Source organism: Juglans regia, chromosome 4 (assembly GCF_001411555.2).
Source record: "Juglans regia cultivar Chandler chromosome 4, Walnut 2.0, whole genome shotgun sequence".
In the NCBI taxonomy this organism is placed as follows: domain Eukaryota; kingdom Viridiplantae; phylum Streptophyta; class Magnoliopsida; order Fagales; family Juglandaceae; genus Juglans; species Juglans regia.
Window position 1 is genome coordinate 24,073,721 of NC_049904.1, and position 123,179 is coordinate 24,196,899.

The following is a 123,179-nucleotide window of genomic DNA, read 5'->3' on the forward strand; positions in this document are numbered from 1 at the left end:
GATTTGATGTGAATAGTCAAAATTAAATTCATCTTATATTATTTTATTGTCATATAATGAAAAAATGACTATTCTAATGTGGAGATTTATATAAATAGAATAGTTAAAAGTTAAAATTATCTTATATTCATCAAAAATATACTTTAATTTAATTATTCCAATAAGAGTGCTCTTATTAATATAATTGTACAAGACAAATCTGTTCTTAATTAACATTCATGCATGTTTGAAAATATAATTATTTTTAGATATTTTTAAATTATTTTATTATTATTTATAAATTATTTAAATATTATTTACCACATACTCTTAATCATCCCAACAAAATCATTATTGTATGCAGATCGATGGGACTACTTAAGAAACTGATCATACGGTACATTTATTTGTCCCCATAAGCCACTTGGGTAGTTTGAATGTCATCATCAATCCAAACGGATGGTTGTGGACATGCCTAGCTAGCTAGCTAGCAGCTTTATGGTCATCAATGAAGTAGTGTCACCTCGTTATTTCCAACTGGATTGCAGTGTTTTCCTTCCATCATTCAGGTTGCTTCAACTAGTCCAATCCCACAGATAATAACCTGCATGCATGAGTTTTATATCGTATTTGAGAAATGATACTTGCAGTCGTGAGCGTGCAGTCGTCGTGCAGTCGTTTTGAAAAAAATAAATAAATAAGAGATCTACCTGAAAAGAAATTAATTTTTTAATAATAGACCATACTCTTTTTCAAAGCGACTGTACGGCATTTGCGCATTTCACAACTGTATGTAATATTACTCATAATATTTACATGTTGTAGAGTTCATCATATGTCCATATATAAAAAAAAAGTATTAATTAATTAAATATCAATACATTTTTTTATGTAAATTGATGTGACAGATTTTCATATCAACAGTACATTTAGCATATCAATTAACAGTTGTGCAAATAAATTTATTTTTGTTAGCAAAACGTCGGACAAGATTATATATATATATATATATATATATATGAACGTTAATGTCGGTCAAAATTCAATCACATAATTCTCGTAGCACGATCAAAAAGTTGTTGTCGGGTGCTATAGCTAAGGATAATGTCACACTATCCATTGCATTATTCATTCTGAGGTCCCATGCTGCATATTCGCTAGTCCTATATAATCGAGTGTGTCGTGACTGTTGGTATGTTTATTATTATAAAATTTATATTTTATTTTATTTTTCTTATTTTATATTTTTTAAACATCTTTAAATATTTTTTAAAAATAAAAAATAAATCGATATATTAAAAGTTATTTTTTATTCATTAAATAAAAAAAATTTAAATACATTAACGATCTAAATTAGTTGACAAACTCACGAGACGTATCATTTTCCTATATAATCCGGAAGTGGTGTTCAGGTGGCTGTTTATAAATGTACTTTTGTCTTGGAAGGACGTAATGCATCGTGTACGGGGTCGACAACTTTGGAAACAACTTGCAGGAAAATAACATCATACAACTGTGCTTTGAGTAGACGTAAAGTCAATTTAGAGATGAAAAATGTTAATATGCCGCTGAATTTATCCTTTTATTTTAGAAAAAATCTATTCATCATTTTAACTTCCATCATCCTCCTATCATCTTATGATATAATATTAAATGATAAGTTTATAAGTAAAATATAATAAATAATATCCAATCATCTAATAATACATCATAAGATAATGAAAGAATGATAAAAATTAAGATGATGAATAACATTGCTCTTTATTTTAATCTAAACGTTTATGTATTATTTTTAAATTTTTTATTTAATAATTAAAAAATAATTTTTAACATATTAATATTAATTTTTATTTTTTAAAAATATTTAAATACATTAAAAAATATGAAAATAATAAAAATAATAAATTTGTATCGCTAGTAATTTTTACTAGACGGCAGCCTAATACTATTCATGAGGGATTACACAGGGTCATGCTAGGCCTACCGACAATATCGCAATATCCCAATGAGTTGTATTCCAATTTTGTTTTTGTTTTCTCTTTTTAAGCATTTTTTTAATTTGTTAAATATTTTAAAAAATATTTATCATATTATTAAAAAATATTTCTTTAATTATTAAGTAAAAAAAATACAATGGGATTAATGTGTCGAAATCAATATTTTAAATACCATACCGAAAATCATACTGGTCAAGATACTGAAACAAAATATTTCGATATCGATACCGTTTCATGTACCGTTTTGAAATAGTCGATATATGAATAAATTATATATAAATACATATAGATATAAATTATAAATAGTCTAATCTGAATTGAAGGTCAAAAAATAAATTTATAGTTTGAAAAAATGAAAAAAAAAATTGAAGGCTGAAATATCAACTGATACATGCCGAAATTGAGATTGATACGACCGGTATTTTAACTGATACGAAACGTATATAGTACCTGTATCGGTCCAGTGGCCGGTACGGTAAATATTAACTATACCGGCTAATACGGTATAAAATAAATCAACTAAAAAGCTTGTCCTGTTTGGATATAAGAATTATTTTTTTTATTATTATAATTTTTTTAAATCTAAAATAATAATAATATTAAAAAAATAATATTTTATTCAACTTTAATTTTTATCTTAATTCACTATCTAAATCGAACTTAAATGAACATATATAGTGTACGGCTTTAACTTAAGAAGGAGAAATAGGATTTTTTATTTATTTAAATACACATGAATATGACTGAACGGCTAGTATCGATAAATTAATCAATATTAGAAACAAAAGGCTCCGTTTCAATAATATCAAGGCTTTGTTCGAAAGTTGAGCTCATTTCAATTTATTATTATAATTTTTTTAAATTTTAATATAAAATATAATAAATAATTTAATTTTTTTAAATTTTAAAATAATAATAATAAAAAATAATAATATTTTATTATCTCAACTCAACTTAACATTCAAACCCATCTTAAGAGTATTTCTGATGATTTATAAATAATAATAAATAATAATTTATAAATAATAATAAAAATTAATTTATAAATAATAATAAAATAATATGACAATATCTTAAATCAATTATGTTTTCAAGAAGACCCAATTGGCCATGGTACTGGCTTATGCTTGCATTATTGCAAGCCGGAATGGTCAAAAGCATATATATATTTCTGTCTCTGAGTATCGATGACGCATTGATGCACTTCAGAGTACATCAAAGCTAGAGATAATGGGCTCGAATCACGGAGGGAGGTGTGATGGACTTGATCAGTCTGTATAGCTACTAAATTATAAGAACCCCTCCAATTATGTACCGAAAGTCTCTCTCTCTCTTTCTTTTTAAGAAAGAGGATCTCTCTCATATGGTGGGGGTTCCAAACTTTCAAGCCCTGTTTGAGTGCCTCCACGCCAATACGTTCTGCATATCTCTAATGTCAATCTCCAAGTACCCTTCCCACCAGACCATCACGTGGTCTTCTCGTACATGTCTGAGGTGGACCTCTTTACCTAAACGAAAACCGTCTCTTTCAAGCAACTCCAGAGTCCAGACTCCAAATGCCCTATTTATAACCTCTTTTCTCACCCTTTTCTCTTCAAAACTCGCTTCTTACTCTCTTCTCTTCTCTTCTCTCTCGCAAACCAAACCAATTATTTAGAACCTCACTTGCCTTCAGTCGTCTGAGAGACTGTGCACCCAAAGCCATGACTGCTACTTCAACTCCACTCAACCCTAGTAGTTGGGCAAAAGCCCAGATGCCTCGCCCCACTTATTTGGGCTTTCCATCGTGGTCTATCTACCTGAAGAAGCCCAACAATAGTAGAGCAAGCAATGTTAATAGCGTAAACAGTGCTTTGAATTCTTCTTCGGTGCTTCATTTCCCAAAACAGAGCTCCGGGCAACCATTAATTTCGAAACCTGACAGCTCTGTTCAACTCAACGCCAATCAATTTCCTCCACAGTGGAATTTGCTACAAAGAGCTGCTGCCATGGCCTTGAACATGGCCGAAGGCGTGTTGCTTTCCCTCGAGCGCCAACACCCACTTCCCAAAACCTCGGACCCGAGAGTTCAGATTTCAGGAAATTTCGCTCCCGTACCCGAACAACCTGCTATGCACTCACTTCCGATCACCGGCACAATCCCCGACTGCATCAACGGCGTTTACCTCCGAAACGGAGCCAACCCTCTATTTGAACCTGTCGCTGGCCACCACTTCTTCGACGGCGACGGCATGGTTCACGCCGTCACCATTCATGGCCACTCCGCCAGCTACGCGTGCCGGTTCACCGAGACACAAAGATTCGTCCAAGAGCAAGAACTCGGCCGTCCGGTCTTCCCAAAGGCCATAGGTGAGCTCCACGGACACTCTGGTATCGCACGCCTTCTTTTATTCTATGCTCGAGGGCTTTTCGGACTTTTGGACAATAACCATGGCACCGGAGTTGCCAACGCCGGGTTAGTGTACTTCAACGACAGACTACTCGCCATGTCGGAGGACGACTTGCCATATCAGGTAAGAGTCACTACCTCCGGGGACCTTGAAACCGTAGGCCGATACAATTTCGATAACCAGCTCAAGTCCACCATGATTGCTCACCCAAAGGTCGATCCAGTTTCCAAAGAGCTCTTTGCTCTCAGCTATGATGTTGTCCAGAAACCGTACCTCAAGTACTTCAAATTTTCTCCGGATGGAAAGAAGTCCCCGGACATTAAAATTCAAGTGCCGGTACCTACCCTGATGCATGACTTTGCAATCACCGAGAACTTTGTGGTGATTCCAGATCAACAGGTGGTGTTCAGGCTCGACGAGATGATTAGAGGTGGCTCTCCCGTGATTTACGACAAGAACAAGAAGTCCCGGTTCGGAATTCTCTCAAAAAATGCCCGTAATGCTTCAGATATTGTCTGGGTCGAGTCCCCAGACACGTTTTGCTTTCACTTGTGGAATGCCTGGGAGGAACAGGAGTCTGAAGAGGTCGTGGTGATCGGCTCATGCATGACACCGCCGGACTCTATTTTTAACGAATGCGATGAGAGCTTGAAAAGTGTGCTCTCTGAAATCAGGTTCAATTTGAAGACTGGAGAGTCGGCGCGGAGATCGATAATTTCGGCCTCCGAGCAAGTGAACCTAGAGGCCGGGATGGTGAACCGGAACAAGCTTGGGAGGAAAACAAGGTACGGTTACCTCTCCATTGCTGAACCGTGGCCAAAAGTGTCCGGGTTTGCCAAGGTAGATCTTTCAACCGGGGAGGTAAAGAAGTATATATACGGCGATAAAAGGTACGGCGGAGAGCCATTTTTCTTGCCAAGAGACCCCCATTCAGAAAAGGAAGATGAAGGGTATATTCTTACTTTCGTCCACGACGAGACGACATGGAAATCCGAGCTTCAGATTGTGAACGCCACGAATTTACAGATAGAAGCTTCAGTAAAGCTACCTTCGAGGGTGCCGTATGGTTTTCATGGCACGTTTATAGACTCAAAGGACTTGACAAACCAGGCGTAGAGTACCGCAATGAGAATGATCACCGTAGGATCCCCAATCTTGGAGAATATTCCCCGAATACTCTACTGCATGCAAAAAAATTTTAAAACCCTACAACCTTTTACTTTCGGTAGTGTTTTTACTCTGATCGTAATTTTGATGAGGACGCTGCAGCTTGAAGCTTTTGGAATGAAGGTAGCTAGGTTTCGAGCTCAGCTGGTTTCTGTTTGCTTTTTGTATGTATGGAAGATTAGATCTTCCTCTTGTTACGTACGTACGTCCGACCCACAGCTTGCAAATAGTAATAGTAATCTTGTACGTACGTCGTACTGTACTTGTGTTTACTTATAATGTGGATCGATGTTCTACATTAATGGAGCTTTGTTTTTTGCTTGAAAGCATATACTGCATGCATTAATCTCCATGTTTACGTACGACTAGCTGTGGAGCTCGTTATATATTAGCTAGCTAGGTTAATTGAAGAACCTGAACGTACGTTGAAGAATTAACCAAAGTTCGATCTACATGGAGTGCATATATAATACACATTAACTAGCTTATATATATAGTTTTAGTGCGCGGAGAAAACAATAATGGGTGTCGTTTTCGTGGAAAGTATTGCGTCATTTTCATCCCTTTTTTATAAGTTTGTCATTTTTATTGCATGTTTGTGGCCAAAAACTAGTACTACTGTCGTTGAAAGAAAGAAATAAAGGCAAAACGCTCATGTACGTACGTGCACTAGCTAGCGTTCCCCAACGTCATGCAGGAATATCATGCGCAGTGAAATGATGCATTTTCAAATTACTAATTTCATGCAAGGAATTATTATTTAAAATGTGTTACTAATTCAATCCATGAAAATATCATTTGCTGCATGCTTTTGGTGATTTTGTTGTTGTTCTAATGTACGGTATAGTGTTTAGTTAGTTTGGATACCTGGAGGCTTGGTTTGGTTTTCTAGTTAGTTTTGAATATGTGTAATCTCCAGTTGTCAACATGTAATCACAGTTTTCTTCTGTCATAAGTGAGGGTTATCGATAAAATTAGAGTACCGTCATCTTCTTAAAAAAAAAAGAAAATCAATCTATGAATTGAGAAAAAAATTAAGAAAAAAAAACTAATAAGTACTCACCTAATAAACATGCATTAATAATAATAAATCTTCACATAAAAATTAAAATGCATGAGTCATTTGTAGCTACTGTCTTTCTCCTTTTTTTTCATGCAAAGTGCAAAAGCGTGCCTGCCAATGGCATGCATGCTGCATTAATCTCTGAATCGTGACTTAGCTTATTAATTAATTCCCTCGATCATATGTAATTAATTATTGATCATTTAGAAGTGAATCGTGATCACTGCTATATTTAATTAAAGTGCATGTCCTCTGCCCTCTATTCATCCGCGCGACGTCTGATCCACCCACTCGGCGCTGCATGCATGCATGCATGCGCGCATGAGAGTTCAAGCTAGCTAGCTAGCTGCATGCACCGTACCTGATGATCTGGTGCGCACAGCGCAGATGATCAACTGCAAAGGAAATTAAAAAAATTTCGTTGTTGTGCTCATTTATCTCTTTAGCACTATCAAATCGAGTCATCTTAATTAGAGTTAGAATAATGATGCTCGTGTATATACACCTGCATACACATGATAAATATATATATATCTCTCATGCATATGCTTATTGTCCGTGCACGTCGTAGCAATTGGTCAATGTCTAGTCTTGGCTAGCTATCTAGTGATTATATAAAATAAATCAACATTTCTTAAACTTCTTATTTAAACTTGAAAATTTTAAACGAGAGACGTAAAATTTTAAAGTGGACTTTATAACATATATTGCTCATTTAATTTTGTCAAAATATTATTTATATAGACAACAATTGTTAGGGAAATTGTACGCAATAATATAATAAAAATTATAATGAAATTAATATTTAAATGAAATCAGTTCAGACTGAGGCACGAAAATCTCGATCTTCTTAAAAAGATTCAAGCTCTTTTTAATATACAAAATCTCAAAATTAACCGGAACAATAGAACTCCCGTTAAAAAAACCGCTTGAAATCCAAAAACGGTTTGAATACTAAACTCTCTCCAGCGGTAAATTTATTAATAATAAATGCTGCCATTTATGTGAAGGAAAGCAACGGTAAAAAGAAATATTGTTAAAAATATCAACATTTGTCCACTATTTTTTAATAATAATAAAAATAATAATATAAAAAAGATACATTCAGATAAAGAATGATTATTATGCATCATGAACGTGTGCTTTGTATTGAACTCTAACTTAGTGAAATAACAATTTTTACTCTAGAGTCAGTAGTGATCTCAGACTTAAACTATGACTATTTAATATAAATAAAGAATTATTACTCACACATAAAAATTCAGGTGTTGACATGAGCTTTATTAGTCAGCACATTACGGCCTTGTGCTCATCTTGGTTTCATGAGTGTATTTGAGAATAAACCCAAATCTCATAGAGAGCGGCCCCACTCTCACACTCATATAGGTGAAATCTGTCAAGGGTGTTCCTGTAATTCTGATACCCTACTCATAAGAGCTACAAAATTCCATTAAGAGTTTCTTTCAAAAACTCATCCTCCACAACATTAGAGGATAAATGCACTCACATCATAGGAATGAGAAATAAAATAAATAGTGCATTTCTTACGACCATCATATGTTTCGTTTTTCTCATTAAACCCAATTCTCAGGATCTCTGGTCTCCAGGTTGGGTATCCTCATACATGGCTTATGAATTTATAGATTTTAAACTTATTCCCCTCGATGTGTTCCATATAATTTCTCTTGTCAAAATTTTATTTAGTGGATTCACATCTAAATGCACTGAACGTATACTTAATACCAAAAAATTAATGACATTCGGCTTTATTCCAAAAGGTTTAAGGAAAAGAAAACTGAAGAGAGATGTTCGAGTCAAAATCTTCTGAAAACTAATTTCTAAAATCTTGACCCCAACTAAATTTTATATTTAAACAGAAATTTTCTTTTCATAAAAAAATAACACCTTACTCAAAAATCACTTTATTCCTAAATGAAAAAAAATGAACTGCTATTTTTTATTCCAAATCTAAGAAATACATAAGCAAGTGTGCCAAAATATTTAAATAATAATGCACATAAAAAAAATACTATGCTTTATTCTCAATATTCAATTTAAACATCCCATCACAAGCATAGCCATTGTCCACAAAAACTCCATTTTTTGTAATTACATATTGATCAGATTCTATAGTTTGTTTGAAACCCGCTTTGTTGAGTAAAAAACTCAACATCAACTTCTTCCTCATAGACGGTGTATAGAGAACATATTTGAGCATTAATATACGTCCAGATGTGAATTTCAACTCATGAACCTCACCATTCCCAAGAACTTCGGTTTTACTTAAATCACCAAGCATAATAGTCTTCTTTTCTTCAAATGGAGTAAATTTTTTGAAGCAATCTTTATCATAGCAAACCTCTCTATTGGCACCAGAATCTACCCACCACTCTTCAACAAATTGAACCATGTTAATGTCTGTAACTATTGCTACAAACGGCTCCTCAGTTATAGTAACTTGATGATCATTATTTTCTAGTTTTCAGAACTTACAAATTCGAGCAAAGTGCCCAATTTTGTCACAGACAAAACACGCTTAATTTTGTAAAGGGGGTTCTTGGTTCTTATTATTTTGGTTTTGAAAACCCTTTTTGTGAGGTCTACTAAATTTTTTGAAATCTTTTCTTTTGCAGCTTAAAAAAACTATTTCTTGTATTTTGACTTTTGGGCAAGCTACCATTTTCAAAAATTAAGTTTACCTTTGTCATGGAATTCTCATTACCATTTTGAAATACCAAATTATCTTGGCCTCTAGCTTCCTCCTCTACACGAATACGTGTGATTAATGTCTCCAAGGATGTATTCTTTTGTTTATGGCGCATCGACTTTTGAAACTCTCTCCACAAAGGTGGTAGCTTGTCGATGATGCCACAAACAATTAGATTGTCTCCAATCTTGATGCCTTCGGATCTAACTTCAGCTACAACCATTTGAAAATCTTGCGCTTGCTCCGTTACGGATTTTCCATATACCATTTGATATCGAAAGAAGCAACTTGTTGCATATTTCTTCGCTCCGGCTTCTTCCATATCGTATTTACTCTCTTTGGTATATTTCTCAATCTTTTTTTCGTGAACTTTCACTTGTGCTTCAGTCATATTTTCGGTAGTGATTTTGTTAGGATTCTTTGCAGTGAGAATATAGGAAACGTTGAGAAGGCTTAGATAGAAAAGCACCTTGCATTTCCATCTCTTGAAATGAGCTCATTTGAATTGGAAGGACTTGTTGAGATCTCCAATGCTTTTTGTGGATTTTTCAGTCGTAGGCTCCATGATGAATCTCCTTAAAATTGTTGGGTAAATACACAATAATATAATAAAAATTATAATGAAATTAATATTCAAACGAAACCAGTTCGGACTGAGGTACAGAAATCTCGCTCTCTTTAAGGAGATTTAAGCCCTCTGCGATGTACAAAATCTTAAAATTAATCAGTACAGCAGAACTTCTCTTAACTTGACTCCTCCAGAATACAACAGCCCAATTGATCGTCGTATAGCCCGAACCAACTTTGCACAAGTGGTTGAACTCAAAACTCCACCAAAAGAATACATTTCTTTTATCTAGAAATACTTTAAAAAAAATATATACTCACTAAATTTTTTTTTTTTTTTTTTTTTATCTCACTTTCTCTAAAGTATATGCCTCAATAGTCCCGTCCAAAGAACTAAACAATATAAAAATATATAAGACAAAGAAAGGACCCAGGATTTACAAAGACGTAAACGGAAAAGAATAACTACATATGAAATAAATGGCCAACGTTGACAAGTTAAATAAGCCAACGTCTACAACTTAAAAAAACCCTCTTTAATAACCCTTCAAAGCCCAACTTTCTTCCGAAAGAAACAAACGGCAACTGAACAATAAAGAAATTAAAACCTTCAAACGTCAAAGAAATTAACTTTACAACGCCTAAGGCATAAAACCAATTGAAATCCAAAAACGGTTTGAACACTAAACTCTCTCTGGCGGTAAAGTTATTAATAATAAATGCTGCCATTTATGTGAAGGAAAGCAGTAAAAAGGAATATTATTAAAAATATCAACATTCTCCCACTATTTTTTAATAATAATAAAAATAATAATATAAGATTGATATTTTCGAATGATTATTATGCATCATGAAAATATATTTTGTATTGAACCCTCACTTAGTAAAATAACAACTTTTACTCTAAAGTTAATAGTGATCTTAGACTTAAACTATGACTGTTTAAGAGAAATAAAGAATTATTTCTCACATATAAAAATCTAAGTGTTGACATGAGCTTTATTAGCCAGTACATTACGACCTTGTGCTCATCTCGATTTCATAAATATATTTGAAAATAAACCTAAATTTCATATAGGGTGGCCTACTCTTACACTCACATAGGTGAAATTTGTCAAGCTGGGTGTTCCTATAATTCTTACACCCTACTTATAAGAGTTACAAAATTTTATTAAGAATTTGTTTTAAAAACTTATCCTCTATAATATTACAAGATAAATATATTCACATTATAGGAATGAGAAATAAAATATCAACAACAATAAATATTATATTATATTTAGGCAACTAATAATTCGTACATCCATCATTCTCTCAAGCTGGAACAAGAATTAATTTGGAATCATTTTACGGCCGTAAACCTATTTCGGAAGCCGTTAAATATAACAAAAATTCTTCAAATCTTCTTAATACTTCATACTTCACACTTCACATTATTTTTAATTTTTATTATTTTTTTCTTTTATCAAATATTTATTATATGAATAATAAATAGAAAATTTGAAATAATTTAAAAAGAATAAACTCAAAAAAAAAATTTTAAATATTAAAAATTTAAAAAATTTAAAAAAATATGGAATATGGAGTGTGATGGAGGTTGTGTAGCAAAGCTCCAAATATAATCACGTTGGTATGGTTTCCCCGTCATTTGAGAGCCTACTTTGAGAGGATCTCTTTGTGAATTGAGGCCTACGAAAATAATTTAAAATCATGAGGATGTTATATTTTAACATGAATTAAATTATCTAATATTATTTACTTTTTAAAAGAATTATAAGTTTTCTCACTTATCATACATATATATTTATATATATTCTTTATACTTAAAAGCACCTATAACATAAACAGTAATAAATAGTAACCGTGAACAGTACTAAATGGGTTCGTAAATAGGTTCGTGCGTAATGCCACTGTGTTTCTCTATGAGCCGAGAATGAGTTCATGCGTGAGTGCCAGTGTGCAACGGAGAGGAAAGGGAGGTTCGTGGTCATTGGGTCTGCCCGAGGTAGTCGTCGGTGTGAGGTGGTGGAGGTGCGGTGGTCTGGGTGGCCGCGTACGGCGGTGAAACTGGACGGTTGGGGTACTGCATGGGAGAGAAAGGGCTGCGCGATGGGGAGATCGGTGGTAGCTGGGTTGGTCGCCAGCGTGAGGGGAACTCGCCAGTGGTGGCAATGAGGCTGGGTGGCCGCGTACGGCGGCGCAACTAAAGAGAAATGGAAAAAATCCATTTCGGTTGGGTTACCGCAGGGGAGAGAAAGGGCTGCACGTGGGAGAGATCGGTGGTGGCTGGGTTGGTCGCTGGCGTGAGGGGGACTCGCTGGTGGTAGCGGTGAGGCTTGCCGGCGCACGACGGCGCCGGGCTGGGCTGAAGAAGGATGGGGAGTGGGGGAAGAATCGGGCTAGAGGAGAGAGAAAGAAAGTGAGGGAAAAAATCACTATAATATTTATCACTATTATATATAAATAAAAAATAAAACCACTATAATATTTATTACTATTATATATAAAAATAAAATAAAATCATTAAAATATTTATCACTATTATATAAAAAGTAGATTCTTTAAAGCGGATCTCAAATATATCAAATTGTTTTAAAGATATTGTGCAGATTCTACACATTTTAAAATTATATAAATAATTTCTCTAGTTAAAATTTATATATAAATAATTTTTCTTATTAAAACAGTGATTTATACTAATTTAAAATTTAAATAATTTAAATATAAATAACATATCATACATAAACTAGGCAAACGTGCCGGGGGGGAGGAGAGAGAGGGAAAGGAAAAGTGGGGGAAAATGTTAGTTTTTTGGTTTTAAATTCTAACCCTTCATCTTAAATTTTTAGATTTAATCTAATGGTAGAAGTTTAAATATTAATTTAAACTAACATAAAATAGATAATTAAAATATAAATATTCTATCATACACTTAAAATTAACTTTAATTTATAAAATACTAATTTTTCATCATTAAATAAAAGATAAAGTTTTACTGAATATTTTTAAGATAATAATATTATATCATACACTTAAAATTAATTTTAATTTATAAAATACTAATTTTTTATCAATAAATAAATGATGAAATTTTACTGAACATTTTTAAGAGAAAAAAACTATCTAATTAATTTTAATTTTTAATATAATTTTAATTTCATAATAAATAATAAACATAAATAAATAATAATTTTACTCTTATATATTAGATTATTTTAATATTTAAAGTTACATTTTATTTTTTTTTTCAATTTAACAGATATAGCAAACTTGCTTTGCACGTTTACTACTGCTAATATATATATATATATATATATATATATATATATATATATATATTTATGCATGCACTTTCTATCTCGACCATCATCATTATAATAAATTTATAACAATATTTTATCCTATTTTAGACCCTATTTTAATTTTGTTTCTAAATATATATACCAGCGCTGAGATAGCTCTCCGAATTGTTAGCTGCATATATCCCAACCTCAAAATTTAACATATGAAAAATTTTACTCATTATCTTCACACTACACACCAACACATAAATTTTTTATTTTTTTATTTTTTCTCTTATTAAATATATAATCTATAGATGATGAGTAAATGAAATTAATTAGTTTATGAAGAGAAAAATATTATTATGTCCACTTCTTTTGACACCTCCATTTGACCGCTGGTCAAATTTTTTTTTTTTTAACTTAGTAATTAAAGAAGTGGTTTTAAATGTATTGGTTTTTTTTTTTTTAATTTTTTACATGTATTTGAATATGTTAAAAAAATGTAAAAAAAAAAGAAAAAAAAACTATTTTACGTTGGGCGGTATGCTTAACGGTCAAGATGGGACGGCATGGTAGCTGTACCTTTACGAAGAATACAACTAAGAATTTAAAAGAAAAATAAAACTAAATAAATAAAATAAAAATAAAAATAATATATGGAGTGAAAGAACGATAAATAGTAAAACCAACTGTGGAAATTTCTACTTTGAGAAGAAGATCAAAAGAAGAAGAAGAAAAAAAAAAAGGGCGAGAACTTCTATCACACCAATGTTGAAAACAGACATGGTACTTCACGTGAAAACCCAGACAAAAAGCTGAGAACCAGTAACCAAAAGAGTCCTACAGCGATCGAAAAAATTGCCTGAATAAATTTATTGAATAGTATATTTTATTTATTTTATTTTATTTTTTTCCTATATTTTTTTAATCATTATAAATATTTTAAAAAAAATAAAAACTTATAATATCATTAAAAAATATTTTTTTAATCATTAAATAATAATAATAATAATAACAAAAAATTCATTCAAAATACTATTTAAATCTCGAATTCAGAAACCAAAATATTTTTGTAACCAAAACTCCAAGAAAAATGTCACACCAAAAAAAAAAGAAATAACATCAGTCAAAGCTGTCAGATGGGAAATAGAGAAAATATATACAATTAAGGAGATGTATGGTAAGTGAGTAGGAATCATTAAAAAAGTCGGAGTGGTATTCCGAGGTACCGATTTAAAGACTCCGCTCTTTCATATATTTTATAAAAATATATATATTTTTTATATATTAATCATATATATTATATAACTATAATTTATATAATTAGTTAAATTTAATAATATATTAAAATGAATAAATTATTATACTATAATATAAACATGCTAAATTAACTAATAATAATTTAGTATATGTAAACAACATACTATTAATTAACTATAAGAAATTTTAATTTTAGAAATGAAATTATTAGAGACAAAATATAAATTTCATCTAAAAAAAAGGCTGACTTTGTAAAATCGTTCAACAATTTAAAAGACATTCGAACCATATCTTCTGTGATGAATTAGGTCATCTCAAAATATTAAAATCATTCAAATGGTCAAAACTACGTTCAAACCTCGAATTAATGTTCGTTCGAATGCTATGTAATTGGTTCGAATGGTAATATTAGTTGGGAAGTAATTTATTTTGGTGGAGAAAATTTAAATATGTTCGAACATAAAATTGGTTCGTTCGAACGGTAAAGATTTGGTGGGAAATGTTGGTAGGAAGGTTGCAAGTTCGTTTGAACACAACTTTTTTGCATTCGAACATACCATTTAGTGGGAAATTAAGTTAAAATTGGAGGGGATTTTTTTAAACCTTGTTCGAATGGAACATCAAATATTTACAAATTTATAAATTAATTTTATGTAATTAATGAAAAAATATTTTAGTGATTTTTTAGGTTAATTAAATATTACTTATAGTGTTATTTTTTACATTAATTTCATCTAAAAAATATAATATATGGCGGGAATATAATGTATGACTATTTGAATATTTAAATTAATTATACAAAATACAAATAGTTATGATTGTCAATACACAAAAGCATATTTAATGCTAATAAAATATATACACTACTGGGACATATCGTGTAGCATCACCTCAACTCTAGCAATGCGTGGCTGCGTGCCTCAATATTAGTCACTCGAGACATGAGCTTCGACTCAGTCTCTGCGAGGGCGACCCGGACTGCATCAATAATCTCTGATGTCTGTGCATGCATCTCTGCACGCACGATATCTGCAATCTTCTCATGAGTAGCACTGTGTGATGCACCATGTGTAGATGCCTTACCTCTTTGAGTGTTGATCGCCTCTGTAGTGGGTGCAAGAATACGAAATCTGGAGTGTCTGGTGCTATGAGACAAGGTCGTCGAGTTGATCGGTCCAATCGGCCCTTGAAGACGCTCAAACTCATTTGGCCTGACTCCTTTTGCTAAAAGCAATCGTGTGAGCATGACTTCAAATGGTAATATATCTGTCATAGATTTTTTTTTATAAGTACAAGCATTATATATATCAAAAGGAGTAATTAAGTACACTGGATAAAATGAAACTCTAATTGTCGTAATATAGGTGGCCTTTGATCGAATCCTAATGAATATATATCTCACTAGGTCGATAGGCACCCTGCGAGCAACCCGTAACATAAATCATGTCCGGTCCATGCTCACCTCAATCTTGTGTAGTCAATGATCGATGTTGTTAGCTATTATAATGTTCATGATCTTGAAAAAACTAGATAAGTCTACATGTTTGATGCTCTTGTTCCCATCATAGGAAGGAGCATCTGGACCCACAACCAATTGACGAACCTCATGATCAGCGAAACCATCGATCTCATCAGGCATCACAGTATCCTCTTTCTCTGCAATCTCCCCATCGCCTGCAGGTGTAGACTCTCTAGGTACCACATTAGGATATGCAGTGGGCATTTGAGGGATACCTAGAAAATCAGCAACTGCATCAACTAAAAAGCGTACTGTGACGCCTCGGATGGAGAAAGTGTATGCGTCATCCTCCTAGTTGGCACAACAAAGTTCTCTATAGAACTCAAATACAATATTGATGTAAGAAACTATCTTGTCCGTCCCTTCGTCCTTCTGATCGATAATCAGTGTCCAACCACGATCCAAAAAGATAGAAGCGAGAGAATATCTCTCCCACATAAGATCCTTAAAATCATCTATCTTCACCTGCCTCTCCAACAAAACAGTCATCTCTCGGACTTCTTCACTAGATGATTACCCTGATGCAACCCGCTTCTTTTCCTGAGAACCCATTGAAATGACCATAAATTTATGATATAAAATTAAGGACAATGATTAAAAAATATCATAATTATAATTAGATAAAGGTAATTATATCCATCAAGAAAAAAATGTACCGTTCAAATGCTTAACAACACGTTCCAAGGGTATATAATGCATTCGACCGGTCATAAATATAAGTTCGAACGCTCATAGATTGTCATTCGAACCGTCTAAATGTGGTTCGAATTAAACCCATTCGTATTCTGTTCGAACGACAATTTCTAGTTCAAAATCGTCAACGGCTGAGTCGACTCAGCCATTGCCAAAACTATAAATATAAGGTTTAAAAACCTTGTTTTTCCTCCCACAACAACAATGAGAGGCCAAGATGACTATAGAGTCATCTTATCCTCCATTTCCAGCCAACTACGATTTTGAAATGGGATTTTTTTCAAAACCCAATTTTCAATCAATTTAAAATATATTTTAGGAGAAATTAATAAGTAAAAACGGTTGGGAGAGGACATACCTGTTGCGGGGTGGAGAGTGGTGGTGGACAGTGGCTTCGAAGGTGGCGTTTGGCGACTGGAAGCACTAGAGCGGCTGAGGGGCTGAAATGAGTTTGGTGCATTCTAATGGCGCTGGGTCTGGACACAATTCCTAATATTTTTTTTCCTGTTCGAATGGTTAGTAATGTCGTTCGAACGCATTCCAAAAATATATAATTCGTTCGAATGCTTACAAATACCGTTCCAAAGGAAAAAAAAATATTGTGTTGGTTATTATTATACTTGCTATATAATATAGTATATATACTTATACTACTTACATAATACTCACACTTAATTATTATATACTTATATTTATACTAATACTTATATACTACTTATATATACTTATATACTACAATATATTATACTTATATATACAACTATAAAATTATATACTACTATAATATATAGTTATACTTACATATATAGTTATATATATTTTTTCACTTATATTATAGTTAGATATACAACTATATCTACTTATATAGTATATACTTATGCTAATATCATATAATATACTTACACATAATATACTTATATATTTAATATACTTATATAACATACTCTTATATAATATACTTATAATACTTATATGGGTGTACTATATAAGTATATAGTCTTGTACATTATTATATCCTTATCTTCTACTATATATTTAGACTTATATATATTCTTAACTTATATTATAGTTATTAACTTATACTTGTATATATTGAACACAAAAATATTAAGTGTTCTATATACCTATACTTTTATATATATAGCAATAAAGTTAGATATATAATAAAATTAGATATATATATCTCATATTTGAAATGCCTATTATTACCGTTCGAACAGGTTAATTACATGTTCGAATGGAAATTAATAACGTTTGAACGTATATAATATGTTGGCGCCATTCCTAAGCTGTGACGGAATCAATTTGCACCATATTACACTTTCAATTATCCATTCGAACAACTATAATGGACGTTCAAACGGATGTGCCCTGAATTGATTAGGTGAGAAATTTTTCCTGCTTCCCTGTTTTCGAGTTTGAACGATTAGTAAATTTCGTTCGAACGGGAAAATAAGAAATAAGACATCCAGAATTACAAATGTGCTGGCCATTTATGTCGATTCCTCTTGACATCGAGAGAGCGAAAGTGAGAGATCAGACCTTGAAGTGTTCGGCCAAAATCAACCACTAATTACTCTTTAAATTGGTAAGTTCTTTTACTTTAATATTCTATTTCATGTGATTGTTTTATTAAAAAAACTCAAATTTATGTTCTCTTAAACTCAAATTAGTTATTTTCTCTTCTGTTCTTGAATAAAATATTAAGGTTAGAAGAATATATGAGAATATGAAAATATGTAAATATATTTGTATTTGAATGTGATAAATATTTAAATATATTTGTGTTTGGATGTGGGAATGTATTTGTGTTTTTGAACAAATATGAAAATGTATTTGTGTTTGGATGTGAGAATATGAAAATATATTTGTGTTTGGTCAATGTTTGTGAAATATGCATATTGGTAGTAGGTGCTTATCCCATGAATGTGTTCTCTGAAATTGTGTTTGGCTCTATTTTGCGTCTGGATTCTGGGTTGCAACTATTCAAACACAATGATTTCCCGTTCAAACGCGTTATCATGTTCAAACAGATCTTGAAGTGTTCGAATGGGTGTGCTCCTATGTTGTAATACTGATTTGGAAATAATTTATTAAAAACTATAAGGTATAATTAAAAGATAAGTAAATTTAAATTATAATTAATATTTTAAAAAATAAGAAACATAAGATTTATGTATTACTTAGATTAGAATTAATACTCAATAGATAATTTTATTAAAAACTATAAGGAATAATTAAAAAATAAGTAAATTTAAATTATAATTAATATGTGGGGGATATATGGAAGATATCATAGCGTTAAAATATGTGGGGAAATATATGGTCTGGTTATTTAAATGTAATTGGTGGGATGTCTCAAATCCTAGGTTGGAAGTACGTAATGATGAATATTTTGTGAGTGTCAATACATCTCGCACATGGTATGGGGATGATCATTTTGTTCTCGCTTGCCAAACGAATCAAGTTTTTTATTTAGATAATCAGGAGTATGGGAACCCATGGCGGGTAGTGGAGAAGTTTTCACCAAGAAATATATATGATTACATTCCAAAGGCAGATGAACCACATGAAGAAGATGATAGTCCAGCAAATGAAGAATCATATCAAGAAAATGAATCAGGCATCAATCTATTTGTTGATCTAAGCCAATATGACATGGTCCCATTGCGTAGAGAAAATGTTCAACCCGAAATAATTGAGGATGAAATGTCGGAAGAAGATGAATTACCTGAAGTGTCTAGTGAGGATGAAGGCTACTGGTCTCATAAAACCGATAGTGAATGAATTTCAAACAGATATTTTTGTAAGTATCATTCTTATAAATATCCGTAACGTTTGTTCAATAATTTATTATAATTTCCAATATATATGCCTCCCAAATGCAAAGCAACAAGTGCGCCATCCCAACCATTATTGACTCCCCGTGTGGTTCATTTGCCATCGATAATGGGCCAATATTACTAGACCCATAACAAGGTATAATATATCAAATTAAATACCACATTTTATGTTCGATTTAAGTAATATATATCTATAAAATAAAAATATTTAATTCAAATATATGTTTTAATTACTGTATATATAGCTATTGTAAGCCAACATCGAGGTCGAGGCACTACGAGGGGTGTCTGTATAGAGAAAGTAAGGAAAATTGATAAAATTAAAGTTGATATTCCTGATGGTCATATCGATGGCTCTGGAGATTTGGTAGCGTAGCTTGCTTCTTATGTTGATTCGCTTACTCGCACGTATGCACCGATTGCTACATCCTCCTGGTCTAAAGTTTTCCAAGATGTGAAAGACTACATAAAAAATCGTTACTCGGTAATAAGTTACATTCCAAGCAACTAAGTATATAACATGTTAATTTAAAGTTACTTATACTAATTATTTATAATTTTTGAAAGGATGAGTTTGAGTTTAATTTTGGCCGACAAGAGGATCGATTAACGGTTGATGAACTAATGTCGAATGCATTCCGGAGGTATAAAGATCGATGTCATGTACACTATTAAGAAGTTCAGTACTACAACAAAGGTGCGCCAAGCAATGCCACCAAACAAATGGTAGAAGTTTTGTGATATGTTTGAAGATCCTGCCTATAAGATAATTTCGCTGCTATCTTTTTTTAATAGTCTATGATAGATGTATTAAACATATAGACAAAATATTTTTTTTTAACAACAAATATTTTTTTTTAACAACGGAGTACTATGAACTAAGTAAATAAATTAAATTTAACGATACACCATCATGCGAGTTCTTGATTTTTCATCGTTTGTCTAACAAAATAGTAAGTTATTCTAGTTCCTGTTAAATATTAACATATAATACACTTTTATGTTTTAAGTTCTAATATAGATTTTCCTTTTGCAGAAAGAAGAAAGTCATGCTGACAATGATCTGACCCAATTGTACGTTAAAGCACATAAAAATTATGATGGTATTTGCAGCAGTCTCGAAGCACAGGCAAATTACGTAAGTTTAAATTTTTTAAATTTCAATGTCTAATAATATTTTTATTACTTATACTAATTTTAATATTTTTATTTTTGTAGGACAAGATGATATGTCTTAAGAAAACTGCTGCGGATGCATCTAATGCATCATCTATCAACGATGATCAGATTGTTTTTCAAATTCTTGGATCACATTCTAGATATTTGAAAGGCTTAGGAAGTTGTGTGAATCCATCATCATCTTCTTCTTGAGCCAGATCGAATGTCAACAAAACTAAGGAATTAGAGGAAGCAACAATTGAGATAGATTGATTGAGGTCCAAGGAAAAAAAGTTGTTGATCCGATTAGATCAAATAGTGGATCTTGAGGCGAGATTAGAAGAGAACATGCAGAAGACACTGAGACGGAGGTATAAAAAGCTATGCTTAAACAGTTGTAGTCAATTATGTTCCAAAACTCTATGTCACCACCACAATTTTAAAATTTATTTTTTCTTTAATTTTCTTTCTATTAATATGTTCCAAAACATTTGAACAATTGTGATGTTTGAATTACAATTTCTATAATATTAGTATTCTATTTTTAATTAAATTATGTATTATATGATTAATACCATTCGAATATAAATTACTTTTATTAAATCTATTCAAACAAAAACAGACCTATTCGAACACAAAATAATGCGTTCGAACGACTACTATGATATACAGTCCATACATTTGTTCGAACAATAAAATATTTGTTTGAACAACATTAATTTCCAAAAGCCCGTTCGAACGGAACGAGTTTAAAAAATAAATAGTCGGTTTGAATGGACATGATGTATGTTCGAATGCAAGTCATTTTATAAATTTATTGGTTCGAATGCATAAAATCCATTCGAACACTTCATCCGTTCAAACAAAATCAAATTTGGTCATTTGTTCAAATGAATATTTTTTATATTCGAATGGACTATGTTGGTTCAAAACTAAATTTATCTGTTCGAACTTATTTTTGAGACGAAAAATTATCGTCTTAAAAAATATACCTGTTCGAACGGTTCCACCCAATGTTGTCTCTAAAAATAATTTTTGGAGACGATTTTTTTTTTTTTTTTATCTCCAAAAACCTTTTGAGACGGTCTTTTAGAGACAAAATAGAGACGAAAGTTTTTTGTCTCCAAAGCCATTTTGGGACAAAATTGGAGTTTTTTAAGACAAAATCTTATCTAAAAAAACCAAATCTCTTGTAGTGACTATTACTACCATGTAAAACTAATGTATAATAACAACTTATTAGGGGTGTAACCGGTTTGGTTCAGTTCGGTTTTAGACATATTTTAAAACCGAACCAGAATATATCGGTTTTGAGATTTGAAAAATCAATACCACACCGGTTACACTCTAAACCAGTACTTTCAGTTTTACCAGTTCTGGTCCTGTTCAGTCCGGTTTCTTTGGTATATTATATAGTATATAATAATATAATGATAATATATTATAATCTATAGTAATATATTATAATATATAATGATATAGTATTAGTATAACTACTAATACAATAGGTTATAGTGATAATATATAGTTATTTATATAGGATTTTAAAATTTAATATTATATTAATTAGTAATTTATCGTATAATATAAAATTATTTTATATATAAAAATTATATATAATATAAAAAATCATAGAAAAAATTAAAATATATATGAACCGGTCCGGTATTAGAAAAAGGAAAATCGGAATCGAACTGATTTCGACCGATTTTGAGAAAAATAGAACCGGTATCGGACTGAATTGAACTCGGTACCAAACCAAACCCACTGGTTCAGTCTGGTCCAGTCCCATTCACCTGTTTTTTTTTCACCCCTACATTTAATGTATAAACACTAATGTATAATAACATATAATACTAATTATATAATAACCAATGAATAATAATATTTAATACTAATGTATAATGTTAAACACAAATATATAAATTTATAATAACATGTAATACTAATAATAATAGTTAAAGTATAATAACATGCACTAGTAATGTATAATAATCAATGTGTAATAACATATACTACTTCTGTATAAACATTAATATATAATAACATATAATACTAATGTATAATAAAATTAATTTGTACAATGGTTTATTTTTTTAATTTTGGTTATGTTTTAATAAAATTAAAATTTGAAAAAATATTTTTCTGAAAAAACTGAAATCTGGAAGCCCAATTCGATTAGTAAGAGCTTAAAATTGTCAAATTAAAATTTCAAATGGGTTAAGCAAAAAAGCTCAATAAAAAAGTCCAAATCCAATTCCGACTCGGAAGCTTTAAGAATTGGAGTCGGAGTCAGAGGTTGAATTCAACCTCCAACATTGTTGGTGCTCGCCTTGGAAGTGACTGTGTGTTAAAAATTTTCGTAATCTTTTTAAGCATCATTTAAATATAAAATATTTTAAATTTTAAATTTTAAATTTTTCATCTAATTATTACAAAATTTTCAAATCCAAATTTTAAAACAAAAATAATTTTAAAAAATTTTATTAAAATAATTTTTTAACTTTATAATATTTTTATTCAAAATTTTCTCATTTTCTACGATCCAATAAAACATTTTAACTTAAGTCTCAAGCCACTTCACTACAATTTGCAGAATTCTCGTATCATTTTATTACCCAAACAAGCCCATTACAAGTGACCGTCAATGGCTGGCCGTCTCATCTCCTGCACTGGGGAGTTTCTGACCCATGAAATCTAAGGACCATGATGTTTTATTACTTTTTCTTAGGGAAAAAAATCAATTGCAAGAGTAATTTCCTAAACAGAATTCTTGTATAGAACCTCTTTGTGAACATAAGGAAAAAAATTTGAGAAAAGAATTTGAGGTATCCTGATTAATGTCGCCTCTTTTGCGATCTAAGGTCTTGAATCCAATATGGAATTAGTTCACGATGAAGAGAGCTTGCACACCAGAAGTAAAACAGACCAAGAATGAAGAAAACCTTAAAAGAATAGTTGTGAGTTTCAGAAAACAAAAAATGCCAACAAATTTAAAACTAAAGAACAATTTCTAAAACGAAGATTGGTTGATCAAAGGTTCTTTTCAGAAATGGTGGAGTAATTTACTGGCAGAGCTTCTCAACTGCTGTTACAATCTGAAGTGGCTGAACCACGGTCCATTCCTCCAAGGTCCCAGCATATGGGGTTGGCACATCCTGCGAAGACAGACATACAATCGGGGCATCCAAATAATCATGGAAATTCTCAGTAATAGCAGCCGTCAAGCTAGCACCAATCCCTCCAGTCCGCATGCACTCTTCTACTATCAGCACTCGATGCGTCTTTTTCACTGAATTCCCAATCGTGTAGAGATCAAAAGGTTTCAGTGATCTGATATCAATTACTTCAGGATCATAACCCTTATTAACCAAAGTTTTAGCTGCCTGCATTACATGATACCTCATCCGGGAGTAGGTTAAAATAGTGACATGCTCCCCAGGCCTAACCATCTCAGCTTCTTCTAGAGAACATATATATTCTTCATCTGGAATTCTTTCCTTGAGGTTGTAAAGCAAAACATGCTCGAAAAGTATCACCGGGTTGTCACTTCGAATTGCAGCTTTCATCAAGCCCTTTGCATTATATGGGGTCGAGCATGCCACCATTTGGATTCCAGGGATTGATTGAAAATATGACTCAAGACGTTGGGAATGCTCAGCCCCGAGTTGCCGACCAACTCCACCGGGTCCACGAATAACTACTGGAATTTTAAACTGGCCACCAGATGTATAGTGGAGCATGCCACAGTTGTTGGAAATCTGGTTAAAGGCTAAAAGGAGAAATCCCATGTTCATACCCTCAATAATTGGCCTCAGACCAGTCATGGCAGCTCCAATACCCATACCTGTGAAGGAGTTCTCAGCAATAGGGGTGTCAAGAACCCTGAGATCCCCATACTTTTCAGCCAGGTCTTTGGTCACCTTGTATGACCCTCCATAATGACCCACATCCTCACCCATAACACACACTTGGGGATCCCTGTCCATTTCTTCTTCCAAGCCTTCTCTTAGGGCTTCAAAAAGTAAAAGTTCATGCCTGAGGATAGAACATTGACTCATTGACACCCAAAACTAAAAAATATGCAAAGAAGAAAGGCAATATTATTAAGATGCTTCTCATGTACTTCTGTTTGGCAATGTAAAGGAAAATAAATTCATTTAGTTACTACCCAATCGCAAATCTCAGCAGAAAGATAACAATAGCACCCACATAAAAGATATTCAAATAAACACTTCCAATATATGTTGGATGAATATGAAAATAAGTCTGCACACGAATGCATTAATGATTTAATAGCAAGCAATTGGACCAGAGTCTCGAGTTAAGAACCATCTATAAGTCAAATAAGATGCATGGCAATTTGAAATATTGGTACAGAAAACCGAGTAAAAGCACCCATCCAGTGGCTGTTAAATGCATGCACAATACCCCCGACATTAAGGCTGAGATTATAATTTTCAAAATTAGCATACAAAAACTTCAAGCAGAGTCAACTTCTTCCATTAAACTTTTTTTTTATTAATTAATTTAACAATCAGCGATTTATAGTTTCTATGAAGTACACCAGGAATACTAAATATATGAAATATCCAAAAATAAGAGTCTTTATTGATAGCATAAATGCAGCATGTGTTAATCTGACACAAGAAAAGAAAATGTCAATTGAACAGAAAAAAAACAAAAATAAAAACAAAAAAACAAAATTTACAAGCAGCAAACACGACTGCCAGAAGCAATTTGCTCAAAAAAGCAGTGCACCACATCTGTAACTTAAACTATTAAAAAAATAAACAAAAAGAAAAACAGATGGTGCCACCAGCCTGGTACCATGCAAACTTATAATAGCTAAACCCATCAGAAACTACCAGAGAAAAGAAAATCTAAGAACTCCAATAACCGACATACAAAGCAAGATGTGATTTTCAGATCACATCTGAGTTATCTCTGACCGATACACCTCGTTAGGGCATCTGTGATTTCTTTTTTCCTAAGGGCATCTGTGATATACTATAAGAAGCAGAGATACCTATAAGGGACCCATGCTTCATCCAAATGCCAAACCTGGTGTCGAGTGGTCTCTATTTTTTCTCCAGAATTTCAATCTAATGCATCATTGTGCTTAAGCTGGGAGAAAACTTTTTCTAGCAAGTACTAATGCACTGAGGAGATGTAAGAAAATGTTTTCTTGACAAATCTTTTTCAATTCATCTGAAAATGCCAAACACTGATGGCATCTTTTCAATAATACATCTGGTGCATGATGCATCAAAAGCCCCTCCTACTGCCGCTCCTCTCTCACACACGCAACAGATATGAACATTAATTTTTATGTTGAACTGAGTAGATTAAAACCCATATGTTGCCTTTGGCACTGTTTAGGACTGCTCAGTAGATAGAAGCACTGCAGGGCTTCCGGCTCAAATGCTAGCCAACTTTTCAGTTCAGTTAACATTGTTGATATTGACATGCTAAGCAACTTTGCAGACTCCAGGAATTATGTAACGTTTGATAGTTATTTAGGCAGTAAAACAACAAATTTGACATGATGAAACTGACTAGCGCTTCATAATCAAGGACTAGATGTTTAAGTAGAACCTCAGAAGTTTGAGGAATATCATATTCAATGTAGAAGACCCATTTAAAACCAAATCTAAACTTCTACAAGCATCTCGTCTAGTGGCTACAGATCTAAATGCTATGAAATGGGAAATATGAAAGAATCATCTTATTCACCCTGCATAGATTGATGAAACTGGGGGCCAGCGTTTTCAAAACTAATTTATCAAAAAAAAAAATTCACAGACAAAGAAATCATAAGAGCCAACAAACAAAGCACCGGGGGTGTTAACAAGACCATATTATAGTGACGGAAAAGAAGGGACTTCAATCAAATACAGAGACCATGTAATTATACAGAAAGTAGTTAGTAAACTATAAAATAATGATTTTATTCGTATCATTTAGGAGATTAATCCTTGGTCCCCAGTTAATTACTTGAAACTTATTAGAAACCACAGCATAATAATTATAAGGAAGCTACCGCAGTCATTGAGAGGAAGATCTATATGAGATAAATCATATTATTTGGTTGCGTTTATCTTTGCAGACCTTGTTAGCAAATTAAATTCGCTATCAATGAAAATTCTGCTTCCGTTGCTAGTGTAAATTGTGGTTGCATTATCTTCAAAGTGCGCCAAATAGTACCATCAAGCATTCTACATAGTTTTCATAAGTACCAAGTATTCCACAATGATCACAGAAAAGAAGTATATACCCGGGTTTTGAAGCCGTAGAAGCCGCAGAACTGTCGGGTTTAGTCTACAAAAATCCACAAGCAGGATCAAAATTCAATGTCCACACAAAAAAGAAAATATAATGAGTGGGGGCAGAGAGAGGGTTAACTGCAACTGCATTGGTAATCAACTGCTCTGCCCTGCGCGCTCTCGCGTTCGAACGCGGGACAACCCTTCCATCAGATCTCACAACCAGAAAGCTTGCGTTCCTCTCTGAATCAAATCAAACAAACACCAAATGAATATGTGTGTGTGTCACCATTGAGAAAATGTCAAAGACTACCACATTTTGTATCGCAGTTTTTCAATGAATCCCAGACTGTGCCAGCCCAGTAATATAACCAGAACCAAAACCAAACCAAACATGGGGATAAAATCCAAGAATTACATATTGATATCTTGGTCAAACTTTCAAAGAAATGGCGAGCAGCCAGAGGAATGGAGTTGAAGGAAAACCTGAGAGGAATCTTCGAGAAGGTAGCTGGAATTTGCTGGAGTCGAGGGACTTGGAGGCCGAGAAAGCCGTTGCAGCACCCACTCCCTGAAACAAGGTGGCCATCTGATCCCCTCCGATAAGACCAAAAAAGAAAAAAAACGACGACACACGAAAAGAGCAAGAGATGGGATGCAGAGAGAAAGTGAGTAGGAGCTGGATTTATATAAAAGAAAAAGAGAGAGATTGAGAATGGACGGAGAAATTGAGGAGCTTAAGCAGCTAACAAGGACGAGTGATTCGTGCGTGGGTTGGACGATTTATTTCAGGTTATTTGTAAACATCAAAACCCGCCAGCCTCCGCATCAATTGTTCCCATCGCCGATTCTCTGGGACCGTCTCTGATTCTCTCTACCTCTCTTTGTTTCCACGACAACGTTCCATCAGTGAATTGTGACGACCGTTGGATAAAAAACATTGAGAAATGAATTTTTTTTTTTCAATTTTATTATTTTTATTTTAAGTAATTATTATTTAAGCGATTAAAATATAAATATTATTTAAAAAATGATAAACAAACCACAACATTTTAATTAATTATATTTTATAATTATTTTATAAAATATTTTATAAAAATAACATTAATTTATAAAAATATCACATTTCAAAACATAATTATAAAAAAACAATACTATTTTTTCCGTTGGGCCTTCCTTTAGGATTTTTATTTATTTTTTATTTTATGATTAAAAAAATATTTTTTAATGATATTATGATTTGTTTTTTTAAATATTAAAAAAATATATAAAATACACTGGCTAGAACTTCCAACAGTGTAGCTATAGTGTAACTCATTATAAAATATCATTATTCTGTATCTAAGCTCTGTTGACAGTTGTAGAAATGAAAAAAAATAGCCCTTGGGCCGAATGGCATGGCTCCTGGTCGTTAAGGTCCATGGGTCCTATTCGTCTTGTCATAAAAATGCTATAGCAATTAAATATTTAATTATTTAGAAAAGTTAACAAGACAAGAGAGATTAAAATAATAATAATAATAACTTATATTAAACACAACTTTTTATTAAAAAATAAAGTCCATATAGGTGTGTGGTCACAGTGGGCGGACCCAAGTGGCTTTTCTTTTTGTGTGTGTGTGTGTGTGTGTTTTTTTTTTTTTTTAAGGGTTCTTGATTTTTAATTTTTTTAGATTTAATTTTTTTCCTTTTTTCATTTTTTATATTCAAATTTAAATTTGGCTTTTATGTGGTTTTTTTTTTTTTTTTTGTCAGAACACATAATTAGGTATTTAGTATCTATTCAAAAGAAAAAGAGAATGCGTTGCAATTGCTTGATAGTTTGAAGAAATTTGCCTATTTTACCCCTAATTTTATCAAATAGATTATTGAGAAAATTATGTAGTCTCATATTATAATAAGATTAAGAGACGACTGAACTGTTTTTAATTACCAATTAACCTGTCAAATATGTATTGAGGAAGAAGTATAAGTGGTTCATGCTGATTTTGTCTCAAAAAATAATATGCTCAAATATAATAGTCCTTATCATTATACCCCTTTATGTTTGAAGTAATGCAAAAACAGGTTCGGCTTACTTCCAATTTATCATTATAAAAATTTTATGTGCAATTACTTTTACATATTTTTTGTGCACTTCACTATTATGATTGGCTGCATCACTTTTTTTTTTTAATATAAAATAATTTTTTTGGTCAATCACATTAATAAAGTGCACAAAATATAATTGATTAGAGTTGTATACGATCAGCCAAATAGTCATATGGTCATGTTGACATTTAATTTTATTTTGTAAAATATTGTGAGTGAAATAATAACTTGTTATCCAACTGTACGAATAATGTGAGTAAAATATTTTAATATGTTATTTTATTTTTATTTATTTCTTATTTATTAAACTTATTTTTCTTTTTTAAAAAAAAGTGATAAACTAGCCAAGTCTAGAGCTCCGCTTAATTTCTAATCAATCTCTAGTTAAGTTTGAACATTAAAAAAAAACTTTATTCGAGTTCGAGTTGAGCTCGAATTTTATTTTTTAATAATCGAGCCAAGTTTGGTGAGACACTACTCAACTCGAACTCGATTCGATTCGATTACAATACTACCTCCTTTTTATCATGACAAATTCTTAAAATAACAATATTTTTTATAATTATGCTCATTGAGTTATATTTATATATACATATTCCTTCTTTGAGGTAATCTTGCTGGAGGGATTTTTGCGATTTTATTTGTAATCTGCCATAGATATTTTGTTCAAGTTGTTGGTCTATACAAAAGTTATGGCAATTTTTATTCCTTCTCAGGAAAATGAAACCTTGGATAATCTTATCGAAAAGCTAATTCACGAGGTTAATTACGAGTAATGCTACTCATCATTTTAATTTTTATTATCTTTTAATATTATATTAGATAATTGAAAATTATTTATTATATTTTATTTATAAATTTATTATCTAATATTATATTATAAAATAATGAGAAAATGACGACAAAATTTATCAATAAATTTTGAGTAATTCTACATACAATCGTGAAGTGCGTAACCGCCGTGTAATCACTTTGAAAAAGAGTGGAGTCCACTATTAAAAAATTAATTTTTTTCATGTGGGTTCCATGTTTTATTTATTTTTTTTCAAAGCGATTACGCGACGGTTACGCAATTCACGGTTGTAAGTAAATTTTCTCATAAATTTTTTGTTTCGTGAATCGTAACTCTGTAGAAACACGTATGGATTATGTGCTGTTTGGGGGAGTTTTTGAAGGGTTCGGCTTACCACCAGTGCGTCGTTAGAACTGGTGGGTAGAAAATCTCCAAAAAGGCCAATGGTAAAGCCCAACTCATTATGCATGCAAAGCCCACTGCAGAACAAAGAAATCTGCCTTAGAAGACATAAATCAGATCCGACGGTAACACAAAGCCCAATGCATCACAGCAGGACAAAAGGGTCACGTGATATAGGCAACAGAAGAGAGAGAGAGGAAATTAACTTTTACAAAAGGGAATGGAACGTTTGAATAGGGTAAGAATTCTTAAGGACGCTAGTATGAATGAGTTTTTTTATTTTATTTTATTTTTTAAGTATTTTTTAAATATTCTTAATCATTAAAAAAAATTAAAATATATATATAAATTCACTAATATTCACTTCCTTAATCATTAAAAAAAATTTAAAAAATAAAAAATAAAAATATATGAGTGGACATATTTAGTAGGCATATTTGCTATCATTTTCCTTTTTAAAATTTTTAAGATTTTTTATAATTTTATTCATAAATATTACGTAAAACACTTTTCAATTTTAAAAGATGATTTTTTAATTTAATTATTAACTAATAATTACTCGAACACAAAAATTAATACAAATTTTACAAATTTTAAAACAAAACATAAAAATCAATACAATTTTTATAAACTTTAAAAAAAATATATCAAAAAATTATATTCAAACAATTTTATAAGTACTTTATAGTATTTTTATTAAACTCTCTCTCTCTCTTCTTTCTAAAATTTAATAAAACGTCTTCACTCAGATCATTTAACTATTATTTACAAAGTTCTATACTCCGTCTAAACATAAATTCATGTGTTTCTATTATCAAAACACCACCGTAGATCATGAGACCACCCTATCGACATCCGATATTAAAAAAAATGCATCTACAAGTACATATGAAAATGTAATTTTTTAATTATTTATTTCTCATGAAAATATTAGGCTTTCCTTCTATACATGGACCCGTTGAGAAAATAGTATAATACGTTATGGACCATATTATCTAACATTACTCTATAATAAATTATGGAAATTGGTTCCGAACCTTCCGCACTACAACATCTTTTTTTTCTTATGAAATTTCTCTACTTTTAGGGACAAAAATGACATTTTCTTATAAAAATAAAAAGCCCTCAATGAAAACGTTTATGTTTGTATTGCGACCAGTGACCTCTTCAAAGCAATGCTGAACTTCGCCCAACTCCAAGGCCCAAACTGGTCAAAATGATTACTTTTCCAGCCATTAATTCGGAGACTTTGAATTTATAAAGTATAATAACCCATGCAACAGTTCGGTTAGTAGTTTATGATGAATTTTCTATCAAATGGTCTTGGTGATTATATAATTCAGCAAATACCGCATTTAAAAGTAGGGGTGATACCCGTACCTGGATGGGGGTATGTGCCGTCTTGCCCTCCATCTCAATTGGGGGGGTGGGGGGGTTGGGCCCTCGGATTCTAAGGATGAATTGACTTTTATGACCGTTCACTCCACCCCGCCCACCCACGGCGAATAGACAATTTAAAAGCACCAAAAAATTTAAAATAATTGAAAATCCATAACAAAATACAAATCCACACAAAAAAAAAAAGAAAAAAAAAATCCAAAACTTAATAGACCTGACTTCAAACTCTACAAAAAAAGGGGAAGAGAAGAAGAAGACGCAACGGCAAGAGGGAGAAAGAGACAACGATGGAAGAGAAAGAGAGACTGAGAGAACCAGAGAGGAAAGAGAGAGAAAGAAAGAGATGGTCTGGTGGCAAGGGGTGGGAAGGGGCATCTCGGGGTGGCGGCGGAGCACCGGCTCAAAAGTGCATTCATGTTTGTTATCAAACGTTATCTCATTGGATCAAGATTTACGGAGTTTCTGTCCAAACTCTTCAAATATTTATTAATTAAGCACCTCATATTATTAAAAAGTTCAGAAATTATAAAATCGTTTCTTTGTATCTTTCTTCCATCTTGATCTTAGAATTGAATTACAAGTCTCAAAGAGTCATAATTCTAGTTCTCCGTTTATAGAGTTGACCCTTATGCAAGATTGAGTTTGGATAATTAATGAACCCTAACTTTTATTAATTATTAAATGTTGTGACAAATGGAGATTTTAGGATGGTAAAAAAGTAGAAAAATATAAGATCAATAGATCTGTTGAAGTCCATGCCCTGAGCAGTCATTGTTGACTGCTCAGCGCTTAACCCTCAACCCCCAGCGCCCAACCACCTAATGAATGCAACAATAAATGCGTTCATACGTGAAGTAATGCGCCTATAAATTAAAGCTTCAGACGAGAGCATCATACACCCAAAGAAGAAAAGAAAAGAGAGAGAGCCGAGAGAGCTCTGAGAGAAAAGAAGAGAGTTGAGTTGAGTGGAGTGTGATCCTCCTCCTCTGTAATATTTTCTTGTGTTCCACTATTTATTAGTGAAGCTCTTTTCTGTGGATGTAGGCAGTTGCCGAACCACGTTAAATTTTTGGTGTCACTGAGTGCATGAGTGTACTCTTTTATTACCGCTTTTATCCCTTCCGCTGTGTTGATTTCCCCAACAAGTGGTATCAGAGAGTTTGTTGGAAGAAGTTTTTTACAGAAAACTCGGTTTTAGTGTGTAGCTCAGTTTTCAAATTTGAGCATACCACTGTGTTCGTCTCATCCAGACAAGAAAAGCGGTGGAAACCAGAGGCCAAACGGAGGCCGCACGCGCTTCCACGCGCCGTCTGAAGATCGGAGAGTGAGACCCACTCTCGACACGCGTCCCACGCGCCAAGTAGAGTCTCTAGCGCGTGATTCCCACGCTCATACACGCGCCACACGCGCTCCAGAGAAGACTTGCGCGTGAATTTCACGCGCCCTGACGTGTTCTTGACTTCCTAAAGCGCGTGAGGGACACGCGCCTACGCGTTCCACGCGCACCAGAGGTGTTCAGGCGCGTGAGGTACACGCGCCTACGCGCTGTTTGTCGCGCCACGCACTGCACGCGCGACAGAGTTCCTGTTTTGGTTCTTTTGCTCATTCCTTGTGCTATCTGAGTCCGATTTTGACGAAACAAGACTCGTTTCCAACAAAATCAGACGTTCCGGACACAACGGTGCTGTCCGTTTTGTGATATTCCACCTCAAAGATCCTGTACTTGTATTTTGTATTTAGAACAGTCTAAATCCATGGAGGATTCAGCATCAGGCGCCATGATAAAGCTGACTGCCTCAAACTACAGTCTTTGGAGACCTCGAATGGAGGATCTCTTGAACTGTAAAGATCTGTTTGACCCTTTGGAAGATGAAGGGAAGAAGCCAGATGAAGTTACGGATCAAGTGTGGAAAAAGATGCACAAGAAGACTATTGGTCAGATCAGGCAATGGATTGACCATAGTGTTTTTCACCACGTGGCCCAGGAGACGGATGCATATAACCTCTGGAAAAAGTTAGAGGATATGTATCAGGCTAAAACTGCTCGAAACAAGGCCCTCTTGATGAGACGGCTTGTTAACTTGAAGTTGAAAAGCGATACCTCTGTTGCCGAGCATACTAGCGAGTTTCAAAACCTAGTTAACCAGCTCGGGTCCGTCAACCTGAATCTTGGCGATGAAGAACAAGCCCTGCTACTTCTCAGTTCATTACCAGACAGTTGGGAGACGCTGGTGGTCTCCCTAAGTAACTCTACTCCAGATGGCAAACTTACCATGACGATGGTTAAGGATGCCCTGTTTAATGAGGAGGCCAGACGAAAAGAGACAAGCATGAATCAAACTCATGCCCTTGTCACCGAGAGTAGAGAAAGGCCTCAAGGTAATGATAGAGGGAGAAGTGGAGGCAGAAACAGAGGGAAGCCTCAACCACGTGGAAGGTCCAGCAGTAGCAGGAACCAGCAGACGGGTAACATGAAATGTTACCACTGTGGCAAAGAAGGCCACATGAGGAAACACTGCCGCAAGTTTTTAAGGGAGCAAGGTCAAAGCAGTAAGCTGAAGAAAGAAGATGGTGAAACCCTTGTCACTCTTTCTGGAGATGTGGCAATACTCTCCACCAGTGACGAGACGTGTCTGCACGTTGCAAGCCATGATGTTGAGTGGGTGGTAGACACAGCAGCATCATACCACGCCACTTCCCACAGTGAATTTTTCACTACGTACAAAGCAGGAGACTTTGGTACGGTAAGGATGGGGAACGCTAGTTCCTCGAAGATCGTGGGAGTTGGCGAAGTGCAGATAAAAACCAACGTTGGTTGCACCATGGTGTTGAAAGATGTTCGACACATTCCTGACCTTCGGCTCAACCTGATTTCCGGGACAGCCCTTGATCGACAGGGCTATGACAGCTACTTCAGCAAAGGCACTTGGAAGCTGTCACAAGGTGCCATGGTTGTCGCCCGAGGACATATTTGCGGTACGTTGTACAAGACCCATGTGAAGATCGGTTCTGATAGCCTCAATGCAGTGGAAGACGAGGCATCACCGAATCTGTGGCACAAGAGACTCGGACACATGGGTGAGAAAGGGTTGGATACGCTTGCGAAGAAGGCACTCATCAAAGTTGCCAAAGGAACAGCGTTAAACCCTTGTGAGTACTGTTTGTTTGGCAAACAATGTAGAGTCTCGTTTAAATCCTCTACGAAGAGAAGATCAGAGTTGTTGAGTCTGGTACACTCTGATGTATGTGGTCCCATGGAAGAAGAGTCATTGGGAGGTAACAGATATTTCGTGACATTCATTGATGATGCTTCACGAAAGGTCTGGGTATATGTTTTGAAGTCAAAGGATCAGGTCTTCGAGCACTTCAAGAATTTCCACACCCTAGTGGAAAGAGAGACGGGAAAGAAGTTGAAGTGCCTGCGAACGGACAACGGAGGAGAATATGTCTCCAAAAGGTTCGCTGCATACTGCGCTGATCGCGGTATTCGACATGAGAAGACGGTCCCATATACCCCTCAGCACAATGGTGTAGCCGAAAGAATGAACCGGACCATCATTGAAAGAACAAGATGCATGCTCAGTATGGCTAAGTTACCAAAGCCATTCTGGGGTGAAGCTGTTCTAGCTGCCTGTTACCTGATCAACAGATCACCTTCTGCACCACTGGAATTTGAAATTCCTGAGAAGGTTTGGTCTGGAAAAGATGTCTCTTACTCTCACCTGAGAGTGTTTGGGTGCAAAGCCTTTGCACACGTATCCAAGGAGCTGAGACAGAAGCTCGATGTCAAGTCAACTCCATGTATCTTTGTTGGATATGGAGATGAAGAATTCGGATACAAATTATGGGATCCAGTGACAAAGAAAATTGTCAGAAGTAGGGACATTGTGTTCTATGAAAACCAGAACATAGGAACTGAAGCTTCATCAAGAGAGCTTAGTTCCGATACTCCAAATCCTGCACCATTACAGTCCGCCACAGATAATGAGGAAATGCAGGATCGAGATCCAGAAGCAGAAGAAGAAGCTCAGGGTGTCGAGCAGGGGGAGCAAGAATCCTCTCCACCAGCAGCTGGTGTACCACCACAAGGGTTAGATGGTGACGAACCTCCTTTGGTTGATGAACCAAGAAGATCGGCAAGAGGCCGCCTACTGATTCCGTCGAGGAGATATCCGGAATCAGACTATATTCTGCTTACTGATGAGGGGGAGCCAGAGAGCTTCCAGGAAGTTCAAACTCATGCTGATAGAAGCCTATGGGTGCAGGCAATGCAAGAAGAGATGAGTTCTTTGCAGAAAAATCAGACCTATGAGTTGGTGAAACTTCCTGAAGGAAAGAAAGCCCTAAAGAACAAATGGGTGTTCAAGCTGAAGAAAGATGGCCAAGGAAAGCTGATGAAGCACAAGGCCAGATTGGTTGTCAAAGGAGGATTCCAGCAGAAGAAGGGAATCGACTTTGACGAGATATTTTCTCCGGTGGTGAAAATGATGTCGATCCGAGTCATACTCGGATTGGTAGCCAGCTTGAATTTGGAACTCGAACAGATGGATGTGAAGACAGCCTTTCTCCATGGAGATTTGGAGGAGGAGATCTATATGGAGCAACCAGAAGGGTTTGCAGCTCCAGGGAAAGATCACTTAGTCTGCAGGCTGAAGAAGAGTCTCTATGGCCTCAAGCAAGCGCCGAGGCAATGGTACAAGAAGTTCGACTCATTCATGATGAGTCATGGTTACAAGAGACTTGTTGCAGATCAGTGTGTCTATGTTCGAAGGTTCCAGAATGACAAGTTTGTCATACTCCTTCTTTACGTTGATGATATGTTAATCGTTGGTGAGGATAGGTCCATGATTAACAAACTAAAGAAGGAACTATCCAAGTCCTTTGACATGAAGGACTTAGGCCCAGCACAGCAAATTCTGGGCATGAAGATTGTTCGTGATAGGAAAGCCAAAAGGGTGTGGCTATCACAACAAAAATATGTTGAACAGGTCATCAGACGTTTCAACATGGGAGATGCTAAGCCAGTCAATACTCCACTTGCTAACCACTTCAAATTGAGCAAGAGCTCGTGTCCTTCTTCAAAGAAAGAGATTGAAGAAATGGAAGCAATCCCCTACTCTTCAGCAGTAGGAAGCCTAATGTATGCAATGGTTTGTACCAGACCAGATATTGCTCATGCTGTAGGCATGGTGAGCAGATTCCTTTCAAATCCAGGAAAGGATCATTGGGAAGCAGTCAAGTGGATTCTCAGGTACCTGAAAGGTACATCGAATATGTGCTTGTGTTTTGGGGGAGCTAAACCAGTTTTGGAAGGCTATACAGATTCAGATATGGCAGGAGATCTGGATAGCAGGAAATCTACTTCGGGATTTCTCTTCACCTTTGCAGGAGGAGCTGTCTCTTGGCAGTCCAAGTTGCAAAAGTGTGTTGCTTTATCCACAACAGAGGCAGAGTACATTGCCGCAGCGGAAGCTGGGAAAGAGATGCTGTGGATGAAGCGTTTTCTCCAAGAACTAGGAGTTAGTCAAGAGGACTACAAGGTACATTGTGATAGTCAAAGTGCTCTAGATTTGAGCAAGAATTCAATGTACCACTCCCGCACCAAGCATATTGACATCCGCTATCATTGGATACGCGAAGCGATGGAACAACAGCTGTTGAAGCTTGTGAAGATCCATACGAAAGAGAATCCAGCAGACATGCTGACGAAGGTGGTTACAAGTGAGAAGCTTGAGTTATGCAGAGACATAGCTGGGATGGAGAACATATAGGTAAATGGGCATGGAGGGGGAGAATTGTTGAAGTCCATGCCCTGAGCAGTCATTGTTGACTGCTCAGCGCTTAACCCTCAACCAATGACTGCTCAGGGCTTAACCCTCAACCCCCAGCGCCCAACCACCTAATGAATGCAACAATAAATGCGTTCATACGTGAAGTAATGCGCCTATAAATTAAAGCTTCAGACGAAAGCATCATACACCCAAAGAAGAAAAGAAAAGAGAGAGAGCCGAGAGAGCTCTGAGAGAAAAGAAGAGAGTTGAGTTGAGTGGAGTGTGATCCTCCTCCTCTGTAATATTTTCTTGTGTTCCACTATTTATTAGTGAAGCTCTTTTCTGTGGATGTAGGCAGTTGCCGAACCACGTTAAAATTTTTGGTGTCACTGAGTGCATGAGTGTACTCTTTTATTACCGCTTTTATCCCTTCCGCTGTGTTGATTTCCCCAACAAGATCAACAACCATACAATCTACCAATATTTAAGTGATTCGACTTTAAGAAAATTAAGTGCAAAAGAGTGGTAATGAATCACTCAAACCCAAAGCTCAATACACACAAGCCTCACAATCTCATTATAGAGAAATACTCAGTTGACTATCTCTCTCTTGTCCTCTCTACTAACTTTTTCTCTCAACTTTCAACTACAACATTTTAGAGTCGAGAATAGACAAAGTATGAAATATCTCAAATTAGGTAGAAAAATATAATATTGCACCTAGGAGTCATAGGTTTCTCTTTTGAATTGCAAAGCATGCTTACATTTAATGCATTCAAAGAAAAAATGGCTTCCTCACATAGAAAGACAAGCCACTTTACTTACATTAGAGATACCCAATCAGTTAACAAACAACTTTTTAAAAGAAATTGTGACAACTTCGGACAGCAATTGTTGACTTAATAAAAGTATTAAGGTAGGAATATTCGAGGTGATGATTGTGATAATTGAGTTTTTTCTTCCAATTTCACGTTTTTGGGCCAAATGACAAATATTGCGAAAAGAAACTTATTCAACTCTATTCTTTTCGAAAATTAAACATTCATGATCATTAAGGTTAGATAGTGAGTTGAGATGAAAGTTGAATAAAATATTATTAAAATATTATTATTATTTTAAAATTTAAAAAAGTTGAATTATTTATTATATTTTATGTAAAAATTTAGAAAAATTATAATGATGAGATGGGATGAAACACTTTCACTATCAAACGTGGCCTAAAGCCTTATATCAGTGGCAAATTGTGTGGCACGTTTCAAGTTTTGCAATCATTTTTGTTAGCCGGATAGAGTTTCCAAATTGGAATATATATATATATATATATTTTAGGAATATAATAGATCCCCGATCTTATATATATATATCTATCTCTGTTATATAAGAGCCTATCAAACGGTTGTGAAACGGAAATTCTTGTTTTCCGTTAAGCTACTATCAAACGGTGTCAAGTCCACGTTAAAGCAGCAATCCGCGTTTTTATGGTCCCATTCGAAAGTTCCTTCTCTCAAACCCAGCCCTCTCTAGAAAGTTCCTTCTCTGAAAAGTGAAAACCAGACCATCTCTCTAAAAACTCGCTCGTCCGAACCCAGCTGGGGGAAGGAGAGCTTCGACTCCTTCTTCCTCTTCCTCTCCTCCTTCTTCTCACAGGCCCTTCATCGTCTCCAGTGGTCTGGTGTTTTTTTTTTTTTTTCACGTTTTCTGCCGAATAAAGGGGTAGCCGTTTCGAGCTTCTCCGATGACCATCTTCCGACACGCGCACCACCGGGAGAAGCCTCACCCGCCGATCTTGCGGTCGATGGAATTGGGAGCCAATCGGAGCGGCGCGTTGCACCGACGCGCTGTTAAAGGAAACGCATGGGGTTCTCAAACCACCGCGTTTGTTGCTTCTTGATTTGAAGATCTATTTTGAAATTTTTATTCGCTTCTTCTGTTTGTTGTATTTTTCTTGCATTCTATTGGTCTTTCTCTCGTCGAGATGGTGTGAATCCGAAAGCCAAGTTTGGATTTTTTTTTCTTTTTGTTCTTCCATTCATTGTGGGTTCCATTTTTTTTTCCTTGCAGTTCTTCTTGCTGTCACCGTAAGGAAGATCCATGGAGCTGCCAACCACCGTCTGCAACAGATCCAGCCTCTGGTTCCTTGCTTTTCCATTTGAGCTTCTTGCTGTTGTTGGGAAATCTTTTGCAATTGCCCATTGTTGGGGATCTTGTGCACATGCACTTACCACGTGTAAGTGCATACTTGAAAAAAGAGGAAAGGAATTTCAGTCTAGAGGGATTGGGCCTCGCTTTTTTCTTCCTTTGGAAACGAATTTTTGTTCGTGGGACTGATATAGTGAATTGAATTTCTTGAACTGTATACATGGTTCTTTCTCATTGTGAGCATGTTTTAGCCTTTTTCTTTCTTTAATTTTAGTGATATTGTCCTTCTGCCATGACTTGTAGGTTTCTTTGTTACTATTTGGATTACTGCTGTCATGTTCAAGTGAAAATTTTGAAAAAATCCATATTTCAATAATAGTGCACCTCATTATATGGTCCTGCTCATGTGTAAAGCAAAGCAATCTTGAGAATTGGATATTTTGGGTTCTTTTGTTTTGCTCTGTTTTCTTGGCAACAGGGCAGAGGGGGTTTGGGTAGTCTTACGACATGGTTAGTGGGAATTTGTTCCATTGTAGAAAGAATTCATGGTCGCCCGAGGACTTTGCAGTTGGTAAACTTTTATGTCGCTTGCATTTTTTTTTTCCAAAATTAATTTCTAATATTCATTGGACTCTATTTGGTTGCTGAGAAACTTTAAGAATGAAAAAAGAAAAGGCAGACTTTGAAAACTGAAAGTTGATTGTTGTAGTTAGGATATCTGGTTTTAATATGACTAATTTTTCTTTTTCTATGAGTGTTTTTTGTAGTTTGATTTCGATAGTGCTGCCCCTCCGGAACAAGCCTGGAGGAGGAGATGAAATAGCCACGCTAATATTCTCAAAGAATTTAGTGTCACATTTATGGACGCAATAAGGATGGTAAGAGATTGTTCTCTTTCTTATTAGTTCACTGATTGTGGAAATAGACGTGTGCAATATTTAATCTTGTGCATAGCTTATCCTATATTATATAGATTTTCAATTTCCTTTCCCAGTTATGTCCCACTCACTATTTTTTAATTTTGAATTACAAGGTTCGACTAGGTATACGATTGTGGTCCTATGTCAGGGAAGAGGCTTCACATGGGAGGGTAATTTCTATTTTTCCTTGACGGAGAGGTCATTCATGCTAGATCTATTTAACCTCCTTAATGTTCAAAGTCCAATAAACGAATAAAGAAATGTTTTTTACATTAGTTTAGACCATCTACTTACTATGAGGTTTCTATTTTCAAGATATATATGATCCGTGCGCTTTGACATTTTCGTGTTTCTGACATTCTCAACTTATCTGGTGTTATAAGCCATGGTTTTTTTGGTATTTTTTGCATGTCATCTCAGATAAGAATTGCATGCAGTAAACTCTTTATGTGAGCTTTTAACTGAAAAAAGTTTGGTAGTTCATAGATCTTAGTCTACTGTGATAACAAGCATATTATGAGTTGAAGTGCTTCCGTAAAAACATTGTCGCTAACTGTGAATTGAATCAAATGTGAAACGAGATATTTTTCGTTAAAAATTTAAATACTGAGAGCTATTATATGTAGATATATGATGAAGCAGAAAAGTTAGGGTATTTATGACAGAAAGATGCTAAGCATGCACCAAAAGATCTTGTTTCTTCATAACCTCCCTCTCTTTCTCTTTGTGCCTCTCTCTTTGTGCATATGTGTGATCAGAGGCCTCATACTTCTCTTATTGGTGAAAGTATACATTTTAAGAGTTTAGTATGCCATTTAATTAAATTCTGAAGCAAAAGAAGAAAAATGAAACAAGATAAGTGAGATAGTTGCTGGATACTGAATACCGTTAGCAGTAAGCATGAGCAACAGCCGCTTAGTCAGTCTTGCACAAGGAACCAAGCAATTATTGTTGGCTTCAAAATGGGATATCACTGCTTCAAAGGAATGTAGGGCAGGTTGAGATCATCTGTAAACTATTCTGCCTTGTGATAAAATTACAAAAAAAAATCAGTCATGGGTCTCTTACCCCTCTTATTTTCATTGTCATAGATGTAACACCACTGGCGCAACAATCAGTTAAATAAGTCTATTAGTTATGCAGCCAAAGCCCAAGCCTAATATGGGAAGTAGAAGGGTGGAGAAACCAGAAATCATCTTATCTTTTTGACGTCAATTATCACCACACACTTTAGGCAAATTGAATGTGTTAAGGGCATTCTCATTTGTTCTATTTCCAACAAAGGGCCATGTTAGGATATTAAACATTTGGAGAGTGTAATGATTTCCCCACTCAGTTAGATAAAGAGAACCTTGATTAATAAAGACTGATATTTGTATGTCCTCTTAGTTGTTGTGGAAGAAGCAAAAGATCCCTGTCCTACTGTGCAAAGTTGGCATGTGGATTTGGAACCATGAATTTACTTTTGATTTACTCTGTTCTTTTGCTATTTCAGATTTTTATATCAAGAGATGGTTCGAACAAAAATTTTGCATCCATTTTGGCTCCAGGCCAATATGAAGGACTGGGTAAGAAAAAATCATGAAGTTTTAAACACTTTATTAAAGCAATCATGATTTGAATTTATAGGTTATTGCAATATTTCAGTCCTAATGCTCTTAGTTTGACATGATTTGAATTTAATGAAAGAAGTCATTTGTAGTATTGGCGTGTATTTGGAGATTGAAAGTGTAAAAGGGTTTGAGGAATTGCTTTGTTAGAAAGAGTACTACAAAACTACTATCCTTGAAAATTTTTTGCTACAGCCTCTCTGAAAAGAAAGCATTCTAATTGGAGACTTGCGTTAGCAATATGGTTAATGACAGATGGTATTCGTGTAGGTTTGATATTATATCTTCTTGTCTTATTACTTACTTTCATGGGATTAGATTCCTTGCTTTAGGATTGAGTTTGGTTACTGGCTTTATGTTAATTTGGAACCAACTATCAATGAAAGAAAAAAATTCATCTGCAAGTCTATTTCTTGACACACTCAATATATTACTGACGTAAATTAAGATATTTCACATCAACTAACATAAAAATATTCGTTTTTTTTTTTGTCATCATATATATTCTCACCAAATCTTTTGTAATTTTTTCTTTCTTTCTCTCTCTTAAATACGACATATTTTAGTTTTGCTTAGTACATGTATGAGAGAGAGAAGCTTTTCTGATAAAAACAGTCATCTGCTGTTGATCTATGCTAACTAACCAAGGACTTATTTAAATTTTACTTGTGGTGTGCATTAATTCCAATTTCTCTTTCTTCTTCTACTTCAACCATGTTGAGTTTGGAGGAACCACTTAGTCTTGTCAAGTTACCAAGTATGAGTACTATCGATTCAGAGGTTCTCTTCGGGTGCTTGCCAGCCAAGAGTAGATGATCTGGGAATGGGGAATTGCTTTATTGAAGGAAGGAGTTGCAGCTCATCCAGCCAGAGTCCCCCGTGTAGGTTATCTCCACTACCTCCCCGACGCCATTTTATTCAACTATAAATTAAGACTACTTTTGATGCTGTAGGGACCATATTATAGTTTCTATTAATGTTCTTCTTTTATAATATATCATAGCGTGTAATTATTTATAAATTACATAAATATTACATCGTTATTTAATTAATCAAAAACATTACGTTTTTATTAATAAAAAATTAATTCTTAACAAAAAAAATTAAATATAAACTAAGCAAACGTGCATTGCACGTTGCTTTCACCTAGTATATATATATATATATATGACTTGCTAGGGGAAATTATATTGAGGTCCCCTCCTCCTCCCTTTTCCACCCCCCTTCCATAAGATAGATAGCCTATTTTCTTCCTTCCTTTTTGAATGGTTCAAGCCAAGACACATGTATTCTTTTGTCATTTTCCTAACCTCATGCCTAAGACTTATGTGCCAGTACCTCAAGCATGCATGTATGAACCTCATCATCTGTCACCACATTTCATAACTATCACGTACAACATGTGGCTTCCTTCTCTCATCCTAGCTAGCTAGTTTCAAGAATTAAACAACACTGAAGTACTTGGCAGGCAGGCGGGCATCCTTTACTGCTAAAGGATGATCAGAAATTCAACTAAAAAACATTACTTAATAGTTATTTTTGCCCTTTTAGTGGAGCAAGCATAATTTCAACCCATTAATTGTGGCCAAAAAGGCTGTTAATTTGGTGTAAATAGACAAGTATCAGTACTGGCATCAATGAAAAAGTAATTGCAAAACATATATATATCATGATTTGTCAAAGATATACGTCAGTGTTATTGTACAGATCAAACCTAACATGCATATGATCTGGGCCAGACTGGCTAATGCCTCTTGTCTATTCTTGTTAGACAAGCACAAAAGAGTACTCTCAATTTTTCCGTGGAAAACATTTTGGGAAATCTCTATACAAGTTCCTCGTGAGGTCCCAACAAATTATCCAAGTCTTCAAGTCTTTGTACTCATCATCATTTGAATGAAGAAAAAAGCATGCAGCAATATCATCCTGAAAGTTTCTCGTCTTTGTCGTGGAACAAACTATTTAACAAACATGTAGGGGACAATCTCCAAATTTAATAATAAAAAAAGGGGTAACAGTACGTACTAGAGGGAATGGAACGGAGTGAACGAGCCGCTAGCCCGCGAAAAACGTGCTCCCCATTTAGTGATGTACGCACCGCATCCGGCATTCCACATGTCGACAAAGACGATGGCGCAAGCAACGTATATATAACAGGTGGCGAATTTTGGTCATGTTCACTGTTCAGCTTTTTGCTTTACTTTCTTTCTCTTTTGTTAATTACCTGTTTTCTCCTTGGCTTTTATTTTTTTTTCCATAAAAAGCCCTTAGGTTTCAAAAATAAATAAATATTGTAGGCGTTTGCAGATAGAGAAACACTATTTTACCTCTCCAAAGTGACACTTCTATTTGACTGCTGGTCAAAATTCTTTTTTTTTTTACTTAATGATTAAGAAAATGATTTTAAATGTATTGGTATATTTTTTTTATTTTTTAAATATATTTAAATATATAAAAAAATATGAAAAAAAAAAAGAAAAAAAAAAAGATTTTACCGCCCAGCGGTCAAAATGGGGCGGCATTGTAGCCGCACCCTTGCAGATAAGAGCTGGTCTTTCGGTTTATTTATCGTCCATAACCCTAATGGCATGTCATACTAATATAGATATAATTGTGACACGTGTCCAATTTTTACTCTTGAAATCTACATTCTAACATTAATGCGTATTATAATGCAACATTTAGGAGATATTTGAATTCAAAACCTACCTCAACTCATCTCATATCATCTCATTATTACAACTTTATCAAATTAACACACATAATATAATAAATAATTTAACTTTTTTAAATCTCAAAACAACTTTCACAAATTTTCACACTAAATATAATAAATAATTCAATTTTTATTCTACTATTCTCAACCCATCTCTGAATCTAAACATCTCTTTATAATAAAACTGTGAGGTGCGTAGTTACATGTGTTGATTGAATTTTAGCATGAGCCATGGTATTAAATAATGTAAATTAGAGTAATGTTATATATAATTTTAAGGTGGACAAGTTTTGCGTATTCATTTTTAAAAAAAAAGTGTGATCCATCATTAAAATTAAAAATGAATTTTTCATTTAAGTTCTATATTTGCTCACTCCAACACTTTCCAATAAATTAATATTATCTTTTAAAAAAAGGTAAGTCGATCAAATTAAAATACAAGGTTGGGAATAAACTTAACTGAAGGGAGAAAAAAAAAGAACTGAAAAAACAAATGAATACCATGATGAATAACCACCAAGGTGGTAGTCCAGTTAGTACGAGCTAGTATTTCATGGCTTTGAGATTAGGAGTTCTAGTCAAGATATAAGTTGAAGTCACTTGTAGTAGTAAAACCTGACATTTGGGTCATATGATGGGCTTTGAACTAGTTGGATACTTTGGAGGTGTTGTGGTGATAGGCTCGCCCTTGGAGTAGTAGTTATAGCTCAAACCAGACATTTCACAATGGGGAGGAGCTCCTATGTCATGCCTAGGAAGTTGTTATGCTTGTTGCCCCTATCTCTCATTTTTTGTGAAGAAAAAATACCGGGCCCAGGCCCGCCTAAGATTTATCATGTCCATCTAGCCTAGTTATATCTATATATATATATATTAAAAAAATTAATTTTTTAAATAAAACGACGTTATTTGGAAAGAACTCTCCAAAATGCTGTCGTTTTACGTTAGGTTCCGTTCAAAACTTAAGCCCCCTCTCTCTCTCCCTCCCCTACATCCCACCCATATGTATCTTTGTCTAATTGAGTTGGAAGGCCGTAGGGGCCAATCCGCTCCCCGACATGTGACAAGAGCACCCGCCCATGAAGGGTGGGGCCAAGCCCTGGTCAACTCTCACCCCATGCATGTGAGGACGAAAGGCGGAGCTAACAGCCCACTTGGCCGTCCAAGGGTGAGGGTAGCACCCTTACTAAGAAAGATAGTGCTTCAACCTTGTAATGAAGTGGAATTAGGGCAAACTAGCTAGCGAAAACGATCAATAATTAATAAGAAAATAAAATAAATAAATAAATAAAACACGAGAAAAAAGAAAGATTAACTGTCAAGTTTCATGAACAAGTAGTTGGCATGAAAAGCTGCAATTGGTCAAGATGCTAGTACATCCAGTACTACTGAATAAAAAAAGCCATCAACAAATAAAACGTTAGCATGCAGAAAAAGGTCTTGCCGACTGAATAGGCACGTGCGTGAAAACGAAAGCAGCTCAAACAGAAAACATGACCAATTAAATAAATAAATAATAAAAAAATAAAGGTGGCGGAATTTTTGGTAGGAGAGGGAAAGCATGGAGTCTTGAAGAAGTTTGGGGAACGGTAGATCTAGCTAGGGAGCTGAGGCAGTGGGCCGGGGGGAGAGAGAATTAAAAAAAAAATATTGAAAACGTGCATGAAATGGGAAGAAAACCAAACCTCCTCGATCCGCCAATACCTCGTGCCTGGTTTCTGTTCGTTACGTGTTTGAACTTTGAAGTGCTGCTTTTTCTAATAATCCAGATGACGATGTCGTACGTGGGGCACGCTACACCACATTGCAACAACATGTGCGAGAAGTAGTACTGCCTACTCGATCAATGGGGCCTTAATTTCCTTCTCACATGTATTATATTATATTATATTATATATAACCTATCTTCTTCACCTGCAATATTTGTCTTCCACCTCTGTCATATCAATTCCTGACACTACTACCAAAAGCAGGAACCGCTTCTTCTTTTTTTTGGGTAACCAAGGCCACCAGATCTCTCAGTATGAGGAGGAATTGTAACTTGGAACTTCGCCTTTTTCCCTACTCTTCCTCTCTTCCTTCCATCGACTCCGATCACGGCCATCCCATGTAAGCTCTCTCTCTCTCTCTCTCTCTCTCTCTCTCTCTCTCTCTCTCTCTCTGTGGGTGTTGATGTATTTATATGTATGTTTATCAGAAGGAATGGTAGGGAGAAGTATTTTCTGAATGTTGTGATGTGTATTTGATTGAAGGATGGAAGAGAATAATGGAAGCCCTCAACAGAAACACCTAGAGCAGCAGCAGCAACAGCAGCAGCAGCAACAACAGCAACCGCTGACCATCTTTTACAATGGAAAGATTTGCGTTTCTGATGTTACAGAGTTTCAGGTACATATATATATATATTTAAATGTTACATTAATATTTGTGAACTGTTTCCTAATTCCTAGCTAGCTAGTCTTAGGTTGCGTTTGGTTAATAAACTACTCTCAACTCATCTCAATTTATCATTACAACTTTTTCAAATCTCAACACAAAATATAATAAACAATTTAACTTTTTCAAATCTCAAAATAATAATAATATTAAAAAATAATATTTTATTAATATTTTATCATCTCAACTCAACTCAACTCAACTCACTTCAACATCCAAACTCACCTTCTTAATTTGCACGGTTTTCCTAGCTCGAGATACATTTGCCTATTGTATGCTCTCAGAACTGCTGATCTTTTGGTTTGCCTAAAAACTAATTAAGTCGGCTGATGAGTTTTTGACTTTTTGTTGTTGCAATTCTGAATTACTGTTTTTCTAATCTCCCCGAAAAAGAAAAAAAAAAAAAAATCTGTTTTACTGTTGTAATTTTGTGAGAAAATGGCCACATTCAAAGAGTACATGCATATACATGAGCTAGCATCCAATTAATAGAAAAAATTTAAAGGTTTTAATTAGGTGAAAATTCAAAGAATTGAATATGATCATCACCTACAACGCATAGATTTTAATTAATTAATTAATTCCTATATATAATTATTGTATTAATAATGTTGTATGATATTAATGATGCAGGCTAGAGCTATTCTATTGTTTGCCAATAAAGAAATAGAGGAAAGAATGAGAACAACTCCAACTGGGTCGAGCCCCACTTCACCAAGCTGCCAGCAATCTCAGCTATATAGCCCCACTGCTGGTTTTTCTATGAAGAGGTCACTGCAGCAGTTTCTCCAGAAGCGAAAGCATCGCAACCACCAGGCAACATCACCTTACCATCATGATCATTAGCCAATCAATTAATACATCATCTACATCTCTGATCTCTCTCTCTCTCTCTCTCTCTCTCTCTCTCTCTCTCTCTCTCTACATATATATAATTGACATTGATCGAGTAGTTTATATAATTACGTGCGTATTGAAGATCAATGGAGAGATGATCGATCTTTTAGAATTTGATATAGAATTAATCCTAGCTAGCTAGCTAGTTATGTTGTGTATATATAATTATTATTATTTTGTTGAGTTTTGAACATGGATATATAAAGTTTTGATGATCTTGGTTTTTTTTCAATTATCATTAGTACGTAATTTCTTAATTAGCGATCTAAGGGGTTATACGATGAAGAGCATGAGTACTAGATCAGTTGATAATTTAATAATTAACTAGTTAGTACTACTACTAGATTATCATCAATCTGTGGGTTCTTAAATTGACCAACAAAAAACAAAGTGTCATTCAATTGATCACTAATGACCAAAATTATTCAAATAAGATCATGAATGACTCCGCCATTTATATATTCTTTAGTACTGAAAAATTAAGTCGCGGATTGAAAAACTCAAACTTAGGATCACTTGTTAATTGGGGTTGTATTAGGAGTCTTAAAAAGTGTTTAAATAAACTTAAAAGCTCTTTAATTAAAAAAAAAAAAATTAGCTAGGTTGTTTGGGTACTCATGTTTTACATTAAAATACTTTTTAATTTCAAATAAGTAAAAAATTACTTTTCTCAAGCGTACTTTTTCTCAAGAAAAAATTTTATTGCAAGCGATTTTATGCACCAAACCGCGTACCATTAATGTTGAATGTAAGGCATTCTTTTATGAAAAAATCTAATTGTAAATGATTTTGCGTACTAATACACGTACTTATTTAATATAATTGATCAGAAAGTAGATTTTATTAAAAACAGTGCTAATTTGAATTTAGAATATGAATGTAACAACATTAATACGCAGATTGGTACGTAAATTTGCTTGTACATAGTAAAACTCTTCTTTTATTTATTTTTGTAATAAAAAGAGTTATGTGAGTGTTGGTACGTAGTTTGGTGTGCCAAACCGCTTGTACCTAGCAAATCCCTTTCCTCAAACGGAGTCTTCTAGATAATTCAGAATATAGTTCAGATCTTAAAAAGATTGTCAATGGACGAAAATATCTATACAACTTTTAAATAATTACAACTTTCAAACTTTTAAGAATGTGGTTATAATTTTTAAAAAATTAAATGATTGTTATTTCTAACTCAGAAAATACTTTTTTAATTTATTTTCAAATAAATATAACATATTTAAAAATGATTTACACATATGGTTATTAAATAATGAGAAATGATATATATAAGTCTCAAATACACAAGCATCGCACAAACCCTTTATAAATAAGTGGATCCCACTATGGAAAAGTGTGAAAAATTCAAATTTTCTTGATGGAATTCACATTTTTACAAAAGATTTATACAAAGCTGTTACATTTGGAGCTTGTGTCTAGTATTACTCTTAAATAATATATAACTTTTTAATAGGAGAATAACCCGATACAATTAACAATCCAGACAAATGACCCGATACAATCAATCCAACCCAACACGAACGGATTGACAACTTTGAGGAGAATGGGATCAACTAATGATGATCTGTATGTTGACCTTGATATTGTTGTTTAACACTATTATTGGGGTTAAATCGATTAGAGTAATTCTACATACAATCGTAAAGTGCGTAACCGCCGCGTAACCGCTTTAAAAAAGAGTGGGGTTTACTATTAAAAAATTAATTTTTTTCATGTGGGTCCCATGTTTTATTCATTTTTTTCAAAGCGATTACGCGGTGGTTACACAATTCACGGTTGTAAGTATATTTTCTCAATTAAGAGCGTTTTAAAAAACGTGACTGATTCATTTGGTATCTAGCTATATATTAGGTCACAATTTTCACTTATTGCCCTGTCTTTTCACGATGGCATGCATTAGTGCTATTGTAAAAAGATAATTTGAAAAGACAAGTTATAAGATCCTTATATATTTAGATAATTGTGATTTTTTTTCCTCACAATATTCTATATAATATATAGTATTTTAATTATTTAATTTTCAATACATTTATAATTATCGTAATTAGCTTTATATTCAAGTAGTATATACTTTTTTTTCTCTGAAAATAATGGAATTGGTTTCAATCAATTGGAGGACAGCTTGTTGCGAAGCTTAGCACTTAGGGATCTTTTTAAGCGACACTACAAAAGAAACAATTATTTGATAGGAGTTTTTTTTGTGACGGAAATGACTATTTACAATGAGAATGAACTCATTTTTATAATAAAACGTAGTCATTTTCATTGCATATAACTAGCAACGTATAAGCATTTTTCTTATAGTACTGTGAACCAATATGATGCATACATTGATCGATCACCGGTCACTTCAATTTTAGAGCTTAGAGATTTATCCAATCAATATCGACCAAAATCTCATACCAAATTGGTATTAATTTCTTACTAGTCCACATTAGAACATGAACAATTCATATTTGAGACCGATGAATTCACTTGTAAATCACGTTCGGTACGATGAGGTATATATATATATATATGTTAGATAATTGGTCGTGGCCGGATTCAAGTTTCTTCCTTTCAAACCAATTAAACCAAAGTACTGATTATAACAACATCATCGATCGCCAAGTTCCATCGACTAGATCTCCCGCCTAATTGATCTAGTATTGGAGGATGGGATGATCAACATATATATTATATACCTAATTGCAAAACCATGAAAATAATGAAAAACAAAAGTCTTGATTCAATAAAATTACACCAAACGTGACATGATATATATATATATATAGTTGTGGCAAGAAGTGGGCAAATGCTAGCTAGGCTATATATATATGTAGCTTAAATGTTGAGACATGAAAGCAATTAAAACTATAATTAGAACTCCTCTCTCTCTCTCTCTCTCTCTCTCTCTCTATATATATATATATATATATATATGGAATGTAGGGTAGGATGTCGAAATCATCATTGGTGGGAATTAATTCAACCATTGGATCATGGAAGTGCATACAAATTCCGGTTGGTAGAACTTAATTGGCAGTTCCAACAAGTGTCATCAATTCCATGCAGTAGTACTTGGCTTAGGATAAGGTCGTCATCTTGAAGGAACCCCACCTGTATTTTATATATAAATATATATATATATATAAATATATATATATTTATATCACACGTTTATATCGTGATAGTAAAAGAAAAAGGTAGGTTTTATACCTCAAAATTATCAATATATATATATATTTATGTTTTGTTATGGAAACCATTAAAATTGATATATCGCACCCCTAATTATTAAAATTGATATATATTTTGCACCCAATTAATTATGACTGTTTAGACGAAAGAAAAATAGTAATTAAATATGGAATAATGTGAATCATCAAATCTAGTTAATTATAAAGGATATATATAAAATGTCATTTTTTAATAATTTTATATAGCGAAGTCATGATGTATTTTTTTTCTTAAAGAAATTAAGACCTCATTTGTTTTTGTAAATAAAATATTGTTAGAATATATTTTTTTTAATATTATTTTTTATTTTGATATTTAAAAAAATTGATTTGTTTATTTTATTTTGTGTGAGAATTAAAAAATAATAATTAAATGAGATAAAAAGAATCGAGATGGATTGTGAAAGTAAACAATGTCTAAATTTACAACCTGCATGGCTAATATTGAGCGGTGCTATTCTACTGCCTGAGTAGTACCGCCGCTAGTTGTTTTTGTAACTTTATTTATTTATTTATATTTATTTAATATATTTAAATATATTTAAAAAAATAAAAAATTTATTAATATATTTAAAATTATTTTCTTAATTGTTAAGTAAAAAAAAATAAAAAACTTTCCTAATGGTCAAATAAAGCAGTAAGAAATGGGGAGTATACTAGCTTTTTTCTTGCTGCAACTATGGAGTACGATCTCCGTAAAAGTTTGGCAGCCCGTCCGATCCGTATTATTAAACAAAAAATCTACTCAATCTCTTACTATTCACACAACTTCCACACTCTACATTATTTTTAATTTTTATTATTTTTTTCTTTTATTAAATATTTATTATATGAATAATGAATAAAATATTTGAAATAATTTAAAAAGAATAAAACTCAAAAAAAAATACTAAAAAAATACTAAAAATTTATAATATTATTTTATAAATAGACGTACGCTCATGTACGTTGCTATACTTTCGGAGAAATCCATTGGGCATTGAGATCTCATCTCTCATTGGGAAAGAAAAATATAACAATAAATATAGATAGCAGCTACTGTTTAGGAGTAACTATTTTGCACACATGATATGGCATCATCTAGACCACACATCTTCCTAAATCTAATTTACCATCCGACTGAGAGAGAGATAATGAGAGAGAGCCGATAAGAGAGAGAGCGGAGAACCGAGATTAGAGAGAGACAATGAGAGAGAGAGGCAGAGATGAGAGAGAGAGAGAGAGAGAGCCGGCGAGAGATCTGATGAGAGAGAGAGAGTTGAGGAGAGAGAAAAAGAGAGAGAGAGTTGATGAGAGAGAGAGTCGTTGATGAGAGAGAGATGATGAGATGATGAGAGAGAGAGGGATAGCGTCTCATCTGCGCGTTTTGCAGAAAAAAAGAAAAGAAAAGAAAGAAAAATGGATCACATGCATCTACGTAATGTGTGCATTGTGTGCACCACTACAGTAGATGCTATATAGAAAAACTCAAAATATAAACTCACTCATTTTTTACAGTACATTATATAATTATATTTTAAAATAAATTATAATTTAGTAAAATACTTTATAAAAATAACATCATTTTATAAAAATATCCTCACTTTAAAATATATTGTAAAATATATTGTGTGAGTATAATTACTAAGAAATAAATTGGTGAAAATGACTACACTCATCTAGAAAAAGCTCAACAAATTTAGGTTAGAATAACGTTAGATATAGTTTTAGATTTTGTAAATTTCGAGTGCTATTTTTGAAAAAAATGGAGTTTGTTATTAAAAAAAAAAAATGATATTTATAATTTTAGGATGTGCAAGTCTCACACACTCTCTTTAAAAAAAATTATTTAAATCTAGAAACCACATGAAAAAATTATTTTTTAATAATGAATCTTATTTTTTTTTTTTTTAAATAATGCATGAGGCTTGCATACTCAAATATCATTTTTCATACTAAAAAATAAAACTATATTTAATATTACTCAAATATTAATTTTTTCATTTAAATTTTAAATTTATTCATTTTTATTTAAGGGAACACCCTAAAACTGTTAATATTATTTGTACTTTTAAGTGAAGATGTTGGTGAGATCCTTTGGTCCAACTTGTGATATAGTACACGTCATCTGCACTTAATCAATTAATAATTTAAAGCCATCTTTATTAAGAATATTTTCCTTCATTCTCTTTCTTGATTTATTCTTTCTGTTACAGAATTGGGACACCGGCCAGATGAGAACAGCTAGATTCTAAAATATTTTTCAAAAAGCTAAATGCCATCAAATTGACTGTATTTGGATGTTAAATTAAGTTGAATTGAATTGAATTAAGATGATAAAATATTATTTTTTAATATTATTATTATTTTAAAACTTGAAAAAGTTGAATTACTTATTATATTTTATATTAAAATTTAAAAAATTATAATAATGAATTGAGGTGAATTGAGATGAGTTTATAAAACAATCAATCAGATTTTCATAAAGCATTATTACCTTAATATATCATAGAATCTTTGAAGCATGGCTTGGACTGCTTAAATATTAATAAAATGAAAACGATTTATATACAATATTTTTTATAATATTTAATATAATTATATTTATAAAATATATTATAAAAATAATATTATTTTATAAAAATATTCTCATTTAAAAATATTATTATATAATATATTGTGTATCATTACTCTTAATAAAAACAGATGGGATAAAAAGAAAAAACGTTTTCAATGCACAAGGGTGGGAAATGATTTGATGTGAGTGGGGGGGCAAGCTAGCCAGCGAGGCAGATGCCATCTTTATTTTCTTTTTCTAGTTCCCATCCTTTCCTGTTCTATCATGTATGTCCAGCTTTTTTTAACTTCAGGTCTATTAATTTGGCTGGTAGCCTTGCTCTCTACTGAGAAGCTATATTTTCTGTTTGGTTGGCTTTGTCCTTTTGTTTTGTTCAGATCCTCCACAGGGCTTTTGCAATTGGGGGCTCCAAAATTTAGGGGTGCGCACTAACTTTGATTGGTCATGTTTGATTTCAAAATTTTTCAATTTATCTCATCTTATTTTATTTAATTATTTTATATAAAATAAAATAAATAGTTTAACTATTTCAAATCTTAAAATAAAAATAATATTAAAAAATATATTCTAATAATATTTTATTCAACTTTTAATTTTAATTTCAGTCCATCTCATCTGCGAAAGCAAATGAGACCTAAGTCAAATCTGACAAATCAAAGTCTCTGACTTTTTCAGAGTTTAAATCCAAACTCCGACTCCGATTTGTGTAGGCTCCGACTTGATTCCGACTCCGACTTGTCGGAACGTAGTCGGATTTGAGTTTTCAATTTTGGGCTTCTTCTTTTTTAACTTCATATTTAACCCATTTAAAAAAGAATTTTTTGTAAGTATTCAAATTTCAATTTTTCAAAATGATTAAAAACTAAAATTAAATCTTTCACTGCTAATTTACTTTTATACTTCACTTATTTCTACACTAGACTTATTTCTAATGTTTAATTACATATTATTATATTTTAGTAAATTGGTATTATGTGTTATTAATTTATTATACTAGAGTTAATAGTCATTTTTATACTAATGTCTAATTTATTTCTATACAAGATTTATACTATAATTTCTAATTACATGTTATTATACTCATGTCTAACTTATTTCTAACTTAATTATATACTAGACTTTCTAGTGTCTAATTATATGTTATTATACCTTAGTAAATTGGTATATATCTTATTAACTTATTATACTAGATTTATTTAAATACTAGTGGCTAACTTATTTCTATACTTGATTATGTATGCTAGTAATACAATGATATTTACATATACTAAACTATCACTAATCTATTTATATTATATTATAGTATAAGTATATTATTTTATAATAATTAGCTCATATTAGTATATTATTGAATTTAAGCATATAAATTCTAGTTATATAACTATATAACTATACTAGTATATATGATAAATATATAGATAAATACATATTTTTATAACATATTACAATATCGGAGTCGGATTCGGAGTCGGAGTCGGAGCATAAAGTTAGAGTCGAGTCGGATCGGAATGAGAGTCACTCCAATGACACATTCGACTCCAACTCTGACTTCAATTTGTCGGAATGAAGCCAGATTTGGAATTGGATTTTCAGATTTTTTTCTAAGCCCTACTCCAAATGTCTAAAACTCAAACCCCTTGCCTTTCTTTAAAACAAATGTCAAAATTTTTATTGTAAGCTTTAAATAAATTCATAATTCTTATTCTCTAAAATACGGGAGAAAAAGTATAAAAAATCCCTTAGAACCTTTAAAAAAATTATACTGAAACTATTTTCCTAAATTTTAAAAGAGTCATTTTACTTCTAAGTTACAAACAGTACTGTGAATGACATGTAATTAGTGGTATGGAGATACGTGTCCTCGTATCAGTTTGCAAATAAAATGTTTAATATTAAAAATAATTACGATCTAAATTAATCTAATAATAAAAACTCAAAAAGCTTACTACCCTGTTCTCAAAAACAATCTTAGAAAATTCTTTACTCTATAAAAATTTAAAATAATCTCTCAACTCTTAACATGATATCTGAAAAACCCACGTACAGCTCCATCCAAAAAGAAAATTTGAGAGTTAGAAAATGTTTAGGCTTTTATTTATATATATATAAATATATTTATATATATATATATATATACTCGACGTAACAAAACTTTATTTACATCGGGAAGATGTTGGTCAGTGAATGTCATCAATTGACCAAGATTCAGGACATAATTATGGGTACGAACAAACAATAATGACATATACAAGTCTAAAATATACGGTCCTAGCGCCAGGATTTTTTTTTATTATTATAAAAAAATGGATCCCAACATGAAAATACGTGAAAAATTCATTTTTTCTTGACGGGACTCACCTTTTTAGGAATAACTTACACAAAGCTTGTGCATTTGGAGCTTGTCCCTAACTTTACTCTCCAACAAAATAGTAGCTAGCTAGCATCATTTTCCAAATGAAAAATGGTAAATACGTACTCATGATCTGGTTGGAAATAATATATATAGAGAATGCAAATGTAGCTTAATTTGCTGTATATATTTATATATAGGAAAATGTCATGATAATTTTATCATCATCATTAATTACAGAAGTTTGAACTGCTGATCAAGATGTTTTTGGAACCCCAAGTCATGAGATATATAGGTTGTTTCTGATGATAGATAGGTTCCTGAAACTCAGCATTCCAAGTTTCGAACCATGCACAGTAATGAACGAGAAGCACTAGCCAGCATGGCAGCAGCATTCATGCACGCATGGTGATCTTACAGCCTGGGTGGAAGACGAGGACGGTCCCATTCAGCCACAATGTGGTCACGGGTAATCTCTTTCAGTGAGCGGCAACCACTTAATGCCATTGTCAGTTCAAACTCCTCACGAAGCATCTGAAGCACTTTTCGGACACCAGCCTCTCCTTCAGCAGCCAATGAGAAAACCACCGGCCTTCCAATCTGATATACATATATATAGTGCAAGATCATGATCACCACATGAATGACAGTCTAGCTAATCAAGCAATTAGAGGGGCCCTACGGCTTGTGTACAAGCTGAAATGATCGTGAAAAAATTTCGAAAGGTAAATATTTATTTTCATTGCCATACATAATAGCCATATATATATGCAGCATATATATATGTGTTATTTACTCACAAATATGCCGGATGCTCCAAGAGCCAATGCCTTAAAGACATCTGTCCCACGCCTAACTCCGCCATCCAGAAATACAGGAACTCGGCCTTGTGCAGCTTTGACAACCTAATTCATCCCAATCAGAACATAATTATAAGGTTCATTTTTGCAACTTCAACTGCCATTGTGAAAACATGATCAAGATGATTAGGGAGATCTAAACTGAGCATGGAAACTGATACAAAATTCAGAAAGTAGGCCGTAGTTCATGATGGAAATTGAACCGATCAAATGGTAAAAAATCATACTGATGCAAAGAATATTAATTACCTCTTCCAAAGCCATAATAGTTGCAGGGACATAATCAAGTTGTCGAGCTCCATGATTGGACACGATGATACCAGCTGCTCCAGCTTGTATGGCTAGCCTTGCTGCATTGATCACAAGGTTAGCATTGAAATAGAAGATTGCTTGATTTTGCGGGGAGGGGATTCAGAGATTCAGAATACATACTATCCTCAGCAGTAATTACACCCTTCACAAAAATTGGTAAATCGGTGATTGTCTGAAGCCACTTCACATCCTGTCCAAATAAATGAGCTACTTAAAATGTAATTTCTTCTGTCTAGCTCATAGTTAAAGAAATTCTACAAATAAACAGCCATCTTACCTTCCAGCTAAGAGAGCGGTCAATTTGTCCAGCAACATATGAAGCTAGGCCAGAATCATTAGCCTGCAGATTAAACCCATATGCGATCATGGAAAATTACAACAAAAAAAAAAGAAGAAGATATGTTTTGTTTGACATTAAAAGATCACATATGTCAGCCACCTGATCCATCTTCCCCATATCCAATCCCTCAAAGTTCTTCAATGTCAAAAATGGGGGCAACACAAATCTGTTCGAGAAGACATCAGACAATGAAGTTCCTTAAGAACGGAAAAAACTTGTGGTGTCGATTTTATGTAACTCTCCCACTAGATCTACTTACTATGTCAGATATAGTACTGGGAAAAGCTAAGTAGTAAGTACTGAAGTGAACCTTTGTTATTCTTTTTCCTTTCTTTATTTCCAAATTGTATGTTTGAATGAATGTTCACCTGTTCTTGATGTCAGCCTCCCTGCGACCAAGCCTTGGAGTGTCCACAGTAAGGGCAATTGCCTTGAAACCAGCCCTTTCAGCTCTCCTTACGAGCTGTGCAACCACATGCCTGTCTTTGTAAACCTGAATAATAAGCAGAGAAATCCTTGTTAATTTGAATAACATTAAACAATAAATGAAGACCTTGTAAGCATCATAGACTTTGGGACATAATAAACATTAATGATTCTGAAAGTGACAATTAGAAACGCATTTTCATAATTATCTCTTGATCAAAAGTAGCCAGAGGGACACTAGTCTTGGACAACACAGGTTGTATAATTTTGACACCATTTGAATTGTTCTAACATTATGCAAGAAAAACAATAGCAACAAGAGACTAATTTAAGATTAAAAAGGCCCAGATGGGATGGGAGAATGTGGAGAAATTCATGTACTGTCCTATTTGGTTGCATAGTAACTCTCTGTCATGCTCAAACCAAGATCAATGACAGTTTGCAAAACTAGCGATCCTAGCAAAAGGCAAGAGAAAGAAAACAAATTATCAAAAAAAGTGGGGGATGATCTCTTGCACTCACATAAAGCTGGAAAAAGCGAATGCCGGGTCCTGTTGAAGCAACCTCTTCGACGCTGGAAGTAGCCCATGAGGATAGAGTCTGAAACAACCAATTATGCATAAATAGAATAGGGGTGACATGTAAATATGGATGTCAATATATCAAAGCCAAAACTGTGAAGGAGTTGTAAGAAAGGATTAAATTCAGTTTAGACAAAGGAACTCGAAGAAACTTGGTGAAAATCCAAACCATGATTGTGCCAGCGGCCGATGCTGCTCTTGCAGTTGCATACTCTCCTGCACGAGAGTTACTTTATTAAGTGAATGATCAGGCCGACTATATGAAGAAGCCAAATGTCTTTATAAACTCTTCAGGATTCTCATGAATTGATTAAAAATAGTTTCTAGAAAGTGCAGCTACACCATTACAATGGATGATGTTAAAAGGGGCCATGTGGTTAGAAAAAAAAGAAGAATCCACCTTGAGAGTTACCAACAAGTAATTTTACGTTCTATTTGAAATAAGAATCAAAAGCGGACTACTAGAGATCATTAAAAGCAACTATATATGAAATGACTCACAACTGCATTGTAGAGGACCTTTACCTCCATTTCCTTTCTTCTTTTGCAAGGGGATACATTCTTTTAAATGCTTCACTTACATTTTTTCATACATGAGGTACAAACATGCACTTTGTACCAAAATTAGAGTAGATTAAAATTAGCAGATACATATCGGGGCCATTATGAATTACATTTTTAAATTGATCCTATATCGACCCTATGATCATATTCAAGCCATAAAAAAAAAAAAAAAAAAAAAATCATATTCAAGCCATGAATAATGTATGTACTATCAACATACTGTGTACAAATTAGAGAAATATATGACTATACGCACACGTATATAGTTAATGAAGACAGGTACACATTACTCTACTATATATGAACATGGAACAAGTCCATGATAGAAGAGGTATATACCCTCAGGGTGAGCCATCTTCTGCATGGCCGTAGGAGCAATCATGATGGGCATTGAGATTTTGAAGCCCAAAACAGTTGTTGTCATGTCTATCTTGCTAACATCAATAAGAATACGAGGTCGAAACCTATTTTTCAGTAAATAAAGATAAATTGTGAGAGAAGAGGTCCGACAAAGAATCTGAGGTGAAAGAACAGAAAAAAGTAGGAAAATCTCAAGTACAGAATAGATGTCAAAGCAAAAGCGTGAATAATCAAAAGAAAGCCAAATCAGCCACACCAGACCAAAAGGAAAAACTACTTTTGGGGTCACTGTCCAAGAGAATTGCTTACAAAATCCTTGAGAATGCTTGCCGGTTCTGATTAAGAGTCCATTGGTCCTCTGCTCCTGATGCATAGTAGTCAAAAACCATCTTCGGCAATTTTTCCTTTGCAATTGCTTCATATTCGCTGACATTAGTGATCTCCATCTTTCAAAGGATTGTTATGCTATCCTCAGAATCTGAAAGTTGTTTCAAAATTTTAAAAAAAGTACACCTCCGCATACTATCTTGTCTTTCAGCGAGTTGAAAGAATAACATACAAAATACCACCAAGAATTTCTCAGGATGAGGCGCAACTAAGGTCATGTCTCGATGAATAATTCTGTTAATAGTAAAATGGTTTAAATTAAGATATTTTATTAAATTTTGAAAAATAAGAGAAGAAATGTTAGTTTTTTTTTTTATTAATATTTTTACTTAGTGATTAAAACAATATTTTTTTAATGATATTGTGAATTTTTTTTTAACAAATATTTAAGTATACCAAAACAATGAATGAAAATAAATCAGAAAAAATAGATTTTTTTTTTCTTTTTTGCCTGCTCGGGGATGTAGCCACTACTCAAACGAGAGGGGAAAAAATTTAATAAAATATTATTTGAATATAATTTTTTAATATAATTTTTATTTTAAAAGTTATAATAATTAAGTAAAAATTAAATGAAGAAGTTAAAGATTTAAATTTAAAAAATATTTCGTATTTGAGTGATACTTAACAAAAAAAAAAAAAACCAAAAATTTTGAAAAAAGATGTCATCTCATCAAAGTGTCGAAACATGAACTGAGTGAGAAAAGCATCCATTAGAACAAAACTTGTGAAAAAATAAAAACGTGTAGTATGCCTAAAAAGTTGCTATATTATGAAGCATTTTAGCATACAAAGTTAATTCATGGAGAAATTATGGTTAAAAGTAATGAACGCAATACAATCGAAAAGCTTTGTGTTTTTGTTTCCTGGCTACAACTCTGAAGTAATATCATATATATCAACACTTTCAAAAATTACAATATATCTACATGATATCAAACTTTGCTAACGCCAAATAAATGGATTGGAATCCCAAATCATATAATGGACGCAAATCTTCAACTCTGATGTTATCCTGTCTCAGGAAACAGATCGAACAGTGAACTTGCAACCATTATAGACAAGAAGACATGAACATAAAACGCAAACGGATTTTAAAATTAGGGACAACCCACTTCAATATAAAACCAAAAGAGTACCTTAGCTACCTCATAAGATTAAAGTAAGCATCATTCAGTGAGTGAAGACCCAAGTAATAGAAGACTAACGATAAAGCAGAGGATAAGCAAAGCACAAACCTTGGGCTCTTGAGAGGGAAGAATGGATAAGGGATGCCAAGGAGAAGAGCTAAAGATAATGTTGGGGAGAGAAAGCGAGGGGGAGAGAGAGAGAAAGAGAGGAGTGTCCAAGTAATAAGAACATACACTAGTTTGTAGAAACAAAGGGAGATAAAATGAAGAAGAAATAGGGAGGGAAAGACAAAAAGGGTTGAAAGAGAGAGACAGTCATGCGGATTGGCTTTTCGAGGTTGGCATTTGCAACCAAATCTGTTTCGTGGAACCGTAAGACTTGTGTGGTGAGCGTTGTTTTGTTGATTATCACTGTTCGTCACAAAAATAATGGCAGCAAAAATTTATGAGTAATGTTATATATAGTTGTAAAGTGTATAAATATCGCGTAATAATTTAAAAAATAAAATAAAATTTATTATTAAAAAATTAATTTTTTTATATAAATTTTATATTTATTTTTTTTAAATAATTATACAACGCTTACAAATTTACCCTTGCAATTATGATTTCTCACGCTTTGGCATAATTCCTAATAGAATATCCTGTCCACGTGGGGTTGTTTGCCATCGTTTGTGATGAACCACATGAGAAGATGAGACCCTGAAATGTCATTTTCTTTATTTGCTTTGATTTACGAAGATGCCATATAATCTATGCGTCGTCGTCTTGGATAAGATGAAAGTTCTTGCAGAAAATGTACGTCCAATGTGAAGTCAGGAGTGACTGGATAGCCATAAATCTTACATGCATATACACATATATATATATATATATTTGTGTATTTTTAAAATTCTTTGTTTAGTATATGTATATATATAAATATTTGTCAAAATCTGATCATCATACGTGTGGATCGTATGCTCTCCACACTAACTTGCAAGCAGTAGAATTTCCTAATTCTATCAAAATTAGGCTTGATTTGTTAACAAAGAAAAGCAAACAATTATACTACCTTCAAAATCATTTATAACAAAATCATGGTATAGTCAGGGTTTGAATTTAGAATCTCTGCTCTAATACTATATGAAATCATCACTAATCTTAATGATTTAAACTGATAGGAATAAGTAGATTTTATTATTTAATTTGTATATTAATAATAAGTAAAATAATATTTTGTTAAAACAAGTAAGCTTAGCATATGAAAGAGGACATATATTATAAGTTAGGAACTAGAAAATGATGAAAGAAAGCCATAAGACTGGATCTATTGAGTACAATGACAGAAACTCGAACAAATAGAGCTAGAACTATTAATGTAAATCTAAAGGGTGTTATTACAAATCAAACGGTGTACTCCTTGGATTCACATGCTCTCCATGATAATGGTTCCCATAGGATGTTGGTTAAGGAAATGTATAGAGACACAACCGTTTGATTGAATCAAACAATTATATCTCTTACCAATGGTTGTATTGTTTGCCAACAAGTGCCTTGTGGTCTATAAATAGAGATAATTTGTGCACAATTCGAACACTTGCAATTACTTTGTCCATCACCAACTTGTAGGACAAATACTCTCACAGAAGTGTTACCATATTGTGTAAACACAATCCATTTTGTTTCTATAATTTCTTTCAATGATATCAAGAGCTTTGTCATGACAAAGAGATTGTTTTCTTACAATACTATCAATAGGCAAGTGCTTGGCAACCACACTTGCATAATACAATCATATTCAAAAACTTTCGGACCCATCTACCAAGTTATTCCAAATCATGAAGGGAGGCATTGAGTATAATGGGAATCTACAAAATTTGGTAAGTAGTTATTACTTTGAGGAAAACTGCTGGAGAACTTTCACTCGAAGGGCAAAAACGGTGAACCCGAACATAGAGAGAAGCCAAAAAATTTCATAACTTTTTCGACCGGTTGCTGGAGCCCATTACTGTCGTTGAGGTTTGAGAGTGTCAGGGACACTTTAAACTTACCCTCGTAGCTTTCCAACGCATCGGAGGCGAATGAAAATCCTAGTTTCATGGTGACGGAATCTAGTGTGTGCAAAGAAGAATACACCACCAATAGTCATAAGAATTCAAATAGTTTTGTGATAAACAACAGTGTCGAGTAGAAAGGAAACCAAATAAAACGACAACATTGCCGTCAAACAAGGCACTGAATGATGCCAATCTAAGAACCTTGGAAGCCATTCGGAAGAAGCAGCATAACATCGTTTTGAATGCACTGACCGACATGGTTTCATCTGGACCAAAGTGGCACCAGACGGCCCGTAAACATGTTATAACTCCGACTCACTTTGCTTAAGCCCAAAAGCTTGTAATGGATTTGACTAAAAAATAGGCCCAAGCACTAGCCCACGACTCGATTCACATTCTAAAGTCGCGCGCTAAGCCGCGAGCTATACCATGATTGAAGAAGAAGTTCAAGCCACTAATTGCATTGCTGACCGTGCCATAAAAATTGGTTTGAACCTCTTTACTTGGTTTTCTGAATCGGTTCGATCCCGTTTTGGTGTTTTTGGTCATTCTGAATCATTTCAAGCTCGATTTAGTCCGTTCAAAAGCTGTTACGCTCCTAGTTTTGCCCCAACTTTCTATAAGGCACCTGTTGCTCGAGAAAATCACCTAAAATTTTTTGAAAGAGGAGAAACCTCAAGGAGAATTCGTGGCAACACTTGGTCAAGGCACCACTTCCATTATTCTCCTTATTTGAAAACAATATGAGGATTTCTAGGCAACCACATTGGATTAAATCCAAAGATTATTATTATTAATTTTGAAATTATTTAATTTTCTCAAAGTTTGAACTATTGTGTTTTTGTTTTGGTAGTAGAACACATCTATTATTTCTATATTTTAATTGTTAATTATAAGTTTTGTTATTTATAGCACTGAAGAAAATTATTGATCCCTCACGGATTGAGAAATTAAATGGAATGAATTTTCGGGTTTGGAGGAGGCATATAATTTTTCTTCTAACCTATGAAAAAATCTTATATACATTAACAATACAAAAGCCGTATGAAGATATGAAAAATGACCAAAGTGGAAGTGGAAGCATCATAAGAATTGGAGATAAATGGGAAGAATACAATGCTTTTGGGTAAGAATCTTGATTTTACATTGCATGAATGATGATGTAATTCCTCATTTCGAAGACTATGAATGATGATACTTATATATACAATTATTGTTAGATAAGTATAATATGACTTGCATGAAAGAGGATGAAAGTGTGGGCGATCGTGTATTGCAAATTGAATTGATTGCAAAATAATTATATAATGTTGATCATCCTCTTAGCGATGAAATGCTAGTTACAACCTTACTTAATAGTCTTCCTTCATCTTGAGATTATATCGTTACTTGTTTAACACATTATGGAAAGAAAATAAGAATGACTTCACTTTTGGTACTCTTAGTACTTTAAGAAAAAATGATGAAAATGAGGAATATAGAGAATGGATAATCTAGTTTAATGATGGCTCAAGACACACGTTCTCCGCATAATATGATTAAGCAAAAGCAGTTTAAGAAAAAAAATTGTTGAAAAGAAGTAAAGTAAACAATTTGTTGGAAATAATTTTAAATATGGAAAGAAGATGCATTACAAATCATAATGTCCTAATAAAGGAAATTGTAATGACAGTTTTAGAAGTAATGCTTATTGAACCAGAGTCAGATTTGTTGTGGGTTGAATTTGTAACAATAAGTCATATTTATAGGAATAAAGAGATGCTTGTTAAACTTGAAGAAAAACAAATAGGTGTGCACAAAGTATATATGGGCAACAACACGTATTGCGATGTCTTGAGATAAGGTACATGCAAAGTTTATGTAAATGATTCTGTTATATTGCTTACTGATGTATTTTATGTACCAAGTATTCGTAGGAATTTAATATTTGTGCATGTACTATATCATAAGGGTTACACAATTGAGTTTAAGTCTAGAATTGTTATTATTAGTAAGGGTGATTTATCAGTGAAGGTGTGAAAGGCCACAATATGTATGTATTGAATATTGATATTAATAATAAAGTATCTATTTATAATTATTTGAATGTGTCTGAAAATTGTACAAATTTATAGCATTTAAGATTGTGTCATATAAATAAAAATAAAATGATTAGAATGTATAAAAGTTCATTAATATTACAAATAAATTCAGAAGATTTTGATATGTGTGAACCATGTATCAAAGGCACACTGAGTAGTAAATCTTTTTCAAAAAGTTAAAAATCCACATATTTTCTTGAAATAATAGATTATAATATTTGTGGACCTTTCAGAACTAAAACATAAAAGGGAATGAAGTATTTTATTACTTTTACTAATGATTATTCAAGATATGAGCATATTTACTTACTTAGACACAAACCAAAGGCAATTGAAAAATTCAAAAAATATAAAGTAGAAGTAAAAATCCAGTTGGATAGGTCTATTAAAAGTTTGAATAGTGATAGAGAAGAAGAATTTAAAGGTTTGGATAGTTTCTTCAAACTGAATGGTATAAGACATATTTATATTATGTCATATAAATCTCAACAAAATGACATTGCAGAAAGACGAAATAGAACTCTATTAGATATGATAAGATCAATGATGACATATGCTAACCTACCAACACATTTTTGGGTGGAAGCATTGTTGACTACAACATATATATTGAATAGAGTTGAAACCAAATCAAAACCTCTTACACCTTACAAAATATGAATGAAATATAAATCAGACTTAAGCAAACTCAAGGTGTGGGGTTGTAAGGCACAAGTGCTCATCCAAAAACCACTAAAAGATAAATTGAAAAGTAAAACTTGGGAATGCAAGTTTATCAGGTATGTAGAAAATGAAAGTAGCTACAGATTTTATCATTCTGATAGAGGATAGATAGAAAATAGAGATGTCGCTTTCTTGGAAAAATACATACCTAATTACTTCAGTTGATCAAATAGATTTATTGAATGATCTTGAAAATCAACAAATCACTATAGATCTGACAATGAAAATCTTAATATTACTCAGATAGAGTAATGGAAATAAATAAAAGTAAGATAAAAATTAATTTGAGATATTGATGTTGGAGACAATGAAAGTAAAAGATCAAATGACCATCAATATTATTTCAATATTATTATGTTTTAAATACTAGTTTGAAAAATTTAGAAAATCATCCTGAAAATTTTTCTGAGACAATCAATAACGTCGATTCAAATAAATGGCCTGGAACCATGAAAGATGAGTTAGAATCGATTAATAAAATTAATATTTTGAAGTTAACTCAATTTTCAAAGGGTAGAAAAGCTATTAGTTGCAAATGTGTTCTCAGAGAAGATTTAAGGTTGATGGAAGTTTGAAAAGATATAAAACAAGATTAGTTGTCAAAAGATACACTCAACAACCAGGTATAAGTTTTGTGGATATGTATTCGCATGTGACAAAGTTACCGTAAGAATAATCATTATCTATTGTTCTAAGATGAATTTGGAATTATATCAGTTAGATGTAAAGACAGATTTTTTTAATGGTGAATTAAAAGAGGACATCTTTATGATTCGGCTAGAATGATTTCAAATTGAAGAACATGAAGAAAAAATTTACAGGTTGAAGAAGTTACTGTATGAATTTAAACAATATTTAAGACAATGGTACTTTAAGTTTCACCAAATAATTTTAGAAATTGAATATGAAATGAGTCTACTAGATCATTGTGTATACATAAAGTAACATTGTTATAATTATATGTTAATGATATATTACTAGCAACTAATTGTTTAGATATAATGATAAAACAAAAGAGTTTTTTATATCTAAATTTAAAATGAAAGACATGTGTGAAGCCGCTTATGTTCTTGGTGTAAGAATTTCAAGATATGCTATATTTAGATCAAGAAAAATATCTAGAAAAAATACTTAAAATAATTGGAATGAAAAATTGAAAACCCTTAAGTATATTTTTTTGCAAAAGTCATACTTTGAGTAAAGAGTATATGCCCAAAAGATGAAGAGGAAACCAGCGAAATGCTTAAAATTTCATATACTCAAGCTGTGGGAAGCCACTTGTATGCAATGACAAGTACGAGACCAAATATTTGTCATACAATAATATTAGTAAGCAGATATCAATCTAATCCAGGTAAAGAACATTGGCAAGCAGTAAAGCATAAATTAAAGAATTTACAAGATACAAAAAATATGTGCTTTGAAATTAGTGATCTAGAATTAATCAACTATAGTGATGCTGATTTTAAAAGTGATTTAAATGATAGAAAATCTATAAGGGGATATATATTTCTATTTGTTGGAACAATAGTTTCTTGGATGAGTAAGAAACATGGTTGTATTGCTAAGTTCACAATAGAAGCAGAGTATATTGCTTGCAATATGGTAGTGAGTAATGCGGTGTGAATGAAACGCTTTATTGAAAGCTTGAGTTTGGATACATCCACAAAACCAGTCAATATGTTTTGTAATAATCAGTCTGTCATCTTGTTAATAAAAAGTGGAACACCAAGTTCCAAATGAAAACACATTGATGTGCATTATCATTATATTTTGGATATAATGGAGAGATGTGAAGTCAATGTTAATTTTGTTTCATCAACTAAGATGGTAGCAGCTTTAATGATCAAGTGACTGTTTCTGGAGAAATTTAAAAAACATATGACCAGAATGTGAATGAAAGGTACCTAGGTAAAATAACATGCTTAACTCAAAAAGTTACGGGGGATACCTAGATAAATAGAGTTATAAAGAGTTACCTAAAGTAAATGGTTAGTCATTTCTAAAGTCACTAATAAGATAATTAAGGAAATCCTGAAGTATGACGTCAGATGAAGTACTTTTTAAAATTTCAGTACAGATTGATTACCCAATTAAAGGATTGATCATTTGTAAAATCGCTAAAAAAGTAATTAAGGAAAGTCTCGAGAATGACATTTAGAAGAAGTACTTAATAATTGTTTAGCGCATGTCGATACATGTTTGATGTATTCGGCTGAAGTTGTCAATTATAATAGAAATATTTATTTAGTCACATAGAATTGATGTCGTTCACTAAAAATTTAGTGAAATAAAGTCACCCATAATATGTGATCAGTGTGAGCATATATGGTAAAATGTGTGTTTAGATAAGGTAATGACAAAAGCGTGCACACGTAGAGACTTGTCATGTTCTGACGTCGATCTGCAGGAGTTACATATGAGAGTTGAGTTGTGTAAAACTTTAATTGGTATCAAGGTAACATAATCAACTGGATTCATTATTGTTGTTGTGTGTTCAAGTGGGAGATGTAAATCTAAGGGGTGTAATCACACACCAAATAGTGTATCCATTGGATTCAGACCCTCTCTATAGTGATAATTTTCATGGGGGTGTTGGTTGAGAAATTGTCAAAAGACACAATCCTTTGATTGAGTCAAACGGTTGTCACTTATCAATAGTTGTGACATTTGCCAATCAATGCCTTGTAGTCTATAAATAGAGATTATTTGTGCACAATTCGAGCACTTACATTTCTTATATCCATAACTAACTTGTGGGAAAAATATTTTTACGAGAGTATTACCATATTGTGTAAACACAACCCATTTTTGTCCTATAATTTCTTTCACTAAAGAGCGCTCCTTTTCATCAAAGGTTCGATCATTTTTTTCAAGCCAAATAATACCACATGAGGCCCCCGATTTGGATATAGAGTCATTTCATTTCATTTTATCTCATCTAATTTTAATTAATAATTTCAGTACTATTCATAAATCATCTCATTTTATCTCACTATCCAAACGGACTCGTAACATATTGCCTTAAGGGAATCACCACATGTGGAATTCTGGTCTTGTTAAAAATCTCATTCCATAAATAATTATTATTGAGAATTTAGTAAGTCTAGTAGGCAATTCACGATTGTATCACTTAAGACAGAAAGTGGGGAACCAATCAGCATGTGCCACTAGGTCTCCTTGTTTACCCCATGAGTTCTTGTCCCCCAAACTTGTGTAAAAAATGAGAACAAATCACAGAGACCAATGAAGATTAGTTTATGATTATTCTATATTATATATATATATATATATATATATCTTCTTATACTTAAAAACTCCTATAAACATCAACAATAATGAACATTAACATAAACAGTAATGAAGAGTGATCCATGTTTTATGCTTTTCTTCTTCCACCTCTCTCTCTGCATTCGCGTCCCTCTCTACATCCTCAGAGTAAAACCACGGTAAAATCACAACAAAATCAACACAAAATCACCACAAAAATATCACAATCCGCGTCTGTCTCTACATCCTCACAGCAAAATCACCACAAAATCATCACAAAAAATATCATAAAATAAAAAAATTACCACACAAATCACCAAATCAACACACAGGTTTCTACACAAATCACAAATCAGGGTTGTCGGCTGGAGCTTGGGAAGGAGGGAGAGTCTGTAAGAGAGAATGGGCATGCATGAAGGGTAGATCGGGGCCATGGGTGGTTGGGGTAGGTCGATGGTGGCTAGAGAAGGCTCATGACGGTGGCTGGACACCGTGGGTGGTGGCGCACGGCGATGGAAGTGGGAGAACCCATGCGTGAGAAAGGTGGACTTCGTGGGGGCAAACGGTAGGGAGATGGAGGCCAAGCTCACTAGAGGGGGATGGCTGGTGGGAGGGGAGGCTATTGTGGAGGTGGTGGCGCATAGCAGCGTAGCAACATCAAACCCATTCGGGTTGTGCACAGCCGAGAGAGAGGAAGAGAGAGCGTGATAGAGGGAGACCGGTGTGGGGGGACTCGCCGGAGTGAGGTGGTGCTGGTGGAAGGGGCAGTGACGCTCACCGGAGCACGGCGGCGTCGGCGCCGGCTGGGCAGAGGAAGAATCGGCTTGGAGAGGGGCAGCTTACCGCGTACACGTGAGCTGAGGGAGGAGAGAAAGAGGGGAGGGAAAAGTGAGGGAGAAGGAAGAGAGATCTGGATATTTAATCCAGTCATTTTGTCTTGGGGTCTTCAAAATGATTTAATTGTGAAAGATTAAAATACTAATTTAAAAATACGTAAACACTAACTTAATTAAAAATATTGAGAGAAATTAAGGTAGAATATTATTTAAACTAATAATAAGGTCACCATCGACCTTATTATTAACTCAGGAAAATTTAGATTTGATAAAGTGCAAAAAAATGTCGTGAAAGAAACTGGAAAACATTACACAAGAGAGCACAACCGTAATTATAGCAGGTCACACAGGGGCATAAGCGGCTCAGAAAGTGTCAAACAAAAAGAAAATCATATAAATAATTAAAGTTTTTAATATAACTTAAATCTCATAATATTCTTAATTAACTAAAATCATTTAAATAAAATAATTTTCTACTATTATAATATTTTTAGAGTTTTCAAAATAGAAGAGACTAGGGCAGGTTTGGGGGGTGAAATGAGAATTTTGTGTTTTGTTTTGAAGTTTAAAATATTGTGTTTTAATATTATTATTGTTTTGGGATTTGAAAAATGTGTATTGTGATTTGAAAAAGTTATATTGTTTATTATATTTTGTATAGATATTTGAAAAATGTGTAATGATGAGATGAGATGAGATGAGAATTTTGTGTTTTGTTTTGTATTCCAAACCTGCCTTTAATGATGAAAAAATGTGAGAACAATATAGAAATAAAAGACTATGTATTTTTTTAGTACTCCTTGGGTCATTGAGTAGTATGATTGAATTCTAAAATTCATATATTTTACTAAGAAAACTATTACTAAAATATCTAAAATCTTTTAATTTTCATATTACTCATATTATTATAACATTTTATTATTATTATGATGCTTGTTAAAATTTATTTCTCTACAATTCATGAAGGGGCAAACTCAGATAGCATATTAGTATTTTCCATTAAAAATACATGTAGTATACCATGTAAGTGTAGGTTGCAACTTGAATGAGCTATAGTATTTTCATTTATCTGAGTTTTTTTCTTTTACATTAGATGTTTATATTTTTGAATAATTTATTTTATAGTAATACATGATAAACGTGCCTCGCACGTAGCTCTACAACTAGTATATATGATGTGTGTACAAACACTATTCACAATCTTATGATAAATTCGAATATTTTCATCATCTTTGATCCGTCTTACACCTGTAAAATTAATTAAAACCAAACACTTGTAGAGATAAAACATACACCTGGAGGGCTATCTTGCTAGGTTGCTTGCTTTGTTTCCATCTATTCATGTTATCCAACAACATAAATTATATATATATACAACAAACACACGTGGTGTTTTTTCAATGTCTACAAACATGGTGAACCCAACATGATCTTCTTGCCAGATGATGATTTGGCAGTCAAATCTTTTTTTATTTTTATCAAATATAATTAAAACTTTTCAATGGTGGGACCGCGATTTCGAGTCTGACACGTGGAACCACTAATCATGTTTTACAAGTTAAAACGACAGTACACCGTCCGTATTTATAAATTATAATTCTTGTGGGTGTTAGGAGGCCAGTTGGATATGTTTATAAGGGGATAATTACATCCTGCAAATCAATTAATTAACCATGATTTAATTTGAAAAATAAAAAAGGAATTTAAATTTTATTAAATTAATTGTGTATGATATATTTTCAATATATATATATCCACTTAGAAACAGAAGAACTCAGTTACAAATGAGTAAATTAATGTTGGTCTATGATTAGAAGTTAGAAAAATATAAAATAAAAACACATAAAATTGTGACGTACGACGTGGTTGACAGCTCAAAATGTTGGTTGAATACGGATCAGACACATGGCATATATATATTGTGCTGATTTTGATGACTTGGCATTTGCCATTTGACTTGGTTTAGCAAATTTGGCTCATGTAGCTGTCAAAGAACAACCGCTCAATTCACAATGTTCTTGGCTTCTTCCAATCTCTCTCAACAACCTCTTCCTCCTAAAAATTACTAAATTTTGTTTTATTTTAAATGTTAAACATTACATGATAATTGTCCTTTATGTAAAATAGAATTACGACGCATATCACTGCTCAAAAAAAGATATTTATTATGAATACTACTATTTTAATACCTCTACATCACACATTACTTATATGATATAATTTGATTTAGAAGATAAATTTTAAAATTTAATATTATCATATAAGTATGTGAATGGTATGTTATACACACCGACTTGACAGGACTAGAATATCTATTTGGATTTGTTCAATTATTAGCATGCACCCTGATTAATCCTATATAAACCGAACAAGATCTACGTCCCAACTTCAAGTTTAATGAACCAAAACATAGCAAAAACCTCTAAGCCCCAGAACCGTTCCGGCCACGATAATCAGCCTCTCAATCTCTTCCTTAAACATGTCCAAAACCCCACCAAATCCGGTGGGAGAATGCATCTGCAAATTATCTTCCAAAGAGTATCCTAAGAAAGCCAAGGGAATTTCCTTCTTTGCCTTTCTTCTCTCCATTTTTGTTTATATTTGTGTCTTTTATACCTTCAATCTATCTTTTTCTTATACTCTCTTCAACACCACCAAGTTCTGGTTTTTCATTTCCAACACTCTCATCCTCATCATTGCTGCTGACTATGGTGCTTTCTCTTCGTCCAAAGAGAAACATGATCTTTATGAAGATTACATGATGATGATGCATAGCCAAGTGAAAAATAACGTTTCATCCTTCGTTTCACAATACCCAGATGTTGTCAAAACCGATCCCAAGCAAGAGGACGTTGATCATGATGATGATTTGCAAGAAAAGAAAGAAATATTAGCTGAAGATCAAAGGGATCAATATTTATACCCAGAAAGTAAATCTATCATGGCCAATATTAGTCATGATTCGAAAAAGCCTAGAAATCATGAAAACTTGCAAGAAAAGAAGCAGGTTCTTACCCCACAAGCTGATCATAAGAGTGATGCAAGAAGTTCTCGCGGAAGAAAGTCAGGAAAAGATAGACTCCTCGTGATTCATGACGAGAGCAAGAACATCATGTCAGACAATGATGATCAAAAGCATGATAAACCAAGTGATGATCAATTGGAAGATAATGAGTTTTCAACCATGTCTGATGAGGAACTGAACAGAAGAGTTCAAGAGTTTATTGATAGAATTAATAGACAGATTCGGCTTCAATCATATCACTACAAGAAAAATCAGCATTTATGAAGAGTTGATCTTTACCATAAAAATGACTATTTGTGACAAGAATATTCTCATTTTAACAAAAAATAGTCATTTTGACAGGAAATATAATTAACATACAATAAATAAGAAACTTCCTTGTAATACATCAAGAAATTACAGCGAAATATAAAATAGGAATAGGAAAAAAGTCTTCCCTAGTTCATAGAACATGAAGACTAGTAGTACTAGATCATAATCCAGAAAAAAAACATGATGAGTAGCTTTGCTTGCTTTTTATTTTTATTTTTTGAGTTTCTCTTATTTATGTTCTAGTTTGATGTGTCTTGTAGTACGTCCTTTTTCTGTTTCCCATATGTCTTTTACTTTGTTTTTGCTATGATCTTTCCATGTTGGTTAATTAGTGTAAATGCCTTGGACTTATGCATGTTGCTATAGCTAGCTAGAGCTGTCTTTTTCTCCAAAAAATACCACTTTAATTGGTTTCACTTTATTGTTGCTTTATTTATAAGTTATTAATTGCCATTATAGGCTATATTTATTTATTTTACTTTCAGTACTTTCATTTCACTTTGCGGCCTAGCCATCGTGTTATACTCTTTTGGGTTTAATTAATCATGTGTTTGACAAGATAATAGTACAAACTTTTGATAACCATATGTGCTTATAACTTTTAAAGCCAAACATATTATAATTTTGGTTTAGTAAAATCAAAACACATCATTAATGATATTTGACGATTTAAGTACTATATTACCTTCTTAGAGATGGCTTAATGGTGCTATGCAAGTCGTATTTAGATGTTCTGAGTTCAAAACTTTGCATTTATAATATATGATCACTATAAGAAAAAGAAATATTTATGACGGATTATTTGTAACGATAACAACTATTTGCGATAAAAAAGATTCATTTTGACAGGAAATAATCATTTTCGTTATAAATAATTGTTCACAAATAAGTAGTTTTCTTATAATTAATATTTTTGACACCAACGGATTTGACAAATTTTCTCTTGAATTATCTAAAATGTATTTACGAAAAATTAGTTGTTGGGAGCTTATAATGCAATCGCTCCCGGAATTATACAGGGCTTTATTCCCGAATTCCTACTACTCTCAATTAAAAAAAATTAGACCTTAACACAATATATGAGATATTTGTGTACGAAAATATGTATAAAAAAGGATTTATATATACTCTCTTTGTGATTGAATTCCTCGCATGATAATGCAAATATCCAAGATGGAGCTTTTTACCTGATCTTGAAATTATTTAATTACTATTTTGGAATTAACATTGCTAGAATTTTTTTTTTTAATTTTTATAAAAAAACAGAGTTTTAACTTAAGATATATAATATGTTAATTAGTTGCAACTTATTATCAGATCAAGTCCAACACTTCTACAGCTAATTGTTACAAGTCGATCATGTGTAAATATTGCACCATTTACTATATATAGACCCATTACAATTATTTAAAAATATAAAAGAAGTTAGAACATAAATATTTTTTATTCTACCATGCACTCACATAATTTATTTAGTATATTAACAATAAACGCACTTACAATAGATATTTTTTTATAAAAGTTTATGCTAATATATTTCATTGTTTGGATACAATTAAATCCTATTAATTAGTTAAGCTATATATATAAATATATATTTACACTTTTTTAAGGCGGGATTTACTTTTTTATAAGAGCTTGTATGAAATTTATCTATTTTAGATTTGTACAAATCATTTCTCATATATATATAATCAAAATTTAGTGACAAAAATTGCTCCGATATTCCTGTTAAAAAAGCTGTTCATGTGAACTTAGAACTGTACATAGTACATAGTTTTGCAACTATCCTATGTTCTGAAAAATCATAGCAAAGTAGGTGTTTTTCTTGGTGCAGTTGGTGGACAAAGCCTCTGTGGAGGACTATTTTCTGAGTGATCGGCTGGTTTAATTTGCTTTCAAGAATAAATTCAAAATTTTGAAAAGTTTGAAAATCTTTTATCTCATTATTATAATTTTTTAAATTTTTATATAAAATAAAATAAATAATTTAATTTTTTTAAATATTAAAATAAAGATAATATTAAAAAATATATTTTAATAATATTTTATTTTATTTTTTAATTTTAATTTTAACTCACCTTATTTTATTTCTAAAAATAAATGAGAATAAGACGATTCAAGTCTTATCATATCAATTAAATGAAGAGTGCGTTTTGAATACCGACTTCAATAAAAAAGAACTGTTTATCCAATGATTACTGCAAAATCAAGTTACGTCTAACGAGGGAAATGGGGGTTCCTTCAATTTGATCTCTACAATATTTAAACCAACCCCACCGCCCCTTATGCCATAAGGAAAATGATAAATGTAGGTGAGTTGGTGCAGGAAGTTGCGCAAGCGTAAAATGATACGGTGTGTTTCATTGTAGATGTGGTAGGCGTGCACAACTTCCTGCGCCAACTCTCCTGCCCGTAGCAATACTGTATGCATAATTGCATATATAAAGTCGCTTTTCACAATTACAGCAAAATGAAAGAGACTTGTTCGAATAAATTTCCAAGAAAACTTTAGAGTGTATAACTATTTCGGGACTTGCTTCACATCAATGGAAGAAACTAAGGTTGTGTTTGGATGTTGAAGTGAGTTGAGTTGAGTTGAGTTGAAATGATAAAATATTGTTAGAATATTATTTTTTAATATTATTATTATTTTGAGATTTGAAAAAGTTGAATTATTTATTATATTTTGTGTTAGAATTTGAAAAAATTGTAATGATGAGTTGAGATGAGTTGAGAGAAGTTAAGGAACCAAACGAAGCCTAAGTTTTCCCACCGCCCCCTACTAATTTCTAGCTAGCTAGGGGGAGGAAGTAGAAAAACTTCTTGCTGTCACGTTAATACAAGATTATCTCATGTAATGACTATATATGAAAGTTAATGTGTTACGCATATTGCATTCGTGACGTAGGCATTTATTGAGATCCTTTCACCTGTTCAGTTGGTCTCGTTCTTACATTATATATAATGATGATGGTGATGATGATGGTGATAAGAATGGATTTTCTTTTTGCATGCATTATGTGTTATGCATACTGTATTAGTGAGGTAGATATCTATTAAGATCTTTTCACCTGTTCAGTTGACTTTGTTTAAAAACTACATTATATATATAATTATGATAATATCAATAATGATTTTTCTTTTTGCATGCATTATGCCTTCAATGAGGTAGACATCTATTAAGATCCTTTCACCTGCTCAGTTGACTTTGTTTAAAAACTACATTATATATATAATTATGATAATATCAATAATGATTTTTCTTTTTGCATGCATTATGCCTTCAATGAGGTAGATATCTATTAAAATCCTTTAGTCATCCGCTCATTTGATCTCGTTCGAAAATTATATTATATAATAATAATAATAAGAGTCAATAGACCTATCAATTTAAATTCTCCATCTCAATAATAATAATTTATTTTAAAATGGTGTGAAAATCCAGATTTAGAATCCAAATAAAAAATTTGAATAATTTTAAATATAAATATCATAAGAATTTAATCCAAATGTGAATCTAAATATCGTAAGTATTAAACCAAAAACCTAATAAAGCAAACTTTACTTCGCTCGAGCGAGCAAATGTTAAGCGCTTGTCAAACAATATTCTCTAAATTCAGTCTCTTTTTTTTTCAACTTGTTCACTTTTCCAACTTCAATCTCAAATCAAAATTTATTCTAATTGAATTAAATAAAGAGAAATTGTACAATCATATAAAAATTTTGTAAAAATAATTTCACAAATTAATCTTCTATTTTATAATAAAATTAATTTTATAATCATACGTTCAATTACGTGAATTAATAAATTTATTTTTATAAAATTTATTTATGTTTAAAGCATTTATCTTAAATAAATTAAAAGCTCAAATCAATTAGATTTTGTTGTTATGGAATCGATTTAAGACGACCAAAAGCTTTATGTTCGGAACCTGCATGAGGCAGCCTACTTTATCCTAGAAAATAAAGAGGAAAAAAGAAACAGTTATTAGTTGGGCCGTTGGAGACTCGTGTAAGAACAAAAGTAACATGGTGATGGTGTTGGGTTCTCTGCGGCCAGTGAACTCTTCTCCAATTCACACAACTACTAATGCCTCTTCCTCAAATTCTTCAGAGAAGAAGAGCCAGTACCTGACAAGTCGGAGGGCTATAGTTTTTGGTCCAAGCGTTTTAGTGGCTTCCTTGCTCAATTTTAACACTCTTAGTTCCTCATCACCACCTTCGTTTCACCTTGCACTTGCCCAACAGCAACAACTGGATGAGCTTCAGCAAGAAGAAGACCGAGCAGTGCAACTTTTCCAGGTCTCTTCCTCTCCGGGTCACACTTTTTCTTCTCTCTGCAGTTGTTTTTATGGTGCTCTCAAGCTGATTATTTATTTTGTGTTTCTGTGAAATTTATTTTTCCCCATTTGGTTTCTAAAGTCAGTGATCGGAACAATTTGATGTCTATATTTTTTTTTTCTCTTCGCGGTTGTGATCAACATTCATGACTAATTCGCATCTGGCTTAGGGAGTTTTTTCATTATTTTTGTTGCCCATATGCTGCATCGCTTATGTAATCTGCTGCTTAATTGCCTTCTTGTTGTTATTGAATTAGCAGTCAATAACGTATAGCAGCACCTGGTGAAGCATCTGCATTGATAATAATGGTTGTCCTAGGGAAATTACTGTCTTAAAAATTGCTTCACGAAAAACCGAATGTTGATTAATTTTCTTACTCTATCTTTATGATTTTTGGGGTATTTTTTTCCCCGGGAGGGTGTGGTGGTTGTCTTCTTATTCTACATATGCAAATTCTATCTTTGCCGTGCATATGTTACTTTAACTGGCATAGGTATTTTTGAATTATTGCAGGAAGCTTCCCCTTCTGTTGTCTTCATTAAAGACCTTGAAATTGATAAAATCCCCAAGACCTCTTCTGCTGACGTCAATCTTATTGAGGATGAAAATGCAAAAGTTGAAGGGACAGGTTCAGGCTTCATCTGGGATAAGTTTGGTCACATTGTAAGCATTCCCTTGTAGTGTTATCTGAATCCGTCTTGTACTGTTATATGCAATTTCTTTGTTTTCTTTATCTGCTAAGTTCAGTAATCATGAAGTCATTCTTTTCTGAGCTGATATCTGGATTCCCTAGAGAAATCTTACATACTGCATTATCTGTGCAAAAGAAAACATCATGCAGCACCTAGGTTGAGTTGAATATTTAACTTCCCTGAAAGACTTGAAATTTTGATATACTTTTTTATTCCTGAAGGATCATTTAATATAATTATAGGAAATAATAAATTTATGAAATCTTACTCTCATAGTTTCTGTTGTTACTTACACATGCACCTGAATTAATGCTTGTTGTGAGAAAATTACAAGATGGGGTATGCTGTAAGTTTGATTTGTAGATATAAGTTAGGAATATGCATACTCATCAGTACAATTAATTATTTTCCTTACAACTTATGGGGTTTCCCTCCATTGTTTTCAAGAAGATTAAGTTTTCCTTTTTGTGTATGACAGGTTACAAACTATCATGTTGTAGCTAAATTGGCTACAGATGGGAGTGGTTCGCATCGTTGTAAGGTTTTAGTTCCTTTCTTCTAGTTCTTATTAGTTTTCCTTTTTGGTTCTTTTCTTTTCCCAAAATGTTTGTGGGTGTACCAAATAAATTCGTTATTCTTGATCTAGGGTAATACCCCCTTTCTCTGAGTGGTAATGTTTTCCTGGTGTGTTTTTGACAGGTTTATCTAGTAGATGCAAAAGGCAATGGCTTTTACAGGGAAGGCAAGATTGTTGGTGTTGATCCCGCATATGATCTGGCTATCCTTAAGGTATCCAGTCAAACTATAGGGTATTTTCTTTACTATTATTATCATTAATGTGGACAAATACTTTCTCACTAGGAAAAAGTGGAATCAATTTATGGTATATTCCATAACATGCCTCATTCAGAATAAGGCTTAAGCCATACACTGTTATGAAAGACTTAGATAGTGGCATTATAAATAAATAAATAAATAATTCATTGCTTTTGTTTTTTATTTTGTTATAAATAGAACTGCCTATGTTTTTTGGAGGCGTCAAAATGCTTCTGATTCATTTTCCCATATGGATGATCACATTTTTCATCTAAGATAAGAGTGGAGTGGTAAATTCTTGTCCTCCATTTTAATCACAAAAACAATCATTGTTATAAAAATTATCTACATGAACCTTAATAGGCTTCCCAAGGACTGTATGGTTACATGGCAAGCTTTAAATGCCAAGGATGTGAGATGTGTGGCCAGTTTCTTCCAAACAAATTCCAGGTGCTGGATATGGGTACTTATCATAAAAATGGGTGTGGGATGTGGGTACCAAGAAAAATGATAAGTGAGGTAATGGCTAGGTGCATGGTGCAAGCAGTGAACTTTTAGGTTAGAATAAAAGGACCTGATAACAAAAACGGTTGCTCACTTGACTGTCTAAGGAAAATGTTTCATACTTCTCAGTTTGCACATACTATCCTGAAAAAGAACATAGAGTGAGTTAGCCATCCAATGGAAGCTTTCATAGTTGTATTCGTTACTGTCTGCCTCTGTGAAACGTAACATAAAGAGGTAGTCTTAATAGCTCAAAAGTGGCTTATAATAACTAAAGCTTAGATTTATCTATTTCTTGATTAAAATAATTGATATCATGCTGCAATAAATATTTGAAAGGCTTATAAACAAGTATCATGATCATTTAGCCGAAAAGATGGAGTTACTGTTATATTTGGGCATAGCATTTTGAAATGCATATACTATCTATCTTCATTTGTGTTCACTGCATAACCAGATTAAGTTTTATTTTGAACATTTGAATACATGGAAGGGTTGAACAGATTTTTTACTTGAAATAAAAAATAATTAATGCTAGATGACATAAACTTATACTAATCCCACTTCATAACCAGATTAAGTTTTATTTTGAACATTTGAATACATGGAAGGGTTGAACAGATTTTTTACTTGATACGAAAAATAATTAATGCTAGATGACATAAATGTTGGGGTATATTTGGAGACTGGTTTTGGAGCTGAAAAAGGTATTTGCTGAAAGTTGGCTCGACAGTTGGCTCAAACCAAAGTTCGCTTGACATACCGCTCGAGCGAAGGTCAAGTCCGAGAGTTCGCTCGAGTCTCACTCAACACTCCGCTCGAGCGAGACACAAACCCTAGTGTTCGCTCGAGCCAATGTTCATTTGATTGTTCGCTCGAGTCGCGCTCGACACTCCGCTCAAGCGAAGTATGCGGTTTTTGCCAGATTAGGTTTCCAGCGCCACTCACTATAAATATATCATATTAGACTTGTGTTGGGCAGTCTCAAGCATAGTTTGAGAGAGAACAATTGTCTAGTAAGTGCATATTGTGTGAGAAAGCAAAAAGCCTTAGAGAGTGTGAGTTGAGATTGAGTGATTGTAATCTCCTCTGGTTAATAAGATTTCTGCAGGTCTGTGGACGTAGGCAATTTTTCAAACCACTTATATTGTGTGTCGTGTTCTTGATTGTGTTGCTTTTACTTTATTTGTCATCGTTGGTGTGTGTGTTTTGCATAGTATTTCACAACAATAAACTTATCCTAATCCCACTCTTTATTGTGACAACTATGCTGGCCCCATGTAATTGGTAAAGAAGATATAAATTGGTTTATGCGATTTTGATCCCCAAAGAAAAATTCCCCACATGCCATAGGATTTGATTGTGGGAGGCTAGCATGATTGTAATGAAATTGACTACAGCAGAGGTAAATGACCTGTCAAACAAATAGCACAAATAAGTCAAGTGTTATGCTAATTGATCTCTGTGAGATAACATGGGGAGTATGGTTGTGAAATGAACCAAGCTTCTTAAGCTTGGGTTAAAAATGAGTTGTTAAGAGTCTCATTGGGATTGTCATGAGATGCAAGATCCAAGCAGAACTTTATTTTGAAGACAAGCTATGAAGATCTGACTTTTTTTTTTTTTTTTTAAAAATTGTATTTTTATTTAAAGACCTCACTTATGGCGGAGTAAAACCGTGGAAATAACCTTCATCACCCCCAAAAAACTTATAAGAAAAGATAAAAAACCTATTACTTACAACGTATTACCGGCAATCCTATCCTATCCAATCTCAACAGGCCTGTTATCTCCTTTGGGGCCTGCTCAAAATCCATCGTATTTCCTTTGGCACCTTCTTTAGCAAGAAAATCAGCAACTTGATTTATTTCTCTATATATGTGTCTAACTACTATGTTCAACTCCTTTGCAGAGTAAGCAATTCTCTCCCAGTCTTCTTGCACAGCCCAATGAACATCACCCTGTCCATTCCACCAGTGGTTAACACTTGGGAATCAGTTTCAACCTCAACATTAGACTGCATCAGCATATTACATATTCGCAGACCATCAAGCAAAAGCCTTAGTCTCAGCCATTGTGTTGGTACCATTTCCATAATAAGCCATAAAACCACCCAAGATTCCCCCTCTATAATCCCGAACTACCTCTCCACCACCACATTCACCAGGATTCCCCAAACTACACCCATAAATGTTCAACTTGACAAAACCCAATGGTGGACTGGACCACCGCAGGACCTTAGTAAATTTTATTTTCAAATCCAATAAAGGAAGTCCCATGGAGATTGACTTGTTAACAGATAATGAATACATGGCCACCTTTAAGGCCAGGCTCCAGCTAAATGGTGCATCTTCTATTAGTCTTATCAGTGTTTTAAAGATCCCCAAGCTAATTGGATTCAACTCATGGCTGGCCCAATTAGAGGCTTCTTTGATATCATTCTTGAGAAAAACAAGAAGAGACCTAACCCGCGTTGGAGCTTGTTAAATTTAAATCTATGCTTGGCTAGCATACTAAACTGTATGGAAGCTTATGTTGTTTCAATCATCAACTGTATGCAAAGTGACTAAATAAAGACCACCTAGCTGCAGCCAGACAGACAACTCTAGAACTGTAAAAACCCATCACATTGCATAGAATCATTATCATATAGTTCAGTTTGTTGAACTGGCACCCCAACAAAATTATTAGATTAATATCACAGTAATCAGCAATTGATGCCTTTGTCTGCCCTTGTTTCTTGGAGTCAACAAGATTGCTCCTATAGGATGGGTAACCTAGCTTTGCTGGGATTAATGTATTCTTTCTAAAGTATTGGTGGAAGATAAGACAGAATTCCATTCAACTTTGACCTGCACCATTGATTAGTCACTTTCACAGTGACTAAAATAATATATATGCATTGGTATCTTAAGTAATGTCATCTCCATACATAATTAATAAAACATGCTGCTCTTTGCAATACAGAAATTGTTTTGTGATGCCTAAACTAATATCATATGCAGGTTGATGCTGAAGGTTATGAACTAAAGCCTGTTGTTCTTGGCACCTCACAAAACTTACTTGTGGGTCAGAGCTGCTTTGCCATTGGAAATCCTTATGGATATGAGAACACGCTGACAACTGGGGTAAATTTCTGTGATATGATTTGTATGCATTTAATATCAGTAAAAAATTATTTTGAGAACAAGTAGGTAGTAGTGAACCATGTAATATTACAACTTAGGTCATTATCTATTTCAATTACTTATTCAACCATGCAATAATGTTTTCGAGTACTTTGAATGGTCAATGGAGAATGTTTCATTTTATTCATCTCATCTAATTTCAAGAAATAGTTTAGCTTTGAACTTGTTTTCTCTCACATAATTATCAAGACATACTTTGTAGTTTGTGGATGAAAACAATTTACACTTTATACCTCAAACAATCAAAATTGACAAATTGCATCCTCTAACTATAACTTTTTGTCAAACAGCTCCCTCTGTCTAGGTCTGGCCATTAAGATGGTGAAAAAAGGTGACATGGTACAATCCTAATTGTTAACGAAGGTTCTATTTGATAATTGGCTGTAGTTTGATGGTGTAATGTGTCAATTTTAGTTGTTTAGGGTGCAAAGTGCAAAACACTTAATTAGTTGGGGTTGAAAGTGTATTTTCCCCTTTTAATGTAGGTCCTCTAGTGTATTTAGCTTACATATTTCAATCCAGTACGTTATTGGTAATAAAAAACCCAGCATCTATGTACCGGTTACTTTAAGTCGTGCAGGTAGTCAGTGGATTAGGAAGGGAGATACCTTCACCAAATGGAAGTGCTATTCGAGGAGCTATTCAAACAGATGCTGATATCAACGCAGGTAAATTACACTTTCCTTTCAAATATGTTAAAAGTCTTTTTATAAACGTCTTGATAGACATCTCCTTTTCTTTTTATTAAGTAGATCATATCAACTTATGCAATGACTTTTAAGCCCATCATATGGAATTTGTTGACTTTCAAAAAGCATACTCTTTTTTAAATGCAGCAGTTGCTTTTTGTTATTAATGAGGGATTGTAAAATCAGACCACTAGAATTAGCTACCCTGAAAACGATGAGCCATTACCTAGTGGCACTTGGCTGATCTCCCTTTCCCCTGCTCCATTTCTGTAACAGAGCCTTGTCTTCTTACAACCTTGTTTCAATCTTTGAAAGAGACTACCCTTTTCCAATATCACAATCATTCATCTCAAGATTTAAAGATCGATATTGTTTGCGCTCCACATCATCACATGAACATTTATATTTGCTTGTTTTCATCTATACCCAGCATGTAATGCACACAACACAGGATAGATGGTTCATCATGGAATGATCATTCTAGTCTTCTTACTCTTTGGAGCATATCCTAATTGTAAGATTAATTCTTTGATTCTTTAACTTTGATAAAATAGGAATAGTTTCTTTCATTCTTATCCTAAATCGAATGGGATTCAAATATTTCTCTTTTCATATGTTAATGGAAAGATATCTCATAGGACTAAACTAATGATACTCCTGTTCAGTCGATAATAATTTAATAGGAGCAAACTCATGATAGTCCTATATATTCTAAGTATATCAATATATTTATTAAATGTCACCATTATATGATCAACACCTATTATCATAATGAATATGTTTTAGGAGTGCTACCCGCCCCCTACGGGGTGGGGGCACCCCTTGCCCGCACCCCGCCCCCGGGATGCGGGGGCAAGGTACCCTGCCCCGGTGGGCGGGGTGCGGGGCCGATTCCCAATCCGCCCCGCCTATTTTCACTTAAAAAAAAACACTATATTTATTTTATTTAAAAATTATTTATAAGTGTAAAAATAATTAAAAATACATTTTTAGATCCAAATTATAAATTTAAATTTTGTAAATATAACTATAATTTAAAAACTATGTAATTTTTAAATTTGCTAGTGCATATTTTGTATAAATTATAGTGTATTAGTTTTTAAATTATGTAGTTTTTAAATTTGTCAATGCATATTTTGTGAACAAATCTAACAAATTGTAATATATATTTATATATACACAATTTGTAAAATATAAATATATATTTATGTTTATATATATGTATATAATATATATATATAAAAATGGGGGCGGGACGGGGGAAATGCGGGGCGGGTTGGGCCCTCCCAGTCACCCGCCCCTGCTAGGAGCCCTAGATGCGGGGCGGGGGGCGGGTGGGGGGAGCGGGGTTGCCCGCCCTGCCATGTGGGGGCAGGGCCCCGCTGCCCACCCCTAATATGTTTTAGTCTTTGCATATAAGTCGTCTGCCCCCGCTGCCCATTCCTAATATGTTTTAGTCTTTGCGTATAAGTCGTATGATTTTATCATTGACCACAGACTTAAAATACACAAGTTACTAACATCATGATTCTGTATTAGCCCGTTTGGATATTGTGGTGAGATAAAACATATAATCTCATCTCACCTCATCTCATCTAATTTCAAATAATAATCTCACTACTATTCACAAACCATCTCATCTCATCTCACTATCCAAACGGGCCTGTCCAATTTTTCTCACTAACTATGAACTTAAAACTCATAAATTACTAGCAATCATAATTAGGATCTTATACATTGTAGTCTTACTAAATACATCGAAATCATTTTCAGAATAACTTGTAGACCTAATCATCACATGAATAATTAAATAATAAATGCTCAATTTAACCATGAGCCAAACTATAAACAATTTTATCAAATAATTGTTGAGTTTCAAAATATTAGAACATGAATTTTAACAGGAACATGGAGGTATAAATGCCATGTATGTATAGCTGTCAAACCAACGCACAAAAACACCATTTTGATCCAGATGGAAAATTTTCAGGTAATTCAGGTGGGCCATTAATTGATTCACATGGCCATGTCATTGGAGTTAATACAGCAACTTTTACTCGCAAAGGTGAGTGAATTATGAATTGTAGTACTACTAAATATGGAAAGATTTATATTTCCCTTTTTTCCATGATGAAATCAAAGCTAAACTACTTATGTTCAAAAGTTATGAATGCTTTTGGTTTATTATTGAATTGCAGGGACAGGAGTATCATCTGGTGTTAACTTTGCAATACCAATCGACACTGTTGTTCGAACTGTACCTTATCTTATTGTCTATGGAACATCTTATAAAGACAGGTTTTGATCTTGCTTGTCAAATGGCATAATTTTAGTGGGCTTCTTTGAATAGATGCACCATGTTATAACCATATGGCAGATGACAATTTTGTCTCGCATTTCTTGAATTTTTGTATAATTTTCGTCGTAAGAGAATTTTGTTTTTCTATCATATTATAACATAATATCTCTCTCACCATGCATCTTTCCACCATGCTGATCATTCTGAGCTTCGATTTTAAGTTAAAGATTGTCACACTCATATCCCTGAAAGAAACTCATGGCAAGCGAGTAAATTTTGCCTCTCAAAAAACTCCTTCTCGTTGACTGTGGTCCGGAAGCAAATTCTTCTTAACTTCTTCTTGGGCTGCTTTGCTTAAAACATAAAAAACACAACCACAATTGAAGAAGCAACTTTGCTTAAAAATATAACTTTCATAGTCAAAACGTAGTTGAAGATACACATATTCTAAAAATTTCATGCTCATGACCACCTATGGAAAAGCAAGGGATAAAAGAAACAAGCATTCTTCTGTATGCTTTTGGTCAAACCATCTCCTCCATCACATTATTTCAAGCGAAAATCTTACAGCAAATGCTTTCACTTAAAAGCAAAGCTGTTACAGTTATTCGATGCAGGATACGACAACATAATAGTCACAAACAAGGGAAATGTCAAGTTTCTTATACATTGACTCAAGCATAAAACTTATGAAGTTCAGAACTGCTCTCAATCCCTAAACCTTTAGCAGTGACAATTGCTCTTCAATAGAACTATCCACATGACATGAAGAACGACAAGAGGAAGGGATGAGAATGAGACCCAGGCATCTCTGTTCCATGGGAGAAGGAGAGGACCGTTGGGTACTACGATACTCCACAGCATCTTGGAGAATGATGTTTCCTTGCTTGTCTATGCAGTGGAAGGTGCCCAAGAAAAAGCGTCCATCTTTAATTCCCACAAGCATTTGGCGAAACAGCAGATTCCCTACGCGAGTGATGTGGTTCGAACGGTTTGAGTTAGACACATCTAAACTCTCTGCCGGAGTTGAGGATTTCTCCACTTCTTGATCCATGCACTTGAATCAATCACTAAATCTGAAAAGTGTAAGAAAAAGAGATTGTAAACTCTTTTGCTTTCTGATAAGCCAAATTCATTAACTAAATAGAAACTATGTCTAGCTTGTGTCACCAAATCAACAATGGTAATGTACTGACCATAGAAACTACCTCCCAATAGAGATACAAGAAACCAAGTAGTTGTATGATTTACTGGGACGGTACCTCTTGTATAATTTTTATGGAAGAAAGAAAGATTCCCCAACTCTAAGATGCAGGCAACACATTTTCATATTTTGCACCACAATTAATATTATTCCAAGCATCATAAAACCTATATTTAACCATCAATTAAACAGGGATATGGATGAACTTGGTCAAACCAAGCATGCAACAAACTGGCTGATAGAAACTGAATAAAATGATGGCCTGGATATAATGCAGAGAAGGTGCACAGAGGGAAACCTACCAGAAGTAATAGGAATTGTATCACAAAAAAGAAAATTCAAGTTTTAAACTTGAAAATCTATTTAATTTTCTTCGAAAGAAGGGGAATGGCAGCATGAATGAAAGTAGCTATTTAACATAAACTAAATCAAATAAGAATGACTATCTCAGGTTGCAGACTTATGATGGAAAGTTGTTTGTATGCATCAGAGGGGCGAGATCTAGCATGATATTCCCTTGTGTCTTATGTGGTGCATTTGGTAAGAAACAAAACGCCCTATTTTAGGTGGCGGGGATCTTTAATATATCAAGTTGACATCTCTGTTTATTAGACCACTTTACGAGCGGCTGATGATATCGAGTTGCAAACTCTTTTCCTTAACCTTGGATTGTTTGTATTTTTTAAACTTTAGATTTCAGTCCCATTTTTATTCTCTTAGTTCTCTCTCTCTCTCTCTCATCAAATTTCTCTCATGTGCTACCCATATACTTGGGTAACAACTGTGTTATACTTCTTGAAGAGTTTTATATCCTCAATCACCAAAAGAGAGAGAGAGAGAGAGAGAGAGAGAGAACTAAGTCCTTTCTCAGAGAGATATTTTGTTTTCACAGCTATGCTAAAAAGGAACAAGAAAATTTTCTAGAAAAGCAGCTATTTCATAGAATAAAACAACTTCCAATGGATACCAATTTGACATATGTTCTTATTTCCCCATAGAAAAGAAAATGCATGATTGGATTAGGATTAAGTAGATATAAAACAATAGAGGAAACAAGCATAACAGACTATCTTTTTTATTGTCTTAGTAGTGTAGAAACAAAGTCTTGACTAATCCTGGGGATACACAAGCCCTCATAAAGAAGTTCCCTACAAGTGCACCTCAAGCAATTCAAGGGGAATTCCACCAGTCAGATGGCCCTAGAAATTGTTTGCGCCTAAGGGTTTGAAACCTAAACTTGGAAGAAGCATACCACCTAGCCCAAGGCCCTTACCACTTGAGCCAACCTCTAGAGATGGGTATTTTAGTGTTACAGCAATCACTTTTTTACTTCATATAATCTGAACCAATGATGGCCATACATCAACCCAGAGGAGAATGGTCATACTCTGGTAATTTGGGGTAGAGTTCTTGACATACAAAGCCCATACTGGACCGTGCTTAAATTTTATAAAGTGTATACTAGACCTACAATGTAATCAAGGAGCATTAAGCTGAATAATTTTTTGGCAACACGTGAGGGGTATTGTAGTTTTATTGCTCAACGTTGTGAAAATAGGAATGGAAGATATGTTGAAATATCAGAGTATAGTCAGGGGGGAAGAAGAAATATGTTATGTATTCCAGAAGGAGAGAATGGGTGGGGATGGAGGAAGATGAGGGAGGCTTTGATAGTGAAAGGGAAAGAAAAAACCAATGAAGGTGGTCTGCATGGAGGAAACAAACCGAGTGAGGGAAGAGGGAAACTGAAACACTATGAGCGATCGTATAAGGATGTCCTTGCCAAGTCGATACCGAGAGTTGCTGGTGCGAAGAAGGCTGGTGCGAAGATGGCTGGTGAGAAAGTTTTGGACAGAGGTAAGGGAAGTTGGCTACGTGAAGGTATGGTGAACCATGCCCATGGCAGGGCCTCTGTCGAGTGTCAGTCATGGGAAATGCAAAGGAAGTTGTTGGAAATGCAGGGGCAGCTACGCGCATTGCAGAAGGATATGGCTACTATAGTAGCATTTGTCGGCTCATTAAAGGAAAGTGAAGGTGCCGAGAAACTGAAGGAAAATGGGCTGAGGTTCACACGGGAGAAGACTCAACAGAAAGGAAAATATTCTAAAGGCTGGAATGTGTGGCGTCGGGCGAAACAACAAGAAACCTTTGGGGCTGGGCCGTCGAAGGTTAAGGCCCAGAACTTCGAAATCCAGTCCAAGGCCCATACAGGCGGGTCGGCATTCAAGACCCAATTAAACGGGTCAGAATCCAGGCCAACAGAACCCGCGAAACCGAGTTCTAGCCCGAGAGGATCCATCGAGCTTCACGGGCTAGGGTTTGTGCCGGAAAGCAAACAGACGGCGCCGAAAGAGGTTGAGGGGCCACAGACGACGCCGACGGAGATAGTGGGGGTCGCCGGTGTGGTCTTGCCGGAGTCCTGTGCTCACCCACTGTTAGGCGTAGAAACCCATCTTCATTCGGCGCTGGAGAAGCAAACCTCGAGGATGAGGGAGGCAGTTTCGATGGGTCCAGTGACAGGCTCGGGGAGATCAGTAGAGAACCTCGAGTTGGCTGAGGTTGAAGAAGACTCAGATGACTTCATGCATTCTGTGGAAGATGAACTTTTCATCCCTTGTGGATTGGAGGATTTTTCTATGGGAAGTGAATTTCAGAACCAGAATAATAAGATGGGGAATCCTACTCCATTAAATTCTTATTTTCCAGATCAAGCATCAGATTGGGTTACACATAAAGCTAAAGAAATTCAACATGTTGTTGGAATTGAGTGTGTTGGGTATGAGGAGCAGTTTATAGCCTTGTTAACGGCTATGGAAGCTGGCCATCATCAAGAAAAGAGGGGGAGCACAAAGAAGAGTCGGGAATTAAAAAGATTAATGTGGTCGATGAACTCGGAAGCAAGTTCTAGTAGGAATAAGGCCAATGGGAAGGGGCTGAATGTTCTACAATGAAGCCTAAGATTTTATCTTGGAATGTTCGGGGTTTAAACGAGGTAGAGAAGCGTCTTCGGATTCGTCGTCTACTTCGCGAATGGAAAGCGGACATAGTATGTTTACAAGAGACAAAGATGAAGTTGATTAGTAGGAGGATTATTCGGAGTTTGTGGAGTAATATTTATGTGGATTGGGTATATTTGGCCTCATCAGGGTGCTTCGGGAGGAGTAGTGATAATGTGGGATAGAAGGGTAGTAGAGAAGGTGGAGGAGTACATAGGGAGATATATGGTAGCTTGTTCTTTTAAAAGTGTATCAGATGATTTTTTATGGGCATTTGCAGGAGTGTATGGGCCTAACTTAGATGCTGATAGAAGTTTATTATGGGATGAACTTGCAGGGGTACAAAGTTGGTGGGACCTCCCTTGGTGTATTGGGGGGGATTTTAATGTGGTGCGCTTCCAGAGTGAAAGTCTGGGAAATAGAAGATTGAGACCAGCAAGCCTGGAGTTCTCTGAGTTTATCTTTGATTTAAACTTGGTAGATCTCCCATTAGCCGGGGGCCCAGCTACTTGGTCAAATAATCAGACGTGGTCCCGCTTGGATCGTTTTCTGATTTCCCCTGAGTTTGAAAGCCATTTTCCGGACGTATGGCAAAAGCGATTGAGTCGTATAACTTCGGATCATTGGCCTATTCTACTGGATTGTGGAGGTGTTCGTAACAGCAGAAGGTATTTTAAGTTTGAAAATATGTGGTTGAAGTCAGAAGGATTTGTGGAAAGGGTTAAAAGATGGTGGACTTTGTATCAATTTGAAGGAACACCCAGTTTTATTTTTGCAAACAAACTGAAAGCCTTAAAAAGGGATTTAAAGGAGTGGAATAAACAAGCTTTTGGAAATGTGGAGGAGAACAAAAATGCCAAGTTGATGGAAATTCAGTATTTTGAAAGGCTACAAGAAGGGAGGTCACTTAATGAAGAGGAACAAGCACAAAAAGCTTTATTAGTTGCTGATCTTGAGAGGTTAATTTTACAGGAAGAAATCTCATGGCGCCAAAAATCAAGAGCTCTTTGGTTGAAGGAAGGGGACAGAAGTACGAAGTTTTTCCATAGAATTGCAAACTCACATAGAAGAAATAATAACATTGAAGTGCTGAGAATTGAAGGGGTTGAGAATAGAGAAGAAGAGGTTGTCCAAGACCATGTGGTTGTTTTCTTTAAAAAGCTTCTCACGGAAGAGGTGGGTTGGAGGCCTACGTTAGATGGTTTGGCTTTTGACACTATTGAATCAGGGGATGTTACCAGATTGGAGAGGGCTTTTGAAGAGGAAGAGGTATTTGAAGTGGTAAGAAAGATGGCAAAAGATAAGGCTCCCGGACCGGATGGTTTCTCTATGGGTTTTTTTCAAGAGTGTTGGGAGGTGATCAAAGTGGACCTTTTGAAGGTATTTCAAGAGTTTTTCTTGTTAGGAAAGTTTGAGAAAAGTCTTAACACTACTTTTCTTGCACTAATCCCTAAAAAGGTAGGGGCCATTGAGATCACAGATTTTCGGCCTATAAGCTTAGTGAATGGTGTTTATAAGATCATTGCAAAAGTGCTTGCAAATCGATTAAGTGGGATATTGGGGAAGATTGTCTCCAAACCACAGAATGCTTTTATTAAGGGTAGACAGATTCTTGATGCGGCTCTTATCGCTAATGAATGCTTCGACAGTAGATTGAAGATGGGCAAAGCAGGGATTATGTGCAAATTAGATATGGAAAAGGCGTACGATCATGTTAATTGGGAGTTCCTCCTTTATTTACTGGGTAGGTGTGGTTTTGGTGAGAGGTGGAGGTCATGGATCAGATGGTGTATTTCTACGGTACGGTTCTCGGTGTTGATTAATGGTAGCCCAGCGGGTTTCTTCCCAAGCTCTCGTGGCTTGAGACAAGGGGATCCGTTATCTCCTTTACTTTTTGTCATTGTTATGGAGGTACTGAGTAGGATGATCTCAGCCTTAGTGCCTAATGGTTCCATCAGTGGATTCCAGATTGGAGCACTGAGTAGGGGTATTACAATTGTTTCTCACTTGTTGTTTGCAGACGATACGCTTATCATGTGTGAGGCTGATCACGCTCAGTTGAGGGCGGTGAAGGCTTTGCTGCTGTGTTTTGAAGCAGTATCTGGCTTGAAGGTGAATTATGATAAATCCAAATTGGTACCGATTGGAGAAGTTCAAGATATAAGGGCTTTGACGGGCATTATGGGGTGTAAAATTGCGTCTTTACCTATGACTTACTTGGGATTGCCGTTGGGTATAGCTCCGAAATCTCGTTTGATATGGGATACAGTGATTGAAAAAGTAGAGAAGAGATTAGCAGGGTGGAAGAGAATGTATTTGTCGAAAGGGGGTCGGACTACTTTAATCAAAAGCACACTTTCCAACCTTCCTACTTACTTTTTATCCTTATTCCCTATACCGGCAAGTGTGGCGGGTAGACTTGAGAAGTTACAGAGAGACTTTTTGTGGGGGAGCTTGGGAGATGAGTTTAGATTCCACTTAGTTAAGTGGGAGATGGTATGTCGGCCTATCTCCAATGGCGGTTTGGGTGTCAGAAATTTGAGAGTTTTTAATCGGGCTTTACTAAGCAAATGGTTGTGGAGATATACCAAGGAACTAGAGGCCTTATGGAAGACTGTGATTGCAAGCAAATATGGTGATTTAGGGGAGGGGTGGTGTTCCAGAGAAGTTAGAGGAACAGCGGGTAAGGGGTTATGGAAATACATTAGAAGAGGATGGGAGGTTTTCCAGCGTTACACTAGATTGCACTTGGGGACAGGTGCCAAGATCAGATTTTAGAAGGATGCATGGTGTAGTACCAGTGTTTTACTCGATCTGTTTCCGTCTCTTTTCTTGATTGCAAGTAACAAAGAGGCCACAGTGGTGGAGGTTATGGAAGTCTCAGTCTCAAGTAGAAACATTCACTGGAACATTAATTTCAACCGGGCGGCACAGGACTGGGAGATGGAAAGTTTTGCAGAATTCTATAGCCTCTTATATTCTGTTAGACCGAATATCCAGCAGGAAGATGAGTTGTGGTGGCATCCTGCAGGAAAAGGGGTATTCTCAGCTCGCTCTTTTTATAAGGTTCTCACACAAGAACCAGAGATACAGTTTCCTTGGAGAAAGCTTTGGCGTCATAAGGCTCCTCCCAAAACCTCTTTCTTTGTGTGGACAGCGTCTTTGGGGAAGATCCTCACTACGGATAATCTAAGAAAGAGGAGGATAATTATTGTAGATTGGTGTTGTATGTGTAAAAGTGGGGGTGAGTCGGTAAATCATTTACTTTTACACTGTGAGATAGCTAAGGCTATTTGGGACGCGGTGTTTATAAGGATGGATATGGCGTGGGTGATGCCGGAAACAGTTTTGGATGTATTGGCTTGCTGGAATTCTATCCGTGGGATGAGACAGATTAAAGCAGTATGGAAGATGATCCCTATCTGTATTATGTGGTGTCTATGGCAGGAACGAAATGAGAGGACTTTTGAAGACAAAGAGAGATCTGTGGAGGAGCTTATATTGTTATTTTTTAGAACTCTTTGTACTTGGGCCATAGCTGTAGACTTTAATGGCATGGACTTTCACAAATTCCTAGTTTCCAATATGCCTACATAAACAGGGCATTTTCTTTGTATCGTGTTACTTTGGTGATTTAATAAAGTCTTATTTTTACTTATCAAAAAAAAAATTTTTGGCAAATTTGAAACAGATCATAGCTTATCAGATCAGATGCTTTTGCATCAAGTATGATACAGCAATTTTCAAAATAAAAAATGAGATCTTGGGTCAGCACATGCAAGGTACACAAACTCACATCAATAAAGGAAGAAATACCAGCATAAAAAATCCAAAAAGGCTAAGAAAGTAGCCTATCAACAAAAACATTTTAGCAATACTGATTAAGCGGTACAGAAAAAGTTTCATATAGGGGTGAACGATCAAACATCCTCAAAGACATTTATTTTTCTTTCCATCCACAAACAAGTCAATGTGGTGGGAAGATTAAGAATGAGAGAACCATAATTGTGCTAAATATACAGGCTGTTCATCTTGGCCTTTTTGTCTTGCTGTTTCAAGAACCGTGCAAATGCGCAAGACCATTATTTGCAAAAGCTAACCCTCTGCTGCCTTGCCACTCACTCCCAGCTGCCTCAACTCAAGAATTCTCATTTTTACAGCAGGTTTATAAGCCACAATCTCCTACACCATAACTGGCAAATGATACAGCGATACAAGAGTGTCGTCTACATATAAAAAAAAGTTCTGAAGAGAGATATCTTCCACATTTGTAAAATCTATTTTTGATAAGTAATGCAAATTTTATGGAAGGTGCAAAGGGGCACAACCGAAGTACACATGAAGTATACAAAAGGACCCAACTGACAAGAAGGTGAAAAAGAACAAAAATCCTTAAAATATATAGGCTAGATTCTAGAAACTTGAGGGCTGTTGTGAGCTTTCGTACAAGCATAGGGATTGTTGAACAATATGGCTTTTAGCTTCATTGCCATCCTCTCTCAGTCTTCAAAAGTTTGGATATTGCATTCTTGTCAGATGCACCACATCAAGCATAGAGGGTCATCTTCTAAACTTCTGAATTTATGTGGCCCCCACAAGGATTCTGCCAACATGTCAATAAGTCCATCACCCCCTTAGTCATAATCCACTCAAAACCAAAGGTGTTAAAAATTGCAACCAATGAGCTCCTCGCTGGCTCACAATGTAGTAAAAGATAGATCAATATTTTCCCAATTTTCCTCGCACATACAATACCATTACAATACCAGCATATATTTTTTTCCTCAAAATATCTATTATTAAAATCATTCCCAAGGCAGCAATCCAAACAAAGAATGCTACCCAAATCGGCGTCTTGTTTCTCCAAATACACTTCTAGGGAAAAGAAGGGCCAACTGAAGGGAGAGGCAGTTTGAAAAAGGAATTACCCTCGAAGTTCTGTCTCTCGGATGGAGTCCAATATATTTCAATAACACTACCGCTTCTCCACCTCAGAGATTACAACGGGTTGAAGAATGAAGAGAACATATCCAACTCCCAATCATGGACTGATCTTATGAAATTCCATTGGAGCACATTATCTGAGGTCTGCAAGTGTACTGCATCTCAAACCTCATTGTGATGAGAACACCTCTGCATATATTGTCTTGAAAGGTTGGTCCCCATACCACACATCCTACTATAACAAATTATAAATCCATCACCCACCATAAGGTTAATAAAGTGAGGGAACTAGAGTTCCCCCACCCTCTCCTAATGTTGTTCCACACCCCAACCCCAAAAGGTTTCTGACCTCATTTGCACACCATACTCCCCGCATCCCACCAAGTCTGAAGCAGATTGAAAGGAAATTCACAAAGCCCCTAAAAGAACTTCTATACTACCTCAACCCAGCTCTACTCCATTTGCAACGTTCTCTAAAATCTCGCCCTCCCCGGTATCACAAGCTAAGATAAAACTAACTGAAATATGCATCTATTTATGTATTGGGTAAAGCAAATCCCCATCCTACATTACAAAGATTACGTACCCAGAAATAAAGCACAAAACGACCTTAGTTTTTTAGTATATTTGGGGGGGGGGTGGAATTTCCATTGAAAACTACGCCAAATCTCTACACAGTACAGCAGGATGCTGTTTAAAATAAGTGATTAAGGAGCTTACTGGGTACCTTACGGGGGACAATAATCCGAGATTCCGAGAAACGACCAAACTCGCATGTTCTTCTTCTTCTTCTTCCTCTTCACTCCCTCTCTCTGTTGGATGATCGAGACACGCGTTTAGGAAAGCATACCCAAGGGCATATCGGTTCGTAAATTCTGTAGGTATAAAACTCCAACCAACTCAAGATTCTTACTTATTCGTACCATTAACAAGATAAAACCCACAAGTTCTTTTTCTTTTTTTTTTCTGGGTCACGACATTAACTCGTTTGGTATAATTTGTTTCTTATATTGTAATTGGAAATTGTGATCATGCCTTGTAGTTGATCCGAGGCTCCTTTTGAGAACCATCAACCGAGAATAATCCCCGCCGCGGCACCTGCTGAGGTGGCATACTGCCACATCAAGTATGCCACCTCAGCAGGTAATATTATTAAAAATAAATAAAAAATAAAAAAATAAAAAAAATGAAGGAAATTAGATGAAGCTTGCTCAAGGTGCGAAACCAAGCTTCAGAGAAACCGACCAGTGAGCAAGGTTGAGGAAGCTTTCAAATTGCTTGAGGACGCTTTCGTCATCGTCGTGCATTTTTGGGTCGTCGTCTCGTAGTTGTGGTAGCTGTCATCTTGTTGTATAGCGAAACCAAGCTTCAGAGTGAAACCAAGCTTAAGAGCGAAACTAGAGAGGGAGCTTGCTTAAGGAAGCTTTCGTCGGCTTGCTTGAGGAAGCTTTCGTCACCGTCCCGCGTCTTTGGGTCGCCGTCCCGTTGTTTTTTTAGCCACAAGACAGGAGAATCAAAAAGAAAAATGCCAAGTTCTTTTAACAAGGACTGAATCCAAATAACCTCGCATGCCGTGTTAGCAACTGATTTATACTCAGCCTCGGTTGACAAGCAAGGAATGGTAGCTTTTTTTTTTTAACCCTAGGAAACCAGATTAGCACCAAGATACACACAAAAGCCCCAAGTGAACTTCCGATCATCTGGGCATCCGGCCTAGTCAGCATCAGAGAAGGAAGAAATTTTAACTTAAGATGATTGAGACAAGAATAAACCTAAGTGTTGTGTATTTTGAAGATAACACAAGATTCCTTTCACTGCTTGCCAATGGGAATTTCTAGGGCTGTGCATGTACTGGCAGACCTTGTTAAAGCATAAGACAAGTCAGGACGTGTAAAGGCTAAATATAGAAGACTCTCAATAACACTTTGATACAGTTGTGCGTCCTCAAAAGTGGAGCCATCAATGGCAGATAATTTCACAGAAGTTGACATGGGAGTGGACACAGATTTGCATTTATGCATGTTTGTCTGAGAGAGTAAATCAGCTATATATTTCGACTGTGAAAGGAAAAGACCATTAGAGACCCTAGTAACTTCGACTACCAAAAAATAATGCAACAGACCCAAATCTTTAACAGGAAAAAAGGAACTCAGAGGTGCAATAAAATCATAGAAAAGTGTGGAACTAGACCCAGTTACAATTATGTCATCTACATAGATTAGAATATAAATGCAGTCAAAGTTAGTGCGCAATATGAACAAGCATAAAAGGGAAATATTACTGCCATTGCTTTACAAACTCTTATATGTTCTAAACTATGTCAAGTAAAACTTGCGACGCCACTGAATCTTCCAATACAGAAAACCACAAACTCCACTCTGTGCACCTGGCCAAATAAAACATAGTCGAGGCTCAAGGGTCAATTTATTCAAGAATGAATTCTCTCTCACCTTTTGGTCGGTGATTAGTTCTTATTGATACCATCAGAAATAAAATTGGGACAATATAATCTAGGTTTTTAGATTAGGTGTACTATTGATCATGTGACCTTATAATAGTGCATTAATAGCTTACTTTTTCTTGAAAAAGAATTTGCAAAACTTAGAAAATTATCTTTTCCCCAAATTGAACGCTTGTGGGATGTGTTTGAGAAGCAAATTTTTGTTTGCTCTAGTTCTAAAATCTACAAGATTAACTACTTCCCAGATATGCCTTTCATAGTACTAAGAGTATTACTTTACATGGAGTAGAAGAAGACATACATGATCCTGGTATAGATTTTGCAACAATACCACTTGTCATAATTTATTTTGGGTGTGTACATAATCTGATATTTTTTTGGTTGGATTTATGATAAGTTCGATAAAAGGACCACTATTTTGAGCAAAAGCTTGATGCAAGCTTGTATAATGTGGACAAGTTTTAGCCTAGTGCAATGAAAGACTCAGACTTCAATCCATGCATGACTTCATTTCATATCGTAATGAAAGGCATAGAATACACAAGCAGCATGAGGCTAACCTGCAATTTTTCCAAATAACCTACACCACTCGACTTCATTTGATACCAACAAGAAAGACATAAAGTGTTTTTTTTTATACAATATAACATACACTACTTATTCCAATTATTGAGACATTTTTATAGCTGACCCCATGTGATTTTAGCTTGCTGTAGATACTATAAATAATTTATGATTCCAATTATTGAGATATTTTCCATATTTGTGGCATATTTTAGTGGGACATGGCCATTAGCAAAAGTCCCCAAGAATAAGATATTTATAGCTTGCATGATTAACTCATTTACTAAGCCCTTATTAAGAATAATTTTGCCAACAATGATTCTCTCTTTAATAGAAATTCTTAAGAGATATATTGACAATGCATTTGTCTCCCTCTCAGCATGGAAAACGGGAAAGAACATCCATCTACGCTAACACCATCTACCTCAAATTTTTCATCTGCAGTATGTTATATCATTTAATATATCAAAATTGAATTGGAATTTGTTGAGTTAATATTTATTTTCAAAATACATAAATAACTTAATCTCTCTTTCATGTTAGGACATACCATCAACTTGTTCAAAGATTCCAAATTATATGTCTGGTTACTATGGACCAGAGCCTTCATGGTCACCAGCCTTTCTGCCATATCCAGTTGGCAACCAATATCCATTCAACATACAGGTGCTGATAACATGTTAATATTAATTTTTAATAAGTTTGTTTTTTGCAGAATACTGGTTACCCATTTCAACATGATATGAAACCTCCAACTCTTCTCATCAATACAAGCTCTGCTACAAGCAGACCAGTTGGTTCAGAGGATAATAGACCTGATGGTGGGAAAACTGAAGCGTCATATGCATCTTCTAGAGTTGAAGAAAGTAATGAGGATAGACCAAATCCACGGAAAACTAAGGATGGCAGTACTAAGACATCTCAGAATGTGCAGATGGATGGTGATGGTATGATTGAGGAGCCAAAGTAGGGGATGGAGTTTAATTCCCTTGAAAATTTAGTGAGTTATTATAAGCAATATAGTAAGAAATGCAGGTTTGTGGTGATGACAAAAAGGACTGAGATGGGAGATGATGAGGCTATTAGATATGTCACATTTGCTTGTGCCTGCGGTGGGGAGGCCCGAAATAGGGCTTTCAATGTCGTCAACCCACGTCCAACAGGAAAGATGGAATGTAAGGCAAAGATGCTTTAAAATCTGAGTAAAAGTTTTGGTTGACTACAGTTCACAATATTCATAACAACAGTCTCAGTCCAAAAAAATCTCACATCTTTCTATGTAATAGAGAAGTCAGTGATATCGTATAAAGGGTATTAGATACAAATGATTTGGCTGACATCAGAATGAATAAGAGCTTCGAATCTCTTGTTGTGGGTGTGGGTGGATTTGAAAACCTTCCGTTCTTGGAAAATGATTGTTGTAACTACATCGACAATGCAAGACATCAACGACTTGGCGCAGGTGGTGCTGAAACGCTTCGAGAGTACTTTTTACTAATGCAGTACAAAAGTCATGGGTTCTTTGCCTTGATAGATTTAGACGATAACAAGAGGTTAAAGAATGTTTTCTGGGCAGACCCCCTTAGTATAGTAACCTACTAATATTTTGGTGATGTGGTCACATTCGACACCACATACCTGACAAATAGATATGGGATGCCCTTTACACCATTCGTTGGTGTAAACCACCATGGACAGTCAATTTTGTTCAGAGCAAGCTTGATTTTCAGTGAGGATACCGAAACCTTTGTGTGGTTATTCCAGACCTGATTGCATTGTATGGATGATATAGTTCCAAAAGCTATTATCATTGATCAAGACAAAGCGATAGAAAATGCAATCGCTATTGTTTTTCCAAAATGTCGACATAGATTTTGCTTATAATATATACTCAAGAAAGTTCCAGAGAAGTTTGACTCCTATGGATCCTACAAAAGTGGGATGAAAAATCACCTGATGAAATGTGTGTATGACACCCAAACCGTTGAAGAGTTTGAATAATGTTAGGATTAGTTAATTACCACTTATAACTTGCATGAGAATGCGTGGTTGCAAAGTTTATATGTTGAGCGTAAACATTGGGTGCCGACATTTTTGAAAGAGGTTTTTTTGGCTGGAATGAGTACAACGCAACAGAGCGAGAACATGAATGCTTTTTTTTACGGTTATGTTCATGCTAAGACAAACTTGAAAGAGTTTGTCGATCAATTTGAGAACGCGTTGAAAAAAAAAATTGAGAATGAAAATGCCACGGATTTCCACACATTTAATAGCATAATTCCTTGCATATCTAGATCTTCGATTGAGAAGAGGTTTCAAGATTTGTATAAGAATGCTAAATTAAAGAAGTCCAGTAGCAAGTTACTGGCATCATCGATATGGATCCAAAGGTACTTAAACGTGATGGTGCAGTAAATACCTATCTACTAGAGGATGAAGTTCGTTTAAAAGAGTTCACTAAGCTTGCCAAATAGGTACATTTTAGATCGATGAATGAAGGACATCAAGAGGAGATACACGTTAATTCACAATAGCTATGACGGAGAGGATCAGCTAGCAGATTGTATTAGATATTCAAGTCTATTGAATATCTGTTATCAGATGATCACTCATGCAGCGGCTCCAAAACAACATACTAAGGATGCAACTACTAAGTTATATGCAATGATTGACTTGTATCATACCAACCAAAAAACCCCATCGATGACCTAATTGGGTTCCAATGTTGGCTGTGTAACAAAGGACACAATTACAGTTGATAGTTCTAAGCAAGTACTCAGTCTATATGTTGTACGAGGGAAAGACAGACCCCCATATCTGAAAAGAGCATCCGAGATGGAGATGGACATGAGGAAAGTTAAAGCGAAGATGAAAAACGCACCAAGAAAGAAGAAACGTAAAGAAGTGGAGATATTTAATGACTTTTGTTTTTATATTTTATAACAACAATTATGACTAATGAATTTTGTACTTTCTTACTTGATTAATAGCGTGATGGAGGAGATACACCAGTTGTGAGTACTTTCAGGAATTTATTCAGTACTTCAGACATAGATATGACAAATGTTGCTGATATGTAGGTATATTAAATGTTTATATTTGAATTACAATATTGTGGATTTTTCTGACAAATATGTATCACTAGGTTGTTCCAGACACGAGTGTGTATGACCAGTCTGTTCCAGACATTAGTGGAACCGTGCCCCATGAAACAGGGTTTGCAAGTCAAGAAAGTGTAAGTTTTTAATATTCAAATTGTACTATCAATGTCACATTAATATTTGAACATTATTCATTATAGATGTAATTTGGGTTGGATGGATCATAACTGGTGCAATTTGACGGGGATGGATCACAACCGGTGCAATGAGATGTTTTAATTTTAATATTCAAATACTCTTTATATATTGAATGTATTGGAACTGTGTATTGGAATTTATTTTGATGTTAGTGTATTGGAATGTATTAAAACTGTGTATTGGAACTGTGTATTGGAATGTATCTCATGGAATGTATTGGAACTATGTATTGGAATGTATTTTGATGTGAGTGTATTGGAACTGTGTACTGGAATGTAAGTGTGCTTTGAATGGCCATATATAGCAAGTTTGGAGTTTTGTGTACTTGAATGAGATTTTTTTAAACAAATGAGAATGCTTATAGGAATGCTTATGTTGAATGACCATATATATATAGCAGGTTGATTTGTTCGTTATTTTGAACCAAATGGAAATGACTATAAGTGTGTGTGCTTTGAATGACCAAATATAGCAGGTTGAAGTTTTGTGTAAATGAATGAGACTTTTTTTTTAGCAAATAAGACTATTAGATATGGAAATGCTTATGTTGAATGGCCATTATATAAATATATATATATATATACATACTTGTCACGTGCATACCTTTCATTTCAGCTTGTCTTTATGAACTTTACTTGTCTTTTATTCTAGTCACTTTTCACTTTTAGATCTATGTCTCAGGCCACCATGAGAAGTGGAATCAGTCACCATGAATTCTAATTTGTACTAATATTCAAATTTTGTATTTCAATACGTTACTGGCAAACATCATAGAGGGATCACTCTTGTTCTCAGATCGAGCTCAACATGGAAAATCTTTTAAGTCAGAGAATTTGCTCGAAGGTCGCTCGAGCAACATTCGAGCCAACCTCTAGAAGCTCGATCTGAAATTCGAGAGTGAGTATACTCCATGTTCTCAGATCGAGCTGAACATGGAGAACGCCAAGTCAGAGAGTTCGCTTGAAGGTCCGCTCAAGCGACCTTCAAGCGAACTACTTCAAGCTCGAGCTAAGCTTGAGTGAATATCGAGCGTGAGTGTTCTCCATGTTCTCAGATCGAGCTTTAGCTTGAGACCACAGAAGCAGAGAGTTCGCTCGAGCTAGGCATAAGCTTCAAGTGCTCACCTCTAGCTCGAGCTAACCTTCGAGTGAACTCTTTGACTCTGTGGTCTCAAGCTGAAGTTCGATTTGAGAACATAAAGAACACTAACGCTCGATATTCGCTTAAGCTTTGCTCGAGCTTGACGTGGTTCGCTCGAAGGTCACTTGAGCAAACCTTCGAGCAAACTCTCTGACTTATTTTCCTATATGCAAAACTTTCTTTCCTCAATTTTAAGCCTTATTGTGCTTTGAAACTATATGTTGAATTTAGAGAGTTATGGTACAACCTGGTCCTTTCATTTCGTGATGCTAATAATGCTTAACACTGTATTAGTGGGCTCCCTGGGATTAAAAAAGTACTATATGAATAACTGATTGCATGGTCTAATACTCTCTATCCAGACAAATCGTCTTCAAGCATAGTGCTAACCAATTATGACACTAGTAAGTTATTGACATGCAATAGCTTTCACATATTTTGAGCAGAACACCACAAAACATAAGAAAACAAAGTCCAACTTGAAGTGTTAAAAAAAAAAAGAAACAGATTTAATTCATGGTTATGATCCAATCAAATTTTTTTCCCAAGATACTGAATTGACTGAAATACAAAATTGATCACTTCCACATGGCCTTCTAAGATCAATTCCTTAGCTTCTTCCCTTCTGTTTACAGAAAGTCCACTCCACATTGGCTCCCAAAATTGCATCAGATTGGAGACAAAAAAACAAAGCATGCTTATGCAGTAAGAATAACAGAGATGAACTCCATCTGATCTGAATATCTTATTTCAAACCAGAAGAAAAACCCCTACAAAGAGACAGAAAAATTCTTGGACATAAATGACCATAATTTATATGTAACATACCAATACAAGGTAAAAGGATTTAAATTTCCTAACCCAAATCTGGGACTTAACACATCTTTAGTTACTTGCACTAGACTTGGGGAGTAAACGATCTGGGGTGGGATACTGAATTGAACAAACAAGTATATACATGAGAAGGACATGATAGGCATGGAAGTCATCAAGAAAATTTTCATTATACTGTACAATTCATTACTTGATACAATTAATCAAGACAATCATGTATGCCTAGGAAATTTCATGTTTTTCCTTTACAAAATATCCTACCCACCTGTATCCTATGATAGATAAATAGAAAAAAAGATCAATGACCAGCATCTGGAGGAGGTTGCACAACTTGCCCAACGTTAACCCACATTCCCATCATCCTCAGAACCGTTTGTTAGTAAAGTTTCCTCCATTTCGTTCAAGCATCATAGGATCTCGTGTTTTGGAGCATATCAAATTTACCACCCATGGTATCTAAATAATATACCAGTCTCTCACATCAAGTATCCATACGCTCAAGATGAGTATGTAAGCCATCTACACGAGCATCCACGCTATCAATGCGAGTATCTAAATGATCCTCAATGCGATGTAGATGGCCTTCCAAATTATTGAGTCGAGTATCAATGTTCTCAAGACCAGCAACAATGTCATCAAGACGACTATCAATGCGACTATCGATGTGGTCAAGACGAGTCTGGATGCGACTCAAACATTTAAGCACCATTTGTATTCCCGACTGATTCAGATCTGGTGCAAGAGTGGATGGTCTTGAGCAAGATGGTTGAGAACTTGATGGCGTTGCATGGGACGACTGCGAACTGGGTGCAGGATCCCCATCACAAAAAGGGAATCGAAGAATGTGTGCACGACTGAGCTGAATCGTCTGACGACCAATTGGAGCCTTCAGAGGGATTCTAGGCTCTGCCTCTAGAATAGGAACAAAATGAAACAGAGCAATGCGAGTGACAAGACTTGCAAAAGGCAATCCCGTCCGAATTTTGTTGGACTAATGAGCCTTTAAAATGACCTTGCAAATATGACTTCCCAGATCGATGGGAACGTCATTGATCAGTGCATAAAGCAAGGTGGCTCTGTCATGACCGACATCACTGTAATGGTTGGTTGGGTAAAGGTTAGTAAGGACGACCCTACTAAGAAAGAGATAGTCAGAGGAGAACTTATTGGTAGGAATGGGTGTCCAACCATTCCAAACCACCTCATATCCACACAAGCGGGTGTAGATAACAGGGTTGCTAGGACCAGAGGTGTTGGCATATGGATATGGGGTCTCGGTAACACGAGGGGTGTTAAACAAATCAACTAACATGCCCAGATTGACAAGGATTTGGATGTTTCGGAGAGTGACGTCAAATGAACCATCGGGTGATATGGCATGAATGTTAGAGTAAAACTCTCCGACCAACTTTACAGACGAAAGGGGGAGACCAGTGGTTATTGATACCCACTGGCGAGACTGAAAGATATGTGGCAATATAGTCTCTTGAAGCTCACCTAGATTGACCTCATGCCCAATAATGGGAGTGTGCTTGGAAAAATTTTCAGTGTATAGTTGCCGAGCCCGAGCATTATGGAACACTGATTGGGCGGGAGCAAAAGGAGTTAGCCGGTGTTGTACTCGTCACATGTTGTTTGTCTGTACGCATAATAAAGCAAATTAGACATTGAGGTAAATTAATAAAGCAAATTAGAAATTAATGTAAATTAATGTCAATTTGTTAGGACAATAAAATGTAAGACGTAACCTAAAATGACAAATAGCAGACTGCACTGAGAAACTCATCTCTTACAACTCACTCCAGGGAAGGACGAGACATGGTCCATAAGGTATGTACACAAATAAATAAATCCAATAATGACAGCAAACACAATTTAATGATAAACTTCATCTCTCAATCTCAATTGAGGAAATATTTGTAGATGCATATATGTATATTGGAAAATAACTTGTCTACTTGAGATTTAGAATTTTACACTAATAAAAAAAAGTATATTGGAAAATGCTAGTCCTCTTGCTAGGATTTTTTTAAAATTTTTTGTTACTTAATGATTAAAGAAGCATTTTTTAATGATACTGTGAATTTTTTATTATTATTTAAAAGTGTTAAAAAATGTATTTAAAAAGAAAAAAGCAAAAAAACAAAAAACATAGATGAAATATACCAGCAAGAGCTCCTAGCAGTGGCTCTACAGCCACTCATGTATATTTGTATGCATATAGGCTATATCTATGCAAGTATGTATATGAAGGTATGCCATACATAGATGTTAAGCATATAGAATCTTGGTAACCAAAAAAAAATATATATATATATGGAGGATGAGATAAAAATTCAAAAAAAGAACTTATTAATATTATGAACCCCGGAACTAGAAATCCAATTCATTCCTTAAGTATGTGGCTTGCAAGTACCAGCAGAATAAGACACTTACTGGTCACACATGAGAAATTGCCTGAAATAACTAGGATGACTGGATAAATAATCAGAGCAACAAACTCATTTAATTTCTTTGAGCAAGGAAATCATTTTTAATTATAAAAATAAAGAATCATCCACTCATAATAAGTACTGAAAACTTCCAAAGCAGATCAAAGTATCTTGCAATTCTTAATATGAAACCTTGCTTTAAATCAATTCTACCAGGATAAGTGGGAGATTTCTTTTTATAAAGCCATCCTCCAGGTTATTACAATTTCCATGATAGAGAAATTTGTTGAAAACAATATTAATGGGCGCATGAATCAAGTTAAAGATATGATAGACGTATGTGATCAATTAGATCAGGAACATACAATTATAAAGCATTTATAAGAATGTCACAATTGGCTCCATTGAATACATGTTTTAACAAGCATCCACATAAATTATGCTATCCCAAAATCCAAGTAATCCACCAATTCATTTCAGCCAAATAAGGCCCAAAGATCCACTGACTTAGGCATGAACCCCAAAGGAGGACAAGTTGGTCGTGAAATCTAGAATCACATTTATCCCAAGTGGACCATGCAACAATGGACAAATTTCTAGATTGAGAGACACATTCCTGTGCTTGCACTCATAATATTTAGCTATCTACATCAAACTTTATCCCATGTTTATAACAGATGCCAATGGTTATTTCATATTCATAGAGACAAAAGCATAAGAGAAAAAGGGAATGCATGGAAGCTAAAGAAAGAATACACCAGCTGAGGAGGATATGCATATGCATGTGTGGACACACTTAACTACTGCAACACCAAGGACCATTGCAGAGAGCTTGCTTAAAAGTAAAAATAGAAACAAAATATATTTAAAAAAATAAGCACAAAAAAAGAAAAAAAAAAAAGAATTTGCTCTGTATAATTTTTTTCAATATAAACTGCACGCTTGAAAGCAACTTGTTTATTTCCCAGTTTAAAGTTTGATTTGTATCCAAATATAAATAATTTCCTTGAACCCAAATTTTATCTCAAGATAATTTAAAGTTGAATCATTATTAACTCTCAAGATAATTTAAAGTTAAAGGCATGGACTTATGGTTCTAAAGTGACAGCTCCATATACTATAGGATACAAAAGTAACTCAGGATCTCTAGAGCTAATACGAGATTGATGGCATAAAGAGGCACTCTGAAAAAGATAATTTTGCAATAGATTATGGTCTTCTAAAGCCATGTTCCTTGTAAAACTCTATCTCACTCTAACACAGTTCTAACCAATTAGTGAAAGCATGTAAGCTTTGTAGCCCATGTACAAGGACAATGTACACGTGCAAGAACATAAATTTCAGTCCCGAAAATTTACAATGACCTCAGCGTTTGATGAAAAATCGAAATACTTAAACTTCCCCAACCCGTCAAATTACTAATTCCTAATTTCTAACAATGTGCAAAATGGAAGAAGAATGAGTGAAGATGATAGGCTTACCTTGAGTGGAGGAACACGTGATAGGTAGCATCGAGCTTGGGAGTAATGGACTACGCTCAAGCGGTTTTAAGATGCAACAGACGGCACTGCACTACGCGGGGGTGGGGGTGGAGGAAGACGAATGAAGGTGAAAAGTTGTGCTTGAGAAAGACAAATGTCGGTTTTGTGGGTCGATTTCGATGGTGAAAGATGGAATTAGTGAATCGAAGTAGGTCAGTGAAGGGGAAGGAATCAAAGGGGTTAGGGGAAGGGGAAAGGGGGAATGAATTGAAGGGGTCAGAGGTCTGGAAGGAAATGGGGTTTCAAAGAAGGAAAGGGAGGGAAGAAATCGAAGGAAACCACAAACTAGAGAGGGAAAGGGGGGAACGAAGGAGGGATTACGGTTTATTCAAACAATAGACCGTAAGCTACAGACAACTATGGGATGGCGACCCAAAGACGCACGACAGTGATGAAAGCTTCCTCAAGCAAGCCGAAAGCTTCCTCAACCTTGCTCCCTTGTCGGTTTCTCTGAAGCTTGGTTTCGTACCTTGAGCAAGCTTCCTCGATAAGTTACAGACAAAACAATTTCTCTCATTTTTCTTGATTTTTTGTTTTTTTTAATAATATTACCTACTGATGTGGTAGGTGCCGCAGCGGGGATAATTCTCAGTTGTCCCTAGACTTATTGTAATGGTAATTTAGCCTGTCTTATATAAATGTTTTCATCTCAGTGTAATCGTCAAGGTCACCCATAAATTTTTTTCTCTCTATCCTTTTTTTCAGATATAAATCATATCATTTATTTCTATTGATCGGATTTGAACGTTAAGTATCGTCTGATGAGTCTACTCGATTTTTAATTTTTTTCATATAAGTCTTATAATTATACTAAAAATTTTCTAAAATCAAATTGATCGAACTGGTTATATCTAAGGGTGTAACTAGTTTGGTTCGATTTTGGAAAAAATTTAAGACCGAAATGGTATGTATTGGTTTTGTATTTTCGAAAATCGATTACGCACCGGTTACCTTCCTAAATCGGTACCTCTGGTGTTACCGATTCCAGTTCGGTTCGGCCCGATTTTTTAGTTTTAATAGTATTAAGGCATAAAATGTAATTAATATACTAATATACATTAGTATACTAATTAATTAAAGTGAAATGTAATTAATATACTAATGTACATTAGTATTACTAATGTATTATGTATTTATCAAAAGGAATATGTTAAAAATTTATTAGGCTATAAAATGTTATTAATATATATATATATATATTTTATATTAAAGCGTATGATCAAATAAATTTTCATGTTTAAGATTAAAATTTTATGTTATAAATTATAATAAAATTATCTTATATATAATTATAATTTATATTATTATATATTAGTAATATTAGGGGTGTAAATTTAAACCGGAAAATCGAAAAACTGGACCGGACCGGACCGAACCGAACCGGTTTTACCGGTTTTGAACCGGTCCGGTCCGGAACCGATTTTTAAAACGTAAAAACCGTCCGGTTCCGGTTCCGGGATTTTTTGGACCGGACCGGACCGGTTGATTAAAAATAATAAAAAATAATATTTTTATATATAAGTTTTATATAAAATATTATATATATAAAATATTAATATATATAAGGTTTATATATAATGTATAATTATAAATTTTTATGTGAAATTTTATATATAACATATATATTCATATATGAAATAATTTCTTATTATAATTTATTAAATTATTACATAAAATGTTAATACTAAATCACTAAAAGTTTATAACTAATACTAATATATAACTTATAACTATACCAATAGTCTAATATTAATACTATTATATAGTCTAATATATTAATAAAAGTATAAAACATTTATTTTTAAATCAATTTTTTTTTTATAAACAAATTTTTAATGAAAAATTGTGAAATTTATATTTTAAAAAAATCTAAAAACCGAACCGGACCGGACCGGAAATCGGTAAAACCGGAAGTACCGGTTTAGAAAGGTAACCGGTGCGTAATCGGTTTTGAAAAATACAAAACCGGTACATACTGGTTCGGTCCTAGATTTTATCCAAAACTGGACCGGACCGGACCGGTTACACCCCTAAGTAATATATGTTATATTATATATATAAATTATATATAATATAAAAAATATTATATATAATAATAAAAAAAATTAATTTAAAATATATAATATAATGAACCAGTTCGGTCCTAAAAAACATAGAATTAGAACCGTCCAGTTTCGGGAACTAAGGGAACTTGTCCCGATTCGGGTTGGTCTTCCATTTATTTGTTGTTAAAAAAATTGATTTATTTTTAAAAGATTAAGTTCCGCTTAGATATAGAAATAGTTTCGTTTTATCTCATCTCATCATTACAATTTTATTAAATTTCTATACAAAATATAATAAACAATTCAACTTTTTTAAATTTTAAAATAAGAATGATATTAAAAAATAATATTCTAATAATATTTTATTCAATTTTCATTTAAAACAATATCATCTTATTTCACTATCTGAACGAATCTAAAATTATAAATGAGATGTGGTAAGATGTGATTGAGATACGAGGTTTCTTGTTAAGAGCGATGCTAGGCTACCGCCCAACAATGACTGTTGGCCTGCCGCCTAGCACAAATTTGACTTTTTATTTTATTTTTTTAACATATTTAAATATTTTTAAAAAATAAAAAAAATACATCAATACAGTCACTATCTTAATCATTAAATAAAAAAAAATTAAAAAATAAGTCAAATATATAAACAATTAAAATAAAAGAATAAACTCAAGCAGCCTAATAATATTTTCCTTTTTATTAATATTGATACGAGGTTTGTTGTTAATATCCAGATAGAAAAAGAAAAATTTAACTTATTTCTAAATTGGAATAAACAAAGAGATTTGTTATAAAAGTGATATTATACATCATATTTTTATTTTATTTTAATTATATTAAATAATATGTAATATATTTATAATTATTAGATAATAAAAAAATATATAATAAATAATTATTTAATAATAATAAATACATCACATTTTATTTAATAAGATAAAAATGAGACGTTATTACGAGGTATAGAAAAAGTAAAAAACATTAACCGTATGAAAGTGTTTTAATTGTATTTTAGATTCTTAAGTTGTGTTTGGATATTGAAATGAGTTGAGTTGAGATGATAAATATTATTAAAATATTATTTTTTAATATTATTATTATTTTAAAATTTATTAAATTATTTATTATATTTTGTATTGAAATTTGAAAAAATTATAATGATATGTTGAGATAGTTTGATAACTAGACTTACCCTTATACAGAAGAGAGTGAGAGAGAGGTGAGAGGTACAGTTGGCTTACGGGTACGTATCCAAAGAGGGAGGTTTCTCTTTCTACGAGAAGAAGAAGAGGCGGCACACGGCCTTTTCTTTATCAGTCTACAATTGCAAGGGTGCGTTTCTTTAATCCCAAGTAACGTTACATCTTCTTCCTCGAAAACTCTCTCTTGTTATTGCCTTTTCTCTAATATTTTTTTTGCTTCTTTCCCCCTTCCTGTAAGCAATATTCCACCCAATAAACCCTTTGCGTAAACCCTAATATCTCTCTCCTTTTCGGAGTCGGTCTAAAGTTTGCAGCTTTGCAAGTTCTGGTACAGAAGTTCTTTATTCGATATTAATTTTCCTTCTTTATCCGTAGATAATTGAGTTGCTTTGTCCAAGGGTTTTGAAGCGAACACTAGCAATGGCTTATTCATCTCTATCTTCGTCTTCATATTTGCATAATATGTCTTTAAATTTATCTACATTTTGACTTATGCATTTCTAAATTTTTACATAGTTACAAATAGTTCTTCTTCAAGTTGGAAGAAGCATTATTCACTCTCTAAATATTATTTTTAATATTTTTTCTCTCGCCTACCCATTAAAATCAACTTTGTAGAATTTGTATTAAGAAGATTTGGATATATGAAATTTGTATTAAGTTGATGATACAAAGTGTTTTTTAGTACATATTAATATTTATTAATAAAATTGATCATTTTGATATATGAAATTGGTAATATTTAGATATATAGAATTTGTATTTTTGAGTACATGGTGCTAATTGTAAAATATATAAAAAATAATAATTTTAAGAAAAAAATAAAAAATAAAAAATAATAATATTTTATTATTATTTGGTTCAAAGTTGCATAATCCAATGTGAGAGTTTTTCTTGATATGCAAAATCAATCTTCAAAAGATACAAAATCAATCTTCAAAAGATGTAATTTTGAAGATGCATATAGAGAAACCAATGCTAGTGCTAAGAGTTTACCTACATTTTCTTTTTGTTTATTTTCCCGGCTTATTTTTGAGGAAAAAATTATCTTTAGAAATTTATTGATCGAGACAAATGCAGTCTTATCTTTGAGGGCTTTATTTTAATGCCCCACAATTTCATGCCTTAAATTGATGTTCTCTTCGTTTCTCCCCTCCCCGATTTTCTGTGTTATTTGTATGTGATTTTTGTCGATATTCAATTTGGTATTTATAGAAGCCATATACTTATCAAATACTTTTTATAGAAGGCATATAGGGATTTCTGTGTTTGTGGGTTTCACGCAATTTGTGCGATTTGTTACTCATGATAGAGTTCTTTTGTACTGTAATTTTTGTGGTTTTTCAACGTGTTCGTGTTTGCATGGGAGAAACATGAAATAATAAAAAAGAAATTTATTTCTTAACATAGAAGTCATATGAATCTGTTACTCATAAAAATTATGCAGCATGATTTATTATTATAATTTTTTAATTTTAGGATTTAGTGAAAATTGTACAGCTTGTGAATTCGGGTTGAGAAGCTGAGAGAAGGTTATAAGGCGCATACTGGACCTAGTGGTTGTTGTGGATGTATTAAACTTGAACTCTTTTTACACTTTCAGGAGCCAATTAACATATAAGATGGGTGAGACTGGGAAGAGATCTCAATCCCAGAGGGACCACGGTGGGGACAATAAGAATCAGAAGCGACGGGTGAATGACCATGGTGGGGACAATAAGAATCAGAAGCGACAGGTGAATGACCACGGTGGGGACAATATGAAACAGAAGCGATGGTTGAATGACAAAGATGACAGAGGTACTGACAAGCTGGTTGTTTATAGAATACTATGTCCAGATGGGGTTATTGGAAGTGTCATTGGTAAGAGTGGGAAAGTAATAAATTCAATAAGGCAAGAGACACGGGCAAAAGTCAAGGTTGTTGATCCATATCCAGGTGCTAAAGACCGTGTTATCACAATCTACAGTTATGTTAAGGAGAAGGAAGAGGTTGTGGTTGATGATGAGTTTAGTGACAGGGAACCTTTATGTGCTGCACAGGATGCTCTTCTCAAAGTTCATGCTGCCATTGCAAATGCCGTGGCTACTGTGGGAGATTCAGACAATAAGCGAAAGGATGAGGAGGGATGTCAAATTCTTGTTCCATCTAGCCAATCTGCAAATATCATTGGCAAGGCTGGAGCCACAATAAAGAAACTGAGAAGCAAGACAAGGACAAACATTAAGGTCATGGCCAAGGATGCCACTGATCCAACTAACTCATGTGCAATGGACTTTGACAATTTTGTCCTGGTTAGTCTTTGCTATAGCTTAGTCAATTGTGTACTTGAACTATGCTTATTTTTTGCATTAATAAAAATGTGATTTACCTATAAAAAAAGTTTATTTTTAATGAATGTGGAACACTGGAGTACTTCTTTTGTTATGCAACATTATCTAGTTCTACTAATTGGATCTTATGCATAATTTTTTTGTAATTAAAATAAATTTTATTAGAACAAGTAAATAGGCGTGACCCAATTGCACAAGAAGTATACAAATTATGCATAAAATAACATATATGTTTATTCCCTTCATCGTGGCTTTTATCCATGGGTTCATTTTCACCTTTACGAAAGTTCTTGTCTGATAAGTTCTTTGCTTTTAATTATTCTCTTTTCATATGAATAGATTAGTGGTGAGTCAGAGGCTGTGAAGAAAGCTCTGTTTGCAGTTTCTGCAATTATGTACAAGTTCGCTCCTAGAGAAGAGATTCCTCTTGAGACTTCAGTATCGGAAGCTCCTCCAAGCATTATCATCCCATCAGATGTCCCTATTTATCCACCAGGTGGACTATATCCAAGTGTGGATCCTATTGTCGCTCCTAGATCTGTTCCTTCAATTGTAGGTGCTACAAATGTGCAGGATCTCCACGGTTATGCAGATACAGGGAATACATGGCCTCTTTATTCATCTGCCCTTCCTGTGGTGTCTGGGTTCACCAGTGCTTCACAATCACAATCGGAGGAGTTAATTATAAGAGTATTGTGTCCTTTTGACAAGATTGGGCGTGTGATTGGCAAAGGAGGGGGTACCATTAAAAGCATAAGACAGGCTTGTGGTGCTCGTATTGAGGTCGACGATACCAAGTATGATTGTGATGAGTGTGTCATAATGATTACTTCAACAGAGGTACAGTTCTGCTCTATGGCCTTTCCGTTTTGTTTTATTATTTTTTGAAAGTCTATAGTTCTTGTGAATTTTATGTTTTTTTTATTGTCAAATTACATCCAATTCACCCTGGCAATTTGCAGTATAGTGTTATTTATCTGCTAATACTTGTTAACTTCTTACTTTTTCCATTGTTTGGCAGTCACCTGATGATCTGAAATCTATGGCGGTTGAAGCTGTTTTATTGCTGCAAGGGAAGATCAATGATGAAGATGATAACACTGTTACTGTTAGACTACTTCTTCCATCTAGGGTCATTGGATGCATCATTGGAAAAAGTGGCTCAATTATAAATGAGATCCGTAAGAGAACTAAAGCTGATGTCCGTATCTCGAAAAGTGACAAGCCTAATTGTGCTGCTGTAAATGATGAACTTGTTGAGGTTTGTTTTATAGATCTTTTCTGGGCTATGTTTGACTACTTCTTCTGGATATGCGATATATGATATAGAAATTGTTCCTCAAGGTGCTTGGAGAAGTTGGCAGTGTTAGAGATGCACTTATCCAGATTGTTTTAAGGCTCCGTGATGATGTCCTGAAAGATGGAGATGGTGGTCATAACCCTGCTTTTGGTGCAGATTCTCTATTCTCTGCTGGCTCTAGTCTTTCGGTTTCATCTGTCTTGCCTTCTGTTGCCCCAGTCGCCCCTTTTGGACATGATTGGAGGGTTGAGAGTGGAAGTGGCTTCAGCATGCTTTCTTCAAGCAGCCTCTATGGATATGGTTCTTTGTCGGTGTGTTGATGCCGTTTGTTTTATTTTTCTCATTTCACCCTTGACTATAGCTTTCATCATTTTTTTTATAAGTCATCATCCGCATCAGCATGACTTATGTTCATCATTGTTATTGCTAGTATTGATGAAGCTTGCAATTTTCTTGGTGCTAATCTAGGAGTTTAAGATCAATCACTTTCTGTGAAAGAGTGATTGGTATAAGATATTTCGAGAATGACATGTATCGTTTTGACAGATGACTCGCTTTAATCACTTTGTTGCTCTTCTCAACAGTTAGCGATACGTCTCCTGTGATATGGCACCTGTCTGTGCAAGGGAGTAGATGGGCTCTTTCTTCTCTGTTAAAAAAGCAGCAGTCTTATTTTTCTTGTCCAAATATTAAATGTGTAGTTGTTTTCTTGACCAAATATTAAATGCATATTTGTCTATCTTTTTTGTCTGATTGAAATGAGCCACTGGTGATTTAATAGTTCCTAAATCCTGACCTCCCTCTTCTCCCTTGTTGCAAAGGTTGGAAAGCTCTACCTTGTTCTGTATTTGATAGAAGCTTTTGTTGCCAAACTCTTGTCATATTCATCACCGTAGCCATTTTAGATATTTTAGGTGGCTGTAAAATTGCTATGGCAGTACAAGACCAATAGCATATTAACATGTGTTTCTAGTGACAGCCCTATCCAAATAAATGCCTTTGGCTTATACTCTTTTTTGCCATTATTATTTTAAACTGGTTTTTTCTTGCATAATGTCTTTATTTTTTTCAATTTAGTTATTTGGAAATGATGTTTGATCTAAAATTAAAAAGTTCTCGTGTTCTGTTAAATAGTCTCAATGCATTTTATATGAAAATTTGTCAATTGGTTGGACACCTCCCTTTCCCAAGGGAGGTCATTGGTTCGAAACACACCCATTCGACTTTTCAATTGAATTAATTTCACCTATAAAAAAAAACTCTGTAGCTTTGATTGAGGTTTATTTCTGATTCAATTAAGTCATCAAATTTCTTCTTACTGTTTTTGTTAGCATTCATTTTTACTTTTCTTTCTTTTTGGTAGATGGGCGACAATGGCTACGGATCCATGCCCACATATTCATCCAAGCTATATGGAGGGTTGGTATATTATTTTTATGAGATCTGGTCTTGAAGATTTTTCCTTCAGCTTTAATACATTCTATATGGCTCTGCTTTTTAACTCCGTGACCCTATGCAGGTTGCCTCCCACTTCCACACTTGAGATTTTGGTCCCTGCTAATGCAGTGGGTAAGGTAATGGGTAAAGGAGGGGCCAATCTTGGCAATATGCGGAAGGTTGGTTTGACTTACTACAAAGATATTCTTTTTTTTTTTCACAAGTACTACAAAGATATTCTTATTGTTGGTAAAGCATATTTGGAATCAAGATAAACAACTCTGAAGTATTCTTGTCAATGTCCATATACATGAATTTTTTTTAAACTTGATATGCCATGTAAAATGCCATATTCATCTCATGCTTGGCCCTTCCCAGTGTGTCCCTAAATTAAAATACTTTATCAAGTTGATTTCAGAATTGGTATGGAAACAGAACTTCATTTTCATTTTCTTTTTAATAATAATATTAAATATGTATATATAAGTTGATGGGAAGAAGAGTAACAGCATAGTCATGACACCAAGTTATTGGAAATAAGGGCATAGACATTATTGTTAAAACCCTTGGGGGGCATTTGTTTCAGGACATATTTTAAGATTTTTTATTAGTATATTTTAAGATTATTGATAATCGCATTAGGATTTTTGTGTATTACATTGTTTTGTTGCAAATGGAATATAGTTGCTTTTGCAGATTACCAAACTCTAGTTAAATAAAATGTAGGCGAGATTGCATTGCTAGTCTTTCAGATTTCCAGGGCATTAGTCATTGTTTGTAATGGGGACAGCTTTCATAACTTGCTTGTATCCATCACTAATGCTTATTAGTGGTTATTAGGTGTATTCTGTGTATACTTCCTGTGTACTTGGACTATTGCCTTTTACTATCAATAAAGTTTTACTTTTACTCTTTAAAAAAAAGATTTCCAGGTATTATATTTCCAGGAATCTGGATGCTGTGGGGCATATTGAATTCCCCAAATCAAACACCACCTTATATTTTCTCTGACTCTTTGTACCCGTGATGCTGTTACTGGTGTCATATTTGCTATGCCATGTCAATATCGTAAATTTCATTGGAGATGCTGGATTGTGTCAGAGATACTTGTCTCAGTTATGGTTTTGGAGACCATTTTTCTTATATATATAAATTGTTATTACATGAAATAAATGGGACACCAAATGTAAATAAACAGATGCCTTTATACTTTGATGTACTTTGATGTTTTCCTGTTTGCTGTTTTGATTTGTTTTCAATTCATTTATTTGATGCGGAACGTTACATATAGCTCATTAATCTATTCAACAATTTGTGGGACTGGTTAACATTCTAACTCCTTGTTTTCCCTCCAGATATCTGGTGCAATGATAGAGATTTCTGATTCCAAAACTTCCCGGGGTGATCGAATAGCCCATATAACAGGCACACCTGAACAGAAGCGTGCAGCTGAAAACTTGATTCAGGCATTTATAATGGCCACCTGAGTTTTGAAGATGCTTCTAGATAGAAGGTGAATAGTTAAAATTCTTGGATTTTTCTCCCTCATGGTTCCTCTCCTTAGTTCCTTTAGGTTTGGTTCTGAAGAGGGCTTCTTTTCTAGGCTTCTTTAACTGGGATACTCCTGTTCTCCCACAGCAGTGCCTACCGAGTTTGTGTGGGAACATTCACTGCAGGCTTTATATTTCATGATATAGTTTTCTTCTCTGCCGCTTCATCTATTCTCCTTCAGCAGTATCTTAGAACAAGTAGGATCGTTCGTTCCTTTCATGTTATTTTGCCTGGCGATGTCTTTAAGAATGTGGAGTTCATCTTATTTCCAAGGCTTTCATACTCTATAAAGTTGATGTTCATGTCAGAAAATAGTTTCAGCAATGATCATAATTGTCAAACTTTTAATATATGTGCTATTTTTCTGGAAATTCGTCCTCACTCTCAGATTCTGCTAGAAATATCTTTTCTATCAACGAGGGAAGTGCAGTGCGGTCAGTGATGATATCTTCTTTCAATGCACTCCTTGGTTTTCATGTTTTAATGCTTTGGGAAGAGAAGGGAAATCATCTTCTCATATTGATGAGCTCTCCCTCTATGCATCACTTCTATCTTGTGACATCCTAGATATAAGAGGTTTTTTCTAAACTTTTTTTTTTTTTTTTTTATAAGGAATCTTTATCAAGAAGGGCAAAAGGTGCCAACTCTAGTACACAGGAAGTATTTGAGGGAGACACCTATTGGAGCATTCCAAAGGAAAAAGGTATTCTTAAATGATGTTTTGAGCTCCTCCAGCGTCCATTCATGGTCCTCAAAGATTCTAGCATTCCTTTCCTTCCAAATACACCAAATGAGGCGAGTAGGAACCATCTTTCAGTAGCATTCCTTTCCTTCCAAATACACCAAATGAGGCAAGTAGGAACCATTTTTCACATTGCTGTGATTTCCGGGCCGTACCCTTTCCAGGAATAAAAGAGATCCAAAATTCTTCTAGGTTTGGCCCAAGCCAATCCAATCCGATTGAAGAAGTTCCTCCATAGAGCACTTGTATTCTCACAATGACAAAGATGATCAATGGACTCTCCACTCGTACATATGTAGCATCAATCAATCACAGTGGTGTGTCTTTTCCATAGATTATCTGTGGTGAGAATCTTCCCTAGAGACGTTGTACTAGCAAAGAACAGTTTTCAAGGGGGCATTTGTCCATCAAATACTCTTCCAAAGAAATGGGTCGTCAACACGAGGAATAAGGATATTATAGAAACAACAAACATTGAACATCCCTCTTTTGATAGGACCTAAAAATCTTATCCTCATCTCCTCTTCTCAATCTAGTGGAACAAACATATTAAAAAAATATCGTATACCTGGGCTTTTGCCTATTCTTATGATCAATACAATTTTTTTCAAAAGCATTTGCCTCCCAATCTTGAGCCACTATGATGAATCTTATATTCCACTAGGGAGAATTACTTATAATCTCCAAATTGTCCGCTCGAATGGCATCCTTGGCACAAGCAACAGTGTACACATCTAGCATAACTTCTTTGAGGGCCAAGTCGTTACGCTACAATTCATGCCAGATTATGAACGCATTGTATCCATGTCTGGAAAATCTAATATGGTTAGAAAACTTTCTCCAACATTTCATTATAATCTTCCATAATCCCATCACATGAGACCCTTGGACCTCATTAGAACACAACCCACCCCACAAGCTTCCATATTTAGAATCTACTAGTCGGGCAATGGTTTTTTTTTCCAAACTAAATCATGGAAGACATTTCAAAGTAGAGAAATATTTTAGCCACAAAGGATTGTGCAAAGGTAAACTTACAAATTGACGTGGCTTGATGTAGTACATTAGATTTTAAAGTTACTTTTATTTTAAAGTCTTAACATATCACATGAATGTACATCAGTTTGTGAGTTTACTTTTGTAAAATATATTTGTGGTTTGTTTTTTATAAGTAATAATATTATGTATATATATCAATAGGAGTAACTAAGTACACTAGACGTATACAAGAAAAACACCTAGCCCATACAAGAAAGCCCATAATGACCCAAAAGCCCATGAAAACCTATCCGAAAACCACCAAACCCGAATTGGAAAACTATCATTACACCTCCCCAATCCCATCCCCTAGATTCCTTAAAACTAATCCTCAACCCGAACATCACAAAGCCCTCCCTTTACCCTTCCCTCGACTTGAGCTACCTTCTTTAGTATCATAGTTGATTGCCATATTTTTGGGGTTGTAGCACTTCTGTTCAAATTATTATATAATCTTGGGCTTCCCTGGATACCTTGTTACATACATTGCAGTGCATTTTTTAATAGGTAAAAGTAACTTTATTAATGAGAATGAAATAGGCGTTACCCAAGTATACAGGGCAAAGGAAAACAACTAATTACATTCGAGGAACCAGAAAAAGAAACAAGAAAATCATGAGAACTACTTCCATCGAGTACCAACAACAAACAACCAAAGCAATAAAGTGGACACAAAAAGATTTCAAAGTTCCTCCAAAGTGCACATCCTATCTTCAAAACATTTATCATTCCTTTCAAGCCAAATACGCCATATAAGACACAAAGGAATCATTCTTCAAATTGTAGCCACCCACCACCCTCCAAGGTATTTCCCATGCAATTCGCTCGATATAGTAAAAATCTCATCGCAAATCGCCCTAGCCATCTCACAAGGCAATAATAAATGATCCACAGATTCACCATTCTTCTTACACATGTAGCACCAATCCATGATAGTAAGACTACGCTTTCTCAAATTGTCCATAGTCAAGATCTTTCCAAGAGAGGTAGTTTTTTTTTTTATACTTACTTTCCAAGAGAGGTAGTTCAAATGAAGAAAGTGACTATAGAGTTCTTGACTATTATGGGATTTCAAGACCTTATGAAAAGATCAAACAATTTTTGCTCCCATTAGGCCCCCAAAGCATCCTATCTACCTCAAAACTGTCAATACTTACAGCATGTAAGGAACTGAAAAACTTAGAAAAAAGCACCAATTTTCCAACCATGGGCAGCTCTAGTAAAATGAACATTCCACTGATAAGAACCATTGTTGTTGACCAAAAGGTCCAACATCTAGGCCTCCTTATTAGAAGCAAGACAAAAAAGGAAGGGAACCCCATCTTTAAAGCGAGATCACCACACCAAATGTTGTGCCAAAATCTAACAAAATAGATATGACTGGCAACACTCTCCCAACCCTTGCCAATGTTCTTCCATAAACCCACTCCATACGCACTCCTCACCTCCTTAGAGCACCAACCCCCCTATTTCTTCCATATTTGAAGTCAATAACCTCCCTTTAAAGAGAATCCCATTCCAGGTTGCGCCAAGGAGATCCACTATCATCCCTCTTATTTGTTATTGTCATGGAGGCATTAAGTAGAGTGTTGTTGACTTCAGTGGAGGGTGGCTTTTTCCCAGGTTATTCAGTGCGGGATACTAACCATGGCGTTACCATTATATCGCATCATTTGGTTGTAGATGATACACGGTTATTTTGTGAGGCAAATCCAATCCAAGCCATCTTCAATCTTTAAAGGCTATTCTGCTGTGTTTTGAAGCAGTATCCGAGTTAAAAATAAATCTCTCAAAAAGGGAGATGGTTGTTGTGGGTAAAGTGCGTAATGTCAGGGGGCTGGCTAATATATTGGGATGTGCGGTCTCTTCATTGCTTATGAAGTACCTTGGCCTACCGTTGGGAGCATCATTCAAAGCTAAGACTATTTGGGATGGGATGTTAGAGAAAATAGAGCGTAGGTTGGCTGGGTGGAAAACGGGTGTATTTGTCTAAAGGGGGTTGAATTACATTGATAAAGAGTACCCTTTCCAACCTTCCCACCTATTTCTTGTCATTATTTCCTCTTCCCGCTAGTGTTGCCTTGCGAATTGAGAAGCTTCAATGAGATTTTTTGTGGGGTGGACTTGGAGATGAGTCTAAGTTCTATTTAGTTGGGTGGGACAAGGTGTGCTCTCCCTTGAGGGGTGGTGGATTGGGGGTTCGTAATGTGAGGGCCTTCAATAAGGCTCTTCTCAGGAAGTAGCTATGGAGATATAATTATGAGAGGGAAGCCTTATGGAAGATGGTGATTGATAGTAAGTATGAGAGTATAAGGGGGGGTTGGTGCTCTAATAAAGTTAGGGGGGGCGTACGGGGTGGGGTTATGGAAGCATATTCGGAAAGACTGTGTATGGGGGATGGCCATAGAATCAATTTTTGGCATGATGTTTGAGTTGGAGATATGGCTCGTAAGGATGTCTACTCTGCTATTTTCAGAATTGCAAGGAAACAAGATGCCATGGTGGCTGAGTTGAGGGATATTAATAATGGGGCGCAGCAATGGAATGTTAATTTTATTCGGGAGGCCCATGACTGGGAAGTAGGAGTCATGGTGGAGTTCTTTAACTTGTTGTACAACATTAGTCTCGCTGTCACAGTGGAGGATAAACTGGAGTGGCGGCCTTCCAGGAAAGGCAATTTTCTGTACGCTCCTTTTATGACTCTTATTGCCCAAGGTAGGAATCACTTCCTTGGAAGAACATTTGGCAGAGTAAAGCACCTACAAAGGCTGCTTTTTTTGCTTGGATAACAGCTTTAGGGAAGATATTGACTGTTGATAACTTCAGAAAACGTGGGCTTATCATCATCGACTGGTGTTGTATGTGCAGAAACAGTGGTGAAACAGTAGATCATCTACTACATTGTGAGTTTGTAAGGGCCATATGGAATTGTTTTTCAGCAAAGTGGGATTAGCATGGGTTATGCCAGGAATGGTGGTTGAACTACTAGCTAGCTAGAGAGGGATCATGAGGACACCACGGATTACAATTGTGTGGAGGATGACTCCCATTTGTATTTTTTGGTATATCTGGATATAAAGAAATGATAGGAATTTCATGGATCATGAGCACTCCATGGAAGAGTTTAAGAGTTTCTTCTGGAAGACTTTATTTATATGGGCCATTGCTTTAGATTTAAATAGTCTCAGTTTCCATGATTTCCTTGTAACCATTTCTAGTTCCTAAATAGGTGTAATCACATGTATACCGCCTGTGTACTTGGGCTATGTCTATCTTTATATCAATGAAATATCTTCTTACTTATAAAAAAAAAGGAATCCCATTCCAGGTGGTGCCTCCACAACCATTTCCCAAGAAGAGCTTTAATAAAAATCCTCAAATTGCAAACCCTCAAAACCTCCCCGTTAAAAGTTGGAGAGGAAACATTGTTCCAACTGACCAGATGGAACTTGGCCTCCTCCCCAACCCTTCCTCGTGTCACATTTCTGGCAATTCAGCATATGCCCTGGATATGACCAGCCCATAGGTTGTATCTTTCACTTCTTATTTACTATTGATTCAAGCGACGAGAACACAATTATTAGTATTTGTGGTTGCACTCTTTATTCCTGTAGAGAAAATTCTTTAATTATCCTTGGCCTTGACTAGAGAAAGAGATGTTTAGTTTAAGTGGCTATAGGTTTTCATCCAAACCAATCTGTTATACGTGATTGTCACTGCCCCAGTTGGCCGAGAAATTTTTGGTATCTCAGGTATGGCCAAAGATTCAGTATTAGGTATAACTTAGGGTACGTTTGGTAAATGAGATGAGATGAGAAAGTTTCAAAACTTCTCACAATTTCCTTTCCAAACATCACTCAAATACAAAACACTTTTCAATTTCAAATATTTAACTTTCATCTATTTGGTATCTAATCATTACAATTTTTACAAACTTTAAAACAAAACACAAAAATCAATACAACTTTTTCCAAATGAGTAGTGCTATATGTATTTACAATTTTAAAGACCTAGTTTATCAGTTTTCTTTTTAAATTCAATTTTTGAATTCCAAATTTTATAATCTTCAACATATCAATAGCTTACACGTCAGCACATATTGTTATGTATGTAAAAATTGCAAGTACAAA

General features: G+C 34.4%; 8 protein-coding genes across 16 annotated transcripts; 5 read left to right on the plus strand and 3 right to left on the minus strand.

The window, feature by feature from the left end:
* Positions 1–3,602: 3,602 nt before the first annotated feature.
* LOC108990195 (9-cis-epoxycarotenoid dioxygenase NCED2, chloroplastic-like) lies at positions 3,603–5,818 on the plus strand. Its single transcript, XM_018964085.2, has one exon. It carries the CDS (start codon positions 3,680–3,682, stop codon positions 5,480–5,482), a length of 1,803 nt encoding a protein of 600 aa, XP_018819630.1. The 5' UTR covers positions 3,603–3,679; the 3' UTR covers positions 5,483–5,818.
* A 17,618-nt stretch (positions 5,819–23,436) lies between these two features.
* LOC108990189 (pyruvate dehydrogenase E1 component subunit beta-3, chloroplastic) lies at positions 23,437–27,781 on the minus strand. The gene is made up of 4 exons (XM_018964075.2): positions 27,380–27,781; positions 27,033–27,136; positions 26,905–26,948; positions 23,437–24,665 (listed from the first exon to the last, which is right to left on the minus strand). Exons 1-4 carry the CDS (start codon positions 27,480–27,482, stop codon positions 23,693–23,695), a joined length of 1,224 nt encoding a protein of 407 aa, XP_018819620.1. The 5' UTR covers positions 27,483–27,781; the 3' UTR covers positions 23,437–23,692.
* Positions 27,782–46,659: 18,878 nt separating this feature from the next.
* Positions 46,660–48,297, plus strand: LOC108990250 (protein TIFY 5A-like). The gene is made up of 3 exons (XM_018964148.2): positions 46,660–46,841; positions 46,985–47,120; positions 47,802–48,297. Exons 1-3 carry the CDS (start codon positions 46,756–46,758, stop codon positions 48,012–48,014), a joined length of 435 nt encoding a protein of 144 aa, XP_018819693.1. The 5' UTR covers positions 46,660–46,755; the 3' UTR covers positions 48,015–48,297.
* Positions 48,298–56,353: 8,056 nt separating this feature from the next.
* Positions 56,354–61,528, minus strand: LOC108990249 (peroxisomal (S)-2-hydroxy-acid oxidase-like). Of its 2 annotated transcripts, XM_018964146.2 has the most exons (12): positions 61,271–61,528; positions 59,955–60,123; positions 59,625–59,749; positions 58,891–58,937; positions 58,663–58,740; positions 58,083–58,207; positions 57,814–57,880; positions 57,652–57,714; positions 57,495–57,564; positions 57,312–57,412; positions 57,003–57,107; positions 56,354–56,802 (listed from the first exon to the last, which is right to left on the minus strand). In XM_018964146.2, exons 2-12 carry the CDS (start codon positions 60,089–60,091, stop codon positions 56,617–56,619), a joined length of 1,104 nt encoding a protein of 367 aa, XP_018819691.1. In that variant the 5' UTR covers positions 60,092–60,123; positions 61,271–61,528; the 3' UTR covers positions 56,354–56,616. The 2 variants fall into 2 exon arrangements, with proteins under 2 accessions (XP_018819691.1, XP_018819692.1); XM_018964147.1 differs by lacking the exon at positions 61,271–61,528 and having other exon boundaries at positions 59,951–60,066.
* Positions 61,529–72,590: 11,062 nt separating this feature from the next.
* LOC108990207 lies at positions 72,591–73,400 on the plus strand. Its single transcript, XM_018964095.2, has one exon. It carries the CDS (start codon positions 72,591–72,593, stop codon positions 73,398–73,400), a length of 810 nt encoding a protein of 269 aa, XP_018819640.2.
* Positions 73,401–77,399: 3,999 nt separating this feature from the next.
* Positions 77,400–86,130, plus strand: LOC108990263 (protease Do-like 5, chloroplastic). The gene is made up of 8 exons (XM_018964168.2): positions 77,400–77,753; positions 78,306–78,455; positions 78,963–79,025; positions 79,184–79,273; positions 82,810–82,932; positions 83,573–83,660; positions 85,672–85,746; positions 85,880–86,130. Exons 1-8 carry the CDS (start codon positions 77,481–77,483, stop codon positions 85,984–85,986), a joined length of 969 nt encoding a protein of 322 aa, XP_018819713.1. The 5' UTR covers positions 77,400–77,480; the 3' UTR covers positions 85,987–86,130.
* A 340-nt stretch (positions 86,131–86,470) lies between these two features.
* LOC108990206 lies at positions 86,471–96,103 on the minus strand. Of its 2 annotated transcripts, none has more exons than XM_035689837.1 (2): positions 95,845–96,103; positions 86,471–87,056 (listed from the first exon to the last, which is right to left on the minus strand). In XM_035689837.1, exon 2 carries the CDS (start codon positions 87,032–87,034, stop codon positions 86,696–86,698), a length of 339 nt encoding a protein of 112 aa, XP_035545730.1. In that variant the 5' UTR covers positions 87,035–87,056; positions 95,845–96,103; the 3' UTR covers positions 86,471–86,695. The 2 variants fall into 2 exon arrangements, with proteins under 2 accessions (XP_035545730.1, XP_018819639.1); XM_018964094.2 differs by having other exon boundaries at positions 95,852–96,102.
* Positions 96,104–110,671: 14,568 nt separating this feature from the next.
* Positions 110,672–119,057, plus strand: LOC108990177 (KH domain-containing protein At4g18375-like). 7 transcript variants are annotated; one of them, XM_035689651.1, is made up of 9 exons: positions 110,672–110,778; positions 112,252–112,942; positions 113,321–113,821; positions 114,003–114,242; positions 114,326–114,592; positions 115,645–115,700; positions 115,801–115,897; positions 117,074–117,231; positions 117,882–119,057. In XM_035689651.1, exons 2-8 carry the CDS (start codon positions 112,271–112,273, stop codon positions 117,203–117,205), a joined length of 1,965 nt encoding a protein of 654 aa, XP_035545544.1. In that variant the 5' UTR covers positions 110,672–110,778; positions 112,252–112,270; the 3' UTR covers positions 117,206–117,231; positions 117,882–119,057. The 7 variants fall into 7 exon arrangements, 6 of the variants coding, with proteins under 6 accessions (XP_035545544.1, XP_035545543.1, XP_035545545.1 ...); XM_035689650.1 differs by lacking the exon at positions 117,882–119,057 and adding an exon at positions 117,322–117,640; XM_035689652.1 differs by lacking the exon at positions 117,882–119,057 and having other exon boundaries at positions 112,252–112,372; positions 112,415–112,942; positions 117,074–117,640.
* Positions 119,058–123,179: the final 4,122 nt, after the last annotated feature.

Coding starts and splice junctions, on each gene's coding strand:
- LOC108990177 (XM_035689651.1), top strand. CDS start 112,271: ATGGGTGAGACTGGGAAGAGATCTCAATCCCAGAGGGACCACGGTGGG. Junction 113,822..114,002: donor TAATGATTACTTCAACAGAG/GTACAGTTCTGC, acceptor ATTGTTTGGCAG/TCACCTGATGATCTGAAATC. Junction 115,898..117,073: donor ATCTTGGCAATATGCGGAAG/GTTGGTTTGACT, acceptor TTTTCCCTCCAG/ATATCTGGTGCAATGATAGA.
- LOC108990263 (XM_018964168.2), top strand. CDS start 77,481: ATGGTGATGGTGTTGGGTTCTCTGCGGCCAGTGAACTCTTCTCCAATT. Junction 83,661..85,671: donor AGATGCTGATATCAACGCAG/GTAAATTACACT, acceptor GAAAATTTTCAG/GTAATTCAGGTGGGCCATTA. Junction 85,747..85,879: donor AGCAACTTTTACTCGCAAAG/GTGAGTGAATTA, acceptor ATTGAATTGCAG/GGACAGGAGTATCATCTGGT.
- LOC108990206 (XM_035689837.1), bottom strand. CDS start 87,034: ATGGATCAAGAAGTGGAGAAATCCTCAACTCCGGCAGAGAGTTTAGAT.
- LOC108990189 (XM_018964075.2), bottom strand. CDS start 27,482: ATGGCCACCTTGTTTCAGGGAGTGGGTGCTGCAACGGCTTTCTCGGCC. Junction 27,137..27,379: donor TTCTCGAAGATTCCTCTCAG/GTTTTCCTTCAA, acceptor GATTTGATTCAG/AGAGGAACGCAAGCTTTCTG. Junction 26,949..27,032: donor TGATTACCAATGCAGTTGCA/GTTAACCCTCTC, acceptor GGATTTTTGTAG/ACTAAACCCGACAGTTCTGC.
- LOC108990195 (XM_018964085.2), top strand. CDS start 3,680: ATGACTGCTACTTCAACTCCACTCAACCCTAGTAGTTGGGCAAAAGCC.
- LOC108990207 (XM_018964095.2), top strand. CDS start 72,591: ATGTCCAAAACCCCACCAAATCCGGTGGGAGAATGCATCTGCAAATTA.
- LOC108990250 (XM_018964148.2), top strand. CDS start 46,756: ATGAGGAGGAATTGTAACTTGGAACTTCGCCTTTTTCCCTACTCTTCC. Junction 46,842..46,984: donor TCCGATCACGGCCATCCCAT/GTAAGCTCTCTC, acceptor ATTTGATTGAAG/GATGGAAGAGAATAATGGAA. Junction 47,121..47,801: donor CTGATGTTACAGAGTTTCAG/GTACATATATAT, acceptor TTAATGATGCAG/GCTAGAGCTATTCTATTGTT.
- LOC108990249 (XM_018964146.2), bottom strand. CDS start 60,091: ATGGAGATCACTAATGTCAGCGAATATGAAGCAATTGCAAAGGAAAAA. Junction 57,881..58,082: donor GAGGCTGACATCAAGAACAG/GTGAACATTCAT, acceptor CTTCTCGAACAG/ATTTGTGTTGCCCCCATTTT. Junction 56,803..57,002: donor TTGGAGCATCCGGCATATTT/GTGAGTAAATAA, acceptor TATGTATATCAG/ATTGGAAGGCCGGTGGTTTT.